This window comes from Prionailurus bengalensis, chromosome A1 (genome assembly GCF_016509475.1).
Source record: "Prionailurus bengalensis isolate Pbe53 chromosome A1, Fcat_Pben_1.1_paternal_pri, whole genome shotgun sequence".
Lineage (NCBI taxonomy): Eukaryota > Metazoa > Chordata > Mammalia > Carnivora > Felidae > Prionailurus > Prionailurus bengalensis.
The window spans coordinates 118,305,582-118,445,877 of NC_057343.1; the positions used below are offsets into that span (position 1 = coordinate 118,305,582).

General features: G+C 48.0%; 6 protein-coding genes and 1 long non-coding RNA gene across 23 annotated transcripts in view; 3 read left to right on the forward strand and 4 right to left on the reverse strand.

The window, feature by feature from the left end:
- Positions 1-2,314: 2,314 nt before the first annotated feature.
- On the reverse strand, positions 2,315-28,795 carry PCDH1 (protocadherin 1). Of its 3 annotated transcripts, XM_043582508.1 has the most exons (6): positions 28,552-28,795; positions 19,459-20,321; positions 13,996-16,191; positions 8,578-8,797; positions 7,560-7,598; positions 6,238-6,349 (listed from the first exon to the last, which is right to left on the reverse strand). In XM_043582508.1, the coding sequence occupies exons 1-5, from the start codon at positions 28,589-28,591 to the stop codon at positions 7,573-7,575; spliced, it is 3,345 nt and encodes a 1,114-aa protein (XP_043438443.1). In that variant the 5' UTR covers positions 28,592-28,795; the 3' UTR covers positions 6,238-6,349; positions 7,560-7,572. The 3 variants fall into 3 exon arrangements, with proteins under 3 accessions (XP_043438346.1, XP_043438443.1, XP_043438523.1); XM_043582411.1 differs by lacking the exon at positions 7,560-7,598 and having other exon boundaries at positions 2,315-6,349; XM_043582588.1 differs by lacking the exons at positions 6,238-6,349; positions 7,560-7,598 and adding an exon at positions 10,322-10,495 and having other exon boundaries at positions 8,687-8,797.
- Positions 28,796-55,683: 26,888 nt separating this feature from the next.
- DELE1 (DAP3 binding cell death enhancer 1) lies at positions 55,684-71,300 on the forward strand. 3 transcript variants are annotated; one of them, XM_043582696.1, is made up of 13 exons: positions 55,684-55,858; positions 56,507-56,621; positions 56,716-56,839; positions 58,801-58,948; positions 59,888-60,049; positions 60,305-60,393; positions 60,495-60,591; positions 63,276-63,418; positions 64,446-64,604; positions 64,706-64,798; positions 67,309-67,474; positions 68,006-68,236; positions 68,973-71,300. In XM_043582696.1, the coding sequence occupies exons 1-12, from the start codon at positions 55,828-55,830 to the stop codon at positions 68,233-68,235; spliced, it is 1,557 nt and encodes a 518-aa protein (XP_043438631.1). In that variant the 5' UTR covers positions 55,684-55,827; the 3' UTR covers position 68,236; positions 68,973-71,300. The 3 variants fall into 3 exon arrangements, with proteins under 3 accessions (XP_043438631.1, XP_043438704.1, XP_043438792.1); XM_043582769.1 differs by having other exon boundaries at positions 70,314-71,300; XM_043582857.1 differs by lacking the exon at positions 64,706-64,798 and having other exon boundaries at positions 68,973-69,550.
- A 1,582-nt stretch (positions 71,301-72,882) lies between these two features.
- PCDH12 (protocadherin 12) lies at positions 72,883-87,939 on the reverse strand. The gene is given in 5 exon segments (XM_043582624.1): positions 72,883-75,109; positions 79,562-79,713; positions 81,574-81,671; positions 84,704-86,958; positions 86,961-87,939. Coding segments are annotated over 5 exon segments (3,615 nt in total). The 5' UTR covers positions 87,583-87,939; the 3' UTR covers positions 72,883-74,621.
- Positions 87,940-98,018: 10,079 nt separating this feature from the next.
- Positions 98,019-116,716, forward strand: RNF14 (ring finger protein 14). 10 transcript variants are annotated; one of them, XM_043583076.1, is made up of 11 exons: positions 98,145-98,489; positions 98,863-98,940; positions 99,045-99,180; positions 100,493-100,668; positions 102,853-103,020; positions 104,096-104,247; positions 107,106-107,633; positions 108,486-108,714; positions 111,471-111,643; positions 112,775-112,905; positions 115,298-116,716. In XM_043583076.1, exons 5-11 carry the CDS (start codon positions 102,867-102,869, stop codon positions 115,353-115,355), a joined length of 1,425 nt encoding a protein of 474 aa, XP_043439011.1. In that variant the 5' UTR covers positions 98,145-98,489; positions 98,863-98,940; positions 99,045-99,180; positions 100,493-100,668; positions 102,853-102,866; the 3' UTR covers positions 115,356-116,716. The 10 variants fall into 10 exon arrangements, with proteins under 10 accessions (XP_043439096.1, XP_043439182.1, XP_043439438.1 ...); XM_043583161.1 differs by lacking the exons at positions 98,145-98,489; positions 98,863-98,940 and adding an exon at positions 98,019-98,137; XM_043582988.1 differs by having other exon boundaries at positions 98,154-98,940.
- A 9,505-nt stretch (positions 116,717-126,221) lies between these two features.
- On the reverse strand, positions 126,222-138,742 carry GNPDA1 (glucosamine-6-phosphate deaminase 1). 3 transcript variants are annotated; one of them, XM_043583890.1, is made up of 7 exons: positions 138,631-138,742; positions 137,588-137,717; positions 133,871-133,972; positions 132,044-132,226; positions 130,833-131,017; positions 129,007-129,181; positions 126,222-127,646 (listed from the first exon to the last, which is right to left on the reverse strand). In XM_043583890.1, exons 2-7 carry the CDS (start codon positions 137,709-137,711, stop codon positions 127,546-127,548), a joined length of 870 nt encoding a protein of 289 aa, XP_043439825.1. In that variant the 5' UTR covers positions 137,712-137,717; positions 138,631-138,742; the 3' UTR covers positions 126,222-127,545. The 3 variants fall into 3 exon arrangements, with proteins under 3 accessions (XP_043439825.1, XP_043439998.1, XP_043439908.1); XM_043584063.1 differs by lacking the exon at positions 138,631-138,742 and adding an exon at positions 138,188-138,567; XM_043583973.1 differs by lacking the exon at positions 138,631-138,742 and adding an exon at positions 138,184-138,567.
- On the reverse strand, positions 128,074-128,963 carry LOC122485407 (cytochrome c oxidase subunit 5A, mitochondrial-like). Its single transcript, XM_043584190.1, has one exon. It carries the CDS (start codon positions 128,453-128,455, stop codon positions 128,099-128,101), a length of 357 nt encoding a protein of 118 aa, XP_043440125.1. The 5' UTR covers positions 128,456-128,963; the 3' UTR covers positions 128,074-128,098.
- A 15-nt stretch (positions 138,743-138,757) lies between the features above and the next one.
- LOC122485468 overlaps positions 138,758-140,296 on the forward strand; it is a 14,831-nt gene continuing 13,292 nt past the window's right edge. Inside the window, exon 1 of one of the 2 annotated variants that reach the window (XR_006297878.1) lies at positions 138,758-138,866. This is a non-coding gene — a long non-coding RNA (uncharacterized LOC122485468). Of the gene's footprint in view, positions 138,902-140,296 lie in introns of both variants that reach the window. The other variant, XR_006297883.1, reaches the window with a different exon arrangement.

Consider the following 140,296-nt stretch of genomic DNA (forward strand, 5'->3'; position numbering starts at 1 on the left):
TTCACTGAAGTGCCACAAGAATCCTCGGTGATGGTGAGCATTATTATTCCCATTTTACAGATGAAGAAATGAAGGCTCAGTCACCTGCCCAAGGTCATACCACTAGGAAGCAGTACAGCCAGATTTCTAATGTAAGCCTCTGATTCCAGATGTGAGGGAAGGAGGTAGGGACCATCTTTCCTAACCTTCAATGCACCTGGCTCCTGTTCCTGTTTGTCTGTGGGTGTCTCTACTCCCATCCCAGGCATCCCCACAGAAACCTGTGCAGAAAAGCGAGAAGGACAGTTAAAACCTGTAAAGAATGTGAATTTGGGACACCCGGGTGACTCAGTTGGTTAACCGTCTGCTTCGGCTCAGGTCATGATCTCATGGTTCGTGGGTTCGAGCCCCAGACAGACTTTGTGCTGACACCTCAGAGCCTGGAGTCTGCTTTGGATTGTGTATCTCCCTCTCTCTGCCCTTGCCCTGCTCTCTCTCAAAAATAAACAAACAAACAAACAAACAAACAAAACAAAAGAATGTGAATCTGACCTTTTTTTCCAGGATCTCTCAATGGCTCCTCTTTCCCTCCTTAAGTTGACCAGCAGGGCCTTCTAATTCTGCACCACCACCATCCCCCTTCCTTTTCAACTTTACCTGCCCTCCTCAGTTACCTTCCCCTCCTCCTACCCCAGGTCCTTTCACACACAACTCCCTCAGCCAGATCTGTCCAGCTGGGACACCACCCCTTCCAGGAAGCCTTCTGGACTCTACTGGAGGAGACACCTCCTTTAGCATTCCAGCCTAAATTTACAGCTCAGGGCAGGGCTGAACACATGCTGTGGTCATTATTTACCTGTTTGCCTTTCCCATAGAGACCGTGTGTCATTCTTGGGGTGTCCCAGTACCCTATGCTGGGCTGGCACAAGGGACAGGCTCAGGAAATGTTTACAGAATAAGTGAACAATCAGCAGCAGGATTCTAATATCCATGTCTCTTGACCCCTGACATCTTTTCCAGGGTTAGACCTTAACAGGAGCTCCTTACCCTCAACGTGGGGCTGAGTCAGGGGTGGGGATGTTGTGAGGTCCTCCTGTTGATTCACTGCTTCCTTTGATCAAGGGAAGCCTCAAGGTTAGGGCTGGTCACTCTGGCCAGGTAGAGGGAGGGTTTGTGATTCTGTAACTGGAGGATTGGTGGGGGGCCTGCGGGTTGCTCACTGAGCTGGAGAGCTGACCTGATCCCTTGTGAATTCAGAGGCTGCCAAAGGGGCCTCAGCCCTTCCAGGCCTCCTCCCACCCCAGGCTCTGCAGCCCCTGGTCCAAGCCTGATCTTGATGGTGTCTTCTTCATCCCCCCACTCCAGCCCGTCCCGTCCCTCACAGAAGATCCAGCCACTGGTCACTGAATGTAGTAAGGGGACCTGGGGTGGGCGCCAGGCCCTGCGAAGCCTGCGTATGGGAACGGATGAAGGGGCGCCTGCGACCTCCGCTGTACCCGCAGTCGATCCGGGTTTACACGGAGGCTCATCCAGGATTAGTCCCTGCGCTCGGCTAATCCCAGCCTCCCAGCCGCTGAACCGACCCCGGGGTCGAGGAGCCAGGCCCATTCTGCGCGGGCGGGAGGACCGGGCTCGCGGGCGGAGCGGAAGCGCAGGCGAGCGGGGGTGGGGGGGAGGGGGAAGAAGGGAGGGGCACCCCGGGAGGCGGGGCCGGGAAACCGGCTGATCCGGTCTCTGTTCTTCGACCTCTCCGGAGCCAGTGTTTACCCGGGAGCCGGACGGAGGAGGCCGGGGCCGCTCGGGCCCGGAAGCGGGGGGAGGGGAGTGCAGTCGGAGACTGGGGTGAGACTTTTTCAGGTCCCCTAAATCGACCTCCAACCCTGGTTCCTGAGTGTGGGACGCAGCGACAGATATCTCTCACCCCTTCTTCCATTCAGATCCGTAATTCATACTTGTTGCTAAATGAAAGGAGAATGGAAAAGGATACATGCCCCGTGGAAGAAGGCAGCACAGCGTGACCTTCCCCAGCGCCGCCCCCCCCGCTCCCCCCATCCCTAGCCCGCACCTTAGCTCGCAGCGGGGCTGGGATTGCCTGGAGCGGGTTGGGCCAGCGGATTGGTTGGGGGAGGGGCCACTTTGACAAGCACAGAGTAGATGTCTGTCCTCAATCTGCGTCCTTTTGGCCCCCATTCCAGAGTGGCACCGGTTGATCTCAATGGGTCTCCGTCTCTCCTTTCGGCCGCGTCTCCTGGCCCCCTCAAAGGCCTCTAACCCAGTCTTAGCCCCCAGTCTTCCCGGGACGCAGGCCTGAGGGCCCGGAAGAAGCGAGGTGGGGTCCGGTTTTCACACTTTTATTGTAAAGCTCGGGAATAATTACACGGGTCTTCCATTGACAGCTCAGCAAACAAACCGGAAACGAACCGAACCGGAGGGGGTAGGGGCGGTGCCTGCGCATGCTCGCGGCGGGGGAGGGGGGGGTTCAGAGAAAGAGAAAGACAGAAAGAGACAGAAATCATTACAAATCAACGGGATTGTGCTCGCAGCGCCAGGGATGGGAGGCGAGTGAGGGCGGGGCGGGGGCCCTTCCCGGGAGGAGCGAGGCGGTGGGAAGTGGCACGAACCAAGAGAAACACGACCCCAGTGTGGGCACCCGATGAGCCCAAAACCCCCCTCCCCGAACCCCACCCCCCAACACACGAGAGAGACACGGCCCCCCTCCCCACTCAGATAACCCGAGGAGACACAGTCTCCCTCTCCCCACGGGCAGACACACCCGCCTGGGAACCCCATGGGCGAGACACAGTCCCCCCTCCCAGAGAAGTCCCGCATGGAGACGCCCCCTAAGAGACTTTCTCATGGCCAACAAAAGCCCTCCAACACCAGGAGACAGCCCACACCCAGGGAAGAAATGGCTCCAGAGGCCGGGTCCTCAGGAGAGAGAGGTATCCCAGAGCCTCCAGGAGAAAAGACAACTCAGAGCTGCCCAGTCTCTTCCCAAAGTGCTGCAGGTCAGAGACACCCCCAGAGGAGAGATACAGGGAGGGCCAGAAACATCCCTTCCCAGACATGCTGCAGAGATAGCCCCCTTCCCTGGGAAGAGAGATGGCCCAAGACTGACATGCCTTAAGTACTCCCAGGAACCCTGGGAGGAAAACAGGCTCCCCAGAGAGCCTGGGTAGGGGGGAGACATGCTCCCATGGTCCCCAGAGGGAATACATGTCCCTCCAGAGACTCCCAAAGGGAGAGATAGGGCCTAGGGAGCCCCCAGAGGTGAGAGATGCCCCAGAGACCCTCCCCCAGGGATGTGAGACACGCTTCAGGGACCCCAGGAGAGGTCCCATATACCCTCCCCCTACCAAGAGACATGCTCTGAAGTAGGGGGTTGGGGACCAACTAGGTCCCCTCTAGGAAGACACTGACTGGGTCAGGCTGGGTTTGAGGGGGTCTCCTCTGGCCAAATGTCGCCTATTTGTACATAAAACTGTACGCGACACAAGGCATTGGGGAAGGGTTTCACAGACCTAGGACCAATGGGGGTGATCCCCAGTGCTGTCACCCATCCCCTGCCCACCTTTGGTTTCACCTCTCGAGTGCCCAGGTGGTGAAAGACTCAGCACCCCGACCCCAACCAGGGGGCCAGGACTCTGCCTTGGCCTGTGGGAAGGGCTCCCCCTCTGTGCTTCTCAGCCCTCCCAGCCATCTGGGCTACCCCCTTCCTTCTGGCTTTTCCATTGTGCAAAATGCTCCTCTGCCCTTCCACTCAGTGCTCAGGGGTCTCCAAGACCAGGGCAAGGTGCCCAGGCCACCAGGGGCTTCCAGGGGAGTCCATGGACTCCAGGAATGCCTCCTGTCTGGACCACCCTCTCCACCAAGCAAATGGGCCTCATACAATCTTCTTGCCAGAATCCTGACCTCCAGGACCCAGGACAGCCCTTGAGGCTACTGCCCCACCAGCTGGGCACCTCATGTTACCAACTCCACCACTATTGCACCTGCCCTGTTTGTGCAGGGGAAGGGGGCTGTCTCTTTAATAAGCCCCCAGCCCACTTCTGGGCCTCCCCCAGGGAAAGGAGCCTTTGGCCAACCCCCAGACCTGGTTGGTGCCACCCCAGCCCACTCTACCCTCTTCCCTCAATAGAAGGGCTGTGTATGCTGAGGCCACCAGCCTAACAATGCTCTCCTTCCCAGCACTGTTACCCCAAGCCAAGTTAGGGGCAAGGAGCAGAGAATAGGGTGATTCTTCAGGCCCCTGGCTTTTCTAAGGTGGAGATGGGGTCTCTGGGGTTACAGGAGTCAAGACCCCAGCAGCACAGCTCCCAAAGGCACCAGACGACCCAGCAGCCTGTAACCACCCCCTCCCACCCTTGGGCTGCCCCCCAAGCTTAGACTAAGTCAAGCAAAGGCCATACCCTGAGTCTCCAGCCTCCCAGCCTGGGCCCCTGGGGAGCTGGAGAGGTATGGGCCAAGGCAGTGGGGGTTTCTGGAAGGGAGAGGGACTGAGGCTTTGAGATGGCCACAGTGGGAGATGGGGGCTCTGCAGGATGCCCCTCACACCCTGGCCCCCTGAGGTGCAGAAAGGAATCCCACCTCATCATGGCTGACTGGGCTTCTCTGCCCCCCAATCTCCCCACCCCCTCCCCCATGGGACCCCTGACCCTGGCAAAGGGAAGCCCAACTGGAAGAAGGGGGCCTGGAGCCCAGGGTGCCCTGAGGCAGCCCTTCCCACCCCCTGAGATCAAGGCAATGGTGGTTTTACAGGCTGACGGGTCAGTCATGGCAGGGGCTGGGGGTTGGGGGGCAGGGAGGGGGCAGGGTGCAGGTTCCCCCTGCTGGGGGCAGCGACCAGCCACCCCTTGAGCAAACCTTCCTGCTCCCAACTCACCCAACCAGGCCAGAGGCACAGTCATCCCACCCCTGTCCAGCTGCCCCCCACAGCCTCAGGGCCCCTCTGTGATGCTCATCTGGATGTGGGGGGGCCAGCCTGAGCAGGGATCCCCCCCCCAGGGCACAGCGCAACAGTTCCAAAAAATAGAGATTTGTATTTTTAAAAAAAATTAAATAAAAGCCCAGCTCTGCTGATAGGCGAATGTTACCCCCATTCCCACCCCCACCCACCCACTGTTTCCCTGGCCTGCACCCCCATCCCACTACGGCCCCAGGGGTATTTACAACATGGAACAGTAGAGGCCTGGGGTGGGGGGCACTGCGGCAGGGAGGAGGGGGCACAGGGCAGCCCCCCCTCCGAGGGGTCCCCCAAGACAACACAACATCAACAAGAAAAGTTGCAAATCAGGCAGAAATGGGGACATCATTCCAAGGTCCTTATATACAGACACTGCATGACCAGTAGGGAAGGGGGGTGCCCAGATGGGATCAGGCATGGGCATGTGGCAGGCAGGTGGGCCAGCCCAGGAGTATAGGAAGACAAGGCCTCCGCCCCACTCCCACCCCCATCCCCACCCCACCTTTGGTAACAAAAGCCCTTCAGGGAGCCCCTGGGGGTCAAGAGTTTCCTCTGGGAGTTCCCAGGGAGAGGGGCTCCCCAGTTCAGCCCTGAAGCAGGGCCGGAATGGGGACATCCTGTCTCCACCCTAGTCGGCCATGCGAGAAACAATGAGTTAAAAGTGTGTTGCCCACCCTTGACTCCACCATCTGCCCGAAGTGAGGGGGTGCTCCCTGGAAGATGAGAGAAGGGAGCCTAGACATTGTAGAGGAGCCCTCTTGGGCACCAGCTGGGGGGAGCCCCATAAAGGGGAAGAAGGGCTCCCAGGGGCTGGGGGATGAAGTGAGGAGAAAGGACCTGGACCCTGCATGGGGGAAGGGCCTGCGTGGTCATGAGGCCAGTACTCACCCCCACGTAGGGCCCTGGCCAGGAAGTCCACGCTGGAGGGGTCAGGAGCAGGGCCCTGGAATGGGCCCATCTGGGAGCTGGCCGGTGGCTGGGGGAGGGGCATGGCCACAGGCCAGAAGGGGGCTCACAGGTAGATCTCGCGCTTGGCTGTCTGGGCAGATGCCGGTGTGGCTGCAGGTGGGAAGTCCGAGGTCTGGGTCAGGGGGATTTCCTCCAAGGTGGCCGAGTCCTTGCAGGAATCATGGCTACTGTGGGAGAAGGCACTGTAGGAGGGCAGGAGGCGCACGGGGGCCGTTTTGGTGTTCCGGTCTTCCGGGGGGCTGGGGCTGCCGGCGCCCACAGGCTCCTGCCCTCCTCGGTCCTGGTAAGGCACGAAGGTGGAGAGTTTGAGGGCGCTGCTCTTGGTCCGGCGGCTGGGAGACGACTGGCCAGGCATCCAGCACGTGTCGGAGTGGCCAAACTCGCTGCACTCCTGGGTACATGTGCCTGTCATGGCAACATCAGGCAAAGGGCGCAGGTCTGCAGGAGACAGTGGGGAGGACAGTCTTCAGGCAAAGAAACCTCACAAAGCTCCACTCCGTGGCTTCCCACAGGTGCCCACACCCTGCCTCAGAACAGGGTGCACGCCCTCTTTGCCCACTGAGTTCACAGGTACACACACCTGCAAATAGACACACACCCTCCCACCATCCACCGCATGCTCTTCTCTCTCTCTTTCTCATACAATCTATCCTTAAATAGATGCGTTCCTCCATCCTCAGCCACCCCCCAGCTCTCCTATCAACACGCCCACCAAATCTGCCCTCAGACAGGTGCATAAACACAGAACCCATCTACACACCCCATCATCTATCTATCTCCAGACCGGCTTAAACGAGCAAATCTACCCTTAGGAGTGTGAAACCCCATCCTCATTTAAAGGCACAATATCTCTGTCTGTCTGTCTCTCTCTCACACACACACAAACACACACACACACACACACACACACACACACACACACACCCCTATCCTCAGATAGGCATGGACACACAGATCTACACTGGGCATCTGAATCCTCAGACGAAGATGGGCACATACCTTCTGAACCCCCTCAAACTCACCATGCTCCCAGCTGTCCTGGAACCCCACCCTTCCCCAGCATAGCAAGGCCCTTCTTTAAAGCCAGGGAGAGGGGATGAGCTTCTGTGTGGACAGTTCACATAGAAGCACACACCCAGGTACTCACAAGCACACTCATGCAACCCCTCCCCACCTCACTCCAGCCCCCTATGCCAACCACCACCCCTGGCCTAGCTCCGGCTCCCTGCCCAGAACACCCACGGGAACAGGAGTTGGCCGCCTGACATCAGTAGCCGGTGTGGTTGCTGGGCAGCGGGGGTCTCCATGGGAACGGCTGGGCCATGAGCACTTCCTGTCACAGTTGCCCCTGTCCCGCCCTTGCTCAGGGACGGTACCAGGCGGTGACCCTCCCTCAGGGACATGACTGAGCAGCACTGCCTGGGGCAGGGGCTCCCTTGGTACCACCCACCCTGGCTTGGCCTCCTGCCAGTGCAAGGTGAGGAGGGGACAGCTCTGTTGTTAACCCTCAAAGCACCAAGGCTCTTCAGCTCAGGGCAGAGTTGGGAGACCCAACTTGGCACAGAGCAGAGCATGGGCACTGGGTGGGCGGAGCTGGGTGCTGGGCCAAGTCCCACAGACCCCAGACCCCAGAGCAGCTCCCACATACCTGGCACTCCGCCTCAGGGCCTGCTCCGGCCAGCCGGCTCTGCGCGGGCACAAAAAGGACGAGATGGGCATGAGATAGAGCATGGAGGGGCATAGTGGGGTGGAGGGCCCCTGAGACCTAGGGCCTGGGATGTCAGACAAGTGCCCTGTTCCTGAGAGCTGGGGAGTGGAACTTTTCATCGTTTTTGGGGGGTAGTTTGGACGGAGGGAGGGGGCAAGACCCAAAGACAGCTATAAGGTGGAGAGTCTTTCAGTCCTAAGGGGAAGCTTATTCAGTCTCCCCCTCCACAAGCTACCATGGATGCCTTCAGACACACACACATGCAATACGCACTACACAGACACACACATTTTGACGGCACACCCACCATCTATCCCCACACTGACCTCTGCTCTGGCCCAGACATCCCTTCTGCCATCACCCTTCAAACCCCTCCCAGACAAGCCTTTCCCCTCCCCACACCTCCCCGCTCCCTTTCCTCAGCTAAACCCTCTCCGGCTCCTCCTCTCAGGGGATCATCATACCCTTTTCTGAGCTCCTCATAGCATCCAGGGTCCCCTCCCCTTTCTCAAGGCCCTCTGACCCCATTAAAGGACCCTCATTACCTCGAGGTTCCCCCAAGATTCCCTCACCACCACCTGAGCCCTCTGGCCACCATTCTCCCGGTCCCTGTTCCCAGGAAGTCAGTATAATGTGGTACTGAATGCAAGGTCTTAGAAGTCAGAGAAGCCTGGGTTTGGATCCCTCCCAGCTCTGTCACTTCCTGCGTATTACTTTGGGCAAGTGACTCAACCTCTCTGAGCTCACCGTTACTCCATTATAAAGAGAACAATAAAGTTCTCAGATCAGAGAGAAGTTGTGAAGATTAAATGGGTATATGGCTGAAAGCACTCAGCACCGCGATTACTGCTGAACACACAGCAGGAGCTCAATAAATGGAAGGTATGTTTAAACTCCGGTCACCATTCTCAGTTCCTGCCCACTCCCGGGGCGCCCTGACCGTGCTGGTGCTCCTCACCGTTCTCAGGGTGCTCCATCTCTCCTATGCTGCCATCGGGCGTCGTGCGCTCGTAGTGGTCCTCGGGCAGGGCCAGGGGGCCGAGCCGGGGTCCCGAGGACGACTTGCTGGACGGCGTCTCAGACTCCTCCAGGCCACTGTCATAGTAACTGTGCTGGGACGGGTCCTGCAGCTCCTGGGCCTGACTGGTGGCGGAGAATGTGACGCGGCGGTGAGGTAACTGCGGGGACAAGGAGTGTCACTGCTGGCAGGTGGGCTGGCCCCAGGGGGCCCACCACCACCGCGAACCCCAGCCCCTGCCAGGCCTGCCCCAGAGCTTCCGGTCCCCCAGGCCTCAGCAGCACCCGAGAGGAGGCCCAGCCCCCCTAGCAACAGCAGAGCCCCCAAGAAAGCACAGATGCCAGTCGAGGACTTCCCCTTAATTCTAGGACAGCTCCCAGGATAGCCAAGGCCACACTGAAAGTCCCAACACAGCATAGGCCCCGGTGTTGTTAGAGCCCCCAGGCTACCACAGTAAGCCTAATCCAGTACAACCACTCACTGCCGCACAGCTTCCCAGTATTGCCACAGCCGTTAATTCTAGAACAGCCCACACCAGAATAGCACAATACCAGCCAACTCCCCTAATTCCAGCATAGCCTTCAAACATGAGCAAGCTTCCGATTTCTAGAACAGCTTCCTTAAAGCAGTATGAACTCTTTGTTCCAAAACAGCTCACCGATACCAGAACGGTTCCCTAATTTCCACATAGCATCCCCGAACTTCAGCTCCTCACCTGTCTCATTGCTCTGTAACTTCCCATTGCCTCCATCCAAATGAGATCGCAAGGTCTTTCTGATCCTCTGTTCCTACCCCTGCTGTGTGTTGCTGCCGGCTGCCTCAGGACTCCCTCCTGCGTCCCCTCCCACTCAAGCCCCTTGTCCCCACTTCATCCCCCTCTAGAGAGGCCTGGGAATGGAAAAAGGTGGGAGGGAAGAAGGAAGGGGAGCCTGATAACAAACCAGGGCCCCTTGGGGGTGGGGAAGCAGAACAATGGAAACTCCTCCATCCTCCAGATCAGGAAAACAGTATTAACTGTAGAGGGTAGGGCCCAGGAGGACCTGGGCATAGGGGGATGGGCCTGGCATCCATCAGGAATTAGGAAGGCGGGCCTCAAATGGATTCTCCTTCTAGGAAATGGGAAGGAGCTTCTGGGAGGGGTTGTGGCTTGGTGGAGCCAGGACTTAGAAGCTTGGACTGGGGGTTGGGATAGGGGCAGTGGAACCGTGACAGGCGGCTCCAGGCAGCCCTGTCTGCCTGCCACAGGTTAATGATCATCCCAGGAACCTGGCAACCTCAGCTTGGCACTTGGCACCACCAACCAGTCACCCAAACACCCACCTGGGACTGCCACTGATTTTCCTGCCAACCAGAAATCAGGAGTTGTGGAGGGTGTAGACCCAGGGTCCCTGGAAGCTAGGGGTGGGAGTAGCTCAGGCCAGGGCTCTCCTGGGGCTGAGTCTCCAGGCTCCCTCCAATCCTCCAAGACTTCGCTGGTGCTTTGTCTTTATTCTAAAGCCCTCAATAGGAACTTATCAACAAGGCCAGAGGAAGGGGTCCTGAGTTTGCAGACCCACCCTCCTGATACCATAACAATCTCCATCCCATCCAAGGCAGTTGGGGTGGTGACGGGAGCTGTCAGGACAAGGAGCCCTGAAGCTTTTGGGAAGGCAGCCCAGAACTACCTTCCCCTCTTGGCTCCCACCTCGTCTTCAGGAATAGGCAACCCTTCTTGGGATCCATGTTGTTATCCAAAACACCGAATGGTCTGGGTGATGACAGACGAGGTCCCCAAAATGGACCTGGACATTTGGGGCTGGGATGTTGTAAAGGAGCATCGTCCACCTGGTGTTGAAGTGAACAGTCTCCAGGAGGGGGTCTGTGAGGCACAGGGACATCTGGTTGTCAGGTGCTTCTCCTTCCAGTTTTCTCCAAGATGACAGCCAGTAACTCTCCCTCCCCAAAAAACCTACTACATTTGGTAATCCAAAGCTTCAGACTTGCCCACTAGGCATGCCCCTTGGTCTCTTTTGCCTTGGATTTTTTTTCTGTAAAATGAAGGGTTGGATCATACTCAACCCTAAACATTCCCTGTAATTCTTATCACTATCAAATCTTAAAAAGCCTAGATCCCAAATCTCTCTGACTCCAGTCCTGAAGTTCTAGACATTTGCTGGGTATTTCCTATTGGCCATCCCTACTGGTCCTTCAGATTCAACAAATCTGAAACCAAATTCTTCTTTTTCTTTCACCAGCTTATGCATGGGCAGCAACTTCACCACTGTCCCATCACCCAGACACAGAAGGAAAATGTTTACCTGGGAATCCTGGTAGGTGTCATATTCATTCCCCCTCCCTACCCTATATCCAGTCATCCTGTGAGCACTACAGGTTGTTTCTCCCTAAGTTTAGCCAAATCCATCCATTCATTGTCCCCACTGCCACCATTTTGGTCCAGACCTTAGTTTCAGTCTTGTACTTTCACCTTTACCCCCTTTATATCCACCATACGTTCCACTGGACTTTCTAAAACTCAGTTCATCCAAAACTCATGAGCTTTTTCAGGGGCTCCCATTTCCTGTTCAGGAACTTCTGGCATGGCATCTGTGTCACCTACAACCTACAGTTCTTCCCATATCCTCTCTCAGCTCTCTTCTATAGCCTTCATGCCAACCAGAATATTCTGCTTCCTGCCCTCTCCCTGTCCCCAAGTTGGCCATGCTCACTGCTGCCTCAGGAGCTGGTTCCCTTGGTTGAACCTCCTGCCCAGCTCCTGCTCATCACTGAAGAGCTGGCTCAAGTTTGACATTTTCCTTCCAGGAGCCCACTCCCATGTCCTCTGCAGGTGTTATACTGCGTTCCTCAAAGAAAGGGAGGGGGTACTATGGTCAAATAAATTGGGAAAACCCAGAGTTATACAAAGTGTAACAGGCTCCCCCCAATTCTCACAGGATTGGCAGAGCCTTTAATAGGTTAATGTGATAGTGCATCTCTTACTTCCCAAACTAACTTAATCACAGGACCCCTTTTGTATAGTATTATGGAAAATAGCAGACTCTGGAAGTCAGATTTCCTGATGCTTTCCGTTTGAATTCTGACTCCATCACTAACTAGTTTTCACTTCTGGAAAATGAGCATCATAATGACTTATGTCACAAAGACTTATGAGCACTGAATGAGCTAATTCACATAAAGTGCTGAGTAGGGTACATTGTACCTAGTATAAGGTAAAAAAAAAAAAAAAATGGAAGCATCTAGTTGCAGAAGTTATAGTGGAACAACTTGGAAAAAGCTTTACTATGTCCCACTCGACATTTAAGATTCTCAGTTGCCTCATCTTTTGCCTTGCATGTGTCATACAAATACGACCATTTCCCTTCAGGGTCTAGTACTACACTGACCACACAGTAGAAACTTGGCCTAGGTGTTTCAGTGGCAACCATGGTGTTGTGGTTTGGTTGTGTCTGAATGTTGGGAGATGTGCAATGTGGCTCCGTGGATGTGTTGGGTTGCAGCTGAGTAAGGGATAATCCCTCAGCTGTTGGGAAATAAAAAGAGATGAAGAAGCTAAAGGGAAAAGAGAAAGATGCACCTGGCAGCAGCAAGCATGGGAACAAAAGAGAAAGAATGGTTGGTCAGGAGTTGCTGGAGGTCCCCCTAGAGATGCTTATTTGTCCAGGTGAAATTACATGAAACTAGATTTCACTTGCCCATGCCCCACTCCTCCAAAGCCCCCAGGAGTTTTTACTTTGGGGGTACGCCCAGGGCATTGGGGAGTTTGTGGACAGAATCAGGGTAGAGAGCTGGCGCCTTGAACCTCCTGGGAGTGTCTCAAGGCTCTTCAGTCACCATGGAGATGCATTGCCTCTGGCCTCAGAGACTCTCCCAGGACCTGAGGCCCCTCACCCAGGCTTTAGCCCCTGTCCCCCTTGGGCACAGCCAGAGACAGGGCAGACCCAGGAGAGCAAGAAGTGAGAGATGGAGAGAGAGAGAGTGAGTGAGAGCCAGCAGCCCAGGGGTGGCCAGAGCAAGGAGCTGAAGGAAGGGAAGTGAGGAGGGGTAGGATTAGGATACCTCAGCCTCAGTCAGAAGGGAGCACCCTAAGAGTGGGGATACAGAGCAGGCCAAATCCAAAGAACCTCAGGATTCCCTCCCGTCTCCCTGGGCCCTCCCTCCCAGTAGCCCAGGCTGGCGATCATGGTGAGGACATGCAGGGCAGGGCCCAGTAATTGTTGGGAATTGAGTGCTGTCGGGATGAAACAGCTGGGAAAGGGACTTGGGGAGACCGTGTCCTGGGGGAAGGTGGCTGGTATAATCAAGGGCGGGCAGTACTCCTCGCTGTACTCCTCCCTCACCCGGTGCTCTGGCCTGAGCTCTGTCAGGGACTGCTCAATGTGAGCAGATTGGAAGGGTCAAGTCTCAGCCAATGGACAAAGGGCGGGACTTGGGTGCATTTCACTTGGGTGCAGCTGCCCTTTCTTGGCGCAGGACGTCATTCCTAGGGAGAAGGCTTCACAAACATGGGATGAGGGGACATGCTGTCAGATGTGGGGGTAGATGGGATGACAGTAAATTAAGATAGGGTTGGGGTTGAACACAGGTCTAGGAAGTGGGAAGGGGCAAAGAGAAGGGATGGGGAAATTGGGTGGAAACCTAAGGACAAAGGGCTGTTTCCAGTCTCTCTCACTCCTTCTCTCAGTTCCCGGAAAATAAGAAACCAAAACTCCAAAAATAGAGAACTTTATTGTCAGAGTTAAGTGTTTGGGTCTGGGGAAGGGGAGCTGGGGCCCAGCCACAGGAGCCTGGGGTGGGGAGGAGGCTGACACAGCACACCTAGAGGCACAAATAGGGAGGCCCCCTTCCCTGACAGAGTCCCTATCAGTTACCCCCTAGGACCCCTGGACTCCCTGTTTCCCTTCTAGAGAAGCACCAATGGCGGGTCTCAGCTAGAGACCCAGGTTTGGAATAGACTTCTTCACTTCCCTCCCACATCTTCTGCCTTCAAACCCCTCTGCTCACCCGCCCATCAACCCCCACCAGCTAGACCAGGTGGGGTCTAGTGTCTCGGGATTTGACAATCACAGGCTTCTCCCAGTGGGGCGGGAGCAAGGAGGAGGATGCCACAGAGCACACCCTCCCTCAATTTTCACTAAGCCTAACGCTCTGAGCCTGGGTGAGGCAGCAGTGTCATCACCAAGGCCCCAGCATCCCCAGATCTTTGGTCCCACCTCCCACCACTGGCTCGGGTCGGCCCCTACGGGCTGGTGAGCACACAGGTCTGATACACCTGCTCTGTCACTCCCATACCTCAGTCCAGATGGCCCCATGATAGGGGTGGGGTAGGGGCCGGGGTGTGCTGAGCCGCAAGGGCTGGCCTACCTGCTTGCTGGGGTATTTGGGGGGGTTGGTGCGGTAGCTGTAGTCGGAGTACTGCTCAGAGCCTGTGGACGTGGTGTCACCTGTGCCCACGAATGTGTTTGCGGGTGGCAGGTCCTGCACCACCTGGTGCTTCTTGGAGGCCGAGGGTGACTGGGGCTGCAGCTGGATGGAAGGCAGTGGGGAGTTAGAGCGGTAGTGGCGGCCCAGGTCAGGGCTGCCCGGTGGATAGTTGAGGGGCAGGTGGATGCGGGGGCTGTCCCCAGGGGCATCGCTCATCAGGTTGAACTTGAGAGATTTCTGCAGCCCGGCCTCGTCCTCATCTTCCACTGGCTTCACAGGCTTTGGGGACTTGCTCTTCTTGCCCTTGCTTTTGTTTCCCTTGGAGGCTTTGCTGCTGGGCTTGGGGGCATACAGGTCCTTGGTCTCCTTCTTACCGGCCTGGTAGCCACTCTTGGCTTCCCGCTGCCGGCAGTAGCGCACGAGCACTGCCAGGGCAATGAGCAAGGCCACAGCCACAACACCAGCCACCACACCAAAGAGGATGTTGCCACGCTGCTTGGAGCGCTCGTATTCCGGATCCCCAGCAATGTCGATGTCCAGTGGCGTGTCCAGGCTGTGGCCCAGCAGGGTCTCTAGCAGGGTGCGGTTGGCCAGGGTCTCGTTGACATAAAGGTGGACCAAGGCTGTGCCATAGCGTGGGGGCTTGCCACGGTCACTGACCTTTACCACTAGGCGGTGCAGACCGTGGTGGCGCCGCTCAATCTCCTTCTCGAGGGTGATGGCACCTGAATGTGACCCGATCTGGAAGAGTCCGTAAGGGTTGCCACCAGCAATGCTATAGGTCAACTCAGCATTGACACCAGAGTCAATGTCCTCAGCTGTCACCTGGCTGACCGTCTCACCAAGACGGGTCTGGGGGGTCAACAGCCGGTGGGAGGTGTTGGAAGGGGCGGTGATAAAAGGCGCATTGTCATTCTCATCCAGCACGTTGATGGTGACACCAACATAAGCTGAGCGAGGTGGGACACCGCCATCCACCGCCTTCAGCTGGAATGTATAGGTGCTTTGCTGTTCCCGATCAAAGCTCAGGCTGGAGAGAATCGTGCCCGTGCCATTCTGAATAACAAAGTCACCATTGTCCTGCTCCACTGTGAGCTGTACCCGGGCATTCTCCCCCTTATCCCCATCAATGACGGTCACCATGCCCACTGGACTCAGTGCCGGCATGTTCTCCATCACTGAGAAGTTGTAGCCACTCAGCATAAACTTGGGGTCATTGTCATTGCAGTCCAGCACGTTGACGAGGACGGTGGCTGTGCCCTGCAGGCTGGGGCTGCCCCGGTCGGCTGCCACCACCTTTAACTCATAACTGTCCCGCTGTTCCCGATCAAGGGATGTCTTCACCCGGATCTCTCCAGTCTCAGGTGAGATGGTGAAGAGGCCCTTGGCGGCTGGCTCAGGCTCCAGAGAGTAAACCAGCTCAGCATTAGAGCCCGAGTCAGCATCACTGGCAGTGACTTCGGTGACCACTTCACCTGGCTTGTTGTTTTCTGGGAAGGCAACCTCAGTGACGCTCTGGGTGAAGACAGGTGCATTGTCATTGACGTCTACCACCTGTACCTTGAGGGAGTTGGTACTAGAGAGTGGGGGGTTGCCAGAGTCCACGGCCACAATCTCTATGGTGTAGTCTTTGACCTTCTCGTAGTCAAGTGGGGTGGTGGTCTGCAGGAAGTACTTCTTTTTGCTGTCACTTCCCGTCTCACTGGCCTGGCGTAGCTGGAAGGGCACGTCACCTGCCACCACACAGGTGACAGCTGCATTCTCTCCCTCATCTCGGTCAGATACCTGTACCAGGGCTACAGCTGTCTCCTCTGCCACATCTTCTGAGATGTTCGCCATCCCGTCTTGATGGGTCACCAACCCTATGCCCCGGATCTCAATGGTGGGGGCATTGTCGTTCATGTCCTTCACAGTCACCACCACTTGGGCGCGGGCACTCTTGGGGTTGGTGCCTCGGTCCTTGGCGAGCACTGAGAAGCGCAGGGTACTTACATCTTCACGATCCACGGGGCCCTGCACAGTAATAAGTCCAGTGTTCCTGTCCAGTCGCAGAAGACGCCTCACCACTTCAGGCGCCTGGTGGAATGTGTAGTCAATCTCTGCATTGGCACCTTGGTCCGAGTCATTGGCTTTCACCTTCAGGGCAGGGGAGAAGAGGAAAACAGGAATGAGTTAGTCTGGGGATAGCAAAGTCAGGGACACGTGTGCTGCCTTTCCAATGAGCACACCAGATATAATTCATTGAACATGGCACCATTTCCAAAAGCAGCACCTATACTGCCCTTTTCCCAACCCTGACATTGTGGCAGGTATCACTGATCTATTTCCCGGAGGAGCACAGATGCAGCCTGCAAATCCTCAGCAGCGCTACAAGCAACTAGTAGAGATGGGATGGGGCATAATTCAACTCTGCTTACCATTCCTGTTCCAGTGTGCCCAAATATGGGGATGAGGATCCAGCTAGCAACTGGGGCAGCCCTTCCAGCCAGTTAAACTGGCCTTCAACCCTTCTGGAGAGCTGGAAAGGTGTGAGTAGTGGAAATGGCATGTATGCATGACATATGTGTATAACATACACGCATGCACACACATGTGTTACAAGACTGGGGTTATTTGTTATCGTGTGAGAAGGTACGTGTTTGTGCGCTTGTGTATTTGCACACGAGTAGAGCCCCACATGCCCCACCTGGAGGCCACAGGTGAGGGGATTTCTTTTGAAAGGAGCCAGGTGGGGATATGGGTCAGAATGAGCCTGCCAGGCCACTGCTCTCTCAAACCGGGGAAACCTGTTTCAGCAGCTTCTTCCCTCCTGCCTGGCCCTGGCTAGGCACCAACTTGAGGAATCTGGGCGGCCGAGCTGCGGCCGACAGGGAGGGGTTGGTGCAGGCCACAGAGCTTGCTGGCAGCGGGCTGGGATCCCAGCACGAAACAATGAACTGTCTGTCCCTTTGCAGTGGGCACGCCCTCCCACGCCAATGCCGACGCATACTCGGCCCAACTCTACAAATATGGGTGGTGATGGGGCAACAGGAACCTGGTGGGAATGGCTATGAGGTACCACTGGTCAGGGAGAAACAGAGGGTTCGAATTATGTCACAGCCAGACAGAATGTGATGGCAGTAGGATGTGGGTGTTGGGGATAAACAGACAGGTATAACTTGGCAGAGTCTCTGAGAAGCACAGCGGAAGAGTCCTGGGTTCAAATCCCAGCTCCATCACTTTCCAACTAACTATGTGACCTTGGGCCAATTACTCAACCTCCTCAAGCCTCAGTCTACAAAATGTATAAAATGGGGATGATAATAGAACCTATCTCACGGGGTTGTGGTGAGAATTAAGTGAGATAATACTTCTAAAACTGCCTAACACTGCCTGGCACGTGGCAAGAGCTCCCTAAATAGCATCTATCCCTCTTTTTTGTTTTGTTTTGCTTTGTTTTAGAGAGAGAGAGCATGAACTGGGGAGAGGGACAGAAGAAGAGAAAGAGAAAAAGAGAAAAAGAGAGAGAGAGAGAGACAGAGAGAGAGAGAGAGAGAGAGAGAGAGAGAGAAAGATGTAAGCAGGCTCCATGCCCAATGCAAAGTCCAACGCAGGGCTCAACCCCATGACCCTGGGATTATGACCTGAGCTGAATTCAAGAGTCAAATGCTTAACCGACTGAGCCACCCACACACCCCAACATTCATCCCTCTTTTTGTCCATCCGCCTGTCCATCTCAGAAAATTTGTGCTAACACAGTGCTGGACACCACATCTGGTGGGCCCTCAAACCAAGGCTAGTCTCCTCTCCTTCTGGCTGGGAACCAGGACTCTTTCAACAGTGGAGACACCTGGGCAGGGCTTCCTAGCAACCCTGGTATTTGCTAACCCCTGTGAGAGCCAACCTGTTTCTTCTCACCAACCGCCCTGTCCCCGGTCTATCTGTCCCCTACCTTTTCATTATGATTTCCACCTGTCTCCAGACTGGTCACCCTGCTTCTTATCTACCTGTCTTGCCATCTTACCTCCCTTTGTCTGGATGACTCTTCACTCCTGTCTCTGTTTCCCTCCCCGCCTTTTTGAGTTCTTCCTGCCTCTTTCCCATTGCTTGTCCTTTCCCATCCTCTCTTTTCTGCCCTTCCTCTAGCCCCATCTCTGCCCTGCTTTCTTGCTTCAGCCCACTGGAAGGGGATGTAAGTTGTTACATGCATAGGCTTTGAAACCAGACTGCTGGATGGGGTCAGGGTGGGATGTGAACACATCAGCTGGGTGAGATCAGGTGAGTTTCCAAATCTCTATGGGCTCAGTTTCCCATCAGTGAAATGGGGATAATGCTTACCTTGTACTGTAAGGATTAAATGACATAATACACATAATGTGTTCAGAACACTGCCTGGCACCCAGGCTGTTATTATTCACCATCTCTGATGGTCTGTCTCCCTATTCTTCCTCAGTCTCTCTTCTACACGTTCAAGTCCACCAGCCTCTTAAAAAAAAAAAGGACAGGACTGAAACTCCTTCCCATGCCCTGCTTCAGTTTAAGGATACAGAATGAAGGGTTTCCCAGGATGGTAACGGTATACAGGGCAGGCTGTGCCCTCCTCAGCTCCCTCACTTCAAAGACAGACAGCTTCAGCCCAGGGGGAAGGAGAAAGGAGCTGGGGCTGGCAGGAGGCCAGGGCTGAGATGACAGCAGGAGATACGCCCACCTGTCTGCAGGGACGCTTTCTTTGCTCCCTCCCAGGCCCTGGCTCCACCAAGCTGCCCAAGCCCCTGGGGCAGTTCCCATGGAGAGGGGTGCTGAGAACTTCAGTAGAAGCAACTGACCCTCCATTGTACCAAGCATCCCATACTCAAGAGCACCCTGTACCAGGGAAGGAAGCTGGTGTACAGACATCTGACTGCAGTTTTCTAGAACTGTGAGGACTCACTTGGCTAAAATAATCTCATTCGACTGTCAGGGAGAGGCAAAGTAAGGCTCTGTCCTCTAGTTTCAGGAGAATCTCATGTGGCTAAAGGGCCATTGGTTGGGAAGATATTCTCATCTCTGGAGAGACTGTTCTTGTTCCAACTTGGCTCACTCAGCTGGGGAGGAGAATATCATTTGACTTGGGAGGAGATTTCACTTCTCAGAGGTTTCTCCAACTTGAGTCGGCCTTGGGAATGAGTGAGGGGGGGGAGGATTGCTGTTCATATGCTATCTGTGCTACGCTATGTCACTCTAAGTAGCTTGATAGAGGAAAACCATATCACCTGCTGGGGTAGGGTGGGGCTTATAGGAAGATCTCACTGGGACTGGGGAAAAAAGCTCTTACCACAGTACCCTGGCAGTTTCCCCTTAAGTAAAGGGAACATTCATCAGGTTGGGTTGGGCTCCCATTTCTAAAGGTGGGAACCCTAACAGTTAGATGGAGGGGCCTCTCACCTGGATGACTGAGTGGCCTATGGGGCTGTTCTCAGACAGCTCAGCCTCATAGGAGGGCCGCTCGAACTTGGGGGCGTTGTCATTGGTGTCAAGCACAGTGACTCGAAGCAGGGCACTGCTGGCACGTGGGGGGCTGCCACCATCCTGCACCTTGATGGTGAGGTCATAGGAATCCCAGCGCTCCCGGTCCAGGTTGCCCATCACGATGAGCTGTGGCTGCTTCCCCTCCTGGTCCTCTGCCACCTGAAGCCCAAATAGCTCCTGGGCCTCGGGCCCGGCCTGCAGCTCATAGGACGCCACACCGTTGGGGCCAGCATCACGGTCAGAAGCCACCGGGATGGGGAAGAGTGAGCCGATGTTGGTGTTCTCAGGGATGGGTAACGTGATGACTGGCGAGGCGAAGTTGGGCGTGTTGTCATTGATGTCCTGTACCTCTATCTGGCCCTCTAACAGCCGGGGACTGCCATTCTGCACGAGGTCTGTAATAGACACCTCAAACTCCAGGATGCAGGGCTCACCGGGGAGCTGGTTCTGGCATTCACGGAGCCCCTCGCGGTCGATAGAGGTCTCCGTGGTGAAGATGTCTCCCGTCTTGCCATCCACCCGCAGGTACGGGGCGCCTACCTCTAGTTTGTACAGGTGGCCCATATCTGGAAAACCGTAGTCAGCTGCGAGGCTCCCAATGAGGGTGTTGGGTGGCTGTTCCTCCAGCACCTTGTACACCACCCGAGTGGCATGGCCTGGGGATGCGGCCAGCAGAAGCAGCAGTGTAAGTAACAAGGGAGGCAGCAGCAACCGTTGCCGCCCAGGGCCTGGGCTAGGCCTCAGGGGCCCCATCCTGGCAGGCTCTAGAATCAGGAGGGCTGCAAGGGGAAGAGGCAAAACAGGAGGTCAGCTGGGAGGAGGAACCCAAGCCAGCCCCTGACTCTCCCTCTGCCACCTATACACTAGCCCATGAGGAGAGCTCAGCTCCAGCCCAGAACCCTGATTCCAAAACCCGGAACCCTGAGTTTCACCCACAGCTGGGTGTAGCAGCAGTGTCTGCCCCAGCTGGAGGAGCAGGTAAGGGGCCTGGAACAAGTCTAGAGCAGCTCCCGCCCATGGAACGCCCTGACCCTCCTGACACTCCCTCCTCCCTGCTCTCTATTCTGTGCTTTGCCCAACACCTCCTTCTCACCAGCATCCTGCCTTAGTCACCCATGGTAATTACCCTGATACTGAGATACAGAGAGACAGCAAGTGGAAGGGGAAGGCCTTAAGCAACCCCCCACATACATGGTAGGAAAGAGACACAGGCACCCCTTACATTCCCCAGACCCCACAAGGAGGGCCACTCAGGATGGCTGGAGAGAGTGGGAAGGACCTCTCATTTCTCTCCCTTCTGAGATGCCAGTCAATATATGTGTATTAGATGTGACATGTCAAATGCCTTTTTTTTTTTAAATGTTTATTTACTTAGAGAGAGAGAGAGAGAGAGAGCGCACAAGCAGGGTAGGGGCAGAGGGGGAGACACGGAATCCGAAGCAGGCTCCACACTGTCAGCAAAGCCCCACTCCAGGCTCGATCCCACAAACCGTGAGATCATGACCTGAGCCACAGTCGGACGCTCAACTGACTGAGCCACCGAGGCACCCTCAAATGACTCATTTCTGACAATAATCACCTACAGTGCCCAATGCTTTCACCCGCATGGGGGGGCCAGCTGAAACTAGGCACCTATCAAGGCTTGGAGATAGCTGGAGTTGAAGAGAAGGAGTTAGCCACCCACCTCCCCTCAGACACACGCTGCGCTGGCCAGTTCCCAGCACTCCAGCTCCTCCCTCCCTCCCCTACTTCCACTGCGGGCAGACTAGACACTGACAGGTGTGTGGAAGAACAGTGTAGAGGTTAACACTGGGGTCAGGACTGTGGTCAGGGCTGACTAGCCCTGGAAGTGGCATCGGGAGCTGCCCTGGCCTGTCTTTAGCAACTGTGAGCCCAGCAGGTCTAACTGGGACAGAACTGCCAACCACACCACCAGCCTCTCCCTGACCACTCCCCTCCAGGCCCTATGTAGAGTCTCTCAGTAAACATCTGGCTCCTATTTGACCCCTCTCCTCACAGACATCTGGCCCCTATTTCATACCTTGCCCCACCCCGCTTAACTGGTCCAGTCGCATCTCAGACATGCTTCTCCATGCCAGCCCCCAGGTCCTTCCAATTGGAGCCCCTGTGTGTCACAGCCAACCACAAGCTGCATTCCCATCACCCCAATAATTCACTTCTGCCCATCTCTTCCAGCTTTGAGGCTATGCATTTGCAGACCCCAGCCAGACCTACTACTGTCCCAGTCTTGACCCCTTCTTCCTCTAGGAGGCCATGGCCATGGCCAGCCCCTCTATTAATAAATCCAAAGTCAAGCATTTCCTGCAGAGGGCTCAGGGTCACTCTCCTTTTCCCACCTTCCCATTTGCACCTGAAGTACCTGCCTCCCACCTGGAAATCCTACCCAGCCTTGTCTTAGATGGCACCTATCCCACCAAAGGCAGACTCTGGCCCCCCAAGAAGCCTTCCCAGGCCTCTCCAGCCCATGGTGACCTCTCCTTTGTCCAACTCACAGCCATTATTGTCTGCTCCAATCCTGTGGCAATGAATCACTGAGCTCTCTGGGACACCGCCCTCCTGCCTGTGTTGTTCAACCCCAGTACTGTGCACCTATTCCTGCGTTCTCTGGCTCTCCAGGCAAACGCCAAACTTCCTGAAGGTAGGGCCAGGCTCCCTACATTCATCTCCCTGCCCCAACCCACGCACCTTCACAATGCTGGGCACCATGCATTCAACAAATGTTTATTGTGACTTACAATGTGCCAGGCTCTGTCCCAGGCACTGGGACACAACAGCATACAAGATAGACTCAGTCTGCTACCGTGGCGCTCACAACAGTTCTACCTCAATGACTATCTGTCAATCTTGTTTGGTTGTAATCATTTGGCACATGTAAGGCTGCGGGATGGAGAAGACATCAGACAGTCTGAGGTGAACCCTAACTGCCCATTTCCTGGCTGCTGAGCAGGAGGAAATGATTTAGAGCTTCAGTTTCCTTATCTGTAAAATGGGAATAATACTACCTATTGTCTAGGGAGTTTGAAATTTTGTGGGCTAAATGCCTAGCACACAGTAAATAGTCAACAAATGCTCCCTCAAAGCACCTACAATTGTAGTTATGTGACTGTTTGGGAAGTAATTTGTCAAATGTCTTTCCTACAAGACTGAGCATACAGCAGGAGAGGCTCTGCTTTGTTTGCTCCTACATCCTCAGGACGCTGCTCTGGACCCAGGACACAGCAGGCACTCAGAAAGAGGTCTAGAGTGACTATTTTAGCTCCCAGGCTTAGCTTATCCTGGCACTTTCTGGGTGGTTACTGCTTATTTCCTTACCCAATTCCCTTACTCCATTGAGAACCTACCGGGCAGTAGGGTCAAATTTAATCCCTCTCTGTTTAGGTCCCCAGTAGACTCTTAGCAAATGTTCACTGAACGCAGATTCCCTACACAAGTCAAACACTTGACTTCCTTCACATAGCCTTCCCGAACCACACCAGCTCCCACCGTCACTCCTTGACAGTAAGGTGCTCAGAGTGTGTGAGGCTGCTATCAGATGAGTGTGTGTGCTTGTTCTGAGTTGCAATCTTAATCTCTGTAAAGGAAGGAGGAATTTATCTAACGCCCCATGTGGAACCATCCTCCCATCACTTCCCCTCTACCTGCATGGACCTAGCACAAGGCTCATCTTACTTTCAAGCTCCAACCCAATCACACCTCCAATGGACTCTCACCAAAGAACCTCATTCCCTGCTGGGTACCTGAGCCTCTATCCCCCCATGGGGGTGGGAGGGGAACAGCGCGCGCACACACACACACACACACACACACACGCACACACACACGATGGAATCCTCTTGCACACCAATTCTATGCATAAATCTTGGGAGGGTGGGGTTATATGGGAATTACCCTAAACCTGACACAGAGGAGAAATAAGGCAGTGACTGCTTGCCTCCACTCACTCTCTTCAGAACAGGGATTCTTAACCTTTTTAGATCATAGCCCCCTTTATGAATTTTATGAAACCATGGTGCATATTTTTCCAAGAAAAAAATGAATGCTCACACATTTTGGCTATAAATTCAGAGGTCTGTGGTCTGACAGAGTCAGGGTGATTTTGATTTGTAGCGGCTCCAATAGCTACAGGCTAAGCCCTTCCTTCCCCCTCTCAGGGTCACAATACACAGTTCTAACCCCTCAGGCCTCCCAGGCAGCACAAACACAGTAACCACCCCTACCCCGCCACACACACACACACATTTTTTTTCTCTCTCACTCATTCACACTGTCACCCTTAGGAGATCCCTTACCTCCATCCAGCAGAAGAGTCAGGAAAGGACTGTGGTATACAACTTCTGAGTTGGAAAGAGAACCACAGAGGAATATCCAAGGCCAGGAAGGTATAGGGAAGAAGGTGTTTTTAGGAAGTAGGAATTTAGGGGAACATAGGTTTGGGGGTGTGGCTACACACAGTGAGGGCCAGAGTTGAAGAAGCTTTAAGGCCCATGAAGTGCCTGGAAAGTTGCTTTAAAATGATGCCCCCACCCCAGGAATTCTGATTCTAGGGGGAGGGACCTAGAGAACCCCCCACCCCAGACAGCAGGGTACAATATCAGGAAACACTAGGTCCCTGGAGTTAAGAAAGAAGTACAAATTCTACAGTCGCCTTTACCATCATCATCACTGTCATCACTATCATTATCATCCCAGTTAACACTCCCTGAGATTTTACTCCATTTGCATACATTATCTCATCTAATCCTCCCCACCCTCTGAAATGGGTACTTTATTATTACCCAGCTCCCCATGGTACAGATGATAAAATTGAGGCTCAGAAAGAATAAGGAACTGTCTCAGGTCACAAAAGTAGTAAGTGAAGAGTCAGGACGTGGGAAATAAGAATATCTCTTCAAGGCCCAGAGTCTGAGGGGGAAAGAAAATCAACAAAGGTCACAGAGGCTAGAATGTGTTTGCTATGTAGCATCTCCTCCCTCCCTCCCTCTCCCCACTCCGGGCTACCAACTTGCCTGGAAAGGAAAGAAAGAGAGGGCTTGGGGTTCAGTCCTTGAACCCCAAGCCTCCCAGGCCTCCCCCACCCCCGCCCCCGACCACAGGGCGCATGCCATCCTAGGGATGCAGGAGTCAGAGGAACCAGGACCAGCAGTGAGGCAGCCCTAACCCTGGCCCCCATCATCCCTGAACTTTGCTCAGGTGGTTGATTATTGGGAGTCATTAGTCCCAGGCGACAGCTTTTGAAGTGATTAGCATCTTATCTGCCCTTGCCCAGGCACTGGCTGCCTTCCTGGCAAGGGTGTCCCCACCTCTGCCCAGTGACATAGGCACCCTGAGAAGCAGAGTTGCAGCATACACAGTGATTCATTCTTCTCAGGCCTGAGGAGTGCAATAAGGTATGAGGGGGCAGAGTCCAGGGAAGGCCAAGGAAAACGCCATCTGTGTCAACATCTGGGGAGGGAGGAGAATAGCAGTGAGGGTTCACCTGGAACCTTCAGTTTCAGTCCACCTCAGGGACCATGGTCCACTTTCTGATGAATGCTAAAACACTTAGAGGCAGCACCAGGTCAGCTCTGATCCCCACCCTTCTTACCCCTGCACTGTTACACAACAGCCACTACCACCAGGGGCAAAAAAACAACAACAACAAACAAACAAAACCCACAAAGGACAAAGCCAGCCTCTGGGAGAGTAGGGTAAACAAGCAGGGCTGTGTGGGGTGGAGCTGTTCAGAGACTTCCCACAGTGAACAAGTGCACAGCCCTCAGCTCCTCTCCCTTCTCTTTCACAACCCTCTATTAGCCTCTGCAGGGCTTCCAGGCACCTGCATTCTTGAGTCAGATTGTTGGGCTCAAACCCTTGCTCCACCACTTACTTCCTAGCTATATGACCTTGGCCAGGTGACTTCACCTTTCTGAACCTATTTCCATATTGTGGAATGGAAATAATAAATTCTGCCCCTTGGAAGGTATCTGGGAGAATTAAATGAGATCTGTGGCATTGAGGTCTATTACGTTGTAAAGGACAGATATATATACATACATATAGCATTTTATTTCCAGCATCAGGCACACAGTAGGTGCTCACTGGTTCAGTAAATAAATGCACCCATCCCCTGCCAGTTGAGCAGACCTATGAAGACAAGGTTGGTGTGTGTCTTACCACTGTATTGCATCCTCACCACCCACCATGGGCCCTGGTGGATAGCAGGTGCTCAATACATCGTTGAAAGAATCTCACTCTGCAGCACCAGCTATCCTTGCTCAAGGTAGGGGTAGCCCTCACCCCATATCAGAAGAGCCTTCTCCATCTCCTCCCCATCCCCCTCCCGACCCCCCACCCCCACCCCCACCCCCGCCCCCGCCCCCGCAGGCCTTCTCCTGGTGCTTCCACCCCTCTCCTCCCAGCAGTAAGCTCACTATTTCTATCTAGCCCAGATCCCCTGACCAAGTAGCCACAGCAGCATCAGCCCCTCTGCTAGGAAGATACCAGACCAGCAAGACACCCTCTTCCAGATGAAGTCACTTACTGAATTGGGTCGGAGGAGAGGGGAAACACGCTGCTAGAACTGCAACCAGATCTGCTCCTCTACTACACTACCCCTAGGCCATCCCTGGAGGCCCTTCTCATCCCTCTCCCCCATTCCACCCCACGCCCTGGGCTACTTGTAATTACAGATTTCAATCCTCCTAGACCTCTACGTCAAGAAACTAGCCCCCACCTCTAGGCTGTCACAAACACCTTCGGGGCGACCTCTTTCCTGGCAGCTACGGGAGGTTGGCCCAGAGCAGGTAATGGAAGGCCCCCAGCGTCTTCCGGCAAGGTGTCCTGGACTCCATCGCCGGGGCAGCCTCCTGTCTACACCTCCGTAGTCAGCGGGCGCTCCCCGCACACACCCAGAGCGTGGGCATCTCCTCCCAGAGGACGCAGTCTTGTGGTGGTGGGGAACGGCTGTTCCTCCACCATCCTCGGACTCAGGCGGCCCCACCCCCATCCCAGCGACGCAGGGCCTCCGGGAGCTCAAGGCGAGGCGGGGGAGGGGGGAGCGGTGAGAACGTGCCTCGGCTAGCGGGCCCCTTGCGCCCCCGGCCCCAGCGGCCGCCGCGGGGAATCCCTCCTCCTCCGCGTCTCGGCCCTCTGCCTAGGGTCCCCTGCAAGCGGGCGCCGGCGGGAGCCGAGCAGCGGGCGCCGGGAGGGGGCGGGGAGCGAGCCGGCGCCGGAATCACAAAGCGTGGCGAGCCAAGCCGGGTGGGGACATTCTCCAGGAAAGGACCCTCTCAAGGCTAGCAGAAAGGGGTCTTTGCCCCGCACTCAATCCTCACAGACCTCAACGCCTCACCGAATACTTCCAGCTAGAAGAAACAGTCGTCAATCACTGCTGGGGAAACTGAGGCCAGAAGTCTGGCTCCCGAGGGTAGCTGAGTCCGTCTCGCCTACCAATTTTGCTCCAGCGCGTGCAGCGATCTCCCTTCGGGCCGCAGGGCCTTGCCCGCGCACACGACTCTGGCCTGTAGCCGGCACCCGGCGGAGGGGGCGTCCAGGTGTGAGAGGGACACAGGTGTGCGGGACCCAGGTGTGCTGGGGACCCAGGTGGCTCGCAGAACGCAGCTAAAAGGCCCGAGGAGGGTCGCAAATACCGCCGCAGACTTGCACCCTCTGCAAAGGGACCTGGGGCCCTGAAGCCCAAGGGAGCCGGGGTGGCGCGGCCTGCCAGTCCAGCCTGTTCCGGGAATACCCGGCCAGGGCTGGCCGCGGAGTGGGGGTGGGGGAGACGCAGGCAGGGAAGCCGGTCCAGCCAGCCCCCAGGGTTCCCGCTGTGCTGATATTTACAATAACAATGTCGTGATTAAGATGAAGGGGCGCGGGGGGGCTTGCCGGACCGCCCAGCGGCTTCCCAGGCCGGAATCTGGCCTCGGAGGGAGAGGGACTGAGTGTGTATTTGTGTGTATGGGCTGCAGGTGTAATGTGACACTGTTGGTGTAAGGTGTGTGTGACACCCAGTGTTAAGATGTGTGAAGCAGTAGATTCTGTGTTTGTGCCCGTGAGGCGCCGCTGTAGGTTCTACTTTCTGTGTTAGGGTGTGTGCCGTCAAGGCGTGTGCTGAGACACTAGGCTTGTGTGTTTATGTGGGTACAGTTGAGGGGGGCAAGCGAGACCTGTGTTGTTATCTATGTTCTGGCCAAGGAGTGCGTAACATATTTTATGGTAGGGTGTGTTCCTTAAAGGAATATGTATGTGAGAGGCTAGGTTTTGAGTGTTCGTTTGGCGAACTGTGGCTGTGACACTCGTACATGAGGGCACGGGATTGTGTTTGTGTGTCCATGTCGCCGAATGTCACACCCGGTTATGTTCTGTCGCTCTGTTGTGGCCAAGGGTTGTGTGTCCGTGCTGCTGAGCGTGCAGACGCTGAAGCGGATTATGTGCTAGTGACGGTGCCCCAGTGGGCGCTGGTGTGCGGGAGGTATGTCTGTGTGCATATATGTACGGATGTATGTATGCGTGTACATATGTCCGTGGTCTGGCCCTCTGGTTGCCCGCGGGGAGCTTGAAGCACCTAAGTGATCCGAGCTGGTCGCCCAACAAGTGTGTGTGTGCGTTGTGTATTAGGGTCCTTGCTTGCTTCGTCCTCTGGGAGCCCCCCCCCTCCTCAAACTGGGGGCTGCGCGCTTCCCCCAACCACCTCGGTTCGGCGCGCTCCTAGAGTCGCCTTATTCCCCGCGGGTCCAAACGCGCAGGGGTGCGGGACGCCGAGGCAAAGGTCCGGTTCAGCACCCCCTCTCCTCGCTCCGCTCCTCGCCGCGGACTTTGGAGGCCAGGGTGCCCCGGCCGTAACCCCCAGCCCAAGCTCCCAGCCGCCCCCATCTCAGCCCCAGCGCGCTGAGCACAGCCTGGGCCCCCGTGGCCTCGCTCCGCTGAGCGCCCCTCCCTCAGCTCCCGCCGGCTATGGCCGCTCCTGGCCGGGAGCCGCCGCTGCCTCCACCGCCACCGGATCCTTACCCGCCTCGGGGCACCGCCGGCCGCCGGCCCTGCTGTCCATGAGCCGCCACCGGCCCCGGCCCGGGCTGCGGCTCGGCACGGCTCGGGCTGGCGCTGCGGTTCAGGCTCCGGCTCCGGCTGGCTCTGGGCACAGCAGCCCCGGCGGCTTCGTGTCCGCGCCGCGCTCCCGCTCCCCGTGTGTGTGAGGCGGCGGCGGCGGCGGCGGCGGCGGCGGCGGCGGCGGCGGCGGCGGCGGAGCCAGCAGCGAGCGGAGCGCACAGCCCGGCCCGCCCCCTCCCTCCCCCTCCCTCCTGGCCCGCCCGCCCGCCTCCCGCCCGCCTCCCCGCCCTCACCCCCCCCCCCGGCCGGGAGGTGGAGCTCGGGACCGCTCTGGTCCCTCCGGGAGGGGACACCGAGCACTGCTCCCCAACGCCACGACTCCCCTTCGCTATCTCCCCACTACCCCGGGCCCGGATACACAGGCAGTACCCCTCCCTGGCTCTTCACCTTGCACTTATCCGACTAGAGCCCCCATCTGGGACCCCTCCTGAATTCCCTTCCTAACCTCACTCAAACACCTGTCCCCTACCCTGCCTCTTGGGAAGTTGGGGCAGGGGAAATGTCTCCCCCAGTGCCTTCTTCCCTGGAGGGCATCCGTTCCTCCAGATCCACCTTCTTCCCGACCAGACCCCCAGATCACCCCGCGTGGCCCTCCCTTCCCATTGCGCTCCGGGGAAGTCCACCCCTCCCCCTCTGGCCGAAGCCGCAGAGCGGTCAGCCTCTGAGGCCGCAGCAAGCCGTGGGGGTGGGGCTATGGAGGGGACCTTTGGAGGGGGAGGGTAATGTGACCCGGGGACTCCTCTAGAATGAGGATGGGGGATATATACAAGAGTGAGAATGAGGTGAAGCGCCGGAGCTTGGGCTCTTCGAGGGTCCCCCTATCACCTGCCCTCAGGGTGGGATGGAATTGTGGCCCCACATATTTACCAGTGACATACACACATTCACAGACTCACACGGGTCTCTGCCCCACAAGGCCGCTCAGTGTCACGGCCTGTGTTACACGCCCTCGCAGTGCCACACGCTCCCTGTCACACTCACACTCACCGAGTCACACACGGTGTCACACGCCGTGTCTTACACACGCCTATTCTGGTTTCTCCCTCTCAGCTCTGGCTCTCTGGCGCCATCTAGAGGTCTCTGAGAAGCTTGGGAACTCCCTTTCCTGTGCTCAGGGTTTGGTATCCCAGGATCCAAAATGCTCCACTTCAATATGACGTCCTGCCTTTTGCCACTTATAAGCCTAGGCAGGGTGTTCTAGGTCAAAAGAATGAGGAAGACTATCCCTGGCAAGGCCTGGCACTGGGTGTGGAAAAGCCTATTATGGGATGACTGGTTGTTTGGCCTCTATTTGCCATAGCCTCTGTCCCCTTCCTGTCCCCCATTTTCCCATCCCTACCACTTTTATTCCCTTTTTCTTCTTCCTCCCCCTCCCCCTCCCTTGTGTCTCCCCACGTTTCTGTGGAACACTATTCTGGGTAAGGTGGGATCTCAGGCCAGCTAAGAGGGCACCCAAGGACTGCCAAAGATCTCGTGCAGAGCAGCCTCCCTCACTCAGCCTCCCTTTCTGACCTGGGCCCTCTTCTAGTGCCTACTCCCAGCCCTCAACCCCAGGAGCCCACGTGGGAGGCTCTGGATGGGATGAGCTAGTGAAAGGAGGATCTGTCCTGTAACAGGCTTCTCTACCTCTGCCCCCGCCAAACTCACACTCTCCTCATGATTGAGCACATCTCCAAGGAAGGAATTAGTGGCCCAGAGAGAAGAAATCTTCCACAGAGGAGCTGCCCCAGGCTCCCTGCCCCCAGCATGTGCCCACTGCCCACTGCAGCAAACCCTCCCCAGTTGGCTTGCTGGGAGCCATTCAAAGGCTCCTCTGTTCTCATCCCTTGCTCAGGGCTGAACAAGATAGGCAGCCGCGGAGCTGGGCAGGAAATGCTAATTTCCCAGATGTTCTCCTCCATCCTCCCTGCTCCACCACCATCAAACCCAAATCCTGCACCAAGTGGTAGGAGCAGAACTGGGCCAGAGCAACACAGGGTGTGCCTACTCTTCTCCCTGCTCCCCATCCCCTCCTACCCCAGCTGCCAGGCTGGGCTCTGGGGGGTGGGGGAATCTGAGCCTGGGGCAGTGTAGACATGGGGATGATACTGTCTCCCCTAGAAAGGAGGCCAGCAAACAGTAGGGACTAGGCGGTGGCATCTGAAGAGGAGAGAAGCCAAGGCTCCTGGCCTCCTACCAAACTGGGACCTGGCAGTAGAGCAAGAAGAGCACTGGGGGGCTCCTGAAACTAATGGTGCCTGAGATTCCACTTGAGACCTTGCCAGGGGTTGGAGCCTGGGGGATGCTAGGCGTGGAAGTGGTTGGTATTCTTGTCGCCTAAGGCTCTTGCTGTGATATGAATGTACCTGGGATGGGCTGTGGCCAAGAGGACTAGGGTGCTGTAAGGCCTGGCACTATAACAGAAAGGTTGCTGGGTTTTTTTTTGTTTTTTAATGTTTATTTATTTTTGAGAGAGAGGGGGAGAGAGAGAGCAAGCTGTGGGGGGAGGGGCAGAGAGAGAGAGAAGGAGACAGAGGATCTGAAGCAGGCTCTGCTCTGACAGCAGAGAGCCCATTGCAGGACTTGAACTCACGAACCGGTGCAATCATGACCTGAGCCAAAGTTGAATACTTAGCCGACTAAGCCACCCAGGCATCCCAGTTGCTGTTTCTGACTGCAGCTCAAATACTGTTGCAATGCTGTGATGCTGGTGTACATAGGCTATAGCCAGAACAACACAGAGTACCTACGAGTCTGTTGCCAAGCTGTGTGTGTGTGTGTGTGTGCGTGTGTGTGTGTGTGTGTGTGTGTGTTCATGTGTGCATTTTGAGGGAAGAGCTGTAACTGAAATGCCATTGGGCCTGAAGCTATAGGTGTGAGGCTGGCACACCTGAGAATGGCTATAGCAAAGAAGCAGTTCTCTGATAATATGACGTAGGTAGAGCTGTAGCTGGATCCATTGCCTAGGTCCTAGGAAATGAGAGGCTGTTGCTAGGAGCCTGTACCTGGGAGGAAGTCTGTTACCTGGGATAAGAGCAGAGCTACTGTTGTGTATAGGACTGTAGCTGGGATGCTATTGGTCCCGAAGCTATAGCTGTGATGACAGCATACCAGGGATTGGCTATAGCTAAGATGCTGTTGCCCAGGCTTGTGGCTGTGCTGTTACTGTGTGCGGGATTCTAGCTGGGATGCTGTTATGCCTGCAGCCATAGCTCTGAAGCTCAAGTGTAGCTGGGAGGCCATTTCCTAGTAATGTAGCTGGACTACTGTTGTGTGGGGGCCATAGCCCAGACTCTGTTGCCTAGGAGATGAGAAGCTGTTCCCTAGGATGCTGTTCTGGGAGGCAGCATGCAACCTGAGCTGGGACTGATCTGCTGTTGGAGCTGATCTACTGTTTTACTTGGGATGGTTCTGTGTGTCTGTTGCTGCGCCTGTGGCTGGCCGGGTGGGGGAAGGCGAGTGAGTTCTGCCTTGAGGTCTGGGAGATGCCAGGAGCCTGAGGCTGGGTGGGGGCTGCCGCTCTGGGGAGGCTCCAGCAGCTGCTCTGCTGTGGAGCTGGGAAGCCTGTTTTCATTACTGTTTTAACTCTTTTTTTAACCTTGTTTTTCTCTCGGCTGCACTTTCGCTCACTCATTAATTTTGGTATTTTTCTCACGGTGCCTCAGCCCCTGTCACGGCTGCCATGGCAACAGGAGGCAGTGTGCACAGCGCCAAAATATCTGATCAAAAAATAACCAAAATAAGCAAACACCAAAATGGCTGTGCTGGGGGCTATAGCCAAGAGAGAGCCCATGGCTCAGATCCAGGAAACCCAGGCTCCCAAGGGACCCCTTTCACTCCCTCCTCTTCTCCAGGGAAGCTTTGCTGAAAGCCCTGATAACCTGGGAGGCCCCTTCCCAAAAACCCCCCACAACACATTCTCCCAGGACTCTGAGACTTCCAATGGCCCTCACCCAACAGGCAGCTTTGCCTGAAGTGGGAGCATGGGAGGATGTGAGGGCTGGGGATTACTTCCCAGCAGCTGACAGTTAAGCCTCTCAGAAACTCCCTACTTGTCCTAGCCACACACATCTATACCCACTCAGCCACCTTCTCCTGGCCCCTCCTTCCTTAAAGCTTCTTCCACCTTCTCTGCTCCCAACTGCTAATTGGCCGCCTCTGTTTTCTTCTTTTCATACCCCAGCATCCTGATGGGACAGAAGACGGGAGGGAGCTGCAGCCTGCAGGCCCATTGCCCAACTCCTCAGTGGAGGTGCTAGGGAGAGATGCCACAAAAGTATTTGACACCCTGAGGCCTCTGGCCACCTCTAGGTCCAGCTGCCCAGGAGCAATTCCTGAATAGTCCTGAATACCCACGCTCACTCCAGTTTCCACTCCTACTTCCTGGGAGCCTGCTCATTTCCCGAGGGCCTCCTTCTCTCAAGCGAACATGTTCCCAGGAGAGGTAAACTGATAGAGCCTCATGTGAAATAGGAAGGAGCAGAGGTCTTGGTATTACTGTCTCCCTTCCTTCTTCACCCACTTATTTCCCTTCTGAAGGGATGTCCTTTTGGATGTCTGGAGCATTGAGAACTGGAGGAACAGGGATCCCCTCGATTCTGCCTCAAATCACATCACCCAGTTATATCCCTGGCTGCTTTTCTTAATGTCTCTCCCCCACCAGTAAAAGTCTGGTTCCCCATAGGTTTCTGTTGCCATCTGCGAATAGCTAGAACTCACCTCCTGCTTCTTACTCTCAATCCCTATCCCCTGCCCCCCCCCCCACCCCCCAAACCCAACCAACAGTAGTGGCCTTGGCCTCCTGGCAGAGCCATCCTGGGCTTGTTTCCATAGAAACTGGGTAGTCTGTGCAGTGCAGGAAGGGATGGGGAGACAGGAGCAGAGAGGAGGGACCAGACCCTGGGGCCTGCCCCAGAAGAAGGGAGAATGGCACTAAGAGAAGGGAAAAAACAACCTGTCCAATGGGAGGGAGGGAGCTGGATTTGGGGAGAGGAGAAAGGAGGTAGCAAAAGTTTGGTAGGTTCTGTATTCATGCAGCTTGCTCTAAATGCCTTCTGAGGAGGGTGCTCTGATGCCTCCTAAGGAGGGGACACCCAAGTGCGACGTTTCCTGGTAAGGGGAGGGAGATTTCTCTCTACCCAAGCCCCTAAAATCCTTCTTTAGCAAGAACTGCCTGATCCAGGATGAAAATCTTTCCTAGAGCCACTACTCTCTCAGACAGGGACCATAGGATACCTTGCTTCCCTTAAGAGCTAGCTCCAGCCTAGTGGCTCCGAGCGCTGGAGGCTGGGCAGCCCCGGGACTGGTGGCCGCTGCTGACCCCGTGGCGTGCCGCTCTCAAAGGCCCCATTCATCTCTGGGGGCTGAAGGCGCCATTGTCTCAGTCGGGGGGGGGGGGGGGAGGGTTGGTGGGGGCAGTGGGGGGTCTCGACTCAGAAGGAAGGAATGCGTCTGGAGAAGTTGCCTCCAGGGCTCCAGTCTCCAGATCGCCACCAGATCTCCATCGGGACCCCTTCACGACCCCGAGCCCTTTCCCCCATTAGCTCCGAGCAGCCTTCAGGCTTATCCTCAGAGTGGGAACGGCGGAGTGCGAGGGAAGCCTCGCCCCACCCACCCCGCCTGCTGTCTCAGAGAATGTTTTCTGGCTCTGGGAGCTGTCCAGCACCTCGGGTCCTGACGGACCTTAGACTTGCTTAGGTGCCATCAGGCAAGAGGGTGCTAAGGGTCGTGGGGGCCCCGGAGCTGTTCTCCACTTAGACCGTGACCACAAACCACAACTTGCCTGGGTGGGCTTTGGTGCAGCTTTGGGCATGGGGATCTATCAGTACTGAAAAATGACCCCAGGAGCAACTTCACCGAGGCCCTGTCTTAGCAGAATTGAAGGGTTAATCGCCACCAGGCCACTCCCCTGGAATTACGTCTTCAACTCAGCAGAAGAAAAAACCACGAGAGGTCAGGCCCTGACTCTCCCTGCCCCCAGTCTCTCCCCATGCCTCTATTTCAGTTTTCCTCCAGCTCTCTCCCTCCTCCTCTCTTTCCCTCCCTGCTGGGTTGGGGGCTGCTGAATTATCATTTCTCAGCTCTGCTAATGTGCTTCCTGCTGTGGGGAGGGATCATAATTCTGGGAGATGATTAAGTTTCAAATTGTTTTTCTTTGTGTTGCTGTAGATGAGGCTTTAATATGGTCCTTTCCCAGACAGGGGGCCTGGCCTGGCCCCAGCTGCCTGCCCCCATCCCTCCTTTGCTAGCCCTCTTCTTTCTTATAGGCCAGGTTTGGGACCATGTCCTTTGGGGTCCTCTCTAAACTTTGGGGGGAGGGCATGAACCAGTCTTGATTCAAAGGGGGAATACATATGATGTAGTGGTGAGGAATCCTGGGTTTGAAGTCAGACAAGTTAGAATTCAAACCCTAATTCTGCCACTTACTACCTGTTTGACCTTGGATGAGGTACTTAAACTACCTCAGCCTCAGTTTCTTCATCTATTAATTGGGGGTAATTTAATAATTGCCTCATAGAGTGCTTGTGTGGATTTAAAGTGATAACGCATAAGTGCTTAGCAGAGTGCCTGGCTCATGGTAAAACTTGGTAAATGTTAGTGGTTATTTAAAAAAATTTTTTTAATTATTTTTTTAATGTTTATTCATTTTTTGAGAGACAGAGCAAGTGAACATGAATGAGGGAGGGGCAGAGAGAGAGGGAGACACAGAATTCGAAACAGGTTCCAGACTCTGAGCTGTGAGCACAGAGCCTGAGGCGGGGCTGGCTGGAACTCATGAACCATGAGATCACGACCTGAGCCGGTCAGATGCTCTGCTGACTGAGCCACCCAGGCTGCCCCTAAAAAAATTTTTTTAATGTTTTTTTTTATTTTTGAGAGAGAGAGAGACAGAGCACCACCACGAGAGGGTAAGAGAGAGAAAGAGACACAGAATCTGAAGCAGTCTCCAGGCTCTGAGCTGTCAGCACAGAGCCCAATGCGGGGCTTGAACTCATGAACCATGAGATCATGACCTGAGCCAAAGTTGGACTCTTAACCAATCAAGCCACCCAGGCACCCTAATGTTAGTGGTTATTAATACACACATACCCTGTTTGATCCTGCCTCCCCTATCCTCCTTGATTTTATTCTTCAGTAAATGTGTATCTAATGCCTAGTATTTTCTAGGCACTTTGCAATACAAATTAAGTTATCCAGGAGTTAGGAGGTTGGTTTGCTTGCTTATCTTCCCTAAAACATCCCTTCATTCACCCCCTTCCCTCCTTTCAATTGGAGTTCACTCTCAGTATATCCTCCCACCTACTTCTAGATCTTCCTTCATTATTCCTACTCCATTCTTGTTTCTTTCACTGCAGTCTTATCACTTCACCTTGATTCTTATCCTCCTAACACAATGGATCTTTTACCTTTTACATCATTCTTAATCCCATTTGGGGCCATCAGAGGGAATAAAGGGGTTGAATTTTCAAACAAGCAGAGAGAATCCTGAGTTATAGTCTGTGTGTGTGTGTGTGTGTGTGTGTGTGTGTGTGTGTGTGTGTGTGTCTAAGGGTCACACACAAGTTCACATTCAGTGGTGGGTCTTTAGCAGACTTCTGAACTGTCATAGTTGAACTGTGTGCTTATTTGCTTCTCTATCTCCTATATATAAGCCATACAACCCTTGAAATAAAAGTCTGTTTCTTTGCCTACCTACCTTCCTCCTCTGCCCCTGCCTTTATCTTTGTTATACTCTGAATGGGAAAGCCTGCTGGGTGTCAGTAAGAGAAGCTGATTTATGATCATGTATTTTTGTGTCTCTGCTCAACTGGCTTCCTACCCTTCACCATGCTCGCTTTTTTGCCCAGTTTCTCCAAGATGTCATTTCATAACTCTTTGAGGACTTGGTTCAGTGCAAAAACAGAAGCTACTCTATGTATTTTATTTTATTTTATATTGTTTTATTTTATTTTATTTTTGAGGGAGAGAGAGAGAGAGAGTGCACAAGTTGGGGAGGGGCAGAGAGAGGGAGACAGAGGATCTGAAGTGGCTCGATGCAGGGCTCGAACTCAAAACCATGAGATCATGACCTGAGCCAAAGTTGGACACTCAACAGACTGAACCACCCAGGTGCCCCAACTCTATGTATTTTAAACTGAAGGGAATTTAATATAGGGAATTAAGTTTACAGAAACAATGAAAAGACTTGTGGAATAGACTCCTAGTAAATGTACCAAGAGAGCTAATATGAAGAGAGCTATGTATGTATGTCATGATCACAAAGATGGGGACTCAAAATGTCATCACTGAAACTACTGAATTAAAGAGCACGTTCCAGAGATTTGCCATCTAGGAATTAGAAGAGACAGGAAGTTGGAGTGGCTGTTACAGGAGAACCCCATGTCTACAGGATCCTGCCTGCCAGCAGAAAGCCCAAAATAGCAGAAAGAAGGCCTCTTCCTCCTTTTTGTCTTCCAGTCACACAAGTGCACCTAAGTGTAAGGGAGTCAGGGAAATGTAGTTTTCTGGTCTCTGTAACATAGTAGTAATAGAAGGAGTACAGGATGCATGCCAGTTGACCATTTTCAAACTAATTTGGATTCCGCCCTTTAAGAGGTCACAACTAGAGGAGAGAACACCAGGATCAATGCAAATTTAAAGGAACCAGGAGCCAGAAAGTGTCTGTGACAGTTAAAACATCAGCCACATGAGGTCTGGGACCTTGGCAGTCTTAAATTGATTCCAGACCTAATTTGGAGCTATGGAGCTTCGGCTCTGCTAATCACTAGAGGAACTAGGCTAAAGACAGTGTACTAAGGAGAGGGGGAAAGAAGAGACCATGATCCAGTGTCAAGACAGTTCTCACTTCCAGCAAGGACCTGTACATGGTAATCTAGGGCCCTGAGTGCAGTCCCAAGGAAAGAGGGCCCATGTTCAGTGGCAGCTTCTCCCACACCCTAATTTTGGTTTATGTGGCCCTATGTGACTCACTTGTTACGTCTTCAAGACCACTGGACAAAGAAAAGTGTGGAGGAAAAAGACTAAAGTGGGTCCATCTGGAGTAGGTGTGCCTGAGCCCAGGAGTGTTTTGCTGGGGAACACTGAGGAACTGGCACCTTCAAGCTGTCTGTATCTGCTTCCTCCTATAATTCCAGATATTTTGGCATCTCTCCTCTTTTATGACTCCAGGTATCTGGAATCAGGTCCAGGTACTAGGACAAGGAAATAGTGACAGCTTCCAAGATCCCAAATAAATTTCAGGTCCGTAAATGCCTTCAGTTTATAACTACTGAGTGAGTAGGAAGGTCTAGGGATAAGGAGTAGACTGGCATCCCTATGGGCTAAAAGTGGAAGGAAGTGCATGCTGGTTGGTGGGTAAAACTGTGACCTCAAGAGTCCTGTCCTGGATTCGCTGCTTCCTAGTTGTGTGACCTTGGGCCAATGATTTAATGTCTCTGAGCTTGTTCAGCTTCTGTAAAATGGGAATGATATGTACTTATCTCACAAGATGATTGGATAATTAATTGAGTTAATAATACATAAATATGTATAAAGTGCTTAGCCCAGTGCCTGGCATATAGTAAGCTTTGAATAAATGGTAGCTATTAATATTATCGTTGTTAGTGTTAATATGTTCTCAGCAACAAACATCTTCAGTCTTAATTATCAGGAAACATATATAAAAGACGTTCCTGGGGTGCCTAGTTGGTTTGGTCAGAGGAGCATGCGGCCCTTGGTCTCAGGATCACGACTTTGAGCCCCACATTTGGTGTAGAGATTACTTAAATAAATAAAAACTTTTTAAAAAGAAGCGGAGTTTCCTTATACAAAACTTGCTCCAGAAATATGAACTCTTAGTCACATTCTGGAAAAGTGGGGAGTCCGATAGGCCAAGACGCCCGTCAAGCCTGTTGCCTTCAGCTGAACAGTCTCTGTCCCCTTCAATCCCAGTGCTATCCCTGTGTGATTCCATTGGGCATCTTAACATGGCCCAGGAGGAGGGGGGCATGGTGTCACTCTGGCAGGTGAGGAAGGGAAAGACTGGTGATATTCAGAGGCCCAAGATCAAAACAATTTGGAACAACTGCTCCAACCTTTTGTGCCCCTTTCCCTACTCTGCTCTCCTTTCTCCAAACCCTCCAGCTTCATTTCAATTTTATTGAACATCTGCTGTGTACCAGGCACTATGCCAGGCACGGGTGGTGCAGTAAAGAACAGAGAGAAAGGCAGTCCCTAACCAATTGGAACTCTCAGTTGAATGGGGTCACAAACTATGCAAATACAATCACACAAATAATCAGTTAATTATAGTTGCAATAGGTGCATCCAAGGAAAATGCCAGAGAGTAATGAGAGTGGATAATGAGGGAACTTAACTTCCCTTGTTAGTCTAGGGGAAAAGGGAGCCAGCAGAGAAAGCCAGATGAGACCTGAGGAATAAGAATCAGCTTTGGCTAAAGGAGGGGGAAGTGCCCTGGGCAGAGTGACTTCCTGCCAAAATGTTACATGATAACCTTATGGTGTGTTGTCTTGACCAGAGGTATTTGATTTTTAACTGGGGATTCCCATAGGGATAAATATTTAATGGTGGGATTTTTGAGAGGCATGTGACCACCTGATAGGGTCAGGAGGCCTTCTCAGCAGCATTCAGACCAAACCATGTGGCCAGGAGGGCTAGCTCCGGGTATGTAGCATGCATGAGTGTGAGTGTGAGTTTGTGTGTGTGTGTGTGTGTGTGTGTGTGTGTGTAGGAGTATAATTGCATGCTTGTGATTGTGAATGCTGGTGCAGGTATGTATGGATAAATGCAAAGCTGTAACTAATAATTTTGACATCGGGGCCAAGTAGCAGAAACGTATCTTTAAATCCAGTGATACTCCAGCTCTTGATAGAATTGGGGGAGAGCCGAGAAGGAAGACTGTTCCCCCATGTGCACACAGAAGCCCCAACAGTTTGGTTCCTTGCCCATGACTTGGGACGTCACAGATCACCCATCTCTGCCAGTGTCTGGGACAAAATAGGCAGCCTTGCTAGGGAAGCATTGGTGTTGACGGTGAGGGAGGAGGAGAGGGTTTTAATTTGCCTAGGCTTTTGAAAGTCACTATTTAAAATGTTGGCACCCTATGTATTCTTGTTCCTGGGTTCCTGGCGAGCATACCTTTATTGAGACTTTGAATGTATATGTGCATAAATATGTGTGTGAATGTTGATTGTATGTGCTTATGTGTGTATATGTATATAATGTGTGTGTATATGAATAGGTGTTTGGGGACTGCAGTATAAATTGTGATAACTAAAAGCCCCTGTGTGGTTGGGGCCAGCAGACATGTTCCTGTGCACCTTCCTTCCCACTATGCCTGTCTCCACAGGGGCTAGGATTATCTGCTGGTCAGGGCTGAGTACCTTCATATTAACAACAGTCTGAAGATGTACTGACCGCAACAAGGCAAACAGAAATAATATGCTCACATTCACCTCCATTCCATAAAGCAAGTGGAACCTGGGCCCACTGCAGTGAATGAGCTTCAATAATTCATCCCAGCTGCCAATGTGATATTGATATAAAGCTAATTTAACACTGGGGGAGCCAGGGGAGGTAAGGAGCAATTATGCCTTCACCTGCAGCATAGTCACTGCTAACTCTCTGGTGCCACAGTGAAAAGCAGAATCCCAGAGTAGGAAATGGGCTGGAGAGGTCACTTGCCCTTTTCTTTCTTTGCAGGCAGTTGACCTTTTGAGGCTGTTAGGATGATGTTCTATTTTCTTCTTGATGATATTCTTTTCTTTTTAAAGATTTTAAGCAATCTCTACACCCAACATGGGGCTTAAATGTACAACCCCGAGGTCAAGAGTCACACGTTCTTCCAACTGAGTGAGCCAGCCAAGCGCAATGATATTCTTGAAAAGAGACTTTCTCATCCCCATCTCAGCATTCAAACCTGCCAATGGGGAAGGAGATGCTACTTAGATCAGACTAAGGTCTCTTCTGTATTTCCTTCCAAGGAATTAAAACCTCTGGCACTTTCTATGGGGTATAAGATTTTTTCCAGAGAGAGAAGGAATCTATAGTTAATATCTTAAATGACACCTCACAACCCACTTGCTTTTCTTTCTCAAAATAAAAATAACTCATTTAATGTCCCCAAAATATTTGAGTTCCTATCTTTCCTTATTTATTCAATAAATGCTTTGTAAGCACCTGCTGGTACTAGGTGAACTGAACAGTTTGGAATCTTGCCTACATGGGTTGACAGTTTAGTGGCAGAGAGAGAGATTTAACAAATACACAAAGGCGCCTGGGTGGCCCAGTCAGTTAAGTGCCCTACTCTTGATTTTGGTTCAGGCCATGACCCCAGGGTCATGGGATTGAGTTCCAAGTTTGGCTCCATGCTAGGCATGGAGCCTGCTTGGAATTCACTCTCTTCCTCTTTCTCTTCTCTTCCCTTGCTCTCTGTCTCTCTCTCTCAAAATAAATAAATCAATTAAAAAAATACACAAATAAGTATATAATTGCAAATTGTTCTCATTGCTACTTATTTTTATTTATGCATTAATTCAACCATCAATTCAAAGGGAGAGAATAACAATAAGGAACAACTTTAGAATGGGAAGACCTCTCTGGGCCCTAAAGAATGAATAGCCTGGGAAGAATGTGGAAAGACTGGACCAGGGGCTGAAAAAGGCACATGTTTGATGTTTTACTTCTTTTTTTGTGTGTGTATGCTTATTTTTGAGAGAGAGAGAGCATGACTGGGGGGAGAGGCAGGGAGAGAGAGGAATACCGAGGACCCAAAGCAGGCTCTGTGCTGACAGCAGAAAGCCCAATACAGGGTTCAAATTCAGGAAGGAACCATGAGATCATGACCTGAGCCAAACAAAGTCAGATGCTCAACCGACTGAGCCACCCAGGTGCCCCTGATGTTTTGCTTTTTGTTGCAAGGAGATGATTAAAGTTTACCGGGGCCTAGGGGGACAAAAGAAATTGGAAAAGAAAGATCTGAGTTCAAATTCTGCCTTTGCCACCTGATAGATGGGTTGCCTTGGGCAAATTACGTCTCTCCTTCAAGTCTCAGTTACCTCATCTATAAAATGGAAATGATAATGTTTCCCACTTTATAGGACTGTTGTGAAAAATTAGTTAAATAATGTTCTAAAATGCTTACCAGTGCTTGGCATATGGTGTCAATAAATTACTATTATTGCTATTTCAACAAGACAAGACCACCCAATGGGAAAAGAATAGTTTCTTCAACAAATAGTGCTGGGCAACTGGGTATCCACATGCCAAAACAAACAAACACAAAAAAAAACCAAAGCAAAAAAACAAAAAACAAAAAACAAAAAAATGAAGTTGGATCCCTACCTCACACTATATACAAAAATTAACTCCATAACTCCATGCGGATTGAAGACCTAAATGTAAGAGCTAAAACTATAAAACTCTTAGAATAAAATATGAAAGCAAATCTTTATAAATTTGGGTTTGGCAATGGCTTCTGACAAGTGACACCAAAAGTACAAACAACAGAAGAAAAAATGGATAAATTGGACTTCACCAAAATCAAAAACTTTTGTGCATCAAAGGACGCCATCAAAAAAGTGAAAAGACATTTTTCTCTCCCTTCTTTTCTTTCTTTCTTTCTTCCCAAATCATATACCCAATAAGATTCTCATATACAGAATATATGAAGAACTCTTACAACTCAATCACAAAAAGATAATACAATTTAAAAATGGGCAAAGGACTTGAATAGACATTTCTCCAAAGAAGATATACAAATGGCCAATAAGTATATGAAAAGATGCTAAGCGTCATTAGTCATTAAAGAAATGCAAATTAGAAATGCAGTGAGATACTAATTCACACCCACTAGAATGGATATCTATAATAAAAAATAATAGAGGTGTCTGGGGCTGGCTTAGTCAGTAGGGCATGTGACTCTTGATCTCAAGGTTGTGAGTTCAAGCCCCACATTGGGTGTAGAGATTACTTAAAAATAAAATCTTAAATAATAATAAGGGACGTCCAACTCTTGGTTTTGACTCAGGTCACGATCTCACAATTCGTGGGTTTGAGCCCCGAGTTGGGCTCTGCCTGCAGTGTGGGGCCTGCCTGGGTCTCTCTCTCTCTCTCTCTCTCTCTCTCCCTCCCTCTCTCTCTGCCCCTCCCCTGATCACACACACACTCTGTCTCAAAATAAATAAACTCAAAAAATAATAATAATAAAAGAGAAATAACAAGTACTGGCAAGGATGTAGCAATATTGGAGCCCTCATACAATCCTAGTCAGCATGTAAAATAGTATAGTCGCTGTGGAAAACAGTTTGGCAGTTCCTTAAAAAATTAGACATAGGGAGGCACCTGGGTGGGTGTTAAACCTCCGACTCTTGATTTTAGCTCAGGTTATGACCTCAAGGTTCGTGGGATCAAGCTTCGCAGTGGGCTCTCTGCACTGACAGTGCAGAGCCTGCTTGGGATTCTCTCTCTCCCTCTCTCTCTGCCCCTCCCCTTCTCGTGTTCTCTCTCTCAAATAAAAATAAACTTAAGAAAAAGTTAAAGATAGAATTACCATATGATCCAGCAATTCCACTCCTAGATATATACCCAAGAGAATTGATAACAGGTACTCAAACAAATGCTTGTACAAGAATGTTCACAGTAGCAATATTCACAGTAGCCAAAGGTAGAAACAACACAAATCTCCACTGATGGATAAGTGGATAAACAAAATGTGGTATATCCATATATGGGAATATTATTCATCAATAAGAAGAAATGAAGTACTGATGTATGCTACATGAATGAACCTCAAAAACATTATGCTAAGGGAAAGAAGGAAGACACAAAAGGTCATGTAGTATGATTTCATTCATATGAAATGTCCAGGATAGGTAAATCCATAGAGATAGAAAGCAGATTAGTGGTTGCCAGATGTTGGGAGGGGGAATGAGGTGTGGCTACTTGATGGGTATGGGGTTTCTTTGGGGGATGATGAAAATGTTTTGGAACTAGATAGAGGCAATGACAGCACAACGTTGTGATTGTACTAAGTGCCAGTGAAGTATATACTCTTAAATGGCTAGTTGTATCTTAGTTAATTTTACTCCAAAAAAAAAAAAAAAAAAAAAAAGGGCAGATTCCTGGCCCCACCTTCAGAGCTTTTGACTTAGTACAACTGGCATGAGGGCTAAGAATCTGAATGTTATACAAGTACCTCAGATGCCTTTGATGCAGGTGGCCCAGGTACCATATGTTGAGAAACTTCACTAAGCTATGTTAAACTTCCTCTGATCCTATCCTGTAGATCCCTGAGCCTCTCCTTTTGTAAGCCACCTGTAATTGTAATTATCCTGAACCTCTTTCCCCCTAAACTGTAAACTCCTTGAGGGCAGGGCCCATGTCTTCCTCATTCACCATAAGATCCTCAGCATTTGAAAAGCATCTGGGCATTGCACGTCCTCAGCAGATATAGGATGAATTGAATTACTGAATTGGATTAGCTGGAAAGGTAATCCAGGGTAAAATGGAAGGGTAAAAGGGAAAAATCCCAAGGTGTCTCTAGCCCAGGAACCCATAGTCTGTGTAGTGAGTCCAGCATTTGAACACCCCTTTCTCTAGGACTTCTATCATATGACAAAGTATATCAGTCCCTGGTGTGGAAATCAGCACAGTCTGGTTTGGAAAGGCCTTCCCCAGTACCCCCTACTGGGGTCTTCATGGGAGGTACATCTAAGGAGCTCATGGCCAAGCTTGGGCGCAAGTCTCTGTTCTAAGACCTGTGGACATGGCATTCAGAGGTGCACACCCCTGTAGGCATTTCTTGGCTGGAAGACCCTGGCCAGGTTTTCTTGGCCTCCTGGCTAATCCCAGTGCCTTTTGGCTGGGTGACAGCTCTTATTCTTGGCTGGTTCCACGGTGCCTTAGAGCATACAGTCAGCAGAATGGCTTCCCTCACTGTCGCTGAACTGGGCCTGGGCCATCCTACTGTGTCCTGTGTTGACTTCCGAGGCTAAATCCACACTGCGGGAAGCGTGATGTAGCCAAGAGGGTGTCAGTGAGGCATCTCAGGGACTGGCTGGAGCCTCATGCCTGGGCCTCCCACAGGGGGCCTGCACAAATGCGATTCTCTCCTCACTGCTCTTACCTCTCTCGTCCAGGTCCCCAGAGTCCCCCTCCCCTCTGTGTCTTCTCTGACTCTGCACTAAATTTATGATTGTCAATCATATCTGCTTACCACACACGGGAGTTCCAGAAAACAGCCTGCATGGATGAGAGTTAAGGGCACGTGCATTTACAGGGTGAGCTAAGAACCAAATCACAGAGTCCTAGATATGCAGCCATACCCTGCCCTGCAAGGAGAGTCCCATGTAGCATGTGCAGAGAAGCTTGGACTGGACGGGATATACATCAGGAAGGAATGTGTATTCAGTATGTGCTTCACAAAGGATGATGCTGTACAATAATCTCACACTGTGAGTAATCTCTCCATTCCACTTGGGACTGGAGATACAGTCTCGGGTCTTAGCAACAATAGGTTTTATGGGGCTTGCTCTGTGGCAACCATGGTTTCTTACGTTCAAGTGGTCCCATTCAATGGTCTGTGGGTCTCCTAATACCTAGAGGACAAGGTTGTCCTGTAAGGGGGTGAATTCTCTGCACCTGTCAGGGAAGCCTGCAGGGATGAGGTAGGGGACAGGATGAGATGACCTTGTAGTCCTTTCCATATCTGGCCCTATGTTCTAAGTTTAAATGGATACTGTTGTAAGGTGTCAGACATTGTGAATAACTAATTTTTAGTCTTTGTGCATCATGGAAAAGAAAGTACCCTCTCTCTGCCAGGCAGATGGCCTATCCTGGGAAACCTGAAGGAGCAGCTGGGCAAGGGGTGGAGGTGGGATGGGATGAGGAAGAGAAAGGCCGAGAAGTGTGTACTGGGTTTTTTGTTTGTTTGTTTGTTTGTCTGTTTTTGTTGTAGAGAAAGAGCAAGTGAGCAGGGGAGAGGGGCAGAGGGAGGGAGATAATTAAAAAAAAATTTTTTTTTAACATTTATTTATTTATTTATTTATTTTAATTTTTTTTTCAACGTTTATTTATTTTTGGGACAGAGAGAGACAGAGCATGAACGGGGGAGGGGCAGAGAGAGAGGGAGACACAGAATCGGAAACAGGCTCCAGGCTCTGAGCCATCAGCCCAGAGCCTGACGCGGGGCTCGAACTCACGGACCGCGAGATCGTGACCTGGCTGAAGTCGGACGCTTAACCGACTGCGCCACCCAGGCGCCCCTAAACATTTATTTTTAAAAGACAGAGAGCAAGTGGGAGAGGGGTAGAGAGGGAAGGAGGCAAAGAATCCAAATCAGGCTCCAGACTCTGAGCTGTCAGCACAGAGCCTGGTGTGGGGCTTGAACCCATGAACAACCTGAACCGAACAACCTGAGCCGAAGTCAGACGCTTAACTGACTGAGCCACCCAGGTGCCCTGAGAGAGAGAATCTTAGAAGCAGGCTCCACGCTCAGCGCCATGCTGCATCCCAGGAAGCTGGCATCATGACCTGAGCCAAAATCAAGAAGAGTCAGGCACTTAACCAACTGAACCACTCATGTGCTCCGGGTCCTGGTTCTGTTGTACTCGAGCAAACCTCTTAACTACTCTCAGCTTCAGTTTCCTCATTTGTAAAATGTATTGGAAAAAGAAGTAATAATCATCCCCATTTTATAGATGAGGAATCTGACACTCAGAGAAGCTATCTGGCTCAAGAATTCATAGACTCGGGATTCAAACTTAGGTGGTCTGACTCTAAAATAGAAGCTCTTCATTACTAGGAATTACTACAGGGGTGGGGGTGTGCAGGATGAGCCCGGGGAGGAGGAGATAGTGTAACATTTTATGCGGACATCCACTGTTAAATGTTTCCTGGTTTCCAAATTGTTGAACCGAGAGTGTTTTAGCTTGAAGGGAACGCGGTATTGTGGGTGGGCAGAAAGCAAAAGGAAGGGAGACTCAATGTGACTGTCTCATGCTGTTTCTTTCTAGGGTTTACAGCCTCAGGCAGGCCCCAAGCACGGGAACAGTCACGTTAGCACGTGCCTAGGGCTCCTGTCCCCCAAGATGAGAACGTGAAGCAGGCCTTTTCTGCAGGGTGCCACTGCCTCTCCCTTCCCCCCAGCAAGCCAACGTTTGGAGGCGGGAGGATGGGGTGCAGCGGTTGCCACAGTTTACGCTCCTCCAGAGCTTCGGAGCAAGATTTCCCCAAAAAGCCATATTAAATAAATAAGAGGAAATTCAGCAGATGGGAACATGAATCAATGAAAACTCCCATATGAGTGCAAAGATTTATGTCAAAAAACAAAACATCAACATCTGGGAGCTGCCGCGTCTCCTCTTGGCTGCTCGTTTGGAATGGATTCTCAGTGTCGCTTTCCGCCTCTTTCTGGCCCTGGGAGAGGACAGAAAGAAATAAAGAATGAAGCCCATTTAAAAAATAGTCATTTTTAATCAGAAATGAACGCTGTTTTCCCCCTCAAGGCTGGAGGGAACGTGATCCGGGCGGCGGGGTTGAGGCGCTCGGCCCCGGGATCACGGGGAGACGGAGCCCCCTGCCGGACGCGGAGGGGTGCCCGCCCCACGCTCCTCTCTGGGGTCCATTACCTCCAGATTTCACAGCTGCCAGGCAGCGCTAGCGCGCACCCGCCAGCGCCCTCCGCACTGCGGCCGCGCTTGGCGGTTCCGTGGCGCCCGCGCCCCAGCCAGCCCCTCGCCTCCGTGGGGGCCGGGCGGGGGGCGAATCCGCGGCGCGGCCCGCATCTCCTTTGGCCAAAACAAACCTCTGCCTGGATTTCTGGGCAGAAGGATCGGGGGCATGCGTGCGGCGATAGAGGAACCTAGGTCTGAGGAAGATGGAACTGAGCTCAAAGGCCATCCTTACCTCTCAGCTCTCAGCCGAGGACCGTGCAGACATTAAGAGGGCAGGCTTTGGATCCTGATATCCGGGTTCAAATCCCAGCTCTGCCGTGCCAACTGTGTGATCTTGAGCAATTTAACTTCCCGGAGCCATGGTTTCATTATCTGTAAAATGGGAATAATAGCACCAGCCTCCTAGGGGACTTATGAAAAGCAAATGAGAAAACGCACGTAAAGTACTTAGTAGAGCACTCGTATACATAAAATTGAACGCTCATTATCATCATTAGGATAAAGGCTCAAATTCTCATTGTAGTCTGCAAAGCTCTGCATAACCCATGCTGGTAGCTCTGCGGCCTTCAAGAGGCCACTGACCCCCTTCATTACTGAGCTTCTGCTGGCTGCATTAACCACCCAAAAGCCTAGTTCCCTTCTGCCTCAGGACCTTTGCGTGTACTGTTTCATCTGCTTGCAAGGCTCTTTTCCACCCTCCACCTCAAACCAGCCTGTCCTTTCTCTGAGCCCGAATTTCCTTGTCACATCATCTGGGAAACTCTCCCTGATTTTCCCCTCCCCAAATGTAATCTCTGCCCTCTGTTCTCATAGCAGCTGGGCTTCTCCTTGCTAGCAGTGCTCCTAGATGGAATGAATCATCAGTTTTGTTATGTTTAATGTCCACCACCCCCTGAACAGTTTGCCCCATGGGGCCAGGAGCCTCTCCTATTGCAAGCCCAAGCCCTGGAACAGTGACTGGCCTAGGACCTCTATTTGTTGTGAATCTCCCAGCATGGCTGGTGGGACCCTGAGACCTGAGGGAATCTTGAGTCTTTTATACTGTTTCACCAGTTCCTTCCAACAGGGGCCTTCAAATAGAGACACATTCTGCTTTAGGGTCAGAGCTCTTACCTCTTTGGCCACTCTGGCTCAGAGCAAACAGCTCTGAGGATACCGTCTTCTGCCCACAAATGCAGTAGGAATGCTGCCACCCAGAAACAGAGAGGCAGGTAGGAGCAAGAGGCTGAAGGGCGGGTGAAAGCTGTACACCCTGCTCCCCACGTTGAGCTTAATGAGGAATGTTCACAAGGGTGGCAAAGGAGATCTGCAAAAGCTCAGCTAAAAACAGGAGTGCCTCTGGCTTGTGAGCTGCCAAATCCCAGGCAGTGGAGGGAGGCCCCTGCCTAAGCCAGCCTCAGCGCCCTGAGGGTGCTGTTCTCACCTTTCACACCCACCTCAAAGCTCCACTGATCCCGCTACATCTCCTCTCACCACCCCCAGGGCTTTTTTTTTTTTTAAAGGTTGGATTCACAGCCTTCATTTGCTCTCTTAATGGCAGCCCTGCCTGCTCTCCTAGATTCCAAGAGTCAGCCGGCAAAGGGTCTGAAGGCTTACAGGGAAACTGTTAAGAGTCTTCTCTGCTGAGGCCTGACTGAGGTTAGGCGGGGGTTCCTTCAAAGACTCGATGAGACCACCTTTCTTTGTTCAGGTCCCCTCCACCCTCCAGCTCTCAGAAATCTGCATCTTCCAGCAGTATCCAGAGAATTCTGACAGGTGAATCTGAGGTCACAGCAGGACATCTAATGGAAAAGTCTAGCAGATGATGTCAGGCTAGAACTCAGGAAAAAGAACAAGGCTAAGGCTAAGCCTAATAATTGTTGCCATTTATTGAGTTCTTTCTGTGTGCCAGGTGCTATGCTAACTAAGCACTTTACATGTGATGGCTCAGTGAATCCTCACATCAACCCTGTCAGGAAGGTACCAGTACTATCCCCGTATCCCCATTTCACAGATGAGGAATTTAGGCTCAAAAAATTCAAGTCACTTTCCCAAGTTCACACAGCTAGAAAATGGTGGGAGATTCAAACGCAGGCCACTAGGACTCTGGAATCCAAACTCTTAACCACTCTCTTCTCCTTTTTTTTTTTTTTAATATAAAGTTTATTTATTTATTTTGAGAGAGTGCGCACACGTGCACATGTGGGCACGTGTACACACGCGTGTGCGTGCACGAGGGGGGTAGGGGCAGAGAAAGAGGGAGAGAGAGAGAATCCCCAGCAGGCTCTGCACTGTCTTTTTGCAGCCCAATGCAGGGCTCTATCTCATGAAACATGAGAACATGAACTGAGCCGAAACCAAGAGTCAGATGCTCAACCAACTGAGCCACCCCTGCGCCCCTAGAGTCTCCTCTCCTTTAGGAGTCAACAACACAGAAGAGAGTTCAAGAAAAGGGCATTGGACAGAGAACTGAAACATGGGCAATGCTTGGACTCAGGGACAGGAGGAGGAAGAGGCAATGGCAGACAAAGAATGATCAGAAGGTAAACCAACACAGGAAATGCAGTAGAAGGGAAGCTGGGGAGAAGACAGATTCAAGGGCCTGATGCAAAAGAGGGTGATTTTTGATGGGCCCTGGGGACTAAGTAGGTGTGGGAGTATCTAGCACCTTTGGGGTGTCTGTGAAGATCATGAGAATTCCAGAAAGAAAGCTAGAGAGAGACGGCTCACTTCATCGACTCCTAAGTCTACAGTCCTGGTCTTTCCTGGATTCCAACTATATCCTGTCTTTAGGGTCCATTAAATGTCCCTCCGCTCCTCCATATCCTGATCAAATTTTTCTAAAAAACTAGCTTAATGAATTTCTAATACTGGCAGTAAAAGTCAAAACTTATGTGGGGGAGGGCAGAGAAGGGAGTTGAGCCAACCCTGAGTTCAAGGTTTCTTTCCTGAATGGTTTGGGGAAATGATACAATTGACAGAAATAAGGAAGTGGGATGATGAGGTGGTTTTGTATGTGAGAATTAAGGAGTGGACAGTCAACTGAGTCAAGTGCTCTGGGCCAAGGAGATTGATTGAGCAAAGGCCCACTGGTGGTTAATGAGGTGGTCTTTGACAACCGCACTGACAGCTGTGTCAGAAGAACAGCGATGGGAGCTGGGAGACAAAACTGAAAAGCAAAGGAGTCGTGAAGTTATAGGAAGCAGTGTGTGTGCTACTTAATTAAGAAATCTGGCAGTAGAGAGAATGAAACAGAATGGTAGCTGAAAAGGGCAGGAGGATCAAATGAAGGATTTTCCTCCCAAGATAGGAAAGGCTCTTGTATATTTCATAGGCTCAAAGAAAATAACCAGTAGAGACACATATGCTTTGGCATGAGGGCCAGGTTAATTATAGTGACAAGGTTCTAGAAGAGGCAGGAAGAGAATGGGACTCAGAGCAGAGTTTGGCCTTAGAACAAAGGGAAGAGACAGACCTCTCCAAATGAGTCTATGTTCTTGTCATTTCCTCTAACTCCTATTCATGCCTTACATTTATTTGTCTAGTGTGCAACTAAACATCCACAGCTGTACTCACAGCAGCTCTCAAGTTAGAACCTTCTTCATCACCTTTTATTGACCATGTGCCAGGCAATTTATATACCATTATCTCACGAGAAGCCTACAATTGTCATTCCCATCTTAGAGATGAGGAGTGAGGGAAAAGATTTTATAATTTTTTTTTAAGCCTTTTAGTACTGTTTGGCTTTTTCCTAGAATAGGGGCTCTTTTAACTGACCATTACTTAACTGAGGGGTAAAATCCACTGAATCTGGCCTGCTCCCTGTCCTTGGCAGGCAAGCTCTTCCTTAACACACTTTACACTTAAGCACAAATTGTTTGATCACCTGGCCAACCTTATGTCCAAATTCTACCAGGTAGAAGACTTCCTATGACATGTTCATTTTAAAATAAAAACAGGGGCGCCTGGGTGGCGCAGTCGGTTAAGCGTCCGACTTCAGCCAGGTCACGATCTCGCGGTCCGTGAGTTCGAGCCCCGCGTCGGGCTCTGGGCGGATGGCTCGGAGCCTGGAGCCTGTTTCCGATTCTGTGTCTCCCTCTCTCTCTGCCCCTCCCCCGTTCATGCTCTGTCTCTCTCTGTCCCAAAAATAAATAAACGTTGAAAAAAAAAATTTAAAAAAATAAAATAAAATAAAATAAAAACAAAAAACTTGTACAAAGGACCTGGCATTTCTAATAAAAATTTCCACTAACAGGGGTACCTGGCTGGCTCAGTCAGTAGAGCATGTGACACTTGATCTTGAGGTTATGAGTTCAAGCCCCACATTGAGTGTAGAGATTACTTAAAAATAAATCTTAAGGGTACCTGGGTGGCTCAGTCGGTTGGACAGCCAACTCTTGATTTCAGCTCAGGTCATGGTCCCATGGTTGTGAGATCAAGGCCCGCATTGGGGTCTGCACTCACAGCATGGAGCCCACTTCAGATCCTCTGTCTCCCTCTCTCTGCCTGTCCCCACTCATGCTCGCGTGCATACTTTCTCTCTCTAAAAAATAAATAAATGTTAAGAAAATTTTTTTTTAAATCTTAAAAAAACATTCCTACTAATAAAAAGCAACAAGAACTAGGGGCGCCTGGGTGGCGCAGTCGGTTGAGCATCCGACTTCAGCCAGGTCACGATCTTGCGGTCCGGGAGTTCGAGCCCCACATCAGGCTCTGGGCTGATGGCTCAGAGCCTGGAGCCTGTTTCCGATTCTGTGTCTCCCTCTCTCTCTGACCCTCCCCCGTTCATGCTCTGTCTCTCTCTGTCCCAAAAATAAATAAACGTTGAAAAAAAAATTAAAAAAAAAAAAAAGCAACAAGAACTAATGTTAGTGCTGAGGTGATGACTCAGTCTTCTTGGTGACAGGTGAGGTCACTGGATGGGTCTGGATGCAAATGAGAATTTAACTCCTCTAATCCATTCCCCACACAGTGGCTGGTAGCCTCTTTAGGATCTCTGTGGTCTGATCATGCCCTTGCTTCCTTCCTTGGTGTCCCATGCCCTCAGGACAGAGTCCAGACATCTTCAGGGAGGGGGGCTTACTAGACGTTATGATCAGGCTATTTATCTCTCCAGATTAAAGGGCTATCCCTATCCCATACCACCCCCTCGCCTACTTCCCCACCACTGTCCCACTCCCCACCCAGCTACAGCCACACTGATCTTAGTTGTGCTCTCTTTGCCTCTCTGAGACTTTGCACCGGCAATTTTCCCTGCCTGAACTGTTGCCCTTTCCCTTCTTCATCTCGCTAGATCCCAGACCTCATCATTCAGGCTCATCAGTTAAGATGTCATTGCTTCCAGGAAGTCTTCCCACCTTCCGTACCTAGGTGTTCTCATAGCACCTGTACTTTCCCCACTAAAGCTCTTGCTGGTCTCCAAAAAACCACACTTCCTAACATTTGTCTTCCCTCTGCACTGACTGTGGGCTGACTCTATGAACTGCTTTAGCCAACAGGGTATAGGTGCAGGTTCCAGGTCTAAAACTCAAGAAGCCTGGCAGCTTACACTTTTGTACATTCAGAAGCTCTGAGCCACCATTTAAGTTCAGCTACTCAGTTGGGATGGCCCTGAGACTACATGGAGAAGGAAAGAGGCTCAGCTGTTCCAGTGTCCTGGTTGAGCCTTCATAGGACTCCAGCTGCAGCTCAGGTGCCGTCTGACTGCCACCTCATGAGAGACCTGAAGTGAGACCAGCAGAATTGCCCAGCTGAGCCCAGTCAACTCACAGAACTGTGAGAGATAATAATTGTTTTAAGCCACCAAATTTCAGAGAATTTGTATGCTGTACCAAGACACCATTCTGTATTTTATTTGTCTACTGAGTGTGTCTGCCCTGCTAGACTATTTTCTCTGTGAAGGCAGGGACCACGTCCATTTTTTAAAAATTGTTATATACCGGGACATTCTCTAGCACAGAATAAGCATGAAAATATTTGATTAATGTAAACTCAGACTCAACAACAAAAAATGTCTGGAACACTGGCTGTGATGAGTATACAGTGTCATGAACAAAAGGTAATGAAGTGGCTATCTGGGCAGTAGGTTCCTGATGTTAAGTTAGACAGCTTATCTCTGTAGAAGGACTGGGTCAAATTGACTGGGCCACAAGCCAACAATGGGGAGCAACCTTGGGAGCTGAAGAAGAGAATGGCCAATGGTTTTAGCAAAGCCAAAGGCACGGGAACAAAGTTGTCATTCTGATGGCGCTCCTCTGGGCAACACTGAACAGGTGATCTGCTGTGCCAGTGAGACTTCAGCTGCCCTTGCCATCTACACAGTGGTTAGTTGTTTAGATTTCTAGGAACAGATGTCATAATGTCATTTTACACGTGGAAACAGACACCTCATCTTCACAATTTTTCAACCAGCTTCAAACATGAAGGGCCCTTCAATGTTTGTATATGGAATGAATACGTTCCTACCCAAATCAATAAGTCCCTGATTGGGGTCTGGTGCTCTTGTCTGTAACTATCATCAGCACAAGGTGTCCAGTCAACAGACATAGTTTGACAGTTTGTGTCAAGCTCTATGCGGGACACAAAATGGGAAAATGCCATCCCTGCCCCGGGGGAAAGAACTGGGGAGACTAGACTTACACAAATGAGACAATTAAATAACAGGACAACATATAATTACTGCTAAATTGTGTGGCAATAAATTAAGTGGTAAGGAACTGGGAAAAGCGGAGAGCAGCGAGGGCTCCAATAGTTGGGGAGTATTCACTGAAGGGCTGGATGTGGCCGAGCCTCAGGGCATGAAAGCAACTGCAGACAAGCTGGCAGGAAGAAAGGTGCAGAAGTCCAGGGACAAAGAACAGACCCAAATCAGCTATTTTGGGGCAGCAACACAAGGAATGTGAAAGGTGCCTGCCCCAAATCCCAAAGCAAGTGTATCTCTGAACCCAGTTTCCCAATATTTGTACTCCTAGGCCTTTATTTGTTTTTTTCTGCTTGCAATGGCTTTCTCCCTTCTCCACCTAGGAAACTCTTTCTCATATGTAAAGATGCAGCTCAAATGCAATGACTTTTTGGAATCTTTCCTCAGTATCCCATAGCCCAGTATTCACGATCCTATTGCAACAGATCTATTGTTTTTCCCTACTCACCTCCTCTGCCACTGCAATTAATAGCAACTTACATTTATTAGGCTCTTCCTATGTGCTAGGGGCTCTGCTAACCATTTAAATGCATTATTGAATCCTCACAACAATTTCATGAGGTATTTTTTCCTCCTATTTTATAGATGAAGAACCTGAGGCCTCAGATTGTTAACTGCTATAGAACACATAGCTAGGAAGTAAGAAAGCTATTATTCAAAGCAACTGTGGAACTCCAGAGGCCATTCTTAAAACACCGGACCAAGTGCTCCTCGAGGCCACAAATGCTCTTTACTCATCTGTCTTCTCAGATTCTATGATGGGGACTGCCACATGGCTCAAAAACTGGTGAACAAATACAACTGTCCTATCACAAAACCAGGTCTAAAAGGTGACCCCAGTAAGCTGTTAGCCCAGGTGTAGACTTCTTCCCAACCAGAAGTCATGTACCTGGGGGAAAGAAGGAGGAAGGATGTCTAAGTACCTTAGATTTGAACTTGAAGTCCTTTATTTCATATATTCACATTTGGTGAAAGAAGAACCATTCTCTTCCACACAAAAGAATGCATAGATAACACTGGCTGGGGCTGAGCATGAGGGCTCTGATTAACAGGTGTTGGGGGGTCGGTGGGGGGACGGTCTCCTCTTAGGTATTTCGAAAGCAACTCAAGTTGTTCCTGTAGAGCCAGGAAGGGACTACTGGAGATCCCTCCATCTATCTGATCCTATCATGGCGCAAGCTGAGGCCCAGACAGGGGAAAAGGTCGTACGGTGGCTGCACGGTACACACAAGATGGGCCAGAGCTAGAACCCCGGAATCACAACGCTGCCTGTGCAGTTTTTTAACGCCTACCCCGTCGGTCCCAGCCCGAATCTCCTAGTCGAGGGCCTTGGACTGGAAAAGCGCGGGCTACGGGCCTCTCTTGTTGGACCCTAGCGCTCCTCTCCGCCCACTGGCCCTGCTTACTACCGCCTCGTCCAGGCGCGGGGCTGGGGTACACTATTCCCCTTTTCGCGTCTCCACGGTGTCTGCAAGGTCGTCCTGCGCTACCGAGGCCGCCCTTAGCCCCGCCTCTCCACAGTCCAGTTTCCAACTCGGTTCGGCTTCGCCACCTGCGACCCCCCCCCCCGCTGAGCGTTCTCCCCACTCTCTTGCGGACGGCAAGCGACGCCTCTTCCAGGGTAGGCCGGGCCCACGTCCATGCCCTTGCCGCAGTTCACCTCCCAGCCAGCCCCCACTTCCTTTCGCGCAGCGCCGGTCTTCCGGCTAGGCTCCTTTCTAATTGGCTGGCTGGAAGCTTCCTCGGGACTCGGCCGTTCGGAGGGCGCGACAGCGGCCTCTCTAGCCGCCGCCCGTAGGTCTGGCCTCGCTCTTTGGACTGCGAGCTCTCTATGCTGTTGGCGACGACATGTGGCGCCTCCCGGGACTCCTGGGCAGAGGTAGGGGGCGTCGGAGCCGCGCGTCGAGAAGCAGCTGAAACTCCGAACTGGAGAAGGGCGGGCCGGAGGACTGAGCCGAAGCCTGAGCGGGCTGGGTTAAAGCTGAGGAAAGGCGGGGCCCATGGGGGCGGGGCTACGCCCGCTGGTCAGGGGCTGCTAGAATTTGAGGTGTGAATGGGGCTCGTGGGGAAGAGGGTGGAGCTTAGGGCCACGGAGATGGGTGGGGCTATCTAAAGGGGGAGGGGTCAAATGGCTGGTGTTCCGAATTCGTGAAAGGTGGGTAGTGGCCAATGGAGTGCGGCACCAATGAAAAGAGGCAAGATTTAGAGTCAGGGCGCTCCAAACATTGAGCGAGAGTTTGCGTAGGAATGTCTGGTAATTTCATAATGGTGGTTGTCAGCCCTGGGAGGACATCAGAGTCACCCGGGGAGCATTTTCAGAATATACCCTGGATGATCCTGGTTTATTGGCCTGGGTGGCACCTCAGAAACTGTACTAGGCAAAAGATTCCCACTTATGTCCTTGTTTAAGAACTTACGCAGTGGCAGATGCCCGTGATTCCTGGGTTCCAGGAGTGGGGCTCTGTCAAGGAACAGAGGGAAGATTGGTGGGCATGTTGAGATGATTGATCTTTGTTATTATACATAGCTCTTCCCCGTCTGCTGGGACCCGGCTTCCGGGGGCTGACTCCAAAGTCTACCAACCCAAATGACCCTCAGGCTGCCTCCTCCACTCTGCTGGTCACTGTCCCCAGCTTTGACAGGTGAGATATTACCATTCCGTCACCCATCCCTTCCCCTTACCCCCCACTCCTTCCACTTGGGATATAACTTGATAGCTTTTCTTGCCTCATCTAGGTCAGGCCCCCATGGCCCAGGCCCAGGCACGAACAAGGGCCCAAGGTCTCATGGATGGAAGGATGCCTTCCAGTGGATGTCTGCCCGTGTCTCCCCAAACACCTTGTGGGATGCCATATCATGGGTAAGGCTTCCCAGCTCTGTCCTTGACCTTCTGTGTGGATGAGAATGATCCTGCATGGTAATAAAGCCTAGAAACAAGAGCTAGGGCATCATTGTCCCCACACTCAAAATGTGAGTAACCCATGTCATTGGGGCATATTTGGGGGAGATATTGCGGCTCCTCTTCCCCTCTGCCCTATTTCTCCTTTCATTCAGTAAACATTTATTTAACACCTTCTCTGAGCCAGGCATTTTTGTTAGGCACTTGTGACACAGCTGAGAACAAGGTAGATGTTATCAATGAATAATACTAAATAGCTAACATGTTATATATTAATGTAGAATATTATGTATGCGTTATCTTGTTTAATCCTTATAAAAATCTTGCGAGGAAAATATAATCTCTGTTTTATAGATAAGGGAACTCAGGCTCTGGACCTTTAGGTAACATGCTTAAGGCCATACAGCTCTTAAGTAGAGAAACCAGGTTTTATTTTGGAGCTCATGCTCTTAGCTACCATGCTCTACAGATTGGTTGCTCTACTTAGTGTGGCTTTGTAAAAGCACCTAGTACAGATCCCAGTACAGAACAATAAATATTTGTTGACTCTGATGTATAAAGTTAGGTGCTCAGTAGTGAACATTAGGTCCAAGAAGGCAGAATCTTTGTCATCCAGGTTCTGCACACATCACTCTCATTTCTGTCACATCTCATCCCTGTCACTTTCATGCTGTGTGCTTTAGGCAAGACTTGGCTTCCCCGAGCATCAGTTGTCTTATCTGTAAATTGGTGTCATCAGCGGAATGGAGCCTGGAATGTATCCATGGTAGGGCCACTTCTCTCTGGTGCTGTGGACTAGGGGTATAACATACTTTGGAGAGGGGAGCATTTTCTCATTTTGTCAAAGATCTGAGCCCTAGAGCTATTCTACAGTGAGTCCTTCTAGAATCTGGGCTTGGATTCTGGGGGTCCTGATGCTGTCCCTCAGCTGTGTCACTGTTGCCCTTGTGAAAGCGTATGAGCTGTCCCAGTATTCTGGATACACGTCTCTGTTATTTACATGCTGGCACCTTCTCTTCCTTCCGGCCTCAGCTCACACATCACGCCTACAGAGAGGCTATCCTTAATGCCCTATTTTGTCAGACCTCCCTCTTATGCTCTGTGTAAACTCCTGATTTCTTTCTTTCTTTTTTTTTTTTTTTTTACATTTAGCATAATTTGTTGTTGTTACATTTATTTCTCTGTGTACGTGAATTTTGTCTTTCTCCCTCAGTGAAGATATAAAGTCCATAAGGACAGAGTTGTGACTATCATCTTTCCCAGTGTACCCAGCGCCTGTTGTAATAAACAGGTATTTGGGTGTGGACAGGAAGGGGCAGGGAAAACCAAGCAGTCTCTGAGCTAGGAGCTAGCTTAGGTTTTCCACACACCTGTCAGAGAAGAGACACCTTCAACAAGCCTGTATGTGTGAATGTGTCTGTGGTGGGGTGGCTTGGTCAGAGAGAAAGGAAGAGTTGTGCCTCAGGCCAGAGAAAGAGAATGAAGTTGATGGTGAGCCCTGACCTGTCACTGCATTTGTGGCCAAGTCCCAGCTTACCACATTATCTTTTTGCCTGCTTAGACTTTATTCATTCACTCCTTATGCATGTAATAAATACATGTGTGTATTTATTAGTGCTACATCTTAGCGTTCTCCTAGGCTCCAGGGATACGTGGGTGAACAAAACAGACATGATTCCTGTCCTCATGGTGCTTAGAGACTAACAGGAGAGACAGACCTTAGCTAAATAATTGTCGAGGTGATTACTTAAGTACCAGTGTGATCAGGGCTCTACCAGGCAAGTTTGGGCACCTGAGGGTATTAGTTGGCCTCAGCCAGGAGTCAGGAAAGGCTTCCCAAGGAAGTGGCGTTTGAGCTGTAGGGTGAGACTGAAGGAGGTAACTGGTGCAAAGCTGGGTCCCCAGTGTGCTGTCTTTCCCAGGGCACTCTGGCCGTGCTGGCCCTGCAGCTGGCAAGGCAGATCCACTTCCAGTCGTCCCTGCCAGCAGGACCTCGACAAGCAGAGCACCGCTCTTGGCGCAGACCCCTGGACTGTTTCCTCTCATCTCCCTTGTGGCATCCGCGCTCCTGTGAGTTTTCAGTCCCAGGGACAGGAGGGCTAGGCTGGGAGTTTTTCTAGGCCAGGAAGCATCTCTGGACACACCTCAGGAAAAGAGCCATCAGCAGCTCCTTGCCTTTCCTATCTGAAGTCAGAGGAAGGGGAATGTGAGGAAGTTCTACCCACCCAGGGTGTGGACCACCCCTGCCCCTCAGTGTCCTCCCATGTCCTCCCCTCCCCTTCCATGAAGGGAGCCCCACAGGGATCGAGGCTGCTTTAGATCTTGGGTGTGGCTTCCTGCTTACCTTTCACCCATGACCCTTCAGGTCATTCTCTGGTCAGTCATTCATTACTAAGTGAATCTTCATTGAATAATTACTATGTACCATGGTACACAGGCGATACAGCCCAGGGGTTAAGGCCCTGGAGTTAGTGTCAGGGTTCAGGCCCCATAGCTGGTGCATACTAGTCTTGTGTCCCTGAACAAGTCACTTTTAACTCCCCCGTGCCTCAATTTTTTCATCCATAAGATGGGATAATAATAAAACCCACCTCATAGGTCTCTTGGGAGGATTAAATGAGTTAATACCTGTCAACGAGTTAGAACAGTGCCTGGCACACAGTAAGTGCCCAGTAAGTATTAGTTTAAGGTCTTGTCCTTATGCTTATAATCATTATCAATATTACTATCAAATAGAGTGCCAGGTGTCGGGGCTACAACTGTGAGTGAGGTAGATGCCTCCTTGCCACTGGAAGAATTCAGGCAAATGAAACATTTATACCTAGGGCAGGAGATCAGCATAAATATAGGCCCCTCTTGACCCCAGCAAAGGAATTGGAGGAGGAGGTGGAGGTGTGTGAAGGAGGAAATTCCACATTCTTCCCCCGAACCTCAGGGAACACTCAGTCGAGCCTGAGCAGACTGAGCTGATCCCCTTCTGATGTGACTACTCTTACTGGGTCTTTCCAGCACTCCGGAGGCACATTCTCCCCAGCTCTGATGGCCCAGCTGCCAGGCACACTGGCCTTAGGGAACCCAGGCTGGGCCAGGAAGAACCCTCCACTCAGCCTGAGAACCTCTCTTCATACAGCTCCGTGAGGGCATCTGGTCTTCAGGGTCTCTCTGAAGAAGGTATGTTTTCACCACCTAGAGTCAGCCAGAGGTAGAGGGGGTGGGGACTGGGCAGATGCACATTTGTTGCTGCTTATGCCAGATAAGGAAATTGTCATTCCTGTGAGGGCCCGTGCTTTCTGGGGCCCTTTGAATGATTTTGATTCCTGGTGGTGGTGCTGGCCAGAGGGGCCAGGGAGACTGGGGCAGTGGGAGAAAAGGAGAAACCACATTTTCTCCTTTACCCTGGCTGGGTGTCACCCATTTCCCTTGCAGACCCTAGTGATCTCGGCTTCCTGCATGCCAGCAGTAGCTTCAGATCCGGGGCAAAGCCAGCCCAGCCTGTGCCCACCGGACAAAAGCAGGTATGGTTCAGATGTGGCCTCCAGACCCTCAGCACATTCCCCTGGGCAGGTTGCAGTTTGAGTGAACCCTCCCATGATGAGTCTTTATATTTCTTCCCCAGGAACAAGATAAATCAAAAACTCTTTCCCTCGAGGAGGCTGTGACTTCCATTCAGCAGCTCTTCCAGCTCAGTGTTTCCATTGCTTTCAACTTCCTGGGTAACTGGGTGGACCTTGCATCAAGGCAGGCGGATGGGAGAACGGAAAGGGTATGGGGTTGGTCAAACAGAGTTAGGGCAGGGAGTGGTTTAAATTGAAAGAATTTATCTTCTCCCGGGTAGCTAGACTAGACCTGGCATGGTGGCACAGTGGTGTCAGGGACCCATCCTCATGATTCTGCCATTCTTAAAACTGACTTCCGTCTCAAGGTCCTGTTTGGCTATTGCAGCTTTCTTTCTGGAAGGGGATAGGTGGGAAAGCTAAAGGACTACTCCTTCCCCACCTAGAAAGTTGCACAAATCAGTGTCCAGGATGTAGGCCTCTCACCACACCTGGTCACAGAGGAGCCTGGGAAATGTAGTCTCTAGCTGAATGTCCATGTGCTTACCTGAACATTCTGTTACTGTGTAAGAAGCAGAAGAGAAATCTGGGAGGATACCTTGCGTTTTCTGACACGTTTAGGTGAGAAGAGACTCCTAAGGTCTGGAGCAGGCTCTCAAATGCACAGACAGGAACTCTTACCCACCTCTGGAGACTCTAGATGCCCCTCCACCATTTGTTTTGTTCTCTGCAGTGACTTGGCTTAAGTTTCAGGCCTTTTAATGCAGCGACCCAGACTGCCAACAGCATCTGTTGGAGTGTATTGGGCAGGTGCATGAGAAGGTGGGATTCTTTCAGCACAAAGCTGTTAAGCATTCACCTTTTCTAGGCCCTATTTTAGGTGTCAGGGATACAGTGATTCATGAGACAGAGTTCTTACTGTCATGGAGCTGACGTGTGAATTGAGGGGGAGAAGAATAAAACATTGCCAAATAAATAAAAAAGAATTTCAGATGATGGTGAATTTTAGAATTGTAAACAGGGGAATGTGTCAGTGACTCGGGGAAGGAGCAGCTTTTGATTTGGAAGTCCTCACTGATGGGAAGAACTCTGTGCCAAGACCTGACTGACAAAAACAAGCCAGTCTTGTTTCTGTATAGAGAAATAGCTTTCCAAACAGGGGAAACAGCTAGTACAAAGGTCCTGAGGCAGTATTGAGTTTTGCTTGTGAAAGGAATAAAAGAAAGGTGAGTGTGGCTGCAACTTAAAAATCTCCAGGAGAGTAGAAACAGATGAAGTGAGAGAAGGAGGAAGGGGCTAGGTCAGGCAGGGCCTTCTGAGCCACTGTGGAGTGTGGATTTTCTAAGGGAGATCAGAAGCCATTGGAGGGTTTTACAGTGGAAGAGGAGGAGGGCAGTCACATGATCTGATGTACTTCTTCAGATCTCTCTGGCTGTTGTGTGGACAAATGTGGAGTGCAGGCATGCCAGAGGAAACAGGAGACTGGGTTGGAGCTGTTACTGATGTCATAGCAAAGTGTCATGGTGGCTTGGTCTAGGTTAGAGGCAGAGGGGACAGAGAAGAGAAATGGATCGAGGAGCCAGTGTGGACAATGGGGACAGGGGTGGGATCCTTTGCCCTCTTGAGTCTTCTCAAGGGCAGAGGGCTCTGTGCATCCTGGACAGCAAATTTTCAGGCAGCACGGAGGTAACTTTAATTCACTGCTCGCTGAATGGAACCTGGCTTCTACCTCATTAGCTTTTTGTGATTTTGATGGGCCGACAGTCTCTTCTGAGGATTTTCTTGCCCATTCCTTCATTCATATATTCATTTATTCAGCAATGCTAAGCAGTGTGGCAGAACACAAAGGGAGCACAAGCCATCATCATATTTTGCATTTGTATAGAGCTTTCACCCTATGCGAAGTTATTTCTTCTACATTCTTTTTCTGCTTCTGCCTCCAGGATTTTGCAGTCTAATTGAGGAGACAGGGCTTGTACTCTGGAAACAGTTTAGTTCATGGAAAAAGGCTTGTATACTGAGTAAAAAGAGTGTTTGAAGCCTGAGTGTGGTCTGAAGCTTCCAGAGCAGAGGCAGAATGGGAAAGTCTGATGGTGGAGGCAGAAAGATAGCCCAGGGAGGAGAGACAACTTGAGCAAAGGTTTGAGTTGGGGCTTGGCTGTGCCCAGCCCCATCCGTGTTTTCTGTTTGCTCATTTGTTTGGATGATAAAACGGAACGTGGGTTTTGCTGTCCGGACACACCTGAGTTCAGGTCACAGCTGTCTTACTTTCTCTCTCACGGTTTCCTCCTAAAGGAGGATTAACAGTATCAGCTGTTATCAATTCGATATAGTTCATTACAAGCAGCCTAAGCCCACTCTGGCTAACTTAAGCACAAAAGGAATCTACTGGGATCTGTTGATCTGCCAAATCTCAGGACAGGAATAGAGAAGGTCCGGGGATCCAGGCGGCAGTAACTGAGGGACAGTGTCTTCAGAGTTTTGCTGTCAGAATAAACCTGCAAAAGCTATTTTCTCTCCTGCCTCAACCAGATCAGGATTCAGATTCCTGAGTGAGGGACTTACTGGTTGGGAAGAGCATAGCACAACGATTGATAGCACTGGGCAGCGGGGAGGAGGGCTGCTCTCCAAGGAAAACTGGGGTGCTGGTACCAAGAGGAGGATGTTGTATAGGAGGGCAGAACCCACTGATGTCTCTGGCAAACCAGTGAAATATTCGGAGGCTGGAAACATATGCAGAGTGTCTAGCACAAAAAAGAAAGGAAGCAGCTTAGGAGGATCTGGCCAAGGATGTGGGGAGGTTCACAGAGGAAGTTGTGTTTACACTCTGTGCTTTCTTACAGGGACAGAGAACATGAGGAATGGGGACTACACGGCAGCCTTTTCCTACTTCCAGAAAGCAGCAGACCGTGGCTACAGCAAAGCACAGTACAATGTGGGCTTGTGTCATGAGCATGGCAGAGGCACCCCCCGGGACCTTGGCAAGGTACTGCACCTCCTCTTTGTCCCCAGGCCTGTCTCCTGAGCTGCCCTGCCCAAAGTTGACCTCCAGAAATGAGCGGCAGGAGGGCTTAGGGAGAGTTCACCTTCTCTCTCCCAGCCATGAGGGAAAAAGAAGACAGGAGCTTCTAACTTGCAGGAATTTAGATTCAGAAGGAGGCCAGGGACCTTGTCTTTTTTCTTTGCAGCTGTGTCCTCAGGACCTAGAACCTTACCTTGATGAATGGATTAATTCATTGTAAAAATGTAGGATAAGTACGCAAAGATGTTATATATATATAAGAACGTACTTTTCTTAGAATTGTATATGATGGCAAAAAAAAAAAAAGGGAAAGCAACTTGAAGTTATTCAATAGTAAGTTGGTTAATAATATCTATGTGGGCCTTAAAAAATGATGCACCAAGGGCAGCTGGGTGGCTCATTTGGTTGAACATATGACTCTTGATTTTGGCTCAGGTCATGATTTCACGGTTCCTGAGTTTGAGCTCCATGCCAGGCTCTGTGCTGTGATTCTCTCTCTCCTTCTCTAGCTGCTCCTGCACTGGTCTCTCAAAATAAGTAAATATTTTTAAAAAATGATGCACTAGGTCTATGTTTTCTGGCATGGAAAGACATTCATGGTGTATTGTTAAATGGAAAAATAGATTACAAAAGTGTGAATGTTCTCTCTCACTGTTTCTCCCTATACACACACACATACACACATTTATATGTATATGTGTGTGTGCGTGTATATGTGTACATGTATAAATACACATATATGTGGGAAGAAATTTGCAAAGCTGTAAAGTAAAAGTGAACAGAGAATGATCTTTGGGAGGCAGGATTGGGGGGGGATTTTATGTTTCCATTTTTGGTTTATCTGTATTTTGCAATTTTGGCTTATCTATTTTCTGATGAATCTGTAATGATGATGTATTATTTAATTAAAATAGTTTTTACAAATTTTGCTCAAAGAGAAGGCTGGCTTGCAGAGGTATCAGTTGATTAGGTGTCTCTCCCTTTGTCCCAGGCAGTTCTTTTTTACCAGCTGGCTGCCAGCCAGGGTCACTGCCTGGCTCAGTACCGTTACGCCAGGTGCCTGTTGCAAGGCCCAGCCTCCACTTGGGATCCTGAGTGCCAGAGGGCAGTGTCCATGCTTAAGCAGGCTGCACACTCGGGCTTGAGAGAGGTGAGTGCCCAGGGTAGGGGTGGGGAGTCTCTCCTGGGCTCCTAGAGTATGCGGGGCCTGAAAGTGATGAAAATGCCTTTTTCCTTCCCCCTGAACCACAGGCTCAAGCTTTCCTCGGGGTGCTTTTCACCAAGGAGCCACACCTGGATGAGCAGAGAGCTGTGAAATACCTTTGGCTTGCGGCCAACAATGGGGTATGGGATTGCCAGTGTCCACACATGTTGGGGATCGAGTCTGCTGAAAGAGGGAATCTTGGAACTGGTACCAGGCTCTGCTGCACGTAGGAGAGGGTTGACAGGAACGCTGGGCCAAGCTTCAGGTCTTAACTGTTGCTGACTTACTGTGTGACCCTTGGGCAGGTCTAGTGGGGCCCTGGAGTTGGCTGACAGCAATCTGTGAGAGCTGTCGGTAGTTTAAAATCAGCTGTGGGTGGAGTATTTGCACCACAGAAATGACTGCATGCTCCAGAGCAGGGCCTGTTTCACTGCAGAGCCAGTTGCTACGCTTACCAGCATATTCCTGAGCCGGTCACTTCTTGTTCTCCTCATCTGGAAAATTGCGATGGAATGACTGCCTCACCTGTCGACTGCTTCACGGGTGTTGTTGTGAGGATCAAAATCTAACTGAGGTAGCAGGTGTGTGAGTGCTTGGTCAGTTGAGCACAGAGAAGGTGCACCCTCATGGACGGTGCAGTTTGGGGAAGTCAGAAGACACTGCACAGTTTCAGGGGTGGCAGGTGTCTGGGGGCCTTGGCATCCAGGCTGCAGGACCGTGAGTTTGTTCCCCAGAGTGTTAGTTTCATGGGGTGTTTATAATAGGAAGGAAAACATGGTCAGATGGGTTTGGGAAATGCTGCACTAAACAGGTGTCTTCAGTGCAGGTGATCTCAAAGCTTCACCTCAGTGTGAATCACCAAAAAGGTGTCTGTGGTTTGCTGTATTCCTGAAACGTACTTGAGCAGGACTTTTTTGGGCACCGCGTGCTGAAAGATCAGGAGTAGTGGATTAAAGCAAGCCATGTGCATGTACTGGAATTTCCCTGCACTGGGGCTGCTGATTCTCGGTGTATTCTGGCCAACACAGTGGTACCTGATTGGACTCTTGGGCATCAGAATACTTTTTTGTTTTTACTCTGTTACCTGTAGTAGCTTTCAGAAGGGGACCAGTGTCACCAACTAGTACTGCCTCTGTGCCTGCCTTCCTTGATGGAGTCCCAGCTCTATCTCGGGCTGAGTGTGCTTCACCGTCTCATGTGCTAGACATGCCTGAGGGCACCTTAGTCCACCTCGGTCAGGACGCTGGGAGAAATGCACAGAGGGTGTTGGGCACGGTCCTGACACACACACCCACCCCCCGGGAGTAATTGTGTCTTTGTAGGTTTGTACTGAGCAGTGTTGCAGGGTGGCTGTTTTGGCCTTAGGAATGTGCAGCGCTGTGTTCTAAGCTGGTCTATGGTCAAGAGTCTACCATATTTATTACATAGACTTTGCCCTGCAAGTTACAGAAACTCTCTCAAGAAATTGGACTCTGGAAATTAGAAGAGAAATGAGACCATGGTTGGGAATCAACAGAGTTTTTTGTTTGTTTGTTTTTTAAGTTGGGCGCTTGAATATAGTAATTTTCCAGTAAAGAGGGAGAGATTAAAATCTCTTTAGGGTGGGGCGCCTGGGTGGCTTGGTCAGTTAAGCGTCTGACTTCAGCTCAGGTCATGATCTCACGGTCCGTGAGTTTGAGCCCCGAGTCGGGCTCTGTGCTGACAGCTCAGAGCCTGGAGCCTGTTTCAGATTCTGTGTCTCCCTCTCTCTCTGCCCCTCCCCTGTTCATGCTCTGTCTCTCTCTGTCTCAAAAATAAATAAACGTTAAAAAAATTTAAAAAATAAAATAAAATAAAATAAAATAAAATAAAATCTCTTTAGGGCAACTAAAATAATAAGAAAATAATAATAACAGTAAGCACTTATAATGTATTAACACATATAATTTTCATAACAATTCAATCAGGTGGGTGTTATTATTATTTCCCACTTTATAGATGAGGACGCTGAGGCACAGGGGCATAGAATAATATGCCTGAGGTTACGTAGCTGGTAAGTGGTAGAGCCAAGATTGGAACCCAGACAGTCTGGCTATATAGGTTGTTCTCTTAAGCCCTACCTGCTAATGCCTCTCTAAGGATCATAGTTTTCAGTGAGAGGAGAGAGGATCCAGCATTTTGGGCAAAGGGATTATTAGACTTTTAACCTTTCAAAGGAGGGACACTCTCTGTAGTGTATGTTTTGCAGCCCCTGGGCAGAGATTCAGAAAGGCATTTGGGGCCTTTGAGAAGCCTAGCCTCTACCCTGGCTCCTGGCTCTTCTAGCCTAACTAGGAGCCTGACTCCCAGGTTCCCCACAGTTGGGTTGGTCGTTCCTGTGGCCGTCACTTCTGTCTGCCTTCAGCATCAGCCTCAGCGAGAGGCTGCCACACTGCCACTCGAATCTCGCTGGGCAGAGGGATCCCCGGCTCCTCTGTGTTGGGCACACTCTGGGCCTCTGGATTTTCATACTTGAGATCCCTTGGTACAGGGGGGACTGGGACTGGACCTTGAACCTATATGGATGAAGCCCCAGCTTGCCCGACTACCCCACCTTCCTCTTGCCTTAGCATTTCAGTTCTTCTCTCCTGCATGTGTGCATATCTGTACAGCTGTCTATTTTCCCTTTTAGGACTCACAGAGCAGATACCACTTGGGAATTTGCTATGAGAAGGGCCTTGGTGTGCAGAGGAATCTGGGAGAGGCTATAAGATGTTATCAGCAGTCAGCGGCTCTGGGCAATGAACCTGCCCGGGAAAGGTTGCGGACCCTCTTTTCCATGGAAGCAGTGGTTAAAGGTGCATGTCAGAGCCAACAAGTTCCCTTCCCTGAGCTCAGTGCCCTGTGACAGAGAAGGGGGTGGCAGTAGTCCTTGGTCTCCTTGGCATTTCTTGCCCCAGTAATGGGTAAGAGCACAGCTTTTTGAGTCAGACACACCTGAGCTTTAAGAACCCTGCTATGTCACTGAACTCGGACTCCCTGTCTTTGAAAATGACGTGGTTCTTCACTTCTGAAAATGAGGGTACTACTAGTACCTTACTTTTTCGGTTGTAAGGATTAAATGAGATGGTTCTAGAGGGCTTGGCACAACCTGGCATACAGCAGGTGTTGAATAAATAGCCTCCCTGAGGATTTTTCAGGAGAGACCATATCCTGAGATTGCCTCAGTGCCCTGAATTACCCTTCGAGGGCTCTGAGTGCTCACTCCTGAGTCACTCGGGCTGGCTGGGGTTAACAACGCCAGGGGCAACCAAGCCCTTTAAGAAGTCCTTGCTCCAAAGTTAAGAACCCACAGTATGAGTAAGAGTCGCTCTCACCTCTCCTCACAGCCCTGGGGCCCAGCGATTTGGCAGTTAAAGGATTGAAGTCCTTCTCCAGCCCCTCCCTCTGCAGCCTCAACACTCTGCTGGCGGGAGCTTCACGCCTCCCACACGCCTCGAGCACAGGGAACCTTGGCCTCCTCTGTAGAAGTGGGCGTCTCGGAGCCAGTCCCAGGGGAGCTCTTCCCCCACACAACTATCCTTTGGAAAGGAGTCTCGTCAGACTGGGTTTTGGCTAAGGTAAGATAAGACATAGTTACTGGTGCTGGGGTGGGGAGGGTGCACAGGTTGGATGGCAACAAAAATAGGTGTCAGTGTCCCTTTCTGAGGTGGACATTCCAGCGAGAGCTGAGGTTCTCAAGCAATTTCAAGTGCTGGCTAATAAATGACTTTGACCTTTCCTCCAGTTGGTAGCCTCACAGGTGGGCAGTGGAAACATTGATAGTTATTTCTGGTTCTGTGCACGAAAGGGATTCATTCAGTGACCTGTAAAAACCTCTCCTGAAGGTTCCAGAGTCTTACCATAGCCTGTGACTGAGTAAACCACTTACATATACTTTCCCATGTGTCAGTTTCCTAGGCTTAGACTGCATGACAGATGTTTGCCAACATCTGACGTATGTGCTTCTGGTGGTTCATAAGAGGATTTTAGGTACTCTAATATTTTCTATCTTAGTAGTTGTATATTTAATATATAATGTAAAAATGTGACTAGCACATTATAGTTTCACAGATATTAAAAACGATCCATTTAAAGAAAAACATTGTGAAATTGGATAAAAGGGAGCACAGGTCCCACCCATGGTGGTTCCACGAATGGCTTAAACTTGAGGAACACTGAGTCAGGCCATTCCCAAGATGGGCTTCCGTATTCACTTTTGTTCGTCCCCAGTGGAGTTAGGATCATCTTCATCACTGATTTGGGAGGAATGAGTTTCTTGCCTACATACCTAATATGTCTGCTTGACTTTTTCAGACCTTCTCACTTCAGCCCTAAAGATGGAGCCTGTGGCTTCTCTGTTACAACTTGAGTCCCAAAGCAGAGGCCAGATATCTACACAACTTCCCAAAGAAACTTAAGCATCTGCCCCAGCATAGTAAAGAAGAAGAAAGTGTGTAAAGACCCAGGTCCTGGCCATGTCACCTTGCCTGGCCGTGTCCCCTTATGAAGCAGTGACCTGACCCACTACATTGTTTTCTCAGTTGTTGACCGAAGGCATTGGTGTATGTCCTTTGACCCTACAGAGCTCATGGGGGGCATTTCACTGCAGAAAGGGCCTTGGTGACCACTTAGGCCCAATGAGGCAGACTGTTGCCCGTGGTTGTATGGCTTTATGAGTCACCAGGCCAGGAGAAGACCAGGCCCCCTGACTCCTGGCTCAGGGCTCTGTTTTGCCAGTTCACACTAGCTTTATGTGTTACTGTCACATCTCTCCAATGTGAGGGAGTAAGTGGAGGCTTGGAGCAGGAAGGTGTAGATTTTGAGATCCTTGTTTGTGAAGGGTGTGCCAGAAATGGATGGGAGTTTAATAAAATAGATACTGGATTATCTCATCACTCTTGCCTTTGAGTATGTTGGGGAGAACCGGGGGTGGGGCAGGGGGAGCTGAAAGCAGAGGCTCCCACCTCATCTCTAAACTCTCCATTAACCAATTTGAAGGGTCTTAAAAGCTTCTCCAAGGGAGAGACTTAGGAAAAAATGATTTCTGAGTCAACGCTAATGACTCCAATTACTGAATCTGTGAATAGCTATTCCCTGGCTTCTGGATGTTAGCCCAAATTCAATAGCATGGATGTGGTTGAGGGTAGGGAGTGGGAGGGACCAAACCCTCTAGTAACTGTTCAGATGTGAAAGATCACCCAGCTTGGCCAGTTCAACAGTGGACGGAGTTGGGGGTGGAGGTTGTCTTCTCTGCTGCCCACCCCTCTCACCAACCTCCAGTGGCTCCTGCCACACTTTTCCAGCACTTTCCTCTTGTCATGGGGGCCCTAGACTTCTTTCAACTTTAGTGTCTCCCCTGACTGCTACTCCCTTTCCAGAGCTGCTCTGCACGCTGGCCTTCCCACCCCCACACTGATCCATCCCCTCATGCGGCTGCCTCCCACAGATGTCTCCTTGGGATCTGGGACCTTGTCTTTGTATTCTGGTATCCTCAGCACTTAGCACAAGGCCCACGCTAGTAGGGGCTCAAATACACACATTGGTTAAAGGTTAGGTTTTTAAGCTGTACAATGCACTAATCTCTGCAAGAAAAAAAAAGTTTCTGTGGTCAAATAAGTTTGGGAAACGCTATACCAGACATCCCTTTTTTTATAGATTTACAGTGTACATCAGCATCTTTAAGGTTTCAAGAAGTTCTGCAGTAAAGAACTTGGTTAACCCCATGTTTGCCAGCCTGAACCAAGCACAGAGCCCAGCCACACACAGATTGCCGATCAAACTTCCTGGGGCACCTTCTGTAAAATGTCATTTCCTGCCCTCCTGTGGGACCCTACTCTCCAGTCTCCTCCCCTCCTCTTGTCATTTTGGCTTACCGATTCCTTCTGGGGAAGGAGTGGCAGTTCAGACAGCCGTGGGACAGCGGGCGTCCCATGTTGAGGGCCAGATGCAGCTCTCCTTCCCCCTCAGTCATTACAAGTTAAGTACTGATTCAATTTGGGGTGCTAAACATGGAGGTAGGATATTTTTAAGCTCTCCTTGTGGAAAGGCAGGATGGAAGAGTCGTGAGAGCAATGTTGTCAAGGGACCAGAAATCCTTGGCTGTTCAGTCACTGCGGTCTCTGTCCATCCCCAAGGGGTGGGCCTTCATCCACAGACCCAGGCACTGCTGTGCTTTTGCCATTACAATTCCATTGTTAATGACTTGTCATCAGTGCCCTGAAAGGAAATATGAGGTGGGGAGGACAGGGGAGTGGCCCCTGCCTGGGTTAGGTACAGGGTGACCCAAGTTTTAGGACCTGGTGCCCTTCAGCAGTGAGACTTTTGTGCGAGGCTGTGCTGACTCAGTTCCCTTATCCAGAGATGTTGCTTTCAGGGATCCTTGACACAGTGCAGACAAGGCTGTTCGATTCATTATATCTTCAGTGCTAATACAGTGCAGGGTACTTAGTAAATGTTCAGTAAATATCTGTTGAAGGAATGAGTGATTTTATGCATTTCCCCCTTTCCACCCAGTTCCTTGCACCAAGCCTACCTAGCACATAGTAAGTGCTTTAAATATTTGTCGAATCCATGATTCTGTATACTCCCCACTGCTACTTCTGACACCTAGTAATTGCTCAATAAATACAAAGTGTTTGTTGAGTGAGTGTTTCTGGTCATGCCTCCGTCCTCCCCTGCCCCATTACGTCATACTCCATACTTAGTAGGAGCTGGAAAAGGCTGACCTATTTTCTTGGTGCATACTATGTGCCAGGCCGAGCCCATGCTAAAACACCTCCCTCCCCCTCCTGTCTTCCTTTTGGGATATAGTTCTCTCCGGAGTCCCATGGGTAGTGGTTGCCATCTCACTCTTGTTTTAGCCAGAGGAGAGGTAGGGTCAGTGAGCTGCCAAGCTGAAGTTGGGTGACAGACAAGGAGGCTGCCTGTCAATCTCTGAGCTGCCCCCAGGCTCCAAGTGAGCACTGCATCACACTCCTCGTGCTGGAGAACCGGCTGACTGTTGATTAAAAAAAAAAAAAAAAAAGTCCCTCTGCACTTTCCAAATTAAGACGACATTTAACTGAGTGCTTGCTGGCTTGCCTGCTCCCTCGATATCCCAGGGGATTGAGCCCATCTTGGTGAAAACTGTTCTGAGCATGTCCAAAGTCTCAGCTTTGACATCTTGGCTGATGCGAAGAAGTTTCTGTAACCTTTCTGCTCAGCACGCTCAATTCTGTCGCCATACACACTGTGTCGCTCAGCCTGTTCATGGGAAAGTGCTGGGTGTTCCCATGCTAGGAGTTGGTTGCATGCTGCAGACGAGAGCAGCTACATACATCCCCACTCTGACCAGAGATCAGTTGCCTCAGAACAGAAACATCTCTACCCATGAATTCCTTAGGGTCTGCGGAGAAGGCAGAGCCGAGGACCAACAGAGAGGATCACAGTGGTCCTTAATCTTATTGAGGCCCCAGACCCCCTTTGAAAATGTGGCAAAAGCACTGACTCCTTCCCATACAAAAGTACGCAGCCCTTCAATTTTGCATGCACTTTAGCGGATTTATAGATCTTGAAGCCCAACCATGGACTCCAGGTTAAGAACCGTTGATTTGTTAGAACAACACACAAATTCCAGATCCAGATCCAGATCCTAGCCCTGCCACAAGCCTGCCTTGCAGCTTTGTGCAGATCAGAAGTGTCTTGCTTTTTTCTTGGCTATAAAATGTTCTGGCTCCTTACGAGTAAAATTGCTTGTGTTTGTGGAGGTTTAGGGAGGGACTTAGACAAGGTGCAGTATAACCTTTCATAGGTTACTGGTTCCTTTGGGAATCTGATGAGGACTTTGCATCTTCTGCCTAGAAAAACACCTATACACAAGGCTTTGCCTAGTATTCTCAAGATCCAAGAGCTACAGATTAGGGATTTTTGAACTAGAGTGAAGCAGTGATCAAGGGCATCCAGTGATCCACTTGACAGCCACAGTTCCAGCTTTCTTTTTAATTAATTAATTTGGCTCCGGGTTTCTTAGGTTGGCTCTTCCCCCATCTCTTCTTTTCTCCACCCTCCCAACATGAGCTCTGCATCAAAAATCCACTAGTAATTGTGGGTGGAGAGTGGCGGTCAGCATAGTTTACTCTAGTTCTGTGGTTTTCAGACTTTGATTTCCCATAATGGAAGTTTTCTTTCTTTCTTTCTAATGACGTCTTACCTGAAGCTCCAATACAGATAAAAGGAAACTCTGAAGCACTGATTTATCCATTTATTCACTCATTCATTCAACAAGTTAAGTATATATCCATTGTTGCTTTGTGCCAGTCACCTGGCTGGTCAGGCTTGAGACCCTGTCTGCTTAGTTTCCCCTGGCCTCTCTCATTTACTTTGGGAACCCAATAGCTTAAAATTCACAGATCTTGTAAGGAGATCACTTGGGCCTAAAGTGAGGTGACACACACCCAGAGACCCTGCTCTTGGGGCACTTAACTTTTGGGGGCCTCATTTTCCTCATCTGTAAAATGGAATAACTGGATAAGGGTGCCACATTGGATTCCAAATATATATGATTTTCATTATCCCTGGCTGGGAGTATGATTGGCCTGTTACTGTGGACAATGAACATAAGTACTGGCCTCCAACAGAGAACGAAAGGAGGAGCACAGAGAGGAATTTTTGCCTGTAGTGTCCAGGAGGGCCCCATGCTACCGAGAAGCTGAATGGCTAGCTGACTGACTGCTTGGAAATTTCCAGGAAAATTATAAGGCTGAGACTTGGAAAAATATTTGCTATTTCTTTGCTCCCTCCTGCCCTGGAAGTTTAGCTGCTGTCAGTATCGATTTCATAGACCCAGTTCATACACTGTTCTCTAGGGCCTGAATTCACAGGCCCAAACCTGCTGTGACAGAGGAAGATTTACCCATGAACGGTGCGTCTGCAAGGATGACGTCTGTACCTGAAGGGCTAATCGCTGGGAAAGCACAGGAGCCTGCAGAAGCTCAGGCCCGTGTCAGATTAGATCCAAGTCCCTCTTGTTCTGTGCTCAGAAATGCAGAGCTGTGGAGGCCTGAGCAGCTTTGGAAACATTCTTTTCAACAGTGTTTCATGAGGGGAGCTCAGGTAAGCCCACACCTGGCAGGAGCTCAGCTGTGGGGCCTTTTCCTTTCCTCTCCTTGGCTGGCAGTGTAGCGTCAAAGTGGAGGGCAGAGGTTTTGGTGTTCAAGACTAGTTCCAAAGCTTGCTTCTGCCTCCACTCTTGATCTTGGGCAAGACACTCTGCTTCTCCAAGCCTCACGTCCTTGCCTGTGGTATGGGGATAATAACACCTCCCTCCCAAGGTTGTTGGGAAATTAAACTAAATCCTAGCGTAAAGCCCAGGGCTTTACTGGCTCACATAAATGCTCTATAAATAGTCATGCTTTTCTTAGCCCTAATTTTCCAGCTGAGAAGCAGATTATTTGATAAGGTAGCAATAGGGAAGTAGGGTCAAGAGCACACGTGTTCATCATTGTGTACCTAGCACTGTGTACTAATGTGCCCTATTCCTGTTCACGTTCAGCATACCATCTTGCCAGGAAACGGGCAACAAGGACACCTCACTCTGCTACCCTTCCCTGCCCCCTCTTGACAGGTGCAAACAGGAGAATGAGCCAGTGCTTTTCCTTTATTAGTAGGTCAGAGAGCTTTGCCTGGCACCCCAGGACCAGCACCCCACCCCCAACTATGTGATGAGGCCATCCTTTCCTGCTTATGACACTCCTTGGCATCTGTTCCACAGGAGGCCTGACCCTCTGTGCTGTACATGTGTTTTGCCAACAAACACTCATTTCAGCCAAAAAATTCACTCCAAAAAGTTCACAGGCAGAGCCAGCCTTTCACAAGGGGCTGCTTTGGTCAGTCAGATATTAGTCATGGCTCCCCTGCCTCCTCTGTGGGGCAGCATAGGTCACCCTAAAGTTCTTGGGCCACCTCTCAACAGTGAATTCAAGGATTTTAGAAAGCAGCTCGTGTCCCAGGACCCTTAGCGCCTGGGCTCCCTAACATCCCTGGTTCTTGGATCCATAGCCCCCTGCTGCTGCTGCTGCTGCCAGTCCTGCCCTCGGCCCCCTTCTTTCCACCTGGGCCCCCCTGTCCTTCTGCGCTCGAGGCCCCGCTGGTGGCCAGGTCCAGACTGAGGGTCCTCCCGCAGACAGAGAGCCTCCGCAGCACCTCGGAGGCAGCCTCCACAGGCACACTGGAGCGTTGTTCGAGCAGCATTTCCAACAGTGAGCTCATCTCCGAGACAAAGGTGCTGGCCAGCTGCGTGCCTGTCAGGCTCAGCTCAGGCCCCGTCGCCTTGCCGAACGTCTGAAAGGTCCTCGGCTCCTCCATGGCCGGAGTGTCTGGTGAGAACACGTTGTCACGGTAGTTCGTGGTGAGGGGCAAAGAGAGCCTCGCCATCCAGGCCGGGTCAGGGACGCTCAGCCGGTCCAGGGCCAAGCCTGCATGGGAAGGAGGGGACGCAGTGAGGGCTGGGCCCTGGGAAGGGCCAGGCAGGCCAGGGGGGAGCTGTGGGCAGGGCAAGGGCAATGGACAAAGGAGGGAAGGGAAATGGCGGGGGACAGACGGGGAGGCCAGAGGGGGACGGGAAGGAAGAGGCCCTGACAGGGAAGCTTGCTGGGCAGGAAGGCTGCTGACTGAAGTACCCACACGAGCTGAGTAGGGAGGAGGCAGGAGGAGGAAGAAGACCTTGAATTAGAAATTGGCCCTTTCCTGAAGAATTTCCTGGGCCTGGTGTGTTTCAGGCTGGGTGTCTTCCATCTACTCGGGTAGTCGGGATCCTCACTCCCTCAGGGCACTAGTAGGTGCAGATGGCATTGCCAGGGGGTGGGGTGGGGGTGGGGTGGGAAGGTGGGGGGGTGGGGGGGGCCAGGAGGGGACATCCCTCTTCTTAGCCAAGGCTGGAGTTCCTGACTTGGTCCTGCCATCTGCCTGTGTTCATAATAATAGTGACCACTTCTTAAGTTCTTTCATGCCAAGCAATTTATCTAATTCCCTCATTTAACCTCTGCACATCCCTTTGAAGTTAAGAGTGCTATCCCATTTTATGGATGAGGAAACTCAAGTTCCAGGAAGTTGAATCATACATCTACTAGGCAACCAAACCAAGGTTTGACACCAAATCTGATGACTTCAAAGCCTCATGTGACTGTACCACCCACCCACTCTCTGAGGAGCCGGCCCCTTATCCCCCTGGGTGCTCCGGGTAGCCACCTGTGGCCTCTGGAATCCCCAGGCCTGCTAAGGTCTGTACTGTCAGCATGCCCTAAACTCCTCAAACTTTACTTCTCAAGCTGCAGGAAACCCTGGCCTCGAGGCTGGGAAAGGGCTGTCTGCCTAAGGGCTGTCCCAGGAATGGGACAGTGAAAAACTGTCCCCTAGATCCCTAATGCCACCATCACGCTTTTCCTTTTCACATCTCTTGAACAAAAATACTATCTCAAAAAAATAACCCTGGGGGCACCTGGGTGGCTCAGTCAGTTAAGTGTCTGACCCTTCGTTTTGGCTCAGGTCATGATCCTACAGTTTTGTGTGTTCAAGCCCTGCATCGGGCTCAGTGCTGGCAGCGCAGATCCTGCTTGGGACTCTTTCTCCCTCTCTCTCTGCCCCTCCCCTGCTCACACTGTCTCTGTCTCTCTTAAAAATAAATAAAAACTTAAGGAAAAAAAAAAAAGAAAACTAGCCCTGGGCCCAATGGTAGAGGCCAAGTCAAAGGAAAAAAAGTATAAGTCTTATGGTTAAGCAACTGTGTTTAATAAAAAAAAAAAAAGGTACAACATCCACTTTAGTGTGTATTTAATGTTTGCTTCAGGTGAGCTGCTTTAGAATCTATGCATATAATAAAAGACCGGAAGGAGATATGTCAAAATGTTAACTGGAGTTACCCCTGGGCAGAAGTGATTTATTCTCTTTTTGTTTGCCTACATTTTCCTACCTTAACCAAATATTACTTTTGTAATTTGGAAAAGTTATTCCAAAATACAGCTAATCACTGTTTATATTGATAAATGAGTCTTAGTCTTGCCTTGTCAGGGTCAGACCTCTTCCCCACTGGTCCAGCCCCTGCCTGGGACTTAGTAAGCATCTCTTGAATGACTCATTGAACATAAATATTAACCCTGGGCATTTGGGAAATGTAAACCTTAGTTCCCTGAGACTCTGGTAATAAGGTTGAAACTTTTTTGGTGTTATAGAATCAGGCTTTTGTGCCAGGGTCAGAGAGCTTCAGAAGGAATGAGGCTTGGAATGAGAAAATCACTGGAGTGTATAAGAATGGCTGAAAAGCAATGGTGAATCCACCCCGAGGCAGGTAGACGCTGGGCTGGCCTGGGCTTGATTTCCCACCTCTGCCATTTATGAGCAGTGTGACCTTGGGAAAATCCCTTAACCTCTCTGAGCCTCCTTTTTCTCTCATAAAGTGGTGAAATAGTAGGACTCATCTGGTCAGGTTGCTGGGAGCATTCAGTGAGCTCGTGTGACCAGTTAAATATTGTCCTTATCATATTATCAGATGGATGCTCCCCAGACTTCTGGGGTCAGCGAGCTCACCCCTTCTCAGCCCTGCCCTGTGAGCAGCCCAGGCTTTTCTATCCTTGCTGCCCTCGTCACCACCCCCCCTACTTCTTACAGTGCTCCTGTGCTCTTTGCCCTCTGTGCTGTGGAGAAGCAGGACCGTGTGGCAGCAAAGCCCACAGGTTCCAGCCCAGAGCTGGCCAGTAGAGATTAATGCGAGCCATAGAGGTCATTCTAAATTTTCTTCCTTAAAAAAGTCAAAAGGAAAGATGAAATTGATTTGTAAAACATTTTTGTAATTAATTTCATTTTATCATGTAATTTTTTTAATTAATGAGATATTTTACATTTTTTTCATACTAAGTCTTCAAAATCTGAAGTGTGTTTTATATTTTTATCACATCCTTTTTATTTTTTTTAATTTTTTTTTAACATTTATTTATTTTTGAGACAGACAGAGACAGAGCATGAATGGGGGAGGGGCAGAGAGAGAGGGAGACACAGAATCGGAAGCAGGCTCCAGGCTCTGAGCCGTCAGCCCAGAGCCCGATGCGGGGCTCGAACTCACGGACCGCGAGATCATGACCTGAGCTGAAGTCGGACGCTCAACCGACTGAGCCACCCAGGTGCCCCTATCACATCCTCTTTAAAAAAATAATAAGTTACACTTTTTAAAATACATTTTATTTCTTTATTTATTTTAAGTAAGCTCTATGCCCAACATGGGACTAGAAGTTACCACCAGAGATCAAGAGTCAGATGCTCTACTGACTGAGCTGGCTCAGGCGCTCCAGGTTTTGTTTTCGTTTTTGTTTTTTTAAAGATGTCTGATTCTTTTTTCTTTAAAGTAATCTCTGTGCCCAACATGGGGCTCAAACTCACAACCCCGAGATCAGGAGTTGCATGCTCTTCCCGCTGAGCCAGGTACAGGCCCCCATATATCCCAAATTGATTCCGACTAGCCTTTTTCAAATGTGGCTAGTGGCTACCATATTGGACCTCATGGTTGTAGATTCTAGACAATGCTGTCCTACAAAACTTTCTGTATGTGTGCTGCCCAAAGCAATATGCACTAACCACAAGTGGCTAGTGAGCACTTGAAATGTGGCTGCTATAACTGAAGAACTGAATTTTTCATTTAACTTAATTTTAATTAGATTTAACTTTCCTTAATTTTAATTTAGAGCCACATTGCCAGTGTTAGTAACCATTTTCTGCACAACCTTGGGAAAATTATTAAACACCCTCGCCCCTCAGTTTTTTCCTTTATGAAATGGTGATAACGAATAGTTTCTCTTAAGATGTTCTATCTTGTAAGATTTTCTCATGAGGAACACAGAACAGGGACTAGTACATAGAAAGCTCTCCATAAATTTTAGCTATACTTTTGTAAAGATTTTTTTCCCTGTGTTTATTTTTTAAGATTTTTTAAAATGCTTTTATTTATTTTTGAGACAGAGACAGAGCATGAGTGGGGGAGGGGCAGAGAAAGAGGGAGACACAGAATTTGTACCAGCCTTCAGGCTCTGAGCTGTCAGCACAGAGCCCGACATGGGGCTCAAACCCATGAACCATGAGATCATGACCTGAGCTGAAGTCCAACGCTCACCCGACTGAGCCACCCAGGTGCGCCTGTTAGTTATAGTCCTTGCCATGCCTTCGATGTGTTTACAGCCAAATGGAGCACATAGGATACGTCCAGCTGAGAAACATTATTAACCACAGAAACAGAAAACCACAGCGTAGGGATGTACAGAGGTATGCTATGTTACCTAAAGGAGGCTAACCAATGTCCAGCTAGCACCAGATTATGTACTTAATATCAAAACTAATTGTTTCTCTAGAAAATGTGCTTTTTTGTTTCAATTAGCAATATTAACACATTAAAGATTTGACTCAGTTCTCAGGGTCAAAGGATATTTAAGCCCACCAAAGAAACACAAATGAGTGGTTTAGGAAGTAAGGGGAGGTCTCCTTGATGGCATGCAGGCCCAGGTTGGTTCCTTTTCCGTCATTGATGAGCTAAGTGACTCTAGGCAGGCTGCAGTGCCTCTCTGAGCCTCAGTTTGCTTATCTCTAAATTGGAGCTCATAACATCTGCCTCCAAAGACTGGAAGATTAAATGTGATAATGTATATGAGACACTCCCCAGTACCTGGCACATACCAAGAGCTCATTTGCTATTATTATGATTTTTAAAATGAATAATCAAAGTAGCATCTTGTCTGTAAACAAATGAAGATTGCCTGAAGCTTTAGGGAAAGTAAAATGCTGCTGATATTCCTGCCCAGAAACAGAATGTCTGTGTTCTCCCATGGAGGGCATGCAAGGTGACCTTGGAGGCAGAAGCAAGGTCAGAGTGATCCTGGGGAGTTCCTTACCTGTGTGGGGGTCCAACAGGTTTGACAGCTCCTCTTCTAGCAGCTGCTTCACAGAGAGATCATCTTCAGAATCCAGGGGCCCTTCCTCCTGGTCTGGTTCTGCCTGGCTACCAGCCCTGGCACCTGGGCCATCTGTGTCTGGGACTGTGCTCCTACAAAGGAAGCCAACCAGTCCATGAGTGAGGAAATTCACACATAGATTCATTCATTCCTGTTCATGAACATTCTTCTATTCATGCCAGCATTCATTCCTTCACATAAGGAACTGGATACACAGCTCGGCCTTCAGAGTCAGACGAACTGGATAACTTGGTCCCAGGCCTTGTGCTACTACTCTGAGTCTGTTGCCTCATCTCTAAAATGGGGATAATAACCCCACCTCAAGGGGCATGTGAGGGTAAAATGAGACATTGTATGTGAAGAAATCAGTACAGTGCCTGGCACCTTGCAAGCACTCAGCAAATAGAAATAACAATGAATGCGTTGATATCATTACTCACCATTGTCCCTCCTACTCCTTTGCAATGCCTGGCCCAAAGTAGGAGCAGAGTAACTTTGGTTGAGACAATGCAGTCACCCATCCATCCATCTATCCATCCACCTCCGTCCATCTGAGTATGAGCTCCAGTGAGGGCAAAGATTTTTGTCCACCTCATTCCCCGCTCACCAGTGCTCAAAGCAGGGGTTGGCTTAAGTACAAAGTAGGTGCTTAATAAATGCTTTGTGGACAAAGTGACTGAATATTCCATATTCCCTATTTGAAGCCAAATCCCAGGCCAGAAGAGCAGGGCAGCAGAAGATGTAGCTAAGGTGAGAAATCCAAAAGCCACTTGGACTCTACCTGACTCCTGCTGTCCCCATCCTGGCCTCTCCCTCCTGCAAACCCTGCCTATCACTTGCGGAGGCTAGTTCTCGGGACTGCCTCAGTATGGCAGGACAGGTGTGGCCCCACATTCCAGCAGGTGGGAAGGCTCCCTGAGGAGCTTTAAGGTCTGGGCATCTTTTCTGCCTTTTTTCTGTGACCATTCCTGCTGTCATGAAGCAATCAACAGGAAGGTGACAAGTTTGCAATAATGATGACAACAACTAATGTTTATTAAGCAATTACTCTGAGTCACGCCTTAGGTTTTGCAAGGTATGTGCACCTTCTCAGGCTTTTCACATCTGTAAGGGGTTCTCTTGTTATTATTCCCATTTTGCAAATGAGAAAACCAATCAGTGGTGCTCTCCACCACCTCCCACCATCTTTGCAAAGAAGAAGGTATGAGTTGTCAAGGCAAGAGCACTGAACCTGGAGTCAGGTGCCCCGAGCTGGTCCCAGCTTTGCCACTCACTGGTTATGTGACCATGAGCAAAGTCACTTTAGGAGGAAAGGATTGAGCAGTGGTTATGCACCTACTGTGTGCCAGTCACTGGGCTGTGGGCCTCGAGTAAATCTGATCATTAAATCTTTACCCCATCACTGCAAGGAAGTGTGATGACCTCCATTTTACAGATTAGAAACTGAGGCCCTGAGGATTTATCTGGCTTGCTCAAGTCTAACACAGAGAGGTCGGATCAAACTACTTAGAGCTCCAGTTTCTACATCTGTAACAAAAAAGAATTATATTAGATGTCCCCTTGAGGTCTTTTTAATTCTAGGAGTGTCCAAAAGAACACATCCACACACCCATATCCTTAGCCGGGGAGTCCTTATATTATGTTTAAGGGTCAAGAGAAAGAAAGCTGAAAGTTACACATTTAAAGCCCTAGCCCAGCACCTCTGCAATCAGGGGATAGATAGAGCCTCAGGGATGAAGTCATTTCCTTAGAGACTCTGGGTCCTATAAATACTATAAATACAGTTGCTCCGGGACCACGCTGCCTGGAATGGGGGGATGGATGCAGTCCGGTGCTCTCCCAGGGGACTGCTGTCTGGGATGTGCTCACCCCTCCTCAGATCACAGAGGCCGCAGGGGTGCACGCGAGCCAGTGGGGGGCTCGAGAAGCCTGTGGGTACATGTGCTGCTTACCTGCCGCCGCTGGGCTTGGCCAAGTATTTATTTCCCCGGTGGTTTGGTTTGGGCTGGAATTGGCCCTGATGCAGCAAGGACAGCAGCTGGGAGATTTGCTGCAAGACAGGAAAAATCTGTTGACTCCACACAATTCCGACCCAGCACACTTCCTTGCCGGATGTTTCCCTCAATGCCGGCGCTTTCTTTTTATAGTCTTTCCTCCAGCTTCAGATGTTTGTGTGATCAGATGGGGGATGGTGACCAGTGACGGAGGCAGGGACCTGTGCAGGCAGGTTCCTTGTTTTGTCTTGTCACCACAGGACATGGGTGTCTGAGGGAGAGAATGGGGACCCCCTGGGCCCATCCCCTCATTCTCATTCTCAGTGACCTGCTCCCGCTGGAATCTGTGGGATGGGGGTGAAAAGGGCATTTCCTGACCATAAATTCATTATTACTTTGATAAGCGTTGTCTGAAGGTGTTATTTCCATGCCTTTAGCAGTATTCAAACACTCAGACCGCAAGACTCTGCTGTGGAGAAAGCAAAATGTATCATTCATTCATTCATTCATTCAGCAAGGGTAAGAATGAGAACAGAAGGCACTGCAAGCTGAAAGCCCAGAGGAGACCGTAGAGGTTCAGAAAGGCTGGACAGTAGGGCAGGGGGTGAATGAGATGTCAGGACCAGACCATGCAGGGACTTTTGAAAGAGACGGCAACACACCAAGTCTTGGGAAGCTGAGTTCTAGTTCAAGGTCATTTCTAGTATGTGTAACGTTAGGCAGGTTTTTAGACATACTCAGACCTCAGTTCCCTCATTTCTAAGTTGGAGCTGGAAATACCCATCCAGCCTTCTTCACCGGATTGCCAGGATTAATCCAATGGTTTTAAATTTTTAAATGCTCAGAGAATGTGAGGAGTAAGGGTTGTTACTCCTAGAAACACTGCCTCTGGCTCCTGGGCCTACCCCCACTTTTCCCTGAGAAGGCCCACTCGGCCTCTCTGGGCAGCTCCAGCTAGAAAGTGTCAAAACCACAGAGGACAGTTGGAAGAGGAGGTGGTAAGGGTTGGGGTCTCACTGTGACTTGGGAGAGTCAGTGTCCAGTTGCCTGCTTCAGGGCAGATCCCCCCTCTCTGCCAGGGCCCAGAAGCCCTCCTAAGGCACCTGCCACTCTTCCAAGGGTTAGCTGATGTTTCAGGGACAGTCCCCGACTGCCACGCCCTGAACATAATGCTGTCATTCAGAGTCACTTCAATGTTAGAGCACAGACTCTGGAATCAGTCAGACTTGGATTCAAATTCTAAATCTTCCCCTGCTCCAGTTCCAACTGGATGGCCTTGAGAAATTAAGCATTTTGAGTCTCAGTTTCCTCAGCGGTCAAAAGGGAATAATAATGAGGCCCAGGTGGTTGTAGTTATAAGGATTAAATGAGTGAAGATATATAATTCATTTATTTACTTTTCTTTAAAGTAATTTGTCTACTCAGCATGGGGCTCGAACCCACAACCCTAACATCAAGAGTCACATGCTCTACCAACTGAGCCAGCCAGGCACCCCTATAATTCATTTATTAATAGATCTTATGATAATCACTTAAAAACTGTAGGGGTGGTGTATAATCTCATTTAATTTTTACAATAACCCTAGGGATGAGATACCACCATTACACCCATTTTGCAGATGTGGAACATGAGGCTCACAGGGACTACATAGCAGTTAGAAGCCGGGCTACAATTTGATCCCAGATCTGGCTCTGCTGTGGCTGCTGGAAAGACCTGAGCATTAAGCAAGCTGCCTCTTTCTGTCAAGTTGATCCCAACTGGGCACCCTTCTTTCCATCACCCTAGTGGGTTCAACCACAGTCCCTGTTCTCTGCTATCTCTGCTAGCACAGTGTTTGGCTCAAAAAGCTCCCTCAGTAAGCATTTGACGAATGAATGAATGAACGAACGAATGAATGGCTCTGGGCAACCTCTGGGGCTACATAGGTCCCAGGGCAAGACTCGTAAGAGAGGAGCCGGGCTCTCGCCAGGTGGCTTCCTGGGGAGGGTGTAGGGGAAGGAAGCTGTGTCCTTGCTCCACAGGAAACCTGAGCCAATGGCCTGGCCAAACAGAAGTGTGCCTTGAGTGGGTAGCCTGGCACAGGGAAAGTTATCTGAAGTGGAGAGGAACAGATATGGGTGTGAGATAAGTTACAGTCTCTGAAAAAGATTTCCCATTTTTGTCTAGCAAATCCCTGGTCGCTAGATACTTTGTCCTTCATTATACCATTTGATCCTCAACCCCTGGGAGGTAGACGCAGGGTAATTTTGGCATCATAATTGCCATTTAATAGATGAGGAAAGGGGGGCTCTGATATTGACAGAATTGCCCAAGGTTGCCCAGCTACTAAGCGGCTATGCTGAAATTTAAACCCAGATCTGCCAGACTCCTAAGTTCTGAGATTGTTTCCACTGCCCCATTCTATAGGCCTCGCCAGCAAAGTCTAGTCTTAGGCAAGTCAAATGCAGCCTTTGAGCCCGGGGGCAATGATGCCCATGCTGGCCTGCTTCATGGGGAGGCTGCCCAGATAAGAAGAGATGAAGAGCTTTTGCAGAAGTAATCGTAACCATTTGCTGAGTGCTCACTATGTGCCAGACATTATTCTAGGCTTTAAGTGCACTCATTTCATCTTCAAGCAAATTTAGGAGATGGGTACAATTAACGCAGACGTCTTCAACAACAGAGAAGCTGAGTAATGTTCCTTTGGTTCTCAGCTAAGAAGAGGTGGGGCCAGGATTTGAACCCAGGCAGTCTGAACCCAAAGCATGTATTCTTAGGCGTGCCTGTTGCTGTGTGTCTACTTGACAGACCCTAAGTAAGTGCTTTTATAAGAACTAATTAAGTCCTCAGGACAGCTCTCCAAGACAGATGCTCTTACCATCATCTCTGCTTTACAGAGAGGAAAACAAAGACTCAGAGATAGCAAGTAAGGTGCCCAACAGCTAAATTCTGTTGACCTCAGAACTGTGCCCTGACCCACTGCATCCAACATACCGTAAAGTCCCTAGGGAGCCCAAGGAATGCATGTGATGAAGGTGAGGGTAATGGGGGCGTCTGATGTGGTGGTCCAGGGGTGACCACAGAGAGAGCTGCCCACACCCAAGGTACCTGAACAGGAGGGGAATCCATCGTGAGTTCCTCCACAGGGTTCCGCTCTGCAAAGGCAGCCACAGATAGCCGGACCAGGCTCCGCAGGATCTGACGGGGACCTGTCTCTTTCTCAGGGGTCACTTTGCCATTGAGATTCCGCTGCCGCCTCAGGGTTGCAGAGGAGGCCGGTGGACTCAGTGGAGCCTCCTCGCTGCCTGCGTCTCCTGGCAGCCTCCCTGCGGGGCTGCCCGTAGCCTTCGGGGGCCTTGAGCGTGGCTGGCCCATCACAGGCTGGGACTCAGGAATGTTCAGGTTCTCCCTGGAGGCGTTCCTCTGCCTAGGATGATGGAAAAGGAGGTTGACAGTGTCCTGCAGCACCTCTTGGCTCTCAGCCAATGCTCCCTGGTTGCCTTGGTTACGCAGGGTCCTGTACAGGGTTGGAGTGAGGTGAAAGGGGGCCTGTAGGCAGGGGTCCCAGCCTGCTTCCATCGTCCCTTCCTTGCCTGCCTCCTGGTGGGGCTGCCCAACCTCGCTGGGCTCATCCACCTGACCCCTGAGCACAGGCACAAGGTGGATGTCTGCCTTCTGAATGTGTTTCTGGGGCCTCTTGGGCTGGTGGCGATAGGTAGACTTAGCCTCCCGACAGTTGTACACCCCACTGTCCTTCTTCTCTGTCCGGCAGATGGACATGATCAGAGCCAAGACCAACCCAAAGATGGCCAGAAGTACGACCAGGCAAATCACTGTCAGCACCGATGTGCTCAGGGTCCCAGGCTCACGGGCCCTGTCCCTCAAGTGGTCCACACTGGTGACAAACAAGGCGCTCAACAGGGCTCGGGTCTGCAAGGAGGGGCTGCCACGGTCTTCTACCACTACCTCCAGCTCCCACTCACTCCCAATGAGACTGCTGGCATTGGTGATGTTGATGAACAACTGCCCCAGGTGGGGGTTGAGAACAAAGAGACGGGCTTCATTTCCACTCCTAATACTGTAGAGGAGCTCTCCATTTGCACCTGAGTCTGCATCTCTTGCTACAATTGTTGTCAAAAGGAACAGCCGGGAACTGTGGGTTGTCAGTGGCGTTGTATCAGCACCCACTGGACCCAAGCCATTAGGAGTTTCAACAGGTACCAGAAGGTGGCCTGTGGAGGCATTTACGAGCACTGAGAGGCTGGCTTTTCCATCAACGAGGACAGGATGAATCACCTCTGGGGCATTATCGTTGACATCCAAGAGGCTGACCCACACAGAGACGCTGGATGCAAGTTGAGGCTGCCCCCAGTCCTCTGCGATCACGCGAAACTCAAAACCAGCCATGTGTTCATAGTCCAGTGACCTCCGAGCAGTGACCTCTCCTGTGTCTGAATCAATAGCTACCAAGTGAGAAACTGGGGATTCCTGGATACGGTATGAGATTTTTCCATTAATGCCCAAGTCTGCGTCATGAGCCTTGATGGTAATGAGGTGAAGAGAAGGTAGGTTGTTCTCCCGAGTAGAGACCTCATACCTGCTCTTCTCAAACACAGGTGCATTGTCATTGGCATCACTGATGTGAATGCTGAGCTGTTTTCTGGCTGATAAGGGCTGGGGTCCTTGGTCTTGAGCCAACAGAGTGAGGGTATATTTGGGCCACTGCTCTCTGTCCAGTGTGGTGTTGGTTAGTAGCATGTATGTATTGCCATTTGTCCTTTTCAGTCTAAAGTGACCCAGTTCTTGGCTCAGCCAACAGTGGACCAGACCATTATTTCCTGAGTCCAAGTCATTTGCCATGACGAGAGCAATGAAACTATCCTTTGGAAGAGCCTCTGATACCAGCGATGGCTGGGAGGCCCATGTAATGTGGATGCTTGGGGCATTGTCATTGACGTCCAGAACCTTGATGAGTACTTTGCAATGGGCTGGGATGGGATTGGGACCCAAGTCCCTTGCCTGGACATCCACCTCATATGCAGGATTCTTCTCATAGTCTAGGGGTTGACGCAGAATCACCTGGCCTGTCTTTGCATCGATACTGAAGGTGTCCAGCACCTCTGGAGGCACGTGCTTACTGAGGAAGAACTCCACCTCCCCATTGGGGCCTTGATCAGGGTCTGTGGCAGTCAAGTTTATGAGGAGAGTACCAGGGGCAGCATCTTCTTGAATTTCTAGTGCTAGTGAGCTCTCAGCAAACACAGGGCTGTTGTCATTGGAGTCCAGGACATTGACCTTGACCAAGCTGGTGCCTGACTTGGGGGGGGTCCCACTGTCATAGGCAGTTAGCACCAGATCAAAAATGAGTGGATTTCCCTGTCTAGCTCCTTCACCACCACAAGTTCCGCATGTTTGGTCTCATCAGGCCCCACGATGACATCCAGGGCAAAGTGCTCGCTGGGGGACAGCGTGTAGGAGTGCAGGGTGTTGGGGCCAGTGTCTGGGTCCAGAGCTCTGTCCAAGGGTATCCGGGTGCGCAGAGAGGCACTCTCAGAGATTTCCAGCTCCTGCTCGCCTTTAGGAAACTGTGGCTCATGGTCATTGATGTCCAGCACCTGGATCTCTACGTGGATCAGAGCCAAATCCCCTGTGGCAAGCACGTCAAAGGAAACCAAGCAGGGATCCTGCTGCCGGCAAAGCTGCTCTCTGTCCAGCCGCCTCCCTGTGCTAAGCAGGCCGTCCTCAGGATCCACCCGGATGGGGAGCGCCTGAGGCAGCTGCAAGATCTGGAAGGCAGTCCCCGTTTGCCCATGCCTCTCCTCCCAACCCAGTTCCCGAGACAGCTTGCCTATCACTGTCCCAGACGGCACTTCTTCTGACACTTGGTATCTCACAGTGAGAGTGACCACCTCCTGACAACCCCCTGGAAGGAACAAGTAGCCACCTGGCCCCAAAAGCCCCAGCAGAAGTGGCAGAAGTCGTATCATGCTTACCGCCAGAGTGGGCTAGACTCAGAAACCACTAGAGTTCTTCAAAGGGTAGGCAAGTCCTCCAGTGTTTCCTGGGGGGCTTGATTAGCCCCGTTCGCCAAAACCTGTTGTCACAGCCTTGTCCCATAATTAGATGATGATGGAAGTAGCAGGATTCCCAGGCAAGGCCATGTTCATCTGAAGAGATCTCAGAGGTCCAGGCACCGATGAAGTGAAATTGCTAAGGGAGACCCCACACAGGGGCACCCATTGGTCCCCTTCAGTAAATGATAGAAAGAGCCGGTCCAAGAGGGACTTGACCCAGTAAAGCAGGATGTGGGGATCTGACTTCCAAACAGTTGCTGGGCTAGGGAAATGGAGAAGCAGCTTTTTCCTATGGAAACCCCACCTACAGGAAAAGGGAGGGCTGTAAGTTTCAATGCCAATTAGAGAAAGAGTGTTTCCCCCACTGTCGAGTGGCCTGTGGCTGAGCAGGATGGGAGTCCCAGGACAGGCCAATGGAAAGGTGCTATCCACTCAAGGTGGCCACCGAGGGAAAGGCTGCTGTGCAAACAAGTGGGCAGAAAGCCTGAGCCTCCGCCTGCCCCTGATACCCCTCCTGGCCGTGTCATGCACCCTGTGTCTCTCCTTTCCTCAGCTCTCTTTGATTCCCTCATATTCCCATTATTCCTCTCCCATTCCAGTCTTTTCCTTACACTCATCTACTTCAAAGTCTTGGCTCTGCCCAGATCACCCATTTTTGTCTCTTGGGAAGCAACTGTGATTAAGAGAGTGACTGTCAGAGTCCAACTGGGTTCTAATCCTGACTCTGCAATTTACCAGCTGGGCCATGTGGGACAAGTCACTAAACCTCTCTGGGCCTCCTCCACTTCATCTTTAAAGTGTGTATGGGAATAAGAACAGTAGCACTCACAACAGGAAATTGTGAAGACAAAATGAAATGATGCGTGAAGGGCTGAGTCCTGGCTCAGAGTTACAGGCAATGAAGTTTGTGAGCAGTGGGTGTTGAGAACTGAATTGCTGGTCCCACCTCAAGCTCTGGCTCTTCCACTGGCCCTGGGGCAGCCCCTGCCCACACAAACCCAGGAGGGTGCCCATGGCCTTGGCTCCTGAAGCGCAGGAATCTCTCTGACCTGACCACGTGGCTTCCTCCCCCTTCCCTTCCTGCTCCCCAGCCTTCAGGCCCATTGTTTTCTGCATCTGGTCCTGCCTGAGTCCCTGTCTAGGGGAATCCCCGGCCTCCTGCTCCCCTGCCTCGGAGATTTTTATACTTTTCCCTCTCCCACGCCTTCCTCTCCTTATCCCTCCCTTCCCCTGATTCTTGTCTCCCCACTCCTGTTTATGACAGAGTCCCACGAACAGTACTCCTCTCCACCCCCGACACTCCTAAGGATGTGGATATATTCAGGTGTGCCCTCCCCCCACTCACCTCCTCACAACAGTGAGGCCCCCAGGATCACTTGCTGCCCCAGCACCGTCCTGGTTTTATACCCTGCCTTGGGCTGAGTCTAGAGGTTTGTAAAGGATTTGAAATGATGGGAATTTAAGGCCAGCTTCCTTGAGGGGGGTGTTTGCTGCTGAGTCCTTGAAGCTGGAGGTACCCATTGGGACATGGGCCTGTGGGCCTGTAGGACAGGGGCAGCTGAGGGAGCCCCATGGCCTTAGAGCCATCTCCCTTCCCTTCATCTTTTCTTCCCCACACCTTGTCCATGTTCCACTCCTGGAGGTTTCCCGTCCATGTCACTTGTTGAACCACACACAGCAAGGGCCTGAATCCATGGGGCCATCTCCTACAGTATGGCCCTAGAGACAGAACACTCACAAGCTTGGAGACATTGTAAAAGTCCCTTAACCTCTCTGGGCCTCTGTTTCCTTCTCTGTAGAATGTAGCTTTCACCCACCTATTGAGGTTGTGGTAAGGATGCAACGAGATGATACCTATAAGGGGACAGGGAAGGCACTCATTGGGACTGTTACTGTAGCTTGTATTATTTCCCAGGTTTTATGCCTCCGATGCAAATAGTGAAGATGGCCTTGCATTTGTCCCTTCCCTCCTCATTGGCCAGGAAAGCTCACTTTCCAGGGCTTCCTCAGCTCAGGCTTAGGCCATGTTGCCTGTGCATCAGAGTGAGCCAGCACAGGCCCCATGTTCAGAGACGTGCCCTGTGCTCACTGCCCCTGGGTGATAACTTGCATGGCAACCTCGCTTCTTGGCCCTCATGTGTCCTATCATGTGCAAGTCAGCTAGCAAGACAAAGTGACCCACAAGGGGCTTGTAGTCGAAGGAGGGCATGGGGAAAAGGAAAGAAGTGGGTCCAGTGGCTCTGCATTTGGGCCTGGGGGTCAGGGGAGGCTCCCTCATGGAGGGCACTGGGCCGAAACCTGAAGACATGGAGGAGTTAGTCAGAGGAAGGTGGGTGAACAAGGGACAGACTGAACATGCAGGGGGAGCTGAGTGGACAAAGGCCAGAGGTGAGGGATCTGGCTCCTTATAGTACCTCAAGAGGGCCTGTGTGAAGAAAGAAGAGGAAGAAGGTGGTCTGGGGACGTTAGAAGGGGCCGCCAGATCCTGGAGGGCCTGGGGTCCCATGCTAAGAATTTGGACCTTGTCCTGAAGGCCACAGGGGAGCTTTTGAATGGAGATGGCTCAGATGGCTCTGAGAAGGATGATGAGGACAGTAGCTATAGGCCAGGCCTTGTCCTGAGGTCTTTACCTACATCCCTCTGTGCCACCCTCATACCAAAGAAAGAAGCTGAGCACAGAGGGCTCGCTAACTTGCCCAAGATCACGCAAATTGGACCTCCAAAAAGCCCCTTGGGCTGCACTCTGGAAAATGGACTGGAAGAAAACAGAGGAGGGAGAGGGGGAGGGCAGTTGGGAGCAATGCAGGGGAGCTTTGGTGCAGAAAACTCTGGTGCAAAGAGTGTTTCCAGAATGCCATCTGGTGGCCAAAGGCAGAGAAAAAGGTACAGAGGCAGAGAGGTGGGTGGCTAGAGTTCACGAATATCCATAGCTCTAGACCCATGCTTCATGGAACAAAATGTAAGGAGCTTATCCACGAAGACAATTGCTTCCTTTCAGGAGAAACCCGATGTCACCCAAGGCCCACTGAAAGAATTATGGAATTCATGATTTTACCTGTATTAACATTTATATTCTTGAAGGGACACTGTGATATCTATGCTCTGTGTGTATGTGTTGCCTTGGCTGTACCATGGATGCAAAAAGTGGTCTCACAGGTCACAAGAAAACTTGAATTTAGATTTCACAGATGGTTTTTATGGTTGTTGTTTCTTTTATTCACACTGGGGGCACAAAGCTGAGACAACCCTATAAGAATCCAAAGCCAGCAAACAAGGTGATTATCTCTGGGAATGAGATCCCCACTTAGTGATTCTCTCTCTTACTTTCTGGCTGCGGGGATCAGTTGTTCTTTAGCAGTCATATGTCAAGAGGTGAATGGAATTTGTCTGGAGAGCCCTCATCACTCTGAGTTTTGAAAATTGGTTTGAAGTCATGCAGGTACTCTCAAATAGGTTTGCGAAAGCTAAGGATGGCCTCCCTTACGTCCGAAATATATATTTTTTAAAGAGGGCAGCATAAGGGCTGGTGTTTGAAAGCCTTGCTCACCACCAACTATGAGGTCATTCACACTTGGGCCCTTGGCTGTGGGGAGGGGTTGGGGGACGAAGTGGGAGGGGTGGAGTCGGGAGTTTTTCAAAACACTTGGTGTCCTGAGGAGACTTGAGTCAGACCAGCAAGGTGGGACTCTGACCCTTGGGGGGACTCCCCGCTCAGCTGGATGCAGGCTTAGGATCGTACTCTGTGCTATGAACGTGCTGCTTGGCCGGCTTCCCACCCTCAGGGCTCCTTGTGAATCTGCCCAGCAGCTGCCACAGTCACCATCACAAGGCCACTTGGTGAAGCTCACAAGCTTCATCCTCCTTGGGATCATTCCTGTTGGGAGGGTGACAGGACCACCCAAGGGCAGCCTCTTTCTTTTAGCAAGACCTTGTTGGAATTAGAGTCAGTCTGGCCAGGAATCTTGTTGGGGAGACTCAGGTAGATGTTCTGAGTCTCCTGCCCCTGACATGGCACTTTGTGGTCTTTGTTGGGACAGATGACAGATGTCCACTCCCACACAATGGCACCTCTTTCTGGGCCCAGTACAGAAAGAAAGATGTACTTTGCAGGGGAAAGTTTGCCAAGAAATAGAACTTTTCAAGGAATGAAAAGGCTTTGTGTTTTGGTTGTCTTGGTTAAGAGTGGTAGCTCTCAAAAAGGGCCAGGTGTCAGAATCACTTTTCTGAATTCCAGAGACAGGGCAAGAAAATTCAAATGTATCCCCTTCCCACCCGGCTGAAGAGAGTTTTATAACTGCCAGCTCCGTTCCCTCTACCATCCCTTCAAAAAGTCTTCACCTTTTATTTGGGACAGAGTTGGGGAAGTTGATTGGAACTTGTTTCTGGAAAGAGAGGCTTAATTGATCTACATAATAAAAGGAAAATAGGAGAGGGGGGTTGATGAAGGCCGAGGAAATGATGGAGGGGGTACTGTGAAGGAAGGTAGCAACTTGAATTTGAGGACTTGTAAATGAATTGTTGTGAACTATGGGACTCCTTCATGATTTTCAAGAAAAATGCAAGAAAAGACTTAAAATTTATTAGCTTTAGTAACCACAATGGGAGCACATAAATTCTGAGTTGATAAGGGTTACACATATTTTTTTAATGTGTATTTATTTTTGAGAGAGGCAGAGACAGAATGCGAGTGGGGGAGGGGCAGAGAGAGAGGGAGACACAGAATCCGAAGCAGGCTCCAGGCTCTGAGCTGTCAGCATAGAGCCCCAGGCGGGGCTCAAACCCACGAGCCGTGAGATCATGACCTGAATCGAAGCTGGACGCTCAACTGACTGAGCCACCCAGGCATCCCATGTTACACATGTGTTTTGTCTCTCTCCCCCAACCTCAGAGGGAGAGTGGGCTACTTCTAGCATGTAGATTTTAATTCTGATATATAAGTCGCTCTGACATACACCCCATCTCCACACCAATCTCACTGAGAACCACTGACTTAGAACTCCTTAGAAGCACTAACAACTTTGTCAGAGCTAAATTCTACAGCCATCAGGCCTTTCTTACTGTGTGTCCTCCTGGTCCGCAACTCTCCCCCATGCTTGTGTCACTACTCAGTAGAAGCTCTGTGTATAGCTGGTTCTCTCCCCATATTTCTGCAGACTGACTCTTCTGTCTGCTTCTTTGATTCCGTCCTTGGTTTTCCCTCCTCTGACTCCCAGGTGTGGGCGTGTCCCCAGATACTGTCCTCAACCTTCTCTTCTCCATAGGGTTCTTAGCCCAGAAACAGGTTGTAAAGATTTAAAAAATAAAAATACAAGGTGCCCAGATAAATTTGAATTTTAGACAAATGATGACAATTTTTTTAGTGTATTTTTACCTGGCAGTCCTACTCAGAGTGATATATAGTCTCAACACAAGTTTCTCTTCTATCTTTCTGTTTTCTCTCCTCCTCTTCCTCCTCTTCCTCCTCCTCCTCCTTCATCCCCTTCTTCTCCCTCTTCCCCAATCTCTTCCCCTTCCCCTTCCTCTTGGCCTTCTCCTTCTTCTTTAGAATTTTGATTTACACAGCGAGTTTGAAAATCTATCAGTGAACACAAAAATCAAACATATTGACTGGAAGCATCGTCTGTGCATGAATATTCAGAAGCTGACTGTGTTGATTGGCCTTGTTATATATTCAGCATTTCTGGGTGACTCCAATATCGAACCGTTCTCACACTGACAGAACCACCCCAGGGGGAAGCCTGGATCACATTCATTCATTAGCTTATTCGGTCATCCAGTCACTCATTTATTTGGTGGAATTCAGCATGTTCGTCTCTATTTACAAGGTCAATTTTTTTGGCAAGGAAAGTAGCTCAAGTTGACCCACATTTTCCCTTCCTCTGAACCATTGGTTTGGTTTTCTTTCTTCACACAGAATCTAATCAACCTAATTCTTGCCTTGCTTCAGAAAGGTTCTTGCAGGAAGGAAAATGAGTCTTCCTATCGTTACATAAATTCTCATGGGGCTTCCCTTTATAAGTTTATGACAGCCAGGAGTTGAGCCTGGAGCTCTGAGAGAAACAGCCACACACTGATTTATGATGGCAGCTGCTGCTAAATCTCACCCCCTTTCCTTCTTACAGAGCCATGTTACCTTGGGGTTACAAAACCCTTTTCACAGTTATTCAGGGGAATAATAATAAAATGCCAGGTTGCAAGTATAAACATGATCATTCTGTGCCTATTATTGTAAATCAAATTTTACCTTGCATCAGAAGCACAGAAAACATTTTATGCTGTCAGCCACCTCAAGTCTTTTTAGGAGTCTATTTTTATATAACCCTGGGATGACCTGAGGTATTGTATGAGCTGCCCCAACCTAAGAAGCTGGTCTCACAGGTGATCTGGCTGTTTCTCCTTACACACCCAACTGACCATTTCCCTTGAGTGAAGTGTTAACTTGATCTAAGCGTAGCATTGGGGTTAATGATGTGGGCTCAGGGCTCCAGTCGCCTGGATTCAAAGTTCGGTTCCATAATATACCATGTGTGTGACAGTGAAAAGTCACTTAACTTCTCTGTTATCAGTTTCCTTAGCTTTAAAATAGGGATGACAATTGAGGATGGCTCCATCCTCTACTAGGCTTGGGGACAGTGATGGAGGGGAGTCTCTTTCTTTCCCTCTGTATTCTCATTCTCACCTATCATCATGTCATAAAATCTAATCCTGATTTCCTTAGGGTTTTCCTTTTTAATTCTTATGGCAAGAACTATTTTGTTCTCTTTGTATTTCTGCTACAACAAACCTAATTCTTTTATAGGCTACAGCAGAGTGTCAGATTGGTGAGGGACTGGTCCTAATCTTGAATGTCACCACTGTTTGACATGGGTGAAATCACTTCACCCATTAGTGCCCCAACTTCCTCATCTGTAAAATGGGGAGACAAGATTGCCTCAGTTATGGAGTCCTGGGTATTTAAATGAGATAATGCACGTAAAGTGCTTAGCACAGTATAGGGCTGGGCACATGCAAAAAAGCTCAATTATTTATTTATTTATTTATTTATTCACTTATTTATATTTTATTTTAGAGAGCGAGAGACCACACGAGTCTGGGAGAGGGGCAGAGGGAGAGAGAGAGAGAGAGAGAGAGAGAATCTTAAGCAGGTTGTATGCTCAGTGTGGAGCCCAACATGGGGCTCGATCCCACAACCCTGGAATCATGAACTAAGCCAAAATCAAAAGTCAGACACTCAAACAACTGAGCCACCCAGGCACCCCCGGGGAAAGCTCATTTGAAAAATGATAAAGGACATGAAACCAAAGATACAAAAATCTGTTATTTTTATGGAGTGCAAAACCAAATTTTATTACAACACTGTCTCTGGACGCTAAGCATTGAGTCCAAATTATTAACACTGCTTTGAAATTCTCTCTTCTATTCCCTCCATCCTGTGACTTCTGACATGAGGTCATGACATGATGTCACAATTCACCTCCTGCTCAGATTTGTGAGAATTTCCCGAACTGGTTCTTAGTCTCCCTTACTTTTTGCATCTGGTAGGTCTCTGACAGGATTCATGGTCTCACCTGTGAGAAAGTGAGGTAGGGTTATCATATGTTTTGCTTTTGGTTTTATTTCCTTTGGCTAAACATGAATAATGATATTAGTGAGTGACTATAGAGACTCTTCTTCTGTCTTTGCATCTTTAAGGAATATGTTTCTGGTTTGGGTATCTATCACAAGGGTTGGTTAGGTTTCTGGTCTGTGACAATATGGAAAATTAGGAGTGGTTATTTGCAATTCAAAAGTTTCCCTTTGGTGGCAGTCAGGGAAACCCCTCCAACACCTTGATTTACTCACTTGGTTTTTCTTCTCTTCTGGGTGCAGGACCAGCTGCATAATTTGTGGAGCCAAATGCAAAATGAAAATGGACAGCTTCTTATTAAAAAATTAAGAATTTCAAGATGGCCATAGGAGAGCATTAGACCAAGAGCAGGACCCTTGTGAGCCTGAGGCCTTCCTGAAAACAAGGCCCTGTGGCTTGTACACAGGTGGCTGGCCCCTGAAGCCAATCCTGCCTGGAAGATAGTGGCGGTAAAGACTTTTAGAATCCTGTAGGTTTGCACTAGAGGACTACCCTTGCAAGTTGCTTTTCTCGGGGGAGAAGTATATGATAAAGAGGACACAGGAGCTTATTAGGTCATTAGGGCACATTAGTTTGATGGTTTCCAAGAACTGGAGCCAACATTTTAGCATCCCACTTAAGTGTTGAGAACTTTAGTGTTTTGTACCTAAAACTTTCTTATCGAGATATAATTCACATTTCATAAAATTCACCCTTTAAAAGTGTGCTGTCCAGTGGTTTTTAGTATATTCACAGAATTGTGCAGTCTTCTTCACTATCTAATTCCACAGTATTTTCATCCCTCGAAACTAACCCCATATCCATTAACAGTCACTTCCCATCCACTCCTGCCTCAGCCCCCAGCAGCCACAAATCTGCTTTCTGTCCCTGTGGATTTGCCATCTCTGGACATTTCATATAACTGGAACTATACAATTTGTGGCCTTTTATGTCTGACTTCTTTCACTCAGCACAATGGTTTTAAAGTTCATCAATGTTGTAGTATTGATCAGTACTTCATTCCTTTTTATGGCAGGGTAATATTTCATCGTATGGATATACCACATTTTGTTTATCCACTTATCCAAGGACAGACATTTGAGTTGTTTCTACCTTTTGACTGTTGTGAATATTGCTGCTATAGTGAACATTTATGTACGCTATACCCAAAGAAATAGTTACAAACGTAGTTGCATATTTGTGCACGTTTTTGTGTGAATGTATGTTTTTAATTCTCTTGGGTATACACCTAGGAGTAGAATTGCTGGGTTTTATTGTAACCCTATGTTTAACTTTTTTTTTTTAATGTTTAACTTTTTGAGGAACCGTCAAACTGTTTTCCAGAGTAGCTACACCATTTTGCATTTCCAGCAGTGTATGAGGGTTCCTATTTCTCCACAGCCTCACTAATACTTGTTATTATCTGTCTTTTTTTATAGCCATCCTAGTGAGTGTGAAGTAGTTTCTCATTGCGGTCTTGATTTGCATTTCCTTGATGACTAATGATGTTGAGTATTTTTTCATGTGCTTCCTGACCATTTGTATATCTTCTTTGGAGAGATGTCTATTCAGATCCTTCGCCCATGCTACAACATGGGTAACCTTGAAAACGTTTAAAATTGGGTTATTTGCGGGTGCCTGGGTGGCTCAGTCGGTTAAGCATCCGACTTCAGCTCAGGTCATGATCTCACAGTCTGTGAGCTCGAGCCCCGCGTCGGGCTCTACAGCTTGGAGCCTGCTTCAGATTCTGTGTCTCCCTCTCTCTGACCCTCCCCCATTCATGCTCTGTCTCTCTCTGTCTCAAAAATAAATAAACATTTAAAAACATTTTTAAAAAATTGGGTTATTTGCTTTTTGTATTGTTGAGTTACAGAAGTTCTTTATATATACAGAATATTAGATCAACGACTTGCAAATATTTACTCCTGTTCTGTAGATTGTCTTTTCACTTTGTTGATAGTGTACTTGAAGCACAAAAGGTTTTAGTTGTGTTGATTCCAATTTATCTATTTTTTCTTTTGTTTTTTTGGTGTCACATCTCAGGAACTATTGCCTAATCCAAGTTTAGGAGATTTACTCCTACATTTTCTTTTAAGAGTTTTATAGTTTTAGCGTTACATTTAGGTCTTTGATCCATTTTGAGTTACTTATGCATATGGTATGAGGTAGAGGGCATGTGATTATAATTCCCACTCAGTTTCTATTAAGAAATCATGTGACCTTTGGTAAGTTCCTGAACCTCTCTACTTTCAATTTCCTCATTAATAAAGTAGGAATAACAAATAGTATCTAAAACCATAAGGTTATGGTGAAGAGAAGCATCCTGACTGCTCAATAAACATGGTAGTTATTAGTGTTGTAATATGAACAGTGAGTGAATGATTTCATGGAGGAGGTGCCCCAAAGATGGGCAGCATTTCTGAGAAGTTTGGATGGGGGAACCTTGCTTACTCTACCTGGAGGAGCACGTCTGAGATTGTTACAGGAGTGTCTGTCTTGGATAGAGAACTGTCTCCCTTTCACCTCTAGGGATTGGCAAAATTTCGAATTCCAGGGCCTATCCCAGAACTACGGAAAGGAACCTCCTGGTCACAGAATCTGCATTTCTACCCACTTCTCCAGAGGCAAACTTCAATTTACCAGGCGAGGCGGGGAGAGTAGTGACGGCGATCGCCCAAGCATCGCCGCCTTTGGCCTTCAGGGGGCGGCCGAGGGACCGGGCGGTCACGGCGGCTGCGCAAGCCCTCCCCTCGCCGGGCCGCCAGCCGGATCCGCGCGGCTCAGCTGACAGCTCCAAACACGGAAGAGGCGGTGCCGAGCGCCGGTTGAGCCGGGCGTCTCCAGGCCGGGGCGGCGGTGGCGGTGAGCGGACCAGGGCTAGGGCGGAGGGCGGAACTTTTGGGCCCGGCGCGGCGGGGTGGCCGGAAGCCACGGTGTGGACCGAGCTCCGGGCGCGCGAGGCAGAGAAGAGCGGCCGGGCCGGGACTGCTCAGTGGGCCTGAGCCTCCCAGACCTGGGACAGGGCGTCCCCAGCCCGGTCCGGCTAAGATCCCAACCCTCTTCCCACCCGCGGTGCTCAGAGGAGGAAGGGGAAAGCCCAGGCCCTGTTGGTTCGGGACACCTGGGTCTCGCTCACACCTCACGTTCTTGCAGCGTCGTCTGTGTCCGAGCGCCGGGGCAGGTAGCGAGGCTGGGGCCTGCCCCCGGGTTGTAGGTGAGTCGTACCAACAACGACTCAGCACCCCGGGTGGTGAGCGGTGGGGACACCCTCGGCGGCGTGCTGATTCCGGAGCCAGGGCTGACCCCAGCTCGACACTTTGCACGGTGTGGCCTGGGAGAATGAGTAGGATTTTCGCAGGCCGAAGGGAAACCCAGCGGAGGAGGGCTTCCCTCGCTGGTGTAGCAGTTTCCGTTTGCCGAGACTAATAGTAAACTTAATATCTGTCGGATGGCGCGGGGGTTCGTCTCGTTCCTGGGTTACAGATGAAGAAACAGTGGTCTGAACCCAGATTTAGTTACATATTAGCTGTGTGACCTTGGGCCGGAAACGGACTTAAACTTTTTTCTCATCCGTGTAATGCAAATAGAGGACTTGCTGCGTGGGGCTGTGGGAATCTGCCAGGAGTTAACGCATTTAAAGTGCTTAGCACAATGCCTGACACACGGTAAGAACTCAGTGTTACTTTTCTCGGTGTTAATGTGACTCCTGCTTCTAGTGGGCTGTAGCAAAGCAGTCACTGAACCTTAGAATTCTGGTCCCCCTTTTCAGCACGCTGCATCTTACACCAGTTCAGTTACATATTTGTCTCCATTGTCAAACGCAAGGCACTGCTAGATGCTGAGAGCAACACACTGATGCAAAAGACTTGAAACTTGCCCTTAAGGAGCTAATGTGGCCTGAAAGTGTAAGTTCATAAGCTATTGTAATGCAAAGTGGGATGTGATAATGTCATAGAAAAGTTACCGCAAAAAAAAAAAAAAAGTTTGCTAGATTTTTAAAGAAAGACAGGACGTCTAATTGAAATTTCTACATAGAATAGGGTCTTTGGAGATGAGTCTTGAAAGCTGAGTGGATAGAATGAAAATGAAATGTAGGTCTGTCATGTGAATTAAGGCACTGGGACCTGGGGGCAGCTTCAGAAGGTGGGGTTTGTGTGGTAGGTTTTGAGGAGCTGTGGATGGGAAACTCTGGTTGAAGTAGAGCTTCTTAATCCTAGCTGCACATTAGAATCACCTGGAGAGCTTGGGCAACTACTGATGCTTGATTTAATTGCTTGATTTAATGGCCTGGGTATTGGGATTTTAAAAAGCAGCTCCCCAGGTGATTCCCATGTGCAGACAAGATGGAGAAGAGTAACCTAAAACCTGAATCATTATAAAATCATCTCTCACCCCATTTACAAATGTTTACACTCGAAGAAACAGAAACTTAATTGTTTAGCATTAAATAAGGTAATGTGCAAGGACCTAATACAATATGTAATAGGCGCTCAATGAATGTAAATTGATTGTGACTTTCATTCTTAGTTTATTTGGGAGTCACACATCTGAGAATTTGGTTTCAAAATTACCGTTTCTTAGAGGATTTTTACGTAAAACTTCATAGTGTTCTTAGGATTCTCCATAACCCATTTATCGACCACCCTCCACTTCCATTTACTCCCAGTTGAGAAGTCTGGCTCTAAAATTTTCGAAGTAGAACTTGAAAGTGTGTGTATATGTGTACCTTTGCACGCTTTTGTTCTGTTTTTAAATATCTTGCTGTCACTTAAATTGACCTAATGTTGAGTGTCCCTAGCAGGATTAATTTCATAGCAGGTAAGAGGAAGAACTGGAGGGGGATAGAAAATGAAAGAATAGAAAAAGCCAAAGAGGAAGGGAGAAACAAAAACAAAACAAATCCAAGAAGATGCTTAGATGTTTATTATGAGACATGGTGTGCTCAACTCTCATATGATGTTGGTATTCCACCTTGACTCCTCCCAGGGCTGAGGGCAGTCAGATAAGGCTTCTCACACTGCTGGGGCCTTGCAAACACTCCTTTAACCACATGGCTCTGTTAGGCTGTCCTAAAGAAAGTAATAGGCAGCTGTAGATTGACTATATGTTAGGATGTGTTTGACTTAACTGCTAATAATGGAACTTTGGAATTAAAATTTGGAGAGGGTCCTGACACCATCTTCTGGGGTTTTTTTGTTTTTGTTTTTTTTTCTGCAGATGGCAGGATTTCTATAGTGTATCTAGCATGAGTTCCAGATCTTGGCATTTTATCCAGCTTCGACACTCTTATCTCCACCTCCTGGAGAATAAATGGGATTTGCATGAATTCCACATTCTGAATTGAAAGACAGACTGCATTGCTAATAGCCTTCTCTTCTGATTGTTAATAACAGGTACTAACTCATCTCAACTAGAATATGTTAGTGTGTTCTGTTTGGGATGGGAATGTAGCTTAAGCAGAACCGTAATGATCTGCTGGAAAAAAAACCAAAACAATTTTTATTTATTTATTTATTTATTTTAAAAATTTTTTAATGTTTATTTTATTTTTGAGACAGAGAGAGACAGAGTATGAACGGGGGAGGGTCAGAGAAAGAGGGAGACACAGAATCTGAAACAGGCTCCAGGCTCTGAGCTGTCAGCACAGAGCCCGATGCGGGGCTCGAACTCACGGACCGTGAGATCATGACCTGAGCCAAGTCGAACGCTTAACCGACTGAGCCACCCAGGTGTCCCAACAATTTTGTTTTAAATGGAATCATTTTAAATGAATTTGTTCAAATTTTGAAGTGTTACCTTTTATAATGTCCTAACTTTTCAGTTGTGTATGCTTAAATTAAAAAATATTAGTCAAGAGGGGGCATTTGCAAATCCAGTTATAGTCCAGTATTTTAATTGACAGAAAGGTAATTTTTTGTTTTAATAAAGTAATTTTCACAGATTCTCATTACATATTTTTCCACATTTAAATTACCTGAAATTGTGGTGCATCTTTCAGTTGCTGCGATTAAAAAGTATCGATTTTACATTTTAATTGTAGCATATTTTCATTCTTAGTTTCACCTGAAATAATGGTAGACCTTAAAATTATTTTTAATAAGTCTGGTGGTATTTTAAAAGTTTAATGTTAGGGGCACCTGAGCATCTGACTCTTGATAACAGCTCAGGTCATCATCTCCTGGTGAGTGAGATTGAGCTCCCTGTTGGGCTCTGCACCGACAGTGTGGAGCCTGCTTGGGATTCTCTCTCTCCCTCTCTCTCTCTGCCCCTCCCCCACTTGGGCACGTGTGTGCTCTCTGTCTCTCAAAATAAATAAACATTAAAAAATAGAAAAATTTGATGTTATTTTGCTGCTTCCTCAGTTATCTAACCCTCTTATATAGTATCTGTCCCTGTAACATTCTCTAGAACAGGGTGTTCTGAACTGGGAGCCATCCCCCACTGCACCCCTGGGGGGCACATTTGACTATGTTGAGGGGGAAGCACATTTGACTATGTTGGCATCTTGTAGGTTGAAGCCGGGGGGCGCCTGGGTCGCTCAGTTGGTTAACTGTCTGACTTCAGCTCAGGTCATGATCTCGTGGTTTGTGGGTTTGAGCCGTGTGTTGGGCTCTGCTGATAGCTCAGAGCCTGGAGTCTCTGCTTCAGATTCTGTGTCTGCCCCTCCCATGCTCATGCTGTCTCTCAATAATAAATAAACATTAAAGAAAAATTTAGTAGATTGAAGCCAGGGATGCTGGTACATATCCTGTAAGGCTCAGGATAGCCTCCTACTACAAAGAATTGTTTGTTCCAAAAGGTTTGTAGTACCGAGGTTGAAGAAAACCTGCCCTAGAGACTTTTAGGGATTTAGAAAATTCATTTAGGGATGCTTGAATGGCTTGGTTGGAGGAATTTATGGTTCTTGATCTCAGAGTTGTGACTTCAAGCCCCACGTTGGGTGTAGAGATTACTTAAATAAATAAAACTTAAAAAAAATAATAAATAATTCATTTGTTTTTAGTTAGTATATTACATATACTTTGACTTTTTTTTTTTTTTTTTTTTTTTTAAGAGTGTGAGCAGAGGAGGGGCCGAGGGAGAGAGAGAATCTCAAAAGCAAGCTTCATGCTCAGTACAGGGCTTGATCCCATGACTCTGGGATCATGACCTGAGCCTAAATCAAGAGTCAGACACTCAGCTGACTAAGCCCCCCAGGGGTCCCTACTTTGACTAATTTTATGAGCAAGGCAATTTGCTAGGATTGGTGGACAAGTCAGAATAATTTGAAAATTTAAAAAAAATTTTTAGATCATGCCTTTTTTCCCCCTACATTTCTGATGTCTGTTACAGTCAGCACTTAGAAGCACCACAATCATCATTTTTTAAAAAGCTGTTACTATTGCAAAGGTACTAGAGTATTAGATATGTCTATCACTTTTAGTTGAGCAGAAGATTGATAATATTGGTTAATTCTTTGCAGTTTTTTGGGTGGAACTTTAACCTTTTTTGGGGGGTGAGGGTGGGGATTGCCCCTAGATTTTTCCAAACTCTCTGCCTTTTCTATTCTTAACTGGTTTGGATTAACTTAACTTCAGCTCCAGAAAATTAAATGTCGTCAGAAGACCGAGAAGCTCAGGAGGATGAGTTGCTGGCCCTGGCGAGTATTTACGATGGAGATGAATTTAGGAAAGCAGAGTCTGTCCAAGGTGGAGAAACCAGGATCTATTTGGACTTGCCGCAGAATTTCAAGATATTCGTGAGCGGTTAGTTAATAATACTCTCTTAAGCAGATTTTTCTAAATAAAAGTTATTCTCGATTTCTTAGTGTACCCTAAATTATTTACCATCTTGTGTTTATAGGCATTGGTGATAGATGGTAGTATTACAGATTTAATGCATGTTCCTCTTTTAATTGAAAATTGGACTGAGGGTGCATAGTTTTCAATTTGATTTGCCTTTTGACCACTGAATTGGGATATTATCCTGCATATTTCATGCATCCTAATCTTCTAACTAGCAGTTTATCAGCTATGAGTCATTAGTTGTTAAACAGGAATAATAAAAGAGAAAATGACATCATGTACATGAAAACACTTGGAAAGTTTTAAAGTACCGTGGTGGTTGTCGATACTATTTGGTTTCCAGAATCATTTCAACTACCATAAGCCTGTGACGTGCTGTTACTCTGTGACCTTTTGCTTCAGAAAAAAAACACACACAAAAATAAAAAATTGCTGCTTTTGATACAGACGTTCACGGAAGACTTTGATGCACACTTTCTCAAAATGTTTCTACTATAAAGGCATTGAGTAAAGAAAGTAAGTGTAATAATCTAAAATGAAACTTTGTGAGAGTGTTGTGTGCTGTACCTTGCCCTCGAGCCTGAGATCGTTGTGTTGGCACAAATTCTCCCAACTATGATTCATGGGAAGTTGGCACATGCTGGTCTAAGTAGGTCATAGCTCTTGGATAGAAATAAAAATCCTTTTCTCTAGATAGTGTCTTTAATCATCTACTGTAAAACAACAACAAAAGAAAACATTGTGTATTACTTATTAGTGTTAGGAATTGTACTCACAAGTATGTACAAGAGTAAGTTATGTGTCTTCCTTAGAAATGTCATGGTGCTTAGTAGATTTTTCAGGGGTTTATAAGATTTTTTTTTCTTTTTTTTAAAGGTGGTGGCTATGAAGTTATAATTAGGAAATAGAAGGTGCTTTGGGGGAGGGTTTTTATCCCCTCAGCTAAAGCGTTAGTCTTTGTTGAGCACCTGCTCAATAGTAATGGACACTCAAGTGTTGACCGACTGATTCTTTCTAATTTTTGTTTTTGGTTCAGGCAATTCAAATGAGTGTCTCCAGAATAGTGGCTTTGAATACACCATTTGCTTTCTGCCTCCACTTGTGCTGAACTTTGAACTGCCACCAGATTATCCATCCTCCTCCCCACCTTCATTCACACTTAGTGGCAAATGGCTGTCACCAACTCAGGTTAGACCCGAAACTTAATTTCTCCTATCCATTTTTAGAAAGTTAAAAAATCATCTTTAATTGAAGACAACTACCTTGATGATCTTGAATTCAGTGCATGAAGAACAAATGGCTTTGATTTTGTAATTTTTTTCCCCTTGCCTTCATGAAACCTAATGTTAATGAATTGAAAGTGGTGTTTTAGAAAGGAACGGCAGTAATTAGGATGACTGATCATTGTGAATTGCAGTATGAGTAATTTTTAATCAAGTATTTATATTTTTTCTTCTCTTGCTATTTTTCCCATCTAATCTGTATTGTAATAGAGACTATAAGGTCCTTCTCGTTTTCCTTAGATGTTGGTATGCCTTTTTTTTCTTAGTTTCTTATCCATTCCTTAAATTAAAGATTTAACTGTAATTAGGAGGGCTAAAGTTGTGCTGATGTAGTTACAATAAACAAATTAGCTACATAAACAGAATAAGTGCTTTTATTTTTAGAGATCTGTATGTTAATAACAAATAATTGTTGACTGGTCTCACATGGATGTAAATACACACAACTAGAAATGTGTATGTATCTCCTGTGTCACAAAGAGGTCTCCTATCTCTTCCTGTACCTTCTATCTCACGAAGGTTTGAGACCTTATATTACGAACCTTGTGTTATGAAGCCTTCATTTCCTCTGGCTTATATATCCTTTTCAAGTTATAACCTCGACTCTTGATTGAGACATCAGTATGACTTGAAGCTAATATAAAGCCCTCTGAGATAGATAATGGATCAATAGCAGCTACTTTTCTACAAGTCGTGATGAAGATTGATAGGCTGATGTATATTAAGACAAAAGCTGTCAGAGTTCCTTGACCTCAAGGAACAGCTTGTCAGGTTTTCCTGTTTGATCATGGAGTTTTTATTCCACCCCACTGACTAGTCTAATCTTTGAGTGCTTTTGTAAAATTGAGCTTATGGTTTAAAAACAAAATTAAATTTTACAAAAGGATAATACATGTAGAACAGAAAGGAGTATTATTACCTTACATTCTGATATCTGGGCCAGAGGCAATACATGCAAGGCAGTGGATTATTTGCCCAAGAATGTCAAGGCTGTTTGACATTTAGATCACTGAAAGCTGACTGAATTATTTAGATATTTATAATCACATTTCTCCAGAGAGCTTTTGATACTTTGTATCCATGCCTGTGTGCACACACTTACACACAAGCACAAAACAAGGACAGATAAACTGAGTGCATGGCTGCAGTTTCAGATTCCAGCCAAGTAGCATCTCCTTACTGCTGGCTTTTGGGAGTGTGGGGAGAGGAGGGTTGTTTGTTATTTTATGTGTTACAGCTGAAATAACAGTAGGATTCCCTGTCAGATAAATTGTTATGCGCATAATTGATCTTTTAATTGGCCTTGTATTCCTTCTTGGTTCAATTCTTGTTGGTTGCTGGGCCCTGCTTCCTTGACATTGTGAATGTCACCTGTTGATAGTGAAGTTGACACATGGTCCTGTGTGTCACTGGATTGGGGTTGGTAGAAGGGAAGTGGGTTTAACCTCATAGTATTTTCCATTATGCCTCCCCCGATATATATACATACACATACACAGTCTCTCTCTTATTCTTTCCTCCTTACATTTATGTGTACCCCAGCTGCCCCTTTTGAGAAGGGGTGGGGAAAAAAAGAGGATTGAGAATGGTTCTTCATTGGACTTGGTGGCCCAAATAGCACTCAGAGTTTCCCTTTTCGTATTTAGTACATTTTACACATTTCAGCAGGTTTCTCAAAAGTATGATTGATCTTATAAGCATATTCATGTACATGTGAAAAGGCATTTTGAACGGTATTTAACATCCTAAGTTTTTAAGTTCAGGAAGTGTTTAAGTTCGTGCTTATATAGGGTTTAGTGAATGGCACTGTGCAGAGCAAGGAACAGAAAATGTGGTCCTTTTTTCACTTGTTATTTAAATTTACAAAATTTGTCTGCATCTGGAAGGCTTATTTTTTTGTGTTTAGCTAAAAAGAAAAGCTGCTTATAATTCCTGAGCTCTACTTACCAATATTTTACATTTCTAATGGAAAATCCTCTTACATTTGCCTTTCAAATTGAACACACCACCTTTAAAGAGGAAAAGTCGAAGTAGTTTAAATTTGGTTGCTCAGCTTAGAGAGTGTGAGCTTTCCCTATGGCAGCTGAATCATGTCGAGGGCTTATAATCGTGTCCAGGTTCCATAGCATTCTGTGTCCCTTCATTAACCAGGATCTGGTGTAAGCTCAGATTGCTTAGTTAAAACCAGCTTATAAATCTGAATAACAAGGATTCTGAGGTTGGATTCTGTTAGTGACTCTTTCTCTTGAGTTGGCTGTTTGATAGGACTGAAAGCTAGAATTAAAAACTTGGATGATATTTTTAAACTGCCCTCTTTCTATTATGCAGGGTACCTACAGGGCTAGGACTCCAAAGGAATAGGAATAGTTCATTTTAAAATTAGCTCTCTTTCTCCTACATGAGATATGTAGCAACACTAAAACAAAGAACAAATAAAGAATCGAAAACTCCTCCACCTCAGTGGCCCCTATGTAAACCTGTGCCTTTCACAGCCTTGCCATGTGTCTTGTTTTCATGGCACTTCTTTTAGTTTTTGACTTTGTTTCCTGCTGTGACTCACATTTTTGGATAGTTTAAGAATATAAGAATATTCTTACTCTCTTTCCAGCACAGTTTATCACAGCAGTAAAACAAACAAACAAAAAACATGTTTGGAATTGTAAGGGCCTAACTTAGAGGTTAAAAAGATTTCAAGAGAAATGAGGAGTTGACAGTATCCTCCTCTTTCCAAACTCACCAGCACCCTCGTGTGTTTCGTCCTAGCTGTCTGCTCTTTGCAAGCACTTAGACAACCTGTGGGAAGAACACCGTGGCAGCGTGGTCCTGTTCGCTTGGATGCAGTTTCTTAAGGAAGAGACCTTAGCATACCTGAATATTGTCTCTCCTTTTGAGCTCAAGATGGGTTCTCAGAAAAAGGTGCAGAGAAGGATGGCTCAAGCCTCCCCCAGCACAGACCTAGCTTTTGGAGGAGCTGCTGGATCCGATGTTGACCAAGAGGAAGTTGTGGATGAGCGAGCGGTGCAGGATGTGGAATCGCTGTCGAGTCTGATCCAGGAAATCTTGGACTTCGATCAAGCTCAGCAGATTAAATGCTTTAACAGTAAATTGTTCCTGTGCAATATCTGTTTCTGTGAGAAGCTGGGTAGCGAATGCATGTATTTCCTGGAGTGCAGGCACGTGTACTGCAAAGCCTGTCTAAAGGACTACTTTGAAATCCAGATCAGAGATGGCCAAGTTCAGTGCCTCAACTGCCCAGAACCCAAGTGCCCTTCGGTGGCCACTCCTGGTCAGGTAATCCTCTACTCTCTTCAAAGCTGCCTCCCGTTTCTCTTTCCCAAAGGGAGATGTTTTCTCAGGATTTTCCTTGCTAGGGCTCATCAGGCCAGGCTGAGGCCTTGGAGCCAGACCACAAATAGTTTCACTGTATCCATCAAGAATGCTGGGGTCTTATTGTTGAAGCCAGTGTAAATGCTTCCTTTGCTGGACTTGGAATGGGAAGTTCTTGGCAGAGATGAATGTTAGAAAAGTAATTATAAAGTGTTCTGGTGATTTACTTTGTTTATCTGCTGGGATCCCATCAACCTTGGAGAATCACTAGCCTGCCTTTGTGTGAGGTTTGGATCTGAAGAGCATATCCTTGGAATGGGTAACAATCAGGGACAGGGTACTTGGCTTGACTCTTTTTTTTAAATCAACTTTGTTAAGCCATCACTATACCCATTTTTTGTTTTTTAATGTTTATTCACTTTTGAGAGAGACAGAGACAGAGCTTGAGCAGGGGAGGGGCAGAGAGAGAGGGAGACACAGAATCCGAAGCAGGCTCCAGGTTCTGAGCTGTCAGCACAGAGCCCAACGTGGGGCTCGAACTCACAGACCACCGTGAGATGATGACCTGAGCCGAAGTGAGACGCCCAACTGACTGAGCCACCCATTTAAAGTGTACGTTGGCTCAGCTTTCACACATGTGTAGACCCATATAACTACCACCTCAGTCAGGGTCTAGACTTGTCACATTTGGTTTGATTTTGAAGTGAGATAGAGTGTTTTGATTCATGTGAACTTAGCACTGGCATTTTAAGGATCTCTCCAGAATCAGAACCGTTTGGGCATCATTAAACTTGCGTGTTTCATTTTTCCCTCCAGGTCAAAGAGCTAGTGGAAACAGAGTTATTTGCCCGCTATGACCGCCTTCTCCTCCAGTCCACCTTGGACTTGATGGCAGATGTGGTGTATTGTCCCCGCCCCTGCTGCCAGTTGCCTGTGATGCAGGAGCCCGGTTGCACCATGGGCATCTGCTCTAGTTGCAATTTTGCCTTCTGTACCTTGTGCAGATTGACTTACCACGGGGTCTCTCCATGTAAGGTAACTGCTGGTAAGTGTTAACTGTGTCAACTCAGTCCTCCTATCCTCTAGGCCACCCGCCCCCCCCCGCCCCCCCCGCCCCCCCGCCAAAAAAAAATCCTTATCACTTCAATCCTTCCATTTGGAAGTGTTCCTTCAACAGATATTTTTGTTTCAGTTACTGTCCTAGGCTCTGGGGATATCGTAGTGACCAAATACCCTCATGGAACTTATATTTTAATGGGTAGGCAAACAGAACAGTAATGATATTAGATGGTTATAAGTGCTATGGAGGAAAAAAAAATAAAGCAGGAACAGAATATGAAGTGGCTTGAGGTTTTATACTTAGGGAAACCAGGAGAAGGCTTCTCTGGCAAAGCGGTTTGAATAAAGACTTGAAGAAGGAACTAAGGAAACGGCCATGCAGATACCAGGGGACCATTACAGAGAAGGAATGGCAAGGTCATTTCTATCTATGAACGTGGAATAATGTAGCTCCTAGTTGGCAAGTGCAGACCATCTTAGCTGCCACTCTTGTTTCCATGGCACATACATCTGATCAGTCATCAAGTTCTTTGTCACTGAGCCCAGGAAAGTCTCAGAATCTTCCTCAACACATAGCACTTCAGAAAGCCACCATTTATTAAAGTGGACACAGGAGGTGGAACCTGTTTGCTAATTCTGATCTAAATAAGGATTGAGAAATCAGGCGTTGACCTCAGTTTGACTGGACTTTGATGGCTTAGTCTTTCTCAGACTAACAGGGATAATGATAATAGCTACTATTCATAGGGCTATTGTCAGGATAAAATAAACTATTGTAGTGCTCCTCGAAGTTGGTATTGTTGTTAAACTGGTCCCTGACAAGATAAATAAATTGAGAGGTCTAGAAAGTTACAGTGATTTCACAGAGTAATTTTATGTCCGATCTAATAAAAATTTAAGCTTCGGTTTTTTTGTCTTATTATTTGTCTAATAATTCATTTGATTGTATTTTGTGAAAATACTGGTCCTTGGCCGAGTGGTGGGGGAAATACTGGTTCTTCAACATAGTTTGGGAATGACGAGCTAATACGTGTAAAATGCAAAATGGTAACCATTAATGCCATTATTACTGTGGTTCCTAATTGCTATCGTAAGCAGAGTGTCAGTATCTCCAAGAAAGTAACCCTAAGGGGAGAATGAGTGAATACTTCCAGTTTGCCTAGAGCAGAGTCTTATAGTAGATATGGGCAGATGGGATGGAGACTGCACCAGAGTATAATAGAAGCCTTTGCTTTAGACTTGTATAACCTTATCATTGAGGAGCTGAGGTGTGTTTCAGGTGTTTCATAACATTTGTGGAAGAAATCAAAGGGGCTTGGGGGCTTCAGCAAAATTAAGAATCTCTTTCTGTATCTATTCATGCCTGTATATCTATCTATTGGATAGTACTATATAAAATACATAAAATACTAACAATTATTTTGAGAACTTGAGTGCAATAATCTTTGCTCTTAAGATATCTGGGAACACGAAAGTGCTTTGAATTTTTAGAGGGATAAAAATGACAGGATAAAAAGATACAGGTCTGCAGCTTCTAAGTAGAGGTGATGGAGCCATGGGAATGCACGATACAGAGAAAGAAAGCTTCCCCAAAAGATTCACTACATAAAAAGACCTCTAATGAGTATGAGGAAAATAAACTAATAAAATAATTATAACGTTATTGAGAGAGGTTTTCAATGAAAATGTTGAAAAACTAAGGTAATAGAATGTGAACAAAAGCCTTTGTCTGCAAGTAAAGCCTTTGGGACTGGCTGCCTGTTACATTTGAGTTAAGTGATAGAGCTGTGCAGCCAGAGAGAAGAATATCAAGGGGAAACGTTGACAGGAGGGACTTTGCAGTACCTGTGGGTGGCTAGTTTTATTTGTTGACTTTTGTTGTATACAGAATTGAAGAGTCTTAGCTCTTAAGCCAAAGATACTTTTGTTTATTTGGTAGGCCTTGTTATTATCAAAGGGTGAATGATGCTGACTTCATGGAAAATGAGTGTGTGTTTCAACCTTTGTGTCTTTTAGCTAAGTCATTCTTTAACAGTATGCTGCTGGTTGCACAAACATGTCAGCATTATTAACTCAAAGTCAACGAGAAAGATGGCTCTTATTCTAATACCTTGAGCGAGTCCAACTTCTCTAGCTGGAGGATTCTTCTATGTTCTTTGTTATTTGTACATGTGTCATTTTTACCTAGTTATAACCTAAAATATGCCCTTTTCTGGATTCTGTAATGAGTATTTTAGTTGAGTTGTAGCCATCTCATTTATAAGTTTTTTTTTTTTTAATTTTTTTTTAACGTTTATTCATTTTTGAGACAGAGAGAGACAGAGCATGAACGGGGGAGGGTCAGAGAGAGAGAGACACAGAATCTGAAACAGGCTCCAGGCTCTGAGCTGTCAGCACAGAGCCCGACGCGGGGCTCGAACTCATGGACCGCGAGCTCATGACCTGAGCTGAAGTCGGCCGCTTAACTGAGCCACCCAGGCACCCCTCATTTAGAAGTTTTTAATAACTAAAAATGATGTCATTAACTGGCCCTTTCACTTGTGGTTATTCCCTTGGACTTTAATTTGTTTGCCATTGTTACATGCATCTCCGTGCATATAACTTCATTTTGGATTATTTCCTTATGATTAAAGTCCCAGTAATAACATTATTGAATAATCAAAGGGTTATGACCATTTTTAAATGGTTTTTAGTCAGCTTTGCAAAGTTGTATAAAAGTTAATTTTCCATTTCACTTTCCAGAGAAATTAATAGACTTACGAAATGAGTACCTGCAAGCAGATGAGGCCAATAAAAGATTTTTGGAACAGAGGTATGGCAAGAGGGTGATTCAGAAGGCGCTGGAAGAGATGGAAAGTAAGGAATGGCTAGAAAAGAACTCAAAGAGCTGCCCGTGTTGTGGGACTCCCATAGAGGTAAAGGTTCGGGACAGACTTGGCAGACAGATTTGCAAGCTCGTTACGATTGCCTGAAGAAGCCTATTATTTATGACTAGGGAAACATACTTATCAAACCTTACTTGGAAGATACAAATTCACTACTAAATATTGACCTTAAGTGGATGTAGACTTCCCTTTCAAAATACTTTCACAAAGTGAAAATTATTCTCACATTGTTTTCACATCAAAATGGAATGGGTTATGACGAAGCCACAACAGAGCTACAATCAACTCTGACCTGATCTCCATGATATAAAAACTCACGCCTGACTTCTTAGAACTAATTATCCTGGAATTTAACACACCTGCGTACGAAGTATACACTTAGGAAACAACATTTTCCTATTAACCTGAGCCAAAATAGACATTTAAATGTATTGCTTCTTGACACAATCTTAATGTTTTTTGGTTTTTTTAAAATTTTTTTTTAACGTTTATTTTTAATTTATTTTTGAGACAGAGAGAGACAGAGCATGAACGGGGGAGGGGCAGAGAGAGAGGGAGACACAGAATCGGAAGCAGGCTCCAGGCTCTGAGCCATCAGCCCAGAGCCCGACGCGGGGCTCGAACTCACTGACCATGAGATCGTGACCTGGCTGAAGTCGGACGCTTAACCGACTGCGCCACCCAGGCGCCCCAATCTTAATGTTTTAAAATCAGAATTTATCTTTGCATTTGGTTCTCCCATTCTGATCCATTATATCTGAACTGAACCTGGTGGTGATTTTCCAGTTACTCCACTAAGGAAACTGGCATTCTGTTGAACCACTTCAGACGTGCCTCAGCCCTATGTTAGAGTGGAGGACTTGATACCAAATGTTTACTTAGATTAAACTATACATTCCACGTATAATATACACATTTGGTTTGTATCTCCTGTTGATCAGAAAAGTTTTGTTAAGTATCTAGTTGTAGGTACACCTGCTGAATATTTTCTATATTCTACTTGTAATGTGTAATAGTTACAGCATGTTCCCTGCATATTTAAACCCTGCACGGGGTAAAAGGAGAAGTCGAGGAGGACATTGTACTAAATCTTTTTGGCAGGTGCTTTCCTCTTTTGCTTTAATAGCCCTGGTATTTTTCTCTTTCCATCTTTCCCACCAGAAATTAGATGGATGTAACAAGATGACATGTACTGGATGTATGCAATATTTCTGTTGGATTTGCATGGGTTCTCTCTCTAGAGCAAACCCTTATAAACATTTCACTGATCCTGCTTCCCCGTGTTTTAATCGGTACGTATACATAATCCTGTAGTCTCAGAAACAGATTTTGGACCATTTTTCTTAGAGAATTCTCTTATATATTTTCTCACATATATGGACTTCTATATTTTCTTGTGAGTTTATGTTGAAAATACGCCACTGGGAAATTTTATTTTTTATCTTCCTCAGTGAAAAATTTCAAACATAAATAAAAGTTGAAAGACTATGGTTAATAGGATATCTTCTACCAAAATGAACAATTGATAGTATTTTGCCGTATTTATTTTCTAATATTTGACTCTAAGTTGGAGATAGGATACTTTATCTCTAAATACTTCCACATTATCACCTAAAATAAGAAAATTCTTCTACATAACATAGTACTTAAAGAAATTTAGTGATGGTGGCATATTATCTCCTAATAAACATATTTAAAACTTCCCAATGATTCCTAAAAATATCTTTTAAAGCTGTTTTATTGAGCCACAATATAATCAAATTCAAACATTTTATTTGGCTTTGTCTTTCTAGTCTCTTAATAGAGAAGAGTTTTTCCCGCTTTTTTATTTTTTAAGTTTATTTATTTTTGAGAGAGAGCACACAAGCAGGAGAGGGATAGAGAGAGAGGGAGGGAGACACAGAATCTGAAGCAGGCTCTAGGTTCTGAGCTGTCAGCACAGAGCCCAACTTGGGGCTGGAACCCACAAACTGTGAGATCATGACCTGAGCCAAAGTCGGAGGCTTAACCAACTGAGCTACCCAGGGGCCCCTTCCACTTAAAAAAAAAAAAAAAAAAGTTAAAGATTTATTTATTTAGAGAGTGTGCACGTGAGCAGGGGAGGGGCAGAAAGAGAAGGAAAGGGAATCCCAAGCAGGGTCCTCACTGTCAGTGCAGAGTCTGACATGGCGCTAAGAATCACCAACCTCAAGATCATGACCTGAGCCAAAATTAAGAGTTGGACACTTAACCGATTAAGCCATCCAGGTGGCCCTGCTCACCCTTTTTTGTTGGATGCATTGAGGAAAACATTGACATTTTAGAGAGTCCAGGCCACTTGTCCTATAGAACATCTTACTTTCTAGAGTTTTCTTTCTCCATGTTGTCTTTTAGTTACTCTGTTCTCTCTCTTTCCTGTAAATTGGAAGTTAGGTCTAGACTGAGTTTGAATATATTTAGAGTTAACATTTTTGACAAGAACTCTTGTGTACTTCATTTTATATCACATTAGGTCCGTAATGTCAGGCTCTCCCATTGTTAGTATGCTGCTCAGTTCTATTGCTTGCTCCATCGTAATTGTAAGTTTTCTTAGCATGCCTGTGTGGCTCAGGGGTTAGGCGTCTGACTTCAGCTCAGGTCATGTCTCACAGTTCCTGAGGTTCCTGAGTTTGAGCCCCACATTGGGCTCTGCACTGGTGGTGTGGAGCCTGCTTGGGAATCTTGCCTCTCTCTGCCCCTGCTATGCTCTCTCAAATATATTTTTAAAAAATGTAAGGTTTTGGTTTTTTGTGTGTGTGTGATTAGTAAGTAATATCTGGAGTGATTTCTTGGCACAATGAAAATATCCTGTTTTTCGGGGCGCCTGGGTGGCGCAGTCGGTTGGGCGTCCGACTTCAGCTAGGTCACGATCTCGCGGTCCGTGAGTTCGAGCCCCACGTCAGGCTCTGGGCTGATGGCTCAGAGCCTGGAGCCTGTTTCCGATTCTGTGTCTCCCTCTCTCTCTGCCCCTTCCCTGTTCATGCTCTGTCTCTCTCTGTCCCAAAAATAAATAAACGTTTGAAAAAAAAATTAAAAAAAAAAAGAAAATATCCTGTTTTTCAACAGCTCTCATTTCACTGTCAGTTTATGATCTTTCTTAAGAGGCATATGTATAGTACCTAAAATCATTGGTGTTACCTAACTGTAAGAAAAGTTGAAGAAACAGGTTCTCTGCGTGAACCATTGTAAATCTAGTGTTGAAAATTACATGAATTTTAGGTAACATTGGAAAGAAAAACGAGTTGGCAACTATAAAGCATTCTACCAGTGGAGAATGCAAGGGTGATGAGGCCGAGTAGAGTGACTCACGTGTGATAGAGTTACAGTGGTTTAGAAGAGTTCACCTTCTTCTGGATTGCCTGACTTCCCTAATCCTGATTTATTCCATTTACTGTATACATTGAGTATCAGGTTTTTGATACCCATTTCCCATTATTGTTAATCCTTGGCCTTAAAGAGTTTGTCTGGATCCGAAAAGGGCTATTCTTGTAAACTTTAAGACAGCTTATTCAGAGGGACCCATATTTCAGCCCTCCTCAGTGTAGTGATTGAGAGAAAGGAAAGGCTGTTCAAAGATGTTATCAGAAGAGTGCAGAAGGTAATTTTGAGAGAAGGAAAGAGATTATATTTTTTCCAAGTGCCTAAAAATGTATTTTATACTTCCAGGTTGTTCCATGCTGTGGATGTTAATGGAGATATTTGGGAAGATGAGATTGAAGACTAGTTAACTCCTACTCAAGATAAGGAAATGGAATGGTTTACCCAAATCTTGTGTCAAGTACACAAAATAGTTTTGCAGGTTATTTAGGGTACCATTTATGCACTCATCCTTTGTAGAAGATGTGGAAGAACAAGGTTTATATTTCCATGTGGTACTACTGATAAAGGCACATGCACACGTTTTTCAATGTAACATAGAGAAAATTATAAGCCAAAGGTTCAATGAAAACTAGAGAATATTAAATACTACAGTGTGCCCGAAGCTCTGAATAGTTAAAAAGTAAATATTTATTTTCTTCCCCAAGCTTTAGGTGAAGAGAGGAGTCAAGAGTTAAAGTTATAGACCTTTTTATCTGAAAGCATCCCTCTAAGACATTAGGGGGAGTCCCCTCAGTACTGCTCCTTATGACTGGGGTAGGTAGAAAGAAGCCTTATTAAAATTGTACCAAGAGCCTGATCTCATTTACTCCATGTCATGTTCCTTTCACCCTAAGTTTCTGCCAAGTGACTTTTCTTTGAGGAAGCCCTTTTACTCAGTACCTGATTGGATGACCCAGTGTCATTTTGATCTGCTTTTCAGAATAGAAATTTATAGATAATTTAAAAAATCTTTTTAATGCCAAAAACACTGTGGGCCAGCTGGTATTTATTAGTGGGGTATAGTCCACTGTTTTTGAGCCCAGTCTAGAATTTAATGATACTGGCTCAGAAGAATTTCAGTCCTATTCAGCTCTTCTGGGCAGTAGAGCCTAGATTCAAAATGACTTGTCTTTGCTACCTTTTGTTCTACGCTCTCTCCCTTCACTCATGCCCTACCTTCCGTTAGTAAGGACAATTTTAGTATTAACTCCAGCAGCTCATATTTTTATTTATGCTGGAATAGGAGAAAGCCTAATATATTCCCAAGCTGAACAAGCTGCATTTTTAAAAATTACCTCTATTTTGAACTCCCCACCATTGTAGTTCGAGTCCCAATTTTCTGAATTCTTTTTAAAGGTCTTCTCTAATGAGCTATGGAAATTTGGCTTCCTACCCTTTTTTGCAACAGCACTATTTTGGGGGATAATTTTGGCTTGATTCCTAGATCCCTGTTTCTGGATTTTGATGGCTTTTTGAAAAATTGTCTTTCCTTGTGGTTTGGTGAATGGCTTGGTAGCAAAATGATTTTTTGAAAAAGAGGACAGAGGGATACAGCTGCAGCTGTGAACATGTTCTTTTTTCCCAACTTGTCATTGAAAATTGGGGAATCACTTTGAACCATTTTATGTGTGTGTATCCAGAGTCAGCAAGGACTGTTTCTGGATTGTCAATGAGGCTGCTTAATCTTAAAAATAAAAATAATTTAAAAATTGTCTTATAATTAGAGCAGAGTTGCTGCTGTTCTGTCTCCAAGGCAACTGATCACATATTTAAAAAACTTTATGGCATGTAACACATATTCTTAAAGTGAACAGAAAAAAAGTCATGGAATAGCACCTGTTCTTTTACCCAGACTCGTGACTGAACTTAGGTTTTTAGGGCCCATATTTTGTTTCAACCATATGGTTCATGAGCTTTCGTTTTGCACATTTTATATAAGAACTAAAGTTAATTTCATATATATATATATATATACATATATATATATATATATATATATGTTTTTTTTTTTTTTTTAAGCTTGTGTATTTTTGAGAGGGGCAGAGAGAGGGGGAGAGAGAGAATCCCAAGCAGGCTCTGCACCATCATCATGGAGCCTGATGTGGGGCTTGAACCCATGAGACTGCGAGATCATGACCTGAGCCGAAATTAAGAGTTAGACACTTAACCGACTGAGCCATCCAGGTGCCCCAGAACTAAAGTTAATTTCTTAAAGAATAAGTTGAAAATAATAATAAAAAAAAGAATAAGTTGAATATAATAAATGTAAATTAAAACGCTTATACAGCATATACCTCAGAAGAGTGGCTCTGTGATGGAATGGGAATTCAGTTGAGATTTTTTCACTAGTAGCCACTCAGAAGTTCTTTTTTTTTTTTTTTTTTTCAACGTTTATTTATTTTTGGGACAGAGAGAGACAGAGCATGAACGGGGGAGGGACAGAGAGAGGGAGACACAGAATCGGAAACAGGCTCCAGGCTCTGAGCAGTCACACAGAGCCCGTCGCGGGGCTCAAACCCACGGACCACGAGATCATGACCTGGCTGAAGTTGGACGCTTAACCGACTGCGCCACCCAGGCGCCCCCCCGTTTTGTTTTGTTTTTTTTTTTTTTTTAGAAGGTCTTTAGTTCATGGACTAGTTGGTATTTGCTAGAGACTATTTTATTTTAGGGTTTTGCACATTATGTTGTTGATAAAGTGGAAGTAGGAAAGAAAGCTTTATAATGCACTCCTGTAAAAGAAATGGGAGGTTTCTCTTTACGATTTTAAGAAACACAGGTGGTTAGTCTTAGACTTGGGGTCCCTGGGTAGCTCAGTCGGTTAAGGGACCGACTTGAGCTCAGGTCATGATCTCGTGGTTCACAAGTTCGAGCCCCGCATCAGGCTCTGTCCTGATGGCCCAGAGCCTGGAGCCTGCTTCAGATTCTGGGTCTCCCTCTCTCTTTGCCCTTCCCCTGCTCACACTCTGTCTCCCTGTCAAAAATAAATAAAAACATTAAGGAAAATTAAAAAAAAAAAAGATGGTATAGTTCTGGGTGGAGTACTTTTTTAATATACGTGCTGCCAAAGCGAGCACAATAGAGTACTTTTTAAAATTTTATTTATTTGGAGAGGGAGAGTGCATGCATGAGTTGGGGGAAGGGGTAGAGAAAGAGGGAGAATCCCAAGCAGGCTCCGTGCTGTCAGCACAGAGTCTGATGCAGGGCTCGATCCCGTGACCTGAGCCAAAATCAAGAGTTGGACACTTAACCTACTGAGCCACCACGGCGCCCCTTGGGTAGAGTACTTTTGTCTCTGAGTAAAATGAAAGATTGGGGTAACCACAAATGCCCTGTGAAATACATGACTTTGTGGAAGGTTGGTATATCAAGAAACTATATGATAGAATAAGGAGTATTGTACCTAGTTTAATTTCATGAAGGCCTTTTGTTACAAATGGGCCGAGATTTGTCATAAATTGACATGAACCTCATGTATCCTTTTGGTGGGCACGAGAGAGCAAAGGGTCCCTGTACAGACTGCCAGGTCATCATGTTCAAAAGTGTAGTTTGAAGAGGTTGCATCTCTTGATTTCAATAAAAGGTTTGAGTCTAGAACAGATAAATGAAAATAAGCTACAGAATAACTTGCAAAGTCAAAATACAAGTTTTGTGACTTTTTAAGGTTGTGATTGAACAGACTTAAGGGCCCACTTTGTCAATTGAATTGCATCTTGTCCCATTCTCTTTTGAAGTAACATTTTTAGAAGTTTCAGATTTACAGAAAAATTGCAGAGATAGTACAGAGTTCTGTTATATTCCACACAGGCTTCCCCCTATTACTAGCATCTTAACATTAGTATGATACAGTTGTCACAATAATGAACAAATAGTAACAAGAGTCCATACTTGTTTCAGATTTCTTTAGTTTTTTTTCCTAATGACCTTGAGCTGTTTGCAGATCCCATCTAGAATACCGCCTATTACATTTAGTCATCACGCTTTCTTAGGCTCCTCTTGGCTGGCACAGTCAAGATCCCATCCATTTTTTTTTGTTAATATTAAACAGCCATTAGATCTTGATGTACCTGGGTTGGTCACGAGCTGAAACCTTTTCTTTTTTCTTTTTTTCTTTCTTTTTTTTTTGCATGTACACATGAGCAGAGGATGGGGGGCAGAGGGAGAGGAAGAGAGAATCCTAAGCAGGCTCCGTGCCCAGCAAGGAGCCCAGCACGGGGCTTGATCCCACAACTGTGAGATCATGACATGAGCCTAAGTCAAGAGTTGGACACTCAACTGACTGAGCCACCCTGGTATGCCTGAAAACCTTTTCTTGCAGACTGATGACCTAATCCTAGCAGGCTCAGCAAATCATTGAACATTTTGTTTGAGGTCTTTTTGTAGCTTTAAATCCGTTATTTCTCAGGACATTTCACTGGCTTTGTATGGAATTTTAGGCAATGTACCTGTTATGGTCATTTTCCAAATCAGCTTATTGAGGAAATCGTGAAACTGGGTAAGTTTTTTGTTTTTTGGGTTTTTTTTAAGATTTTATTTTTAAGTAATTTCTATACCTGACGTGGGGCTCAGACTCAAACTCCTAAGATTGAGTCGCATGCTCTACTGACTGAGCCAGCCAGGTACCCCTAAACTGGGTAAGGTGATGAGACTTGTGGGTCATCCGGACCCACAGGCCTGAGAGGGCAAGCTTGCAGTCTCAGCTAAATACCGCAGCCAGCAAGTAAGGAGATGGATAACGGAGAAGAGACTTGGCAGCCACTCTCCCAGTCCTCTGGTATTGTCAGCAAGGTCATTTTGTTTCTTAAATTTATTGAAGTAATCTCTACACTCAACGTGGGGCTCGAAATCACAACCCCGAGATCAAGAGCCGCATACTCTTCTGACTGAGCCCGCCACGTGCCCCAGCAGGGTTATATTTTTGGAGTAGATGGTTCTAATTTACTTTAGAAATCCCTTAATATACTTAAGATTCATTTTTTGTTGTTGTTAGGAGAAAAGTAGAGTTGATTAGATAGAATAATCATAAATCCATGTGGCTGCCTGCTTTGGAAGGAAATTTTGGAGAGCCCACCAAGTATTACTTTGTCGTAAGCATCGCCAGCAGGTGGCAGCAGTTTCCATGTTCTAAAAATGCAGTACATGATTAAGAGAGGAGCAGTATTTTATTTTGCTACAGAAACAGGCTTATTTCTGGGATTTTCATTTTCCTCATTGTGTTGGATTGTAGTCCGCTATCCACACAGGGAGGTAGAATGGCAACTTAACGACATCAGCAAGGCAGGAGCAGCAGTATTATCCAAACTGTGAGGCCACTTAAAACTATACTTGAACCATAGTTGGCATCCAGTTGTTACATAGAAGGTGTCACTTGTGCATCCCTTGGTAAACAGACTGTTATATCTGAAGCTCCTAAGTGTGACGGATAAGTCATAACACCAGCACCATCTGATACTGGAAAGAAGAGCCAAATAGTCTGCTCCCTGAACTTTGGCTCAATGAAAAAATCAGCCAGCAAACCAGGCTGGGCCTTTGTGGTCAGAGAGCTGGCTTTGAGGATGTTCTTAATGAAGGTTAATGCTAATTATCCACTTGCAGCATTCACAGTCCAGTCCTTGCGCAATGATTCAGGTCGCCTAAAGATTTGCCACTCCCAAGGATTCGCATACTTCTCTGAGCCACAGGACGCCTCGGAGAGGACTGTGCACGCTGAAAACTTAGTGAGATTCTGATCCCAAAGTTGTAAATACTAAGTCAACATAGTTATTTTTTTCCCTTGCTTGGCTTTTTCCCCCCTTCACTGAACCAACAAACTAAACTAATATTAATGTCAGTGCATGGAAATTTAGATGATGATGCATGTCTTATTCCCATTCCCACTCCATTTCTTGCAGCCTATTATGTTCCTAGTATTCATTCACTTGCTTACCAAGTATTTATTGCACACCTTATGATGGGCCTTCCTGTTTTCCTAGGTGCTGAGAATGTAGCAGTGAATAAAACAGACCTAGATCTGTCCCCTTATGCAACTTTAAATTCTGGTAGAAGGAGACAGACACTAAGGAACTAATATGGTTGATCAGAAGTGAAGTTGGTTGAGGAAATAGGGAGATCGGGGAGGCAGAGTGATGTTGGAATTTTAAAAGAGTGGAGAAGACTTATCATCAAGATAGCCCTGACAAAGGCTTGGCAGTGTGGGAGTGTACCATGTGGGCACCTAAGAGAAGAGAGTCTGGATAGAGAGGGCAGCAGAGGCAAGGGCTCTTGGAGTAAGAAGCATGTTGGAGTGCTCCAGGAACAGCATTGGAGCCAGAAGGAACCGAAGAGAGAGTAGGAAGAGTTAGGATAGCAGAGGCTGACTGCTTGAACTTGGGCTTCTGCTCTGAGATGGGAGCCTTTGGAGGGCTTCGAGCAGAAGTGTGATAGGGTCTTAGGTTTTAGGAGAGTGTGTGAGCAAGGGTAGAAACAGACCAGTTAGGAGACTACTGCAGTGGGGTGCCTGGATGGCTTAGTCGGTTAAGCGTCTGACTCTTGATTTAAACTCAGGTCATGATCTCACGGTTTGTGGGTTCGAGCCCCACATCAGGCTCTGCGCAGACAGTGTAGAGCCTGCTTGGGGTTGATTCATTCATTATCTCTCTCTCACTGTCTGTCTGTCTGTCTCTCTCTCTCTCTCTCTCTCTCTCTCTCCCTCTCCCCCTCTCTCTCCCACTCCACCCCTTCCTGCCCCACGCCCCCCCCCAACTCCTACTCTGCTTGTTCTTTCTCAAATAAACTTAAAAAAAAGTACCAAGAAAATGTTTTAAAAAAAAGAAGGGAGACTATTGCAGCACTCAGGTGACAAGTGCAGGTGGCTTGAACCGGCATGTCTGCAGTTGGAATCTTCTTAAGTGGTCACATTGTGTACTTACCTTAAAGGTAAAACTTCAAGGATGCACCGATAGATTGGATATATAATATGAGAAAGTGAGGCGTCAGAATTGATTCCTAGCTCTTTTTGTCTCGGGTTGACAAGGGGAAAACTAGGTGGCAGAGATTTTCTGGTGAAGATCAGGAACTTAGTTTTGGACAGATGAGTTTGAGACACCTGGCAGTTAATTCAATGGAGATGTTGGGTAGGCAGTTGGGTATTCTAGTCTGGAGTTCAAGGGAGAGTCTCTGGCTGAAGATGGAAATATGGGAGTCTGTGTATAGATGGTAAGTGAAGCCACGGGACTGGATGAAATTACCAAGAGAGTGAGTTACATGGGGAGAAGAAGTCCAAAGGCTAAGTCTTGGAGCACTCCAGATGCCAAGAGTTCAGGGCAATGTGGAGGACCCATCAGAGTAGACAGTGGCTACTCAGGGGAAATCAGACTGTGATATCCTGGAAGCCATGTGAAGTTTGAAGGAAGCAGTGGTCAGCTGTCACATACTGCAAATAGGTCAAGTAACAGGAGCTCTGAGCATTGAATTAGCGATCTACGTAGTCATTGGTGACTTTGACAAGTGGTGTTTCAATGGAAGGGAGGGGGAAATCTGGAGTGTGTTTGAGAAGAAATGGGGTAGCCTCACAACAAGAAAAAATGCTGAGCACACTGAAAATCAAAGAATAGAGGTCACAGAGCAAGCCACCACAAAAACTAGAGAAAAAATATGCAGAAAATACAGATCACTTCACCTAAAGGAGAAGCTAGAGCCAGTAATCAGGATTGAAGTGAATTGCTGGGGGCTGAGTGTGGGCTAGCTTGAGAGTTTAAAACTCCTGGGAGTTACTCTAAGGGGTTGCCCACACTTTGGTGGGTTTTACCTCCAGGAGCTTCCCCAGGTTCTCATTGTGAAGATGGCAGAAAATTCTCCTCTTGTAAGGGGGCTGGGGGGTAGTAGCCATTTCAAAATACACCCAGAGCTTTTTGTTAACTTGGCAGAAGACTGCCCTCAGGGAAAACTACTTGTCTTCTCTGACCTTGGGGAAGGGCTGTTGGATAGCTAAGCCCCTTCCTTCCTTTCTCACATAAGGAAAAAAAAAAAAAAAAGGCTAAGAAACTTCTAAAGTTCTCAGCCCAGGACTCTGGCTCATAAAAAAGACAAAATAGATTTACTCATAAGATACAGAAGAATTCTCCCTAGTCCTATACCATCAGTAGGACTCCAGTATTACAATAGTGGATTACAGCTTTTGAAGAAGCTGCAACACACCGACTCTATTTCAAGAAGGAATTTCTAGGGAAAACCAGAAAGCAAAGACTGAAAACATGGACACTGAAGGAAATCAAAACCTCTGACACCTGCAGCAGGCATCGAACACAGCCTAGCCGTGAGCCAGATAAACATAACACCTCACACTAAAGGCCTATTCACCTCAGTTCCTATTACCCAATATATATCATGTCAAACTTCCAATAAAAAATATACAAGGATGCTCAGAAGCAGGAAAAAAAATCTGATGAGACCAAACAGACACCAGAACCAGACTGATATGGCAGAGATTCTAGAGTTATCAGACTGGGAATTTAAAGTAACTATGGTTAATATACCGAGGTCTCTGATGGAAAAAGTGGACAACATACAAGAACAGGTGAGTCATGTATGCAAAATATGGAAACTAAGAATCAAAAAGAAATGCTATGAACAAAAACAACGGAAATTAATGCCTTTGAGGGGTCCATCCGTAGACTTAAAACAGCTAAGGAAAGAATCCGTGAACTTGCAAGTATGTCACGAGAAATGTTCCAAGCGGAAATTTGAAGAAAAATAATAATTTTTTAAAGGGACGGAATATGCCAGAACTGTGAGACAGTTACAGAGGTATAAGGTATACATGGTGGTAATGCTGGAAGAGAGGGAGGGAGGAGAGAGCTAGAGTACAGGTGACTCCAGGATGGGGCAAACCTGGTGAACAGTTTTGTTTTTAAAGCTTGTTTTGTATGCTGATAGGAGTGACCCAGGAAAGCAGGACAGTTTGATGCTGCAGGTGAGCGAGAATCTTGCTGGAACGATGCCCTCAAGGAGGCAAGAGAAGGATCTAGTGCACAAGTGGAGGGACTGGACAAGCAGCGAATAACAGGAAGAAGGGAAACCATGAGAGCAGGGCTGGCAGGTGGGTGCGTGTGATGGTGGAGTTTATGGACGTTGTCTTAATTACTTTGATTTTCAAGGTTACAGCTGAGAGAAAGGCTAGAGGAAGAGTGGTTGGAGGCTTGAGGCCTTACAAATTAGAGGAGACCGAACAGACTAGGGGAATATCGTGTGGTTGCCAGGTGGTGTTAAGGCTCCCTTGAAGCCTGAATTATTATGTTCTATTTTATTTATCATTCTTGAATAACTCTGTATTTTGTTAAAATATATTTTATTGGAAACGTATGCATGTTTCACTAGCATCTCCTCACAGTAAGGATTTGGGTTCTCGTGAATGAGGAATCAAATTTACAAAGTTAGATCTCCTTAGTAGGCCAATTGGCTAATCTATTATCATATAATATGCTCTTATTTCCCCCGGGTTGTTGTTATGGTCCTTATTCTTGGGAGGTACTATCAGGCTTATAGTTCAACCGAAAACAGACACCTTCTAGATATCAAAGCACTGATATTTGGCCTGCCTTCAGGAAGCTTACATTTTAGTGGGAAACAAAATACACATCAGGCACTAAAAGAGCAGGAAAAGGGGGAATAGGGAGTGTGGATTGCTATTTTATATTGGAGGGTAAGGGATGATCTCCGATAAATGACATTTGAGCAGAGACCTGAAGGAAGTAAGGAAGTAAGCCATAGATGTATCAGGGAAATAGTGGGCCTGGCTTTTGTATCCATCTCTACTTTATAAACAAATTTAATAGAAGACGTGATACCCATTTATGTCAACAGGCTGCCACTTTTTACTAAATGCAATAAAACCTTGAACGCATTCAATCCTTTCTTCCTGAAATGCAATACCATTTATACTTAATATTACCTTTTTTCTCTTTGAGTATCAGACTTAGGGTTTTACAGATTGAACTTGTTTTACCTAGCTGTATTTAATACTTACTGATTAGATTGTCACAACCTGGCCATTCAGAGCTCCATTAAACTGGCTGCCTTGTCCTTTCATTACTGCCTCAAACCTTTTTAAAAGCACCCTTACTTTTGGCAACAAGATATTCCAGGCCTGCTGTGATCCCCGCCCCCAAACGTAATTAGCTCTTTTCCAAGGAGGCCTGAGTAGTGTCAGAGGCCCAATCTGGCCCAGGAGCATACATCCCACTTGACCTGCAGAAGAACTGGTTGTAGCAGGATGACACTGCTGTTGGGCCACCAGGGAAACATGGGCCTCGGAAAGGGATCTTTTTAAGGTCCCGAGTTCATTCAGGCATCTCCAGTTTAGTTGTTGTGACTAAATTCTTTTTCATTTCACTCTAATAGAAATTTTTCTTAACATGCCCACTTAAAATCTAATCCCTTCTTTACCAGATCAACAAAATGTGGTATATCCATACGGTGGAATACTGTTTTGCAATAAAAAGGGAATACTGATACATGTTGAATGGATTAACCTCAAAAACATTATGCTTCGCAAAAGAAACCAGACCCACAAGATGCCATGCTGTAGGATTCCACTGTTAGGAAATATCTAGAAAAGGTAGATTGTGGAGATGAAGCAGATCAGTGGTCACATGGGCTGGGATAAGAACGGGGAGCTTTCGGGGATGACAGAAATGGATGTGGCAGGGAACTGCACAACTTGGTAGACTTAATAAAAATCATTGAATTTAAAATAGATGACTTTTACAGGCACGTAAATTATATCTCAATACAAGTGATAAAAATTTAAACCCTTCTGCCAACTTCCACTTGTACCTCAACTGGTTATATTGACCCAAGATGTTCCATTATGTTTACTTTTCTAACTAAAAAAAACCATCCAAACCTATCTTTTCATACCTTGCAATGTTTATATCCCCCTTGGTCACAAATCTCCTTATTCTCTTTAGAAGCCGTATCCTTGTTTGGATCCCAGGCATAGCCAGAACATGACAATTCATTGCTCATCTGTTCCTACCTGCCATTTTACACAGGTGCTTCATGTCTATGAATGACTTTATTTTCCCTCTGGTGATGGAAGAGGGTGAGCAGTTGCTGTGACTGCACCTTCCTACGGAACTGCTGTGAGGAGTGAATGTGAAGCCTTGCTCACCAGCCATTGCCAAAATACATAAGTATCAACGCAGACCACCCTCTGACCCCTGGGGGCGCAAACCCATAAAGGCACATTTTATTTGAAAATACCAGATTTAATAGAAAATATCACATTGTAAATAAGCCCATCGATCCACTAGCCTAAGACAGAATGACAGCACGATCACGTATAAAAGCTAAAGACAGAACACCAGGTACCAAACACAGCACTCGGAGAGGCCTGAGCTGGTCTCTGAAAGATCTTTCCCAGAAATAGAGGAAGCAGCAGCTTCAAACAGGCACAGAGATAGGGAGGGGAAGGCAGCATCCACTCCATGAAGGCTTAAGAGAGTCGAAAGGCAGAGCAATGAACTCATTTTGTGAACACGGGGTGAAGGATAAAGGGGCAAAACTATTGTGCTTCCTGGTGTTCTGGGAACACGAGAACACGCCACAGGAACCTGAGAGGGCTGAAAGGGCAAGGTATTTTAAGTGAGGAAAGGCTATTATTAGGCGCCTTTAGAAGCATTTGGTATGTTGTCTTGGCACTCAGCTCTCAGGGAAGCAGGAGAACATGTCACTTGTGACTAAACTTAGGCCGAAGCGAGCTGCTTGCCCTGGCCCCCATCTCCTTAGCTGGGCACACTGACATGGTGCCCAGGGACACCTTGGAACAGAAACATGGGCTCTGCTGAGAAGAGGGTTTCCACCTTCCTTCCATGCCAGAGGGTCCCCGAGGGAAGGGAGTGTGACGTGGCCATGCCCCTTGAGGCTCTGAGTTTATCAGCAAAAGCCTTCTCTTTAGCCCGGGCCACCCAGATTCTCCCCCAAGGAATCCTCCGAGTTCACGGAAAGGCCAACTGTGAGAGCAGAGAAAAACAAGAAGGGAAAGAAAAATCCTTTTCTTTCTTGCCACGGCACTTGGAACTGAACATAAGGTTGAGAATTTGTTCCTTCATCTGGAGTAGTGATCCTCAAATAGCAGACCTGCTCAAGAGGGGCTTTCAGAGCCTCTCCAGAGAGGTCTGGCCCTTATACATAGGTCCCTTTCCCACCACCCCCCCAAATTGAGAATCAGTATACAAATGATAGAAATTCCTGTTGGGAGTGTGCTGTATGTGAGAACAGTGCCAGAGGGAGAACCAAAGCTAAAAACCCTAATTTCTGTAGGGCAGACATCAAAAATTATGGAGTACATTTTTCAGAGACTTTTTTTTCTGATTAAGTTAGAAAACAAGTCATTCTCCCTGTCCCTGAACTCTGACGACTAGGCTCCATGCTGCAGGGCCAAGAACAATTTGTATGCCCGTTCGTCTGGAGTAACCATACTGGGTGAGAGAAATACAACTGTGTCCTCCTAAAGGCAATCACCAGAAATGCCTCGCCTGTCCTGAGGACGTCGTCGATGCTAGGGTGAGCGCAGGCTAATCACCATACGGTTTCTCAGGAGACTGGTTGTTCTCTGTTTCTTTCTCTTTGATGCTGTACAAGGGGTCCACCAACTTGTTATGAACAAGCATTAAGCCTGTGAAAAGTTAAAAACGAAAAGCAGTTAAGGCAGGTAGAAGCCAAGTTCCACCATTATGAACAGTCATATCCAAGAGCTCTCAAATTTTTCCTCTTCCTGAAAATTATCTTTTTTCTGTGGCTCCAAATGACAAAAACCCTAGAGTAGGAAAAGAACTTGTTATTTCCAAAGAATGCTAGAATCCACAGGACTTTTAAATCCAGTCTCTGGGGGTGTTGGCCATTCAAAGGTTAATCTTTTTTTTTTTTTTTCAGTTCAAACTCATTTCCCTTTTATTAAAGTCCAAGTTACCATTACATGGTTTGGTACTCAATAAAGGAAAACTTGTTCAAATAAGGTAATACGTTATCATCAGTAATTCCAGGTGACTGTTTATAATCAAGTAGCATTATGAATAAATCCTTGAGAAGCCATCCATGGGGTTTACACTTTGTCAAGGCCCAGTTCATTTAAAGTTGGTCTAAGTTCCTGGATGACATAGGGGTAGATTTCCTTATGAGGTCCTGCTTTTCCTTAACAACCTCTAGGATGCGAACTGCACTAGCAAAATCATTTAACCATCTGTATGCCCGCAAAGCAGCATCAATGATTTTAGGTTCTGGAACCAGAGTATAGCCAACAAGCATGTTCATCCCTTTACACAATTCCCAGGCGTCAATATCTGGCTTGTTGAAGTATGTCACCCGGTGAGCATCAAACTCCCCATCTGTTTCATGCGACCCCCTGGGAGTAGCAGCGAACTGACTGGACAGCGGCGGTGGAGCCGGGACCTGGACCTGGGTACGGGAGGCCTCTGGGGCTGGCATCGGGGGCTGCGGCTGCTGCTACAGGGCAACGGTGGGGAGCGGTACAGAGCGTGACGTGACTGCTATGACGGCACGCAGTCTCAAAGGTTAATCTTTTAACCAAAGAATAAATTCCCAATATGCCTGCTTAGTAGATGAGGGTTTTCACATAAGTTTGTTTAAAGCAGTGTGTCCTTTTTAAAGTGGAAGAGAAAAAGATCCTCCTAAGAATTCAGTGGCCTACCTAGAGGGGAAGGCCTGCAGAAGACCTTGAAAGATTAAAACACCCTGAGGCTCAACATCATTGCCAAGAGATCACCACGTTGCCCTTGGACGACAACTTTTCATTTCACTGGGTTTTTTGCCTCCTCAGAACAAAGAGGCTTCCAGAAACAGACCCTTGCAGTCATGGATGGAAGAGCACTGACTGTATTCTGAGATCCTAAGGTTTCATTTTTGTTAAAATCAGAGTTGTCTATGAAAGTGGCCAGAGCAAGAAAACTAGATCCACTCCTCACACCTGGCACACCCTAAACTTGGCCACCAACTCCCAGCCCCAGCCCTCCCCTCACCTTTGAAATACTTGACAGTTTTCACTTTCAGCTCTAGGGTGGCATCCTCATCACACACAAACACCGTGCGGGGATGCTGCTGGAAGGCAGATACGGTCCACATGTGGCTCACCCCCTCCTCGATGGCCTTGTACAGAGCAAATGCCTTGTGAGCACCTGTGATGAGGATCATCACCTGGGGATCAGAAAACAAGCCTGTGATGGAGGAGAATGAGCAGTGGAACCCAGAGTCCAGAAACCTGAATTTTGGCCCAGTCTCCCCAACCAGCTGTAAGAATCATTGTTTTTAATATACCATTTTAAATTGTTAGCCTGCACCACACTGTGCTCCCTGCTGTATGTGCCTGATCACACAAATAACCTAAGGCAGGGGCATCATTATCCCCATGTTCTAGGACGAGGAAAAGGGCTCCAGGAGATTTAAGTCCCTTGCTCCAGGTCATTTCTGACCCAAAGGTCACCACTTGATGGTGCCTCCTGATACCTTTGATGACGACTATGAATAGACATGCAAGACAGAGGCCCACACCCCTTATCCCAATGGTTGTGACAGTGGGTCCCAAGGGGTCCTAGGCTGGCTGAGTTTTCACAAGCACAGTCTGAATAAGAGGGGTCCCGATCTGCCCCATCTACAAAGGGCCATGGAAGTGATGGTAATAGTTATGCGTGTGGCTCCTAAGGTTGAAGCCCAGAAAGGCTGCCCCTCAATCTAGTCACTTTCAATTCTGGGTATTAGACTGACTAATAGCACTTGGGGTGATGCTTTTTGTTCATATAAAACAAAGGCACAGCCTCCCCTCAACAGTTCAAATATCAAGAACAGAAGTGCTGGAAAGTGTAAAGAACTCTGCTCTCTAGATTTCCTTTCATTATAATTCCACTGTACCATGGACTTGTGAACAGGATTTACTGTTCCTCTCTCATAAGAAATGAAAACAGAGGCACAGAGAGAATGTGACTCTTCATTCAGGACCCCAGAACTCCTGATTTCCAGACCCAGGTCCTTTCCCAGATCATAATACTGTCATGTGACAGGGAGGGCCCTCAAACCCTTGCAGGTTTATAAGCTGCAAGGCCAAAAATAGCAGGGTGACCTCCTAGGTACTGAGTCAAGGTTACCCAAGAGAAAGTGGGTGATATCACTCATTTCACAAAAGTTCACTCGAAACAGGGAGCCCTTTTCACTGATGTAGATGTTTGTTAGGCAAAGAAACTTGAAGCTAAAATGTGTAGCTGCTTCCCACTGAATATACCCCTGAAAGGAAGAGAAAATGTTTTTAAAATTCTAATGAAAGACAGTAAAGAAATTGGAACCACCAAAAATTCAAATGATACTCCACTTTCTAGGGAAAAACACACTGAACCGAGTTCAAATCACACTTCCCCACATTTATGAATCCCCGAACACAGGCCTAGAACCACAACTATCCTGGGGTGGCAGGGGGAGCTCTCTTCGAACAGTGACCTCCACCAACTGCAGGGAACCAGCAGTCCCTCTCAGTACCCGGGCAGGTGCAAATTCATATTCTGACATCAGTAGGGCCAGGCTCCTTTCTGCCTGGGAGAAGCTAGGCAGGCAGAGGCGGGGGAGCCTGCAGCCTTTTGTAAGTAGGCAGTGCTGAAAAGGGTTCCCTCACACTGAGAACAATGGTTGCCTCCAAAGAGGAAGGGGGAGCAGTGATGGGATCAGTTAGGATTTTAGCCTTATTTGTAAGGTCTTCATTTTTAATAACTGTACCCAGGTGGTACCCTGTATAGTTAACAACAAAAAGGCCAGTTCACCACCCCACCCCCTAGGAAGGCCTGTGGACCTCTTGTGCCCTTACCTCTCTAGCATCCATGAGAGTGCCCACACCCACCGTCAGGGCCATGGTGGGCACCTTGGTGAGGTCACCATCGAAGAACCTAGCATTGGCCAGGATGGTGTCCATGGCCAGAGTCTTCACACGGGTCCTGGACACCAGACTGGAGCCCGGCTCATTGAAGGCGATGTGTCCATCGGGGCCGATGCCTGCCCAGGAGAAACAATGAGGACAGGCCTGTCAGTCCCAGGGATCCAAGATTTCAAGAATGGACAATCTATTTTTCCCCACCTGGGGTCTGAAAAAATCCTTGAAATCATATCTCTTTTCCCATTCACCCTGGGCAGGTACACCTTAAGCATAAGATCTTCCCCTCTCCCCACCTCCTGGCATTTCTGTTTGAGGCTCACACAGATGTCGTGGCCTCACTACCACCCTCAGAAAGCTAAGTAAGCAGCACCCCAAATAGCTTCTGCTTCGCAAGATCACTGACGGGTAACTTCTCTCTCTCCTTCCCAGTAGTCAGGGGTCCTATTGCTGAGATAAAGTTACAGCAAATAAAAAATGGCCTGGTCAGGGGTTGCAAAGTTTATAAAATCTCAGAACATGAGTGCTGAGAACATTAGCCTCTTCCTCCCTGCCTTGAAGTAAAGAAGAGTTAAATCTACAGCAGTAAAAGTCCCAACTTATCACCCCCATGGGTGAATCCGGAGGTGGCGACAGACGGTAATGGAAGAGGGCAGCCCAGGGTAGGAACAAACCTCAAATTGAGAAGGGGCCACCCTAGATTCTTCCTTTCTTTCCACTGTTGTGGCTGACCCCGGGGAAGTCATCAAACTTCTCTGGTGTTCAAATGGCTAAGCTACAGTGGTGCTGGGGCCAAGTTGCAATCTTCTGGAACTACACAGAGTCTTTGCTCTGAACTGTTTAGGTAAGTCCCATGGACTGATCCATACAAAACCTTAAGACTAGGGAATAGAATCTGAGAGTCCAAATCCAGACGTCTCGCTTTACCAACAAGGCACTGAAGTGCGGATCACACAATCACTGAGCAGCACAGCTAAGGTGAGGGCTCCTACTCCAGGGTCTTCCCTGACTCAGGGTGATAAATAATCGCTACTGTTTCAGTGCAGTGAGGAAGCTGCAGTGGGATAGGCATGGGTCTCGTCCCATTCCCACATGTCCTCACCACCCTGGACCTGCCCTGGACACGTGCTGCAGAGTGTCAAGCTCACCTCCAACGAACAGCTCAATCCCTCCCGCGGCTTTGATCTTCTCTTCAAAGGCGTCACACTCGGCCTGCAGGTCAGGTGCGTTCCCGTCCAGGATGTGGGTGTTTTCTGGGCAGATGTCAATGTGCTTGAAGAAGTTGTTCCACATGAAGGAATGGTAACTCTCCGGGTGGTCTCGAGGAAGGCCTGTGGGGCGATGGCTACACTAAGTCATTCCCAGGCTGGGCCACAGCTCTCGTTCCAAAGAGGATGCCAGGATACCCCCAGACCTTCATAGACTCCTTCAGGGAAATGCTCATCAGGGAGCCCTGGGCACCGCCCCTCTGGCCCTGAGACACTTAGGATAGTCTGAGCTGGTCTCCCTGTGTCCACCCTCCACCACTGCTGTGACGACAGGACTGGGCCAAGGTAGCTACACACCAGGAACCTGAGAAATCCCCTCATCTGGATCTCCTTTTCACAAAAGAGTAATTGTAGGCTGGAGGCCAGGGCCACTCTGGGCTTTTGGAGGTGGCCTAGCAACCTGGGAGTGAGGCTTGGCCCATATGGGAAAGGAAGTAAGCATGCCCCTTCCCCCATGCCTCCCACCTCACCATTCACCCACAGTTATACCCCGCTCAGCCTGAACCCCAACTTCAATGCCAGGTGCTTGGACAGAATTATCTCAGGGCTTCACAAAATGTTTTTTAGCCAAGAAAAAGAATGTTTAAGGTGGATGTTTAATGTCAGCCTTAAAAAGGAACGAGATTCTGACACTACAACATGGATGACCCTTCAGGACATTTTGTTGAGTGAAATAAGCCAGTCACAAAAAAGACATTTACTCTGATTCCACTTATATAAGATATCTAGAGTAGTGAGACTCAGAAACAGTAAAATGGTGGTTGCTAGGGGTTGGGTATGTGGGAAATGGGTAGTTGGTGTTTAATGGGTAGAGTTTCAGTTTTGCAAGATGAAAAGAGTTCTGGGGGATGGCTGCACAACAGTGTGACTAAACGCTGCTGAACTGTGCATATAAAAATGGCTAAGATGGTGAATTTTGTGGATTTTACCACAAGTGAAAAAAAAGATGTTTAAAAAGAAGCCAAATGAAATGATGACCTGGCGGGGGGTGGGGGTGGGGCGGGTACAGAAGACTAAGGTGTAGCTTTTCAGCTTTGGAAGGGACACCAGTGTCCGTTCCTCTCCCAGTGTACCTCGCAGGAAGGGGAGCTGGAGGATGAACACTGGAGAGAAAGACAGGACACGGACACTGAGGGACACACCCCAGCCACGATCCCATTTGTAATTACTGGCTCCAGAAAGAAATGGCATGGAGTTGGGGAAGAGGCAGACAAGAAGGAGATACTCATTTAATATGTATTTAAAATGCTTGTTCTGGGGGTGCCTTGGTGTCTCAGTCGGTTAAGCGTCCGACTTCAGCTCAGGTCACGATCCCGCGGTTCATGAGTTCGAGCCCCACATCAGACTCTGTGCTGACAGCTCAGAGCCTGGAGCCTGCCTTGGATTCTGTGTCTCCTTCTCTGCCCCTCCCCTGCTCACGTGCTCCCTCTGTCTCTCTCTCAAAAATAACATTAAAAAAAAAAAAAATGCTTGCTCCATACAAGAGGCTTCCATATCTGTTTGCTCACTTACTGCTTACAAGCTAGGAGGTCAGCTTTTATAGCTGAGTACACCAAGGCCTGGAAGAGACAGGTATTGCTAATTAAGCTTATCCCTAAACATCACCGGCTCCCTGGGACTTCCCTATTCTTCTCCTGGGCTGAGCCTGAAAGGGGAGGAGTACAATTCTCCTGGAATCAGGAAAGACCTTGAAAGAGACAGACTCACCCACATACTCATCCATGTTGAAAGTCTTCACATATTTGAAGGACAAGTCTCCATTCTTATAATACTCAATCAGCTTCTTGTAGCAGCCAATTGGGGTGCTCCCTGTAAGAGAGGCCACAGCCATGAATCCCCTTTAGCTCCCAGCTCCTGAAGACGCCCAGCTGGACTGCTCAGCAAGGAGAACCTATCAGATCTGAGAGAACATGTCAGATATGGAGTCCTATCCCAATGCTCCAATCCTAACTGCTCTGAATGCCTACTTCCCCACTAGACTGTAAGCTCAAGGAGGGCAGGGCTGTGTCTGTCCCGTTCACTGCTGAATCCCAGTGCTCAGGACACGGCTGACTGAAATGACCATGATGAGTAACCTGAGTGAACATCACCTTACTTACTGACACGATATTCCCTGAGCAACTAGCATGTGAGGCAGGGGGCCATGTGATGAGAACACAGGAGCAGGAGACACAGCAGCCGCTTTGGAAGAGCTCACCCTGTAGGACTGGGAACATGAAACAGTAGTGTCAGCTATGATCAGGGTAAGTCTGTAGGTTCACAGAAGACTTCCCTGAGGAGCAGCAAACTCCTGCGAGTTGAGGGTCATTAAAAAGTCAATGTCATAAAGCACGTGAAAAAGGCAGGACTTCCATAGATTAAAAAAGTAAATATTCATGAAGTCTGGATACAGGCTTATTGGGGGGAAAACTATAAAACATAAATGTGGATGATGTGGAAAGAAATGTTACTATAGTCTGTATATCAGATGATATTATGGAAGGATTTTTAATAGGGATAATAATAGCATTGTAGTTATGTAAGAGAATGTCCTTATTCTGAGGAGATACATGCCAAAAGATTTAAAGGTGAAGTGTCAGGAGGTTGGGAACTTACTTTCAAGTGGCTCATAAAAAAGTGTGTGTGTGTGTGTGTGTGTGTGTGGAGAGAGAGAGAGAACATGAGACAGAAGAGAAGAAGGAAACTGTGGCAAATTTTAACAACTGGTGAGCCCAGGAAAATGGTACTACACTATTCTTTAAGCTTTTGTGAATATTTGAAATTCTTAAAAATAAGATAATGAAAAGAAAAATGACCCACCCAAATCAGATCACTCTTTTCACAAACTACTAATGGCTTCACATTTCACTGAGTAATAATCCTAACAAAATATGTACATAATTTGGCCCCTGGTTGCCTCTCTCACCCTTACTGATCCTGCTCCTTGCAATGCCACCTCAGGGCTTTTGCACATACTGTTCCCTTTGCCAGCAGTGCTCTCCCTTCAGATATTTGCATAACTCTCACTTCTTCTGGCCTTTACTCAAACATCACTTTCTCAGATGGACCTTCCTCACCACCATATCTGATATTGCAAACCCCCACCCCTGTCTAGATACACCCTAACCCCTTTCACTGTTTCATTTTTCTCATTCACTCATCACCATCTAACTTACTTTATTTGTCGACTTATTATTATCTGTCTCTCCTACTACACTTAAAGATTTAGGAAGGAAGATTTGTTTCTTTTGTTTGTTGTTGTATCACCAGTGCCTAGAACAGCTTGGCATACAGCGGGCATTCAATAAATAACCTGTTGAATGAACGAAAGTTCCCTCCCTGCCCCCATAATCAATCTGTCCCTGTGACATGGCCTCAGCCATGCCTGAGCCACACAGCTTCTCTATCCTTCCCCTGAGCTTCATCATGTGCATTTTCCAAATTTCTAGCTTTCCCATCAATTCTGTGAGCTCCCCAATATCTAACCAATAAATTCCTTTTCTGCTGGAGTTAGAGTTGGTTTATTTGGTTTCCACCAATTAAAGATGTTTTCACCTTTTAGATGTTTCACCTAAAAGAAGGGATGTTCCAAGGAACCCTTATATGGACATGCCATGCTGGTTCAAGCAGGACAGGAAGGAGCCAGGTCTTGGAAGGCCCTGAATGCCACACTGAGGAGCCGGGATCTGATTATGCAGGTGATGGGGAATTAGGGAGGGATTTCAGCAGCATAGACTCTGACCTAGAATAGCTCTAGTTACAAAACAGGATGTTAGTGCAGCCCCCACAGGGACTGAGACATTGGTGGCTTTCCAGGTACGTGTAGATACTGCTCCCACAAACCTCTAGTGCACAGGTCAGCAAACTTCACACTACAGGCCCAAACTAGCCTGCTCCCTCTTTTTGTGCAGCTCATCAGTGAAGAATGGCTTATAAATATCAAAAGAATATTACTTTGTGACATATGAGAATTATATAAATTCAAACTTCAATGTCCACAGATAAAGCTTTATTGGTGGACGGCCATGCACATTAATCTATGTACTGTCTGCAGCTGCTTTTGAGCTACAAGGACAGTGAAATAGTTGCAACAGAGGCTATATGGCCAGTGAAGTGTAAAATATTGACTAAGTGACCATTTACAGAAAAGGTGTGAAGGTCCCTGCTCTAGTGGATGGGACAATGAGGGGCAGATCCACCCAAACTTAGAAAGAATCAGGACATTTGCCTCAAGGAACTGAGGTCAAAATATCCTCCCATAAAGGCAACATTCTGATTTTTTCCATAGGAAACTGGGACGTTTATGGAGGTTCCTCAAAAAATTAAAAATAGAACTACCCTACGACCCAGCAGTTGCACTACTTGGTATTTATCCAAAGGATACAGTTAAACTGTGTTGAAGGGGCACATGTACCCCAAGGTTTACAGCAGCACTATCAACAATAGCCATAGTATGGAAAGAGCCCAAATGTCCATCAATGTGTGTATATGTGTGTGTGTGTGTGTGTGTGTGTGTGTGTGTGTACACATAATGGAGTATTATTCGGCAATCAAAAAGAATGAAATCTTGCCATCTGCAACAACATGAATGGAACTAGACTATATTATGCTAAGTGAAATTAGAGAAAAACAAACATATGACTTCACTCATATGTGGAATTTCAGGTACAAAACAGATGAACATAAGGGAAGGGAAGCAAAAATAACATAAAAATAGGGATGGGGACAAAACATAAGAGACTCTTAAATGTAGAGAACTGAGGGTTGCTGGAGGGGTTGTGGGCAGGGGGATGGGTTAAATGGGCAAAGGGCATTAAGGAGGACACTTGTTGGGATGACCACTGGGTGTTTATACGTAGGGGATGAATCACTGGATTCTATTCCTGAAATCATTATTGCACTATATGCTAACTAACTTGGATGTACATTAAAAATGAATGAATGAATGAATGAATGAATGAAGAAACTGGGACTGTTTTTCACTTAGGTCCTGTATTTAATTAATTATAGAAAATGCTTTGAGTGGACTATCTTCTCAATTCTCCCAAGGATAATGCTCAGCTAGTAGCACTTTAGATGCACAAAAATTCATTCATTACATAAAATGTATGCCTGAAGACATTACGACTCAGTTCTGTTAAGGACTTCTGGTGGGAAGACTTAGAATGGAGTCTAAAAATCAGGTTATTCCTGCCTAACCAGGATCCCTTCTATACCAGAACTCTTTAGGAGAAGGCAGCAACTAAACCAGACCATAAAGGAAACTGTCCTCTGTTTTGCATGTCCAGGAAACAAGGTTGTTCACTCATAGCACCAGCACCTCAGAGCCCTCCTTCAAAGTCTCTTGGCTTAATGAGCCCATGAACCTGGTCCCTTAAAAACCCCAGATGCTCACTCTCTCCCCCTGCCTCCAGTCCATGGCACCTTCTCTATCCCACAACGCACCAGTGGGAAGTCCCAGGGTGAAGTACTGGTCTGGCCCTGGGTTAAACTGGATGATGCGATTCCTGATGTACTTGGCTGCCCACTCGCTGGCCTGAGAATAATGGTCCAGGATGATGAGCTTCATCTTGTCCTGTAGGGGACAGGTGACAAAAGGAATCAGTGGTAAGGGACAGGAATAAAGGGAGGGATGCAGGTGGCTGGGGAGAGGGGAGAAGCCCTTCTCACCCAGCAACACCCTCTGCCTAGGCTGATGAGCCAGGAAGAGGAAAAGATCCCAACTTTCAGCTCACAGAGGAATAGGCTGGCCCAAGTGCCTCCACCACCCACCAGGAGGCGCTGCTGTGAGACAGACCTGGGTTCTAATCTCCGTTCCTCCATTTACCAACGGCAGAACCTTAGTCAAAGGACTCAAGATCTTCGAGACTGTTTGTCAGGCATGAAAATGGGGACAGTACCTCCCTGACAAATTTCACGATGGTGAATATTAAATAAGGATGCATGTAAACCATAGTGTTTAATATGTTGGCAATTACTTTGTAGCTCGACCCAGCCCTCTTTCCCGACCCCTCTTCCCCCATCCGCTGGATATTTTGTACCTACGGCCTCTTCCTCAATAAACAGAGGTGTAGTGGTATACTGGGACGCTAGAGCAGGTGAGATCCACGGGTTTTGCCTGTAGAGGTGTGTTCTCTTATCAGTGCTGGAGTGGGTGCTCCCACCGGCCTGGCTTGCTTTGTGGACCCTCAGTTTCCCCCACAGCGTATGGGGGAAAATGTAACCTCTCCGCAAGGAGGGCGTCTGCTACCCTCTCACTGCGGTCAGTTAGAGTGAGAGGCGGAAGTGTCTGGATCAGCCATCCAAAGGATACGGGTGTGCCTTTCCGACCCCGATGGCGATCCCATCGCCCCTCCGGCCCTGCATGGGGAAGGGATCCCAGCAGCTCGCTGGCTCACGGCCCCCGGGGACCAGAGGCAGGGGCAACGGTCGGGCCCCGCCCGCGCCCACCCGCGAGGAGGGTCCCCGCCAGCCCGGTACCCACTTACTCCGACACCTCCCGCGGCGGCTGCAGCAACTGTGCTGGCGGCCCCGCCCCGCGCGGGTCACGTGGCACCGGGTCACGCGGAGGAGCTCTCAGCCGGAGGGGCTGACTCGTCCGGGTGATTGCTGGGCCCTGGCTCCCGGTGGACTGTGCCCTGACCGGGGCCAGCCACCCTTTCATGTCCGCTCCAGGGACGCGCAGGGCTGGGAACAGCCGTGGGAGGCGAGGCTTGGAGACTGGGTTCGTGCAGGAGTCCGGGGACTTGGGGGCCTCAGGTGACTCCCAGGAATGCAGTGCTTGGCCTGGGGTTGGGGCCTGAGTTTTAGTGCTGGGGAAGGGTGGGGGCAGGAAGAGCAGAATCGCTTCCTTCGAGTCTCCTAGAGTTGGGCCTAGCTCTGCCTTCAGGTTAACTTTTAGATGTCATGGTTTTACCTAGATATTACAACCTCTTTGCTTTAAATATAATTGGATTTTTCTTGCTTTATTTTTAAAGCTTAATCTTTACAGCAATCTATACTAGAGAAAAGGGAAGGTCCCTGGTCTTCCCAGGTCTCCACCTCAAGGTAACATTGCTAACAAAAATATGAAAACAGGGAGGGGGACAAAACATAAGAGACCCTTAAATACAGAGAACAAACAGAGGGTTGCTGGAGGGGTTGTTGGGGTGCGGATGGGCTAAATGGCTAAAGGGCATTAAGGAATCCACTCCTGAAACCATTGTTGCACTATATGCTAACTAACTTGGATGTAAAAAAAAAAAAAAAAAAAAAAAAAAGATAACATTGCTAACAGTTTAGACTACATTTCCAAATTGTTTTTCCTTGAATGTGCTTCTATTTTACAGAAATGGGAACACACCACACAATGAGCTAGGTGGCCACATTCTGCACTTCCCGTCATTGGGCTCACGGCTCCCCGTGGGCCCACCTGCAGCTCCAAGCCAGCTTGATAGAGGTGGTGTTAGTCTGGTGAGGCCCTGATGAGAAGGAGTGGTGGAGCTAATTTGCAGGGGGAAAAAATGCAGTCAGAAATCTTATTTCCACATGAGGACCGTAGATGTTTCACAACCCCAGTCTCCAAACGCATCAGATAAATGGGGGAGGAGGGGTGCTCATCAGCAGCTGCCTTCGGATCTGTCCAGGAAGAATGACTTCATGTGACTTTAAGCGGGCCTGTCCCTTCCACCCCAACCCCCATTACCTTTTTGTAGGGAACCAGTTCCAGGTCCATGTCAAGGCTGGCAGCTCTGGAATCAGAGAGCTTAGGGACAGATCGGAAAGATCTGGTAGTCAATTCCAGTTCTTGAGTGAGTGACTCAAAGGACTCAACCTCTCCAGCTCTGAATTTTCTCTTCTGGAACAAGGGGTTTGAGTGGGATTAGTAACATTGACCTTATGTATTTGTTGGAAGTATTCGATGATACAGTAGTATAGCTTGGCTTTCATGGCCAGCCATCATTACCCCTTATTTCCTCCCACCTTCCTTACAGCCCACTCTCCACCCTCCAAATGTTCTCTACCCTAACCTCCTGCCCCTTCATGTTCCTCCCACTGCATGCCTGGGGTTCATCTTACCCACACCCTGCCTTCCATCCTCTTGTAGAACCAAAATGGGCTAATTAAAAGAATTGTGGATTCACCCATAGAGTGGAACATTCTGCAGCTCTCCTG

Excerpts from the sequence above, each read along its gene's own strand:
- DELE1 (XM_043582696.1), top strand. The coding sequence starts at position 55,828 with ATGTGGCGCCTCCCGGGACTCCTGGGCAGAG. Across the intron at positions 60,050-60,304 it reads TCAGGGTCTCTCTGAAGAAG|ACCCTAGTGATCTCGGCTTC; the intron begins GTATGTTTTCAC and ends TTTCCCTTGCAG. Across the intron at positions 60,394-60,494 it reads TGCCCACCGGACAAAAGCAG|GAACAAGATAAATCAAAAAC; the intron begins GTATGGTTCAGA and ends TTTCTTCCCCAG.
- GNPDA1 (XM_043583890.1), bottom strand. The coding sequence starts at position 137,711 with ATGAAGCTCATCATCCTGGACCATTATTCTCAGGCCAGCGAGTGGGCA. Across the intron at positions 133,973-137,587 it reads CACCCTGGGACTTCCCACTG|GGAGCACCCCAATTGGCTGC; the intron begins GTGCGTTGTGGG and ends CCTCTCTTACAG. Across the intron at positions 129,182-130,832 it reads CTCTCATGGATGCTAGAGAG|GTGATGATCCTCATCACAGG; the intron begins GTAAGGGCACAA and ends TCTGATCCCCAG.
- PCDH1 (XM_043582411.1), bottom strand. The coding sequence starts at position 28,591 with ATGGACAGCAGGGCCGGCGGCCGGCGGTGCCCCGAGGCGG. Across the intron at positions 20,322-28,551 it reads CCGGCGGTGCCCCGAGGCGG|CCCTCCTGATTCTAGAGCCT; the intron begins GTAAGGATCCGG and ends TTCCCCTTGCAG. Across the intron at positions 6,350-8,577 it reads GATGGAGCACCCTGAGAACG|ACCTGCGCCCTTTGCCTGAT; the intron begins GTGAGGAGCACC and ends TGTCTCCTGCAG.
- RNF14 (XM_043583161.1), top strand. The coding sequence starts at position 102,867 with ATGTCGTCAGAAGACCGAGAAGCTCAGGAGGATGAGTTGCTGGCCCTG. Across the intron at positions 103,021-104,095 it reads TTTCAAGATATTCGTGAGCG|GCAATTCAAATGAGTGTCTC; the intron begins GTTAGTTAATAA and ends TTTTTGGTTCAG. Across the intron at positions 104,248-107,105 it reads AATGGCTGTCACCAACTCAG|CTGTCTGCTCTTTGCAAGCA; the intron begins GTTAGACCCGAA and ends GTTTCGTCCTAG.
- LOC122485407 (XM_043584190.1), bottom strand. The coding sequence starts at position 128,455 with ATGCCAGCCCCAGAGGCCTCCCGTACCCAGGTCCAGGTCCCGGCTCCA.